The following is a 144179-nucleotide window of genomic DNA, read 5'->3' on the forward strand; positions in this document are numbered from 1 at the left end:
GATCGGTGAGCATGGCACTGGGTCGTTAAGCAAGGGGTTCTAGGTTCGATCCTGGTGTTGATCGAGAAAGTTCCTTAAGATTTTCCAGGCTGCTTTCTCCTTGTCTATGGTGCATGGCGGAGGTCAAGTATATACTAGTTTGCAAAGGAAGCCCTGACAGTTGGAATTCGACGAAGAGTAGATGGCAATGCCGCTATCCGGGCAATAATACCCTCCTAGCAGCCACATACCTAGCATGGTTGGTGCTAAAACATAGAAAGTTTGCCTGAATATAAATCGTTAAATGGGTTGAATCCGTTATTACCTGCCGGTGGTCGAGCCTTCCTTGAATTTAAGTGGTCAATATGAGGGAGAATACCATTGGTACCATTCTGTTTTGGTCGAGGCTTATTTTGCTTCAGCACTGTCTGTTTTAAATAGATAAATGTTTGCATTTAACTCAGTACAGGATTTAGATGAAGAGAGGCACCGGGTTCTTCAACTTAGGAGCCCCACCCCCACCCCACACCCCACCCCACACCCCAATCCAGAAACCTCTGTACTAGAGGAAATTGAAAGTGTGTTTTAATCACAATGGAGAAAAACAGAGGATGGTGATGGGTGTTTGAGACTATTGTCACGACCACTGATATAAACTGGATAGCTCGTGACGCAGGCCAACCAATCGCGTAGCTTGAAGCTGCGCAGTACTCCCGGAAGTACTTTTAGTCCTATACTTCCAGTATCATTACTAACTTTGTTGACAAATAAATTCGCCTAACAACTTGACATAGAATATTAAGTTTTGTTCGAAATATTGTTATATTTTTATATAAGATAAATATACAACCGCGCTACAGTAATTCTACTCTTGAGTTAAAATTCACATTCTATAATATGTATCGGGTTATCGCATAAAATGGTTTGAAAGTTTGTACCGATGGCCATCGAAGTGTTATTTTGCAGTTATTGCACCAAGGATCGTATTTTAGTAGCGGCGAACGGCAAAAATAGCAGATAATAATGACCAGGTGGAAAAATAGGGGAAAATAATAACATTGTAGCACAATGCTGAAATATTCACAAAAATGAATTGAATTCTGCAAAACAAATTTTTGTTTTATTGTTTTACTATTTCAGTAGGCCTATTTGATGTATTAATTTTGTGACGTATGCTTCAATAATCTGGTTAAACTACAATACTTATGTTAAAATTGAATATTAATTATCCATTTATATGGTGCTTATATTTGTAATGAATAAATAATTTTGATTAAATTATGTGTGAACAATGTATACATTTTTTTATTTGTTATTTATAATTTTAATAAACTTTTTTGTCATTTATATTTTTTGTGAGGTCTCATGTCGACTGAGAAGGTGGGGGTGGTGGGGTGGGGCGAATGGTTATCATAAGGTCTGTCATTGAGTCAAGTGGCGTGGTTTCGATTCCCCGATTGTACGTGACAAAGAGTACGGTCGCCTGTCCAACCTCGTGAGTTTTCTCCGGGTCGTCTAGTTTCCTCCCACTGCTAAAGACCCCTACGCGCAAGCGAATTATTGAAATAAAATTGAACCATGTGTTTGTCTCGAAATGACTTTGTGTCGGGTGGACGTTAAACTCTCTCTCTCTCTCTCTCTCCCTCTCTCTCTCTCTCTCCCCGCCAGTTGCAGAAAAGTTAAACATGTGCAACTTGTTGACCTTTTTCAGATGCATTCAGTTGCTCCAAATCAGTGCTGAAACGTCAGTTGCCGAAACGCCAGTTCCTTTCAGTTGCAAGGTCGACATAAGCCCCCCCCCCCCCTTTATATTAGTAGTCTGTAATCTTGAAGTCTGTATATTGTTTAATAAAAACCGTTCATTACATAGTTCTATATCCTATTTTCTGTAACAAAAACCTACTTATATTATAGGCCTACATACATCCTATTCTAAAAAAAGAACCATTTATAGTATAAGCCTATATCCTATTCTTTAACAAAAAATTACTTAAACATACATTATGCAAGAGCTAAATCTGTCTATTGCAGACCTTTCTTTAGGCCTGAAATATTATCTAAATTATTAATTAGACATTAATTAACTTATCCAGATCATAATCAACTCTAGATGGCATCGCTAGCCTGCGATCTTAAGTGGATTGTGAGCCGATTTACTGCATAACTTTCCTTCTCGATTAAACGATTAAATGGATAATTGAGACTATGCTGTTTATCGTACTGACTTCAGTAATATTGATCGAGGCTAGGCAGAAATTTCATTCGCTTAGTTTTCGGTTCATAGTGGATCAATTTGAATGAAATTTTCAGCAGATTACCTTTACGTTATCGAGTTTTTAAATATTATAGTGAGAACTGCCAGCTCGTTATCGAATCTCCCATAATGTACTTTAATATTCCAGTTTCTTCTTTACAATTTACAATGCCGTATTTTCAGTGTTAATTTCTGAGAAAATGGCACAAAATTATTTTTATAAAAATATAGGATTACAGAGAGAGAGAGAAATGGGGTTTAACGTCCACTCGACACAAACTAGGTCATTTCGGGACTAACATATGTTTTTTTTTTTAATTTTATTTCAATAATTCGCTTGCGCGTAGGGGTCTTTAGCAGTGGGAGGAAACCGGAGGACCCGGAGAAAACCCACGAGGTTGGACATATAGGATTACATGTATTACTATATTGTATATGCCTACATCCAATATTCTTTTTTACAATTTAAAATTCTGTATCCTCAATGTTAATTTAATACAAAATAGTCAAAATTTATTCTTTCAAAAATATATAGGCCTACATTTATATATATATTATAGGCCTTATACCATTTTCTTCTTTACTTTTCTGTAATTTCACAGTTAATTTTCGAGGAGAAAAAACTCCAGATTCGTTGTCCAGTTCGTTATTTTTCGGTATTGTGGCCAGCATTGCCTGTAATTTTAAAGTCTTTGTTTTTGAAAAATATAGACTATTTTACATAGGCCTATGTGTATATGTGTCAAACTTCTTTATTCTTTTTTTTTTTTTTTTGCTGATGATTAGCGCCCACCTTGAACCGTCCTTTGGAAAATTATGATAGTTTGGGGGCATAACAAATAGAGCCCCCTCCTTTAAAAAAAAAAACCCTAAAAAAAAAACCCAAAAAAACCAACCTAACACTCAATCAAGGTTTTTGCAAAACAATTGATTTCATTCGTTGTGATCTGCAGTAGATTTAAGAATGCAGCTAATGAAGACGGGCATACGGCATGCAGTGTGTTATTTTGTCCGAACAGCGACCTTACTCCATTTCGAATTCCAACTCAGAGCAACTGTCAAAGGTTCTTTCACGCATTGCCACGGTTTTTATCCATTACGAATGACTAGAGGCTATTCCGTCCGGCATCACTGACAAGGGGGATCCATGCCTAAAAATCCCGCGGATCTTTCACTCCCAACACCGAGATCAAGCCTAGGACTAGGAGGCAGGAACTCCTGTCCTGGTTAACGAGCCGCACCTTACACACATAAGAGATATCCAACGTGGCTCCTGCATGAAACAGTTATATAAAATAAACACAAAAACAGTGGAATGTATTGAACAATTGAGGTTTTGACCGTTTTGTAGATGATTTCAGAATGGTTGGGGGGGGGGGGGTTAGACCATTCGAGTCAAGACCCTATAATACACATAATTTTCTTGATATTATAAAAATTACACAAATTACTGAATTTCTTCACATTTCTGACAATCTATGAGCACATAAGAATATCACTGCATTAAATTCTGCACCTTATTGGTCTGGTGGGTCAGACATAGTCATGATAGTGTAGCAGTTAGCAGATATGATACTGATAGTCACTTAATTTTCACATGAATTTTCAGAAAAAATAAAGTTTGCTTTGAAATTTCAATTGCATCAATAAAAACATATAATTTCTAGCCACAAATAACATACATAAAATAGGTTTACTTACTGTTTCTTTTTTAAAATTGAAATCATGCCACATGTGCTATTGACTATGCAAAAAGTGGAGAGTTGACCCCGGGCACTTGAGGCCATGGTCCTTGAAACTGTACAGCTGCACCCGGTGACCGACTTTATTGAACAGGGAATAAGTGATTATTCGTGTTATAACAGTAAATCATAAAGATATTCCATAGGGATTATAACAGTTTGCATCTCATGCAGGTGTGCATATCTGATACACTGCATACTACAAACAAAAAAGAAAATAAAATCTAAACAAAAGAGATGAAATAGAATCCATAGCCTATAGGCCTACGATAACAATGACATTTTTTGCCATTTTGTATTTTCTCTGTGAATTTTTGAAAAGTTCAAAAATTAATATGAGGTAGTATTTTGCCGGGTTCTTATATTATCTTCATAGTCTGTAATATTTTTGAGTCTATATCCTACTTAATTCATTAAAGAACTCTACTTATGGTTCAATTTTATTTCAATAATTCGCTTGCGCGTAGGGGTCTTTAGCAGTGGGAGGAAACTGGGTGACCCTACTACTTGTCACGTACTTGTCACGTGCTAGATTCTTATTCAATTTATTCAACATCCAAGTTTCCTTTCGGATAATCTGCTGTTGAGACATAGCTGTTGTGTGGGCGCATTTTGAAGGATTGTTGGCACTATAGAGGATGAACCTTATTGATTATCAGCGAGCCCAGAGTTTTCAAGAATTTTTTTAAAAATCTGCAGTGAAGTATTTGGGGGTTACACCATAGAGGTGTATATATTGACACCTCCATGGTATACACTCAATGATACCAGGCAGGACGCAGTACACGCCGATAGGGGGTGGCACAGAGTAAAAATAACTCTGTGGTGGTGGTATGATCCAAGGAGTATTCTATTTATACTCCTAGGTATGATCAGTCATTCACTTCCTGTGAGCTGTCATATGACGTCACAAAATGACAGATTTTCTCGTCGACGTTATGAGGTAAGCGTTTTTTTCCATCCACTGGAGCCAGGTGTTATGACGTCATATGTGGATTGTGGGTTAGGAAAATGGTTAGGGTAACTTCGGGTAAGGGCTGTGGCCTGCAGATTTCGTCAGAGTCTCGAGATGTAGACAGGGCTAGCCCTAACCCTGGGCAATTCCTAACCCACAATCCACATATGACGTCATAATACCTGGCTCCAGTGGATGGAAAAAAACGTTATGAATTGAGCCTTCCCAGGGCCTTATTATATATTTAATCTGGGTCTTCCCGCAGCGTCTCGTCCCCTCGCCCAAATGAACTTCTATACGACCATTACGGATGGCTTGCAGTGACTCTTCCTTCCGCCACAAAATGGACATTGTTCGTTACGGCGACACATTCGCAGTCAGATTATTAGTATTACATAGGTTGGGTGAAACAGGATTCTTTTCCTGATTTTTTGACATCGTTTGAATTTGTCACAATGGAGTGCACATTCTAAATTTGGAAATACAAATGAGTACCTAGGCCTAAACAGATAGCTCTAGGCCTAGATTTAAGGGCTATTTTTAATTGCAAATGAAATGCATTGGGGTTAAACGTTTTAAAATTGCATAGAAATACTATAGTATAATATAAAGTTCTAATTTTATCTACCTAGTACTGGTAGTAGGCCTACCTGTAAAAATATAACATTAAGGCCTACACTTGTAGGCCTAGGCCTATATTATTATTAAAAATTAAATGTTAACAATTATAATAGACGATGTCTCTATTCTTTTTATTACAAATGATACAGGTAACAAAATAGTATAGCTAGAGACTTAGATTCACTGTTTAACTTTGGCTGCATAAAATAAAAGAAAATAATAAAAATAAAACCTAGGCCTACACTACATAGAAAGCAAGAACTTTGACGTCGACGTCCACTTAAAGCTTGCTTTTCCCCGTCAGTTGGTGGGGGGGCTAAAATGACCGAAAAAGTTTACCGTCATAGCAAAAGCGATTACAAAAACTGGCACATTCAACACCATAGACCAAATGAAAGACAAAAAACGATAATAATTATATATATATATATATATATAACAATATAGGCTAATTTACGATAAACGGTAGGCCTGCCGTATTTCGGCTCACATAAATATAATGTATGGAATGGGGATCTAAAAAATATTAATTACTAGCAGGATACCCGGCTTCGCTCGGGGGTCATAACTCCGAAACCGGAAGTGGTAGACTAACGCCACCTGGCCTATGTTACTCCCCGGTCCGAGCTAACCCTACACCCCAAATTTCAGACACGGGCCAGACCTAGTGTAGCCGCCAACCCCGAACAGACCGGCTTCGCTCGGGGGTCATAACTCAGAAACCGGAAGTGGTAGACTAACGCCACCTAGCTGGCCTATATGCTACTCCCCGGTCCGAGCTACTCCTATACCCCAAATTTCAGACTCGGGGCAGACCTAGTGTAGCCGCCAACCCCGAACAGACCGGCCTCGCTCGGGGGTCATAACTCCGAAACCGGAAGTGGTAGACTAACGCCACCTGGCCTATGTTACTCCCCGGTCCGAGCTACCCCTATACCCCAAATTTCACACTCGGGGCAGGCCTAGTGTAGCCGCCAACCCCGAACAGACAGACAGATACCCGGCTTCGCTCTGGGGTCATAACTCCGAAACCGGAAGTGGTAGACTAACGCCACCTAGCCTATGTTACTCCCCGGTCCGAGCTACCCTTATACCCCAAATTTCAGACTCGGGGCAGACCTAGTGTAGCCGCCAACCCCGAACAGACAGACAGACAGACAAACGACAGTCACAAATATATAGAGGATATTTGTCGTTTTAGAGTGAATAACATATTTTATTTCATCGAGAAGCAAGAAAACTTATATTTTCACGAATGCGTAGCATGAGTGAAAATATAAACGTTTTCTTGCTTAGAGTTGAAATAAAATATGTTATTCACGACAAAACGACAAATGTTCTATTTATTTTATGATTTTACAATCATTTTAGGTAAAAACAACATGGACTACTGCTAGCCTGTGGAATAACACTTTTATTTCACTGATAAAACGCGGTATTCCACTACTGATCATAAAATAAATATATTTATTTATTTCATCTCTAAGCAATAAAACGTTTATATTTTCACTCATGCTACGCATTCGTGAAAATATAAGTTTTCTTGCTTCTCGATGAAATAAAATATGTTATTCACTCTAAAACAACAAATATCCTCTATATATATAATATAGATAGATGAAAGGGAGATAAATCCACTTAACCACTCTATATAAGACAGGCCACACAGCAAAAGCGATTATTGAATTTGATAATTTACACTTTATACATCTCGTTTATCTCATCGATGTCTATTCTTTTTTTTTTTTATTAATCCTCCCAGGTATTTCGCTCAGAGAGCAAAATATTTCGGATGACTCAGAAACAATGGGGATATTCTGGTTTCGATAACAATCAATAAAATATTTATCATAAAAAAAACAGAAAATAAGTCAGATGGTTCAAACTATAGCTAGGGGCTTGCTTGCTCGTTTGGCGCCTAACGTTGACTGATTGGATATAAAAAAAACAATACAAAGTCAAAGATTGGTGACTTTGGTAACCGAGGCTATTGGCTAATTAAAGGGGCATAACTCTGTAACCGCGGCAAAATTTCTTAATTTGACAAACAATAATAAGCAGGAAAAAATAAACAATATTTTGTTGATTTAGTCCTAGAATTGTCTTTGAAGAACAATGTGAATTTGCTGAGTATCCAGCCAAGTCTAGGAGGCTGTAGGGACATCAGGTGGAGGTAATTATTGTGCCATTAGTAAAATAATAATTCGTTTCAGATCAGTTCGTGACACAACTGTCAGTACTGACTGTCACTCACACTGTCAGACAAGGAGTAGGGTCGCCTTTCCAACCACGTGGGTTTTCTCCTGGTCCTCCGGTTTCCTCCCACTGTTAAAGACCCCTATGCGTAAGCGAATTATTGAAATAAAATTTCAAAAACCATGTTAGTCCCGAAATGACCTAGTTTGTGTCGAGTGGACGTTAAACCCCATTTCTCTCTCTCTCACACTGTCAGTCATGGCTCATGCCGAGACAGCCGAGTGCTCTCCGCCGATCGCCAGACTGTGAGTTGGCTAATGGAATGCCATGATTATGGATTCTATCAATCATCCAGTTTGTAATTTGGCTTACTTTTCAATAGCATGTTTTCAGAACTTATTGAAATCAAAAATCGTGCATCAATTTTATTCAGAGTTATTGCCCCTATTGCAGACACTTTGGCAGTTTTGGGGTGCTTGATTGTCAATCTGGAATGTCCGGAAGTGCCAGAATTGCATTTGAGTGAGACCTGTTGCCCTTCTGTCAGTCCGGACAACAGATCAAGGTGGTGTTAGTAGAATCGTGACGTAATTAATCACAACGAATAGGTTTCAGCTGTCATGGTTGGTGAAGATATATTTTTATCTTGTTGACGCATGCGTTGTTGTCCGAAATCCCCCCTTTCACTTGTTTATCCCTATTTTGGGGTTTTAGAGAATTCAATTCCAAAACATTCAGTTGAGCATCCCCCATGTAAACAGAGATTTTGAGCTTAATTTTGCATCAAAAATGACCTATTTTCCTTCCGTCTTAAAGCAGCATGTTGGCATATATTTGTTACATTAGAATCCAAAGTTGCAGACTATAATTTATAAGTTAAAGGTGTTTCAGAAAGGCAACTTATTCATAACCTCAGATTCCGGTGAAAACAATTTGACCAAAGATATTGTTGTAATAAGTAAACCAAAATACCGTTAATATTAACATTTATTCTACTATTTTACAGAGAAAATTTGGTGCTGTGTTTTGATTTGTGTTGACATGGATGCCATCAACAAATATCAAGGTAAAATTAAAGGGGAAGAATGAAATGAAATGGGGTTTAGCGTCCTACTTTTCTACATCAATTGAGCTAATGAAGACGGGCATACACCATACAGTGTACCATGAGGAAAATTTTGCCCATACAGTTGCGCTATGACTTACTTCTAATTCGAATTTCAACTGTCAATGTTTTTTCATGTACAAATCAACGTATACACAGGACCTTAGTTTTTCGTCCCATCCAAACAACTAGACGCTGTCCTGCACGACTCACAAGGGGAACCCATCAAAAAAATCCTAAGGTGCATTCTTAGACAAGACAAGGATTGAACCTGGAATTCAAGTTCCTCAGCAACATGATTTTTTAACTAAAATATTCCACAGGGTCTCGAGCTGGATGAATTTGTATCTAGATTACTACAATCGACGTCACGCGATATTAGTGTGTCAAATGACTAGATAAACTTCTATTAACACTCTTTCTTGCTATAGAACAAGCCATGTACATTGCATTAATACAAATCAGTTTTTTTTCCTCAATCTGACCACTGTTGCTAATTGAATTACTAATTGATTCAGGTGCTATTATTTCAATCTTCATGAATTTATTTTTTTTTAGTATCTGCTGATATTTTGAGTGAATTTGTCGAGGTTGCCATACACAGTATTTTATATAATAGAGGACTGTATCCACAAGGTGTGTTTCAAAGAAGAAAGAAATACAATGTACCTGTACAGGTATTATAAATAAAATGTTTTCTTGAGGCTTCTTGCCCAACTGACAAAATAAAATTTAGCTAAATGTTTCTGGAGGTTGGGTAGCTAAATTGTTTAACACATGCGCATTACTTCTATCATTGAGTCAAATGGTGTGGTTTCAATTCGCTGCTTGTACGTGACAAGGAGTAGGGTCATCTGTCCAACTTCGTGGGTTTTCTCTGGCTTTCTCCCACACACAAACCACAAACCACAAACAAATTATTGAAATAAAATTAAATCATGTTAGTTCCGAAATGACCTAGGGAATGTTAAACTTTCTCTCTCTCCCTCTCCCTCTCCCTTCCTCCCTAAATGTAGCAACTGGTCACAACTAGCCAGCCACACCTGAAAACATCTGATGGACTGCTGTTTAATCCGAATGAATCCAAACCGGGATATTATCTACTCTTGATATTTTGATTTTGGTCTTTTAAATATACATTATGGGAGATTAGATAAAGAGCTGGCAGTTCTCACTATAATAATTAAAAATTAGAAACTGTTAAGGCAATTTGCTGAACATTTCAGTCAAATCGATCCAATATGAACGGAGAATTAAGCGATTGAATTTTCGGTCTCGATTATCCATTTCATGATTTAATCTTGAATGAAAATTGAACAGCAAATCAAATCCTAATCCAATAAATATTGCAGGTTAGCGATGACATCGAGAGTTGATTATGGTCTGTATAAATTAATTTATGTCTAAATAATAGTTTAGATAACATTTCAGGCCTAAAGAAAGATCTGCAATAGGCAGATTTAGCTCTTGCATAATGTATGTTTTATTTTAAAAATGTTAAATAATCAATTTTAATAAATTTTAGCATGGATTACAAATGCAAATACAATGAGTTGTCTTAACTATGATTTGTACTTTGGTATGACAAACTGCTGTTTAATTTCAGATGTGTCTCCATCCTGATGTAACATCGTATATATGTAATATTATAGAGAGTATAAAGGTTTTATTAGAAGAAGGAGAGATAGAGAAGATAGTCGTAGTTATATTAACATGTCACCATAAACCTATAGAAAGATTTGTATTTGAAATAGGTACCTCATCAGTTGGCAGGAATACAAGGTAAATATCATAACATCTCCATTCTCCATCATATCGCTCACTTGTCAGTGATGCAGAATGAAGGGTCTGACAAAAAAACGAGGTCCCGTGTACACATTTGCGTGCACATAAAAGATCCCTTGGCAGTTGGAATTCGATATAAAAGTAGGCCAGTTAATGGTGCTATCTGGTAGCAAATTGTATACGCTTTCTGTGGAACAATCCGGTTAAAATGATCGGAGTCCCATTGAACCAAGGCCCTTCTGGAATGGCCTCCCGGAGTAATACAAGTCCATCGTACCCTTTTTTTAACCTTAATTTGCCTGAAAAGTTGAAGTCAGTTGTACTGGTAATTAGGATTCATATCAAACATCATTTTGAAGTTGTAATTAAACCCCCTCTTTCTGTTCGCGTCGAACATTCTCGTCCAAAAGTCTGTTTTGACAAAAATGTGACTTAGATCGTTCTTCCCCAGGACTCTTCAATTTTTTAAATAATTTCAGTATACAAGCAAAATTGCGATTTGTTGTCCATTCTGGAGAAAATAGTGTATTCTTCTCTGTGACCAAAACATTTCATTTTTCGATAAATAAATAACGACTTCAAAACTTAAAAATTGATAAAGTGAAAACTATAATATTATATTTAATTTCAGTGACCAGTATTTATTTGAAATGGAAGGTTCGTTAAGATCTTTCTTGTTAAAATTAACAGTTTGTGATGCCATGTTACAGTCACTACCTGAAGGTAAAAATATCTTGTCTTTATAAATCTAAACTTATTTCTATTTGCCAAGTGTGTGTGTGTGTGTGTGGGGGGGGGGGGAACTAGTGGTTTAACATGTGTGTGTGTGCGTGAAATCACACGGTTTGTCAAGTGTCCAACGTTGTGGATTTCCTCCGGGTCCTCCGGTTTCCTCACAGATGCTAAAGACACCCTACACGCAAGCAATTAATTGAAATTAAATTGAACCTTGGTAATCCCAAAATGACCTAGATGGTGTCAGTGGAGTTTGGACTCAATTAGCCATCTTGGCTCCAAATTGTATTTGGCTTGCTCCAAATATGTGTGAATTTGACTAAAGAATCTTTTACTTATAAAAGTGGTATTATGTAAGATTTGATAAACAGCTGACAGTTCTGGTTATAATAGTTAAAAAATAGATATTAAAGTCAAGTTATCGATTCAAGTTCATAAACAGCTGACAGTGATAAACAGTAGACATTTCTCGCTATAATAGTTAAAAAAAAAATAGATAATGAAAAGGGAATATGTTGAAAATTCCAGTCAAATTACTTTACTCTGAGTCCAGTTATATACATTAGAAGAATAGTGTAGCCTCGATTTTTTTTGCTACTGTTGTTATTTTAATAAACAAAGTCTCGATTATCCATATTTAAATTAAATCATTAAATGGCCGAACTGTTCTAATCTACTTAAAATTGGCGTCATCTGCTGGGCTGGCATCGAGGGTTGATATTGGTCTTGTCATGTTAATTAATGTCTAATTAATAATTTATATAACATTTAAGGCCTAGATAAAGACCTGAAATAGGCAGATTTAAATCTTGCATAATGCCTAAGTGTTACAGTTCAATTGAAAATGACTAACTTGGAAGGGTACCTATAATTGTTATTTTTATATAAAAGATTGTACATGGTCTGTTCATATACACACACAAGAATCTGCTGCTGGTAAAATAGAAGAGAAAAATGTTGTACAGGTAAATATATAAGTCAGTCTTCATTGGGGAGGGGATGGGGGGGTTGATGGTCGAATGGTTAGCACAAGCTCGCTGTATCACAATGGTTGTCATTGAGTCAACTGGCGTGGTTTTGAATCCCCAGTTGTACGTGACAAGGAGTAGGGTTGCCTGTCTAACCTCGTGGATTTTCTCCGGTTCCTCCGGTTTCCTCCCACTGCTAAAGACCCCTATACGCAAGCAAATAATTGAAATAAAATTAAAGCATATGTTAGTCCCGAAATGACCTAGTTTGTGTCGAGTTGACGTTAAACCAAATTTCTCTCTCTCCCCCCAGTCTTCACTGTGACAAATTAGAATAAAAAATATTACACACAGTACTGGAATCATAAGTATACCATCTTCAAAGAGCCAAGGTAACACAGTCTTACATTTTATTTTCAGACATATATTGCCTTGTAAAGCGAGACTATGCTTATTGCACAGTTTAAACATCTATGAGCTGCCGTCTGTTTAAATTGTCCGTTCTGTTGCACATTACAAGGCTTTCAAATTTTAAACAAAAAATTCTGTTACAGTTAGAACTGACATTTTTTGGAAATTGAGGATTTAAATTTATCCATTGATGAGCATGTGATTGATAAAAAAATCATATGGTCTCCATTAGGACAAATCAAAATTTTTCTCAGACTGACATTATAATACTTTAGCAGGGTACTATTAGATATCAAATGAAATGAAATGGGGTTTAACGTCCTATTGTTCTGCTCCGACTGGGCTAATGAAGACAGACATACGTCATTCAGTCTGCTATGAGGGAAATTTGGCCCGGGCAGCGGCCGGCACCTTGGCCTAATCTTATATCGAAGTCTAACTCCCAAGAGATCTTTCACACGAGATATTGGTTTTTCGTGCCATACAAATGACAAGGCTGCTGTCCTTGTCAGACTCTCAGTACTGCTACGACTGCAACACTGACAAGGGGAAACCATGTTGGTAAATCCCAATGAACTTTCTCAGCCAATGCAATAATCGAACACACGGCCTCCAGGCTAGCAAGGCAGCGTCTTACCCACTTAGCCAAATTAGATCGAATAGTTAAGTATTAATAGTACCGGCCACAGAAGAAAATCTTTAAGTGGCATTTAGTGATTGAGAAACACATTAAAGAGAACACAATTTTTATGGGACGTCAATCACTGGTTTTATTGTTGAAACGTCATGCTTTTAGAATAAAACCAATCATAGATGTCCCATAAAAATTATGTTGTGTTTTACTGCCACAGAAGGTTGACAGTAGACTTGTTGTAAAAGTTATATACTTTCATACAAGTTTTACTTATTTTTATCGCATTTGTTATTGTAATGCGCCTCTGACTAAATGTTCAACACTATATGAAATGGTTATTATTCCTTAAATGAGGGTTATTAGAATGGCTGCTTTCTGTCCATCCTTTTGTCCCGATTTGTTTGCAGAGCATATTGTTTATAATGTCCGAAAAATGCCAATGACAATCAACGACTTCAAACCTTGTTTTTTGATTACATTTAAATTTTCAAATTTATTTTCAAGAATTTTCCTTGGGTGGAAGCTGATGAAAGACAAACTTTATTAGAGGATCCAAAAATAGTTCCCTTGAAAACCATGAAATCAGACTATTTTAAGGTAAACTGTTTATTTCCACCTGTGCAATATTTAAAGTAGCTATTTCATAAATATGCCCTGAAATTGATTTCAAATATAAATATATGTATATTTTCCACTAGTTAAAATATTGTTATTTTGGTCATCTACAAATAAATATTTGTATCAATATATAAAATTCCACAAGTGAAAATATTGCTATTATTTATCCAAAAAAAATAAACCACCCACCATTATGGTCACCTACAAACTTAATAAATCTTACAAGTCTACACTTTTCTCAATTGTACGGTGACTGATTTAGGACATGCAAAAATAATAAATATCTTGAGCGCTCGAGATATTAAGTCCATCGCTCCAGATACTAAGTCGAACACTTGAGATAATAAGTCGAACGCTCGAAATGATAATACAATTGAACACGTCTCAACCGATGATTTAAGCTTTATAATTTTTTGCATTATTTAATGATAAACTTGAAGAATAAAGATATTTGTTTGTTTTTACAGCCCATCCAAAGCTGCAGTGACGGAGCAGATAACCTCCCCTCAACATCGGTCGAGAAATGTTTGATTGTATTATCTCGAGCACTCGACTCAATTATCTCAAGTGTTCGACTTAGTATCTTGAGCTCTCAACTTAGTATCTCGAGCGTTCGAGATATTTTTTTTTTTTTTGCATGTCCTAAATCAGCCACCGTACAATTGTGTTCGACTACCTTAATTACTTTTATTTTTTACAGTTACAATTATTTGTTGAAGAGAGTAGTAAGAAGAAGCCATGATGAGCAGCTGTTATGGATATTGTTAAATATATTCTGCTTGGGTTCAAGATGGAAGCTAAATGGTAGCCAGATTTCTTTAAAGGATTATCTTGAGAACCAGAATATTTATTTGTATGGCCTTATGGTTAAATCAAGCCACTTGATGAATCAAAATGATTAGCATCATAAAAGTAATTCAACATGGTTCTGGAAAAATTGAGTTACATTTTGTCATCATAAAAGAAACTGCAACAGGATTTTATATTTGTTAGAATATTACTGTTTATTGGATCAATCTACATATTTATGTTTATTGAATCAATCTAAATATTTGTTTATTGAATCGATCTAGATATTTATGTTCATGGAATCGATCTACATATTTATGTTTATTGAATCAATCTAGACATTTATGTTTATTGAATCAATCTAGATATTTATGTTTATTGAATGTTTATTGAATCAATCTAGATATTTATGTTTATTAAATCAATCTAGATATTTATGTTTATTGAATGTTTATTAGATCAATCTAGATATTTATGTTTATTGGATCAATCTAGATATTTATGTTTCCTGTTAAAAATTTGTTTCTAACACATAATATGTTCAGCGCTCAGGGTATAGTTATTATCAAATAATGTCATAATGACTGCTTTTATCATCCATTTTATGGTTGTTGTTAACATTGTTGTATTTTATGACTTAATAAGTTTTGTAATAAAATTACATAGGTACTAGACAAGTGGATTTTCTTTGTGTGTCCAGGAATTTGAGCAGAGACGGGTCCGAGGTGAAGGCGTCAAGTTTGAAATGAGGTCTGGGGGGATTACTCTAGAATTTTATAAAATCAGAAGCTATGAGACATTATTTCTGCTCATTTAGGTGCATACATGTATAGGATTAGATTGGAGAGAGGCTCGAACGGTGGCTATTCTTCGAACGTTTGTTTGTTCAACATTTGTTTGTTTGATGAATGTAGGAGAGAAAACAAATTTGCCTGACCTGTTATTTCTGCTATTACTAACCTACAGCCTATTTTAAATATTGGTTGGCACTTTATTTTCTCATTAAAGCAAGAAACAGTTGTCAGAATTTAGTATTAAAAGAAAATGTAGCCAAACTGCTCGCCAAACAGGAAAACCAGTACCCGAATACTGCATGTACATTCCATAGAGTCCAATCCCTTTATAACAGCACAGAAATAACAATTTGACCTAAATTTCAAGACAATACCCAGACATTACGGTACCTGCCATTACAGGAATTTAAATATGAATTGCAAAAAAGTGTAAAGATTAGCCTACAATGGGGTGCAAAGCGGGGCAGTGTAGGCTTATGCGTTCCAGCGACGGATGCCACCCTGACAAGTGAGAACCTTAGTATTAAAAGAAAATGTAGCCAAACTGCCCGACAAACAGGAAAACCAGTACCAGAATACCTCACGGACATTCCATAGAGTCCAAACCCTTTATAATAGCATAGAAATAACAATTTGACCTGAATATCAAGACAATACCCAGACATTACGGTACCTGCCATTACAGGAATTTAAATATGAATTGCAAAAAAGTGTCAAGATTAGCCTACAATGGTGTGCAAAGCGGGGCAGTGTAGGCTTATGCGTTCCAGCGACGGATGCCACCCTGATATTATTCACATTAAAAATAAATTAATCAGATTTGTTTTCGCGAGAGTGATTTTGCAAACATAATGGATGAATGTCGATAGAAGTTCAACGATATTTTTTAGTGTGGCACTAACGATTAAAGGGAAACGACTCCATTTAGGGAAATTAACCCTAGGTGGGGTTGCCTCCCTTTACATATTGATTGTGCAAAAACAAAAGCACTTGTTAAAGAAACGGAGTGGATATTCGCCATTCGAATGGCGAATAGCCTAGCTTAAAGAAAAGTCAATACTGAAATTCTCACAATTAAACAAAAACATTAACGATAATAAAGGAATCGAACAACAAAGTGTTAAAGCATCAGTTGCAAAAATAAAATGATTGATGGCTACGAAAATAAATACCCGAAATATCAGTAAAAGGGAGGTTACTCTAATGTTTTGGGATAAACAAAAAAACAAAAAAAATATTGTGGATGTTAAAAAAAGAAGAATTGCATCACTGTGTTTATTAAAACAATTAATACAAATTATTAGTAAGAAAATTTAATCTACTGATTCGTGAACTCTGTGCCATCTATTTGTTTATGTAATTCTCCAATGCCAATCAATGTTAGCACAGTCCTCATTTTAATAGTTGCATCCGAGATTTGTCTGTATCATCAGTCACTCGTTCATTTAAATTTAGGATAATTTATAATTAGTTAGCTTTTATAATATACATGTAGCACTATATATATATAGACTGCTATATGTTTATTGTTTACCATTTTGTAGTGGAGTGGGGAGGGTAGTTCCGAGTGGTAAAATGCATGCGCTTGATCATAAGATCGTGAAGTAGTTACAGGAAAAGTGTCATGGTATTTGATGCCTCATAGTGTATGTGACATGGAGTAGGATCACCTGCTTAACCTTGTGTGTTTTCTCTTGATTTTCTAGTTTTTTTCCGCCACACAATTATTTAAATTAAGAAATATATCATACAGTATATATTAGTCAAGATCTTTTTGGTGAACAATACCAACCCCCCCGCCCCCCCTATACTCTACCTTTGGATTTTTATAGAATCGTTACTTGATTTGATTCAAAATTGATGTGAATTAAAGTACCGGTATTCATTGAAAAATAATCACAGGAACTAAATCATTATTTATTAAAACATTTTAGTCCAAATGTGAGTTTTTGGCAAGTGGACCATAAACCCCTGTTTTCACTCTTTCTGGGATTAGTCATACAAGATACATGTATAGGGCCTACTAATAATTTGTTTTATATTTTTATTCACCTGTTGTTCATAAATGTTCTACCCTTTTCTTTTTATCCAGATCAAGAATCAAGACTAAATTTTTTTAAAGCCATAAGAGCTCTAAACCATAACAACAATTTGATTTAATGCAGACTGCAAATTTAATTTAAATAGAATTGAAATGGCATCTGATAATGGAGCTGGAGGTTATTATTCAGTTTCTGTGCAACTTCGAGAGAAGGGACAAGATTTGTCCTCTGGTGTGCAAAGTAAAACCAAGGTTGATCCAGTTTCTTCAGAGACTGACTTAACCAGATCACCATTAAGTCCAGTTCCAGCATTATCAGACACAGATTCTGATGGCCCTAATGATCTAGACTCACCTCTAACAACACCCAAACAAAAGCGCAACGAACTAAGTTTGAAAATGAAGGTAGCCCTTATTCAAAGTGCAAAAGGGGGTAAATCTCACAGAAACCTTGCTAAGGTGTTTAACATTAGCAAAACACAAGTTGGTTCTATTCTACGAAGAAAAACAGAAATTTTAGATGGATATAAAAATCTTATTATATGCGATGATTCCAGAAAACGCTTGCCACTATCTAAATTTGGGGACGATCCCAAACATAAACTTGACGCAATTCTCACACAATGGATCGAACATGCGATAATAGAAAAGGTTCCAGTGTCTGGACCAATTATTCGTAGAAAAGCCTTACAATATGCTGGTAGAATTGGCTACAAGGACTTTAAAGCATCTAATGGATGGTTAGATTGTTTTAGAAAGAGACATAACATTGTTTTTAGTAAAGCTCTTCGAGGTGACAAGGTGAAAATAAACAGAGAAACAGACATTGATAATTGTATAGCTTGGGATCAGATTATTCAGTCTTGTGAAAGGTAAAAAATACTGGATTCATTTTATAGTTTTATTGCTGGTCTATCTATGCAAAAAGTATGTTATGGATCTGGTGTTTTATCTAGATTCAGGGAGGGGGTGGGTGATCAAGTAGTCTAACTCATGCAGTTGATATCACCGAATCTGTCATTGAGTCTAGTGGTGTGGTTTTGATCCCAAGCTTGTAGTGACAACCACGTGTAATTTCTCTGATTTATTCCCACTGGTAAAGACCCCTAAACGCCGGCAAATATTGGAATAAAATTGTATCGTACGTTATTTTCAGACTGACCTAGTTTGTGTTGAGTGAATGTTAAACCCCATTTCTCTCTCTCTCTCTGACTGAATGAGGAGCTGCATTGGCCAGGAGTTTATCATATTCCAGATGCATTTGCAGGGTTTGAATCCCTTATATCCCTACATGTACATGTATATATTATGATGGCTTTATGGCGTCATGGTATAAAGAATCTCCTGTAAGTCTGGTACCTAAAGGGTTAATGTAATGTCTAGAAAAAGAATGCCATGACTTAATGATTTTCTACTGAGTTTATTTGTTTTATTTGGTAGAACAAGTGTAATAGAAGACGAGGATGAGGAATCAACAACAGAAACTCCACCAAGTAAAAGATTTAAATCCAGTGACTCCAGTTCATCGGATGTAGTGTAAGTATTTAAATCTAGTGACTCCAGTTCATCAGTTTTATATGATGTAGTGTAAGTAACTTCAGTTCATCAGTTTTATATGATGTAGTGTAAGTAACTTCAGTTCATCAGTTTTATATGATGTAGTGTAAGTAACTTCAGTTCATCAGTTTTATATGATGTAGTGTGAGTAATTTCAGTTTATCAGTTTTATGTAGTAACTTCAGTGCATCAGTTGTATCTGATGTAGTCTGTAAGTATTTTTAAATGCTATACTAAAAACATTCATTTGTTGATCTAATCTGTCAATCTGTTTCACAGAGGATTACACAAGTCTTCTAATATCTCTGTAAAAGATGACTACCTTCAACACGCGACGTCTCATCATGCGGCGTCAATCATTGGCTCAATGGCGCGTGCATTGTTTACATAAGACCTTACTGGTTCAGGCAGAATGGAGCCTTTTACTCATTTTAATACTCATTTACACTAAGTAGGAAATAATTTTTACCTACAAATGCGTCAAATGTTTTTATTTATTTTTCTAATACATAAAAATAATATTTCAGAATTTAAATTGTCAGAGGAAATGAAATGAAATGAAATGGGGTTTAACGTCCTACTCTTCTGCACCTAACCTGGGCTAATTGAAGACGGGCATACGCATACAGTGTGTTATGATGGAAATTTTGCCCGGGCAGCGGCGCTACGGCCTACTCTTATATCGAATTCCAACTGCCAAGGGATCTTTTACGTGCACGCCAATGTGAAAATGGGGCTTCGGTTTTTCGTCCCATCCGAACGACTAGGCAGCTGTCCTTGTCAGGCCCTCCGTTCTATATCACTGACAAGGGGAAACCACGCCAGAAAATCGAGATGAACTTTCTCGGCCAATGCAGGGATCGAACACCCGACCTCCAGGCTAGCGAGCCAGCGCCTTACCCACTTAGCCACTTGATCCCCCAATTGTCAGAGGAAAAAAGTTAATATGTGTGGCTCATTAAGTCGCATCGATGACGATATCATCCTTATCAGTGATTGTAGCGGCCTAGCGAATATTCACTGCTGATCAGTGTGCTAATCTGTCTGTGCTGAGATATAATCAACACAATGAGCCAAAACTAGAGTTGGCTTAATCTTAAGGAGATAAAAATTGATCATATAAAGCTTGCCCCATAACTCATCAGATCAGTCCATATTATAGTCTGTTTTGACCTAAATCAACGAGATATACCTCATCAATGAACAAATCGATGTATATTTTAAGGTACTAGAAACATAACTCTTGTAAATATCAAGATTGTATCTTGATAATAGAAAAGGAAGGCAGCATAATCTCTCCCTCCTTCTATCCCCCCCCCCCCCCCCGACTCCTTTGCTACCCCCCCTCCCCCTTCTCTGTGTAAGCACCTGTTTTTATTCTTTTACTATCAGTATTATTATTATATATTGCAGAAAGTCAGAAGGGGAGGAGTTACAAAGTTCTAGTGAAAAAGGTAAAGTTTCAAAGAATTTAATGCTTGCTTGTGAGAATAGCAAATGATTTAAAACTAGAATACGAATAGAACCATTTTGTTTTGTTTATCAGTTATTCAGATATGGTCACAGTTAACAACAGGAATTTAATTTCGAAGAAAGAAAGCAGGGGACCATTAAAATGGGTTTGTCCATGTACATCCATCACACTTAAAGGAGATTTCTATTGCGTGACAAATATCAATAGTTTTTGTTAGAAATTTTCAGGCCAGACCGTGTTTCATAGAAATGAATAGAAATATTTTCAAGTGTGTACTAGTTTATAAAAATTTGTTTATGTAGACAAATTATTGCCAGCATGTGAAGAAATTAAGCAAAGTTTCAGTTCAAAATATTGTTTTTATAGATATAGAAACTGGTCAAGGATTAATGCAATATATGAAGTCTTGTGACCGAGAAACATCAAAAAAGTTAGAAGAGAAAATTAGGACCGATTTATTAGAAGCTGAAAAGAGTTTACAGAATTTAATAACACTGGGTAAAGGTATGTCTCTATTAGACTAGAATCTATCTACCAAAACGCCCACAAGAAATGTGGTTGTGTATTGTCGTCGTCCCCGTCTATTCATAGGTCAGTACATCTGTCTGTCTGCCAGTGTCTGGCATCCACTGTTTCTCGTGAACACTCTACAGACTACATTTATTATTCGCTCTTTTTAAAATTATTCAAATTAATATCTAATTAACAAAACAAAACTCCCTACCTTGATTAAATTGGGTGGAGCCACGGTGGCTCAGTGGGTAGGATGTTGAGGTCCCGTGGCATGCACGTAAAAGAACCCTTGACAGTTGGAATTTGATATAAGAGTAGGCCATAGCACCGCTGTCTGGGCATAATTTCCCTTATAGCACACTGCATGGCATACATGTATGCCACTGGTTATTAGACTAGTAGGAGCAGAACAGTAAGACGTTAAACCCTATTTCATTTTGATTAAATTGGATTAACAAGGGGCAAATCATTAGATTTTAGCTAACATTTATAGGAGGTGTACGAACAGCCATAGAGTGATAAAAACAGTCAAAGATTTGTTATGAATCAAATGACATATTCACATAAATTTTGAAATAAATTTTGGCCATTTCTCTTTTGCTCACTTTTTCAACAGAAAAAATCCCGCAAATGACAATCAGCAGTTTAATTAAATGACAGCTGTATGCTTCTACACTTGGCTAATAATTTTCTGCAGTTGGTTAAAGTTACAATTTCATATTTTTAAGTTATATTTTTAAAATGTATTAAAATAAAGCCCTAAAATAGATGATATCTATAAACAGTCCTACCTTGTTAAAGAATAATCCTATTAATCCTATAATTCACTATTGCCAGTGGAGAAATTTGCAAAAATATCATTTTCAACTTCAAATTCAAACATTTGCAGATAGCTATTCCATGGTGGGGAATAGAAAACAAGGGAGTTAATTGGGAGGTAATTAGGGTTTCACACTGCGTAGCTTGTGTGAAACACTATTGTTTTTGTTAAAATTATTCTTATTATTATTCTTATTATTATTATTTTTTTTTTTTTTCCAATTTGATTGTATCTCAGAAACTACTTGTTGGATTGATTCGATGTCTTCGGTTTTACTGGAAAAGTGGGTGTGACTTAGAGATTAAAGCTATTTCGAACGTTCTGCGACAATGCGAAATGTCCGAAATCGTCGAATTTGTCGATTTTTGAAATATTGCCGTAATATTAACAATAATCGTCGGATTTTAACATTGGATACATTTTGACATAGCCAGAGACAAGGCACATAGCCACGGTTCTTTAGATTTTTGATTTTCCACGAATCGTCGGAGATATTAGGCGCCAAATTTTGAAAATTTAAATTTTTACAAAAAACTTTTTTATTCATGAATATTTTAATGTGGTATTTTACCCAGGGTTAAAGAGTCATCTGATTTGACCAAAGATGGCACCATATTTTGTCATCGTAAATTTCCTTGACCCCCCATTGGCTAATTCAGTTTTTCAGTCCTGGATTAATTATTTATTGCTCGATTTGTATAAAACAAAGTTCATATGCTCCGTAATCCAAAATGTCATTTTTTTTGTTACCGGTAAAGTTACCTTTCGGCAACGGAAGTGACGTAAATTTAGCAAAAACTACAATTTTGACAGTTCGGTACCACTTTTTGAAAGCAAATATTATTTTTTTCAAATCTGGTATGACTGAAAGTGTGTGCCCTGTAAAGGCGCAGTAAACATCGGGCTCAGTTTTTTTAATTTCGATTTCGTTTTCGGGTCATTTTGATTTAAAGGTGAAAAAAGGTGAAAAAATGAGCTATTTACAACCCATTCAGGCTTTTCATATTTTAAAATATTTCTTCGCAACTTTCATAAACTTGTAGCATTAATCCATAGGAAGAGAATCTATCTCAAAATTAGTTTGTAATATGAGCAGTTGCCGAGAAATGGTCAATTTTGCATGAGTCACTCTTTACGCTATTATGTCTGTAAAAGAGTCAATTATTATTGGATTTTCACAAAAGTGACGTAAATTTAGCAAAAACTACAATTTTGACAGTTCGGTACCACTTTTTGAAAGCAAATATTATTTTTTTCAAATCTGGTATGACTGAAAGTGTGTGCCCTGTAAAGGCGCAGTAAACATCGGGCTCAGTTTTTTTAATTTTGATTTCGTTTTCGGGTCATTTTGATTTAAAGGTGAAAAAAGGTGAAAAAATGAGCTATTTACAACCCATTCAGGCTTTTCATATTTTAAAATATTTCTTCGCAACTTTCATAAACTTGTAGCATTAATCCATAGGAAGAGAATCTATCTCAAAATTAGTTTGTAATATGAGCAGTTGCCGAGAAATGGTCAATTTTGCATGAGTCACTCTTTACGCTATTATGTCTGTAAAAGAGTCAATTATTATTGGATTTTCACAAAAGTGACACCATTTGATGCATAATGTCAATTGTGACTAGTTCAACTCAATTTAACATTTTCCATGTCACCGGAAATGACGAAATTTGGGTAAAAACTGTATTTATAGCCTTAGAAACAAATAATTTATTGAAATGAGTCGTATTTGTTGTTTGTTTAATATTTTGATATTTGATTCTAATCAACTAATAGAATGAACCCATACGATCATATAGGTATCACAAAATGGTTTCTAACTTGTTCAGTTGTAGAGAAATAGGTAATTTTCAACAGGTCACTTTTCAAGGTTTTTTGTCCATAAAAGTGTCAATTATTATTCGATTTTCATGAAATTTTCACTATGTGATACCTAATGCCATTTACGACTTCATACAAGTAATTTAAGATTTTCATTATCCCCGGAAGTAACGTCATTTTGGCAAAAACTGTATTTTTAGCTTTCAAAACATTTATTTTATTTAAATGAGTCTGAGTTGTTATGTTTTTAAAATTATGATATTTGATTCCAATCAACAAATAGAATAAACCCATACGATCATACAGATTCCAGAAAATGGTTTTAACTTGTATGGTTGCAGAGGAATTGACGGTTTTCTACAAGTCACTTTTTAAGGTTTTTGGTCTATAAAAGTGGCAATTATTATTCGATTTACATAAAATTTTCACCATGTGATGCCTTATGCCATTTCTGATTTTATAAAACTAATTGAATATTTTCATTATCACCGGAAGTACTGTACACTTACATGTAATAAATATATAAAATGAATTGATATTGCTGGATTTGGTTGATTCGGCGTCCATTTTATTTGATGTGTGCAATGATGAGGTGGAAACCTGTTTAATGGTTTCATTGGTACCGGAAGTGACATATGTTTAGGGTAACGTGGCACCGGTGAAACCCGTCATTACTGCATCGCAGTTCTAGTTGTGTTATTATTTCCTGTGTGAAGATTTTTAAGTGTGAGAAAGATCGTATAATAGACATAGAAATATATATGTTTTGACTTTCTTAGAAAATGTGAAATTGTAACTTTAAAGTAGCTAAGTCTCTAACTCAATATGATCCAAAATCTTCAACATTGAAAACACAAATTATTAGTCAGTTTAAATCAACATTGATGCTGTGATCTTCCCAAAAAAGATGGGCTTCTGATATCCAATATTTAAGACAAAATAAACATTTTACCATTGGTACACGAATCGTGTACCATAATTTGTTTCAGCCCCGGTTGTAACAATAGACTCGAGGAACGAGGCTAGACACATTGCACCAAATCAAATGGCGTCGCCATATTCTTATCTGGAGACCATGCGCAATAAATACTATGTAGACTGGAATAACCAGACGCTAGAAATTTGCATTCGATTGAGACTGCTGGCTCATTTCGCTGAACATAACTGATTTGAAATTAGAATAAAAACGTAAACCATTGAATATAAATCAGTTTATATACATTCATATTACAGTATTATATGCGTTGCGACCCAATTGTGTCAATTTCTAGGTCCCAAATGTTAGCGATTTAGCTCCTTTAAATATTTGTTTCTCTATTGAATATAAATCAGTTTATATACATTCATATTACAGTATTATATGCGTTGCGACCCAATTGTGTCAATTTCTAGGTCCCAAATGTTAGCGATTTAGCTCCTTTAAATATTTGTTTCTCTATTTTTTTAATGTTTTTCTTTTCTTTTTTTTTTTAGATACAGATTCAAGATTGGACCAGGTTGTTAATCAGAGAATTGAAAAATCCTTACTTTTACAACAGAAGAAACAAGAGTTAGACAAGTTAGAGAAAGAGATAAAAACACTTGAGGTGCAGGAACAAAAAATTACATCTCAAAACAATGAAATCAAAGAGAAGTTAACTCTTGTTGAAGGAAAAGTTCGAAACTGTGGCCGTGCTCTTGATGATTTACAGGGAATCCAATCTCTAGATAATGTGAATTTTAATGAAGAGACTTGATGTGTAAATGTTGTACAAACATTGATAATATAATTGTTTTTTTTTTTGTTATTACTGGCTTATTGTCTCCTCGAATTGACTTCAAAAGTTCCTCTGGATTTTCCAGCCTGGCTTCCCCTTGTCAGTGGTGCAGGATGGAAGGGCTGGTATGGGAAACGGTCTAGTTGTTCGGATGGAATAAACACTGGAGGTCCACCTGTTTACTCATTACCATGCACATAAAGGATGCCATGGCATTCGGAATTTGATGCAGAGTAGGTTCCAATACCACTGTCAGGGCAAGCTTTCCCTTATAACATGTTGGATGCCTTCTTCATTATCCTGGTTGATGCAGAAAAGAAAGCTGTTAAATCTCATAACTAGCCTCTTATAATTTTAACAATGAAAGCTGGGTTAGGTTTGATTATTAAGGTCAACTGCAGATTTGGTCAAAAGTCATGAGATGTATTAAATACCATCAAGATTCATCAAATAACGCCCAGTTTGTGCTACCGTTTAGTTTAAGAAACACCATTTAGTTTTGACATCGGTCATCTAGTTTATGACCATTTAGTTTAGTTTTGATATTGGTCATCCAGTTTATGACCATTTAGTTTCATAAACTAGACAACCGATGTCAAACAAAACTGTACCACAAACTGGGCGGTTTTTGATGAATCTTGATGGTATTTAACACTTTCTGCATGGCAATCTATTAACTGAATATGTGTATTAGATTATAGATGGTAAGCTCAGTTTCTTTCCTTTTTTCATCAAATCTGAATGATACCCGGTCCCTAGTGCCAACCCCTCCTTTTGAGACGAGCAACCATGTATATTTGTTTATTTTGAAATTATTCCCCCACTCCCCTAAAGAATCGGAAGCCAAATTTTAATAAGTATTCCTGAAGAACAGACTCCAAATTTGTTTGGCCTTGTCTTTACTTTCATAGGATATTTCTTCATTTCCATGTAAACTTTCATATTTGTAGATATTTAGTTTCTTACCACTCTTTGATATAAAATCATTGTCTACTCATCCCGCTATATGGGTCCAAAAGCAATGAAACATTTTGAACTACACTCTTGACTGCAAGATTTCACCTCACCCAACCCTTCGATATAAAATCATTTGTGCAGATATATAGTTTCTACCCAACACGCTATGGACCCAGACAATGGAGACACCACAAGGTAAACATGTGGATTAAAATTATAATCGCATTTATTGGATTGATGAATTGTCAGACAAAGGGGAAGCAATGATTTCTGTTTAAAATTAGATTGATGAATTTTCCGACAAAGGATTAAGTCAGTCAATCAAGGCAGATTAAGTAGTTAATCAAGGTAGGTGTATAGACAGTATAACACGATAAATACCTTGATCACTTAATTACCTAATTAATCCATCCTATTATTAACAATAACCATGTTCAGTAGTAGGTATACACTCAGTACACTATATTAATTTTGGAATTTTGAATATTATTCAATGTCTTGATGTCCGATTGGGCATATTACCGGTCGGACAATTTTGGGCGTTTGGAAAATAGCGTCGAACAAGGCTGGAATATACAGGTGAAATACCATCCCTGACCCAGACAATGAAACGTATTGAATGACACTCTTAATAGCAAAATTTCACCCCACCCAACCCTCTATATAAAAAGCCATTTGTATTATCTGACACTGGATATGAAAACCATCTGTATTATCTGTCTCTGGATATAAAACCATTTGTATTATCTGCCTCTCGATATAAAACCATTTGTATTATCTGCCTCTGGATATGAAAACCATCTGAATTATCTGCCTCTGGATATAAAAACCATTTGTATTATCTGCCTGGCATTATCTGTATTTCTGATGGTTTTATACAATCTTTACTTGTAATTGGATAATTACATAATGGACAGGTGAATCCTGGGTCAGCTTTATAATTACTCTGTAATATACAATAATTTGATGATTAAAGCACTAACATGCAAGCACTCGGTAAACCTCGGCAGATTCCGTTACTCGACATCTAGCCTTGGCTGTATGACGGTAAGGGATATGTACCTACGCCTATATAATTGCGATGCGGCACCGGTTTACTTATTATAACGAAGTTATCAAAATTGTGTAGTTCAAAGCGTATGTAGAATTTTCAGTGCAAAGTTGTCCTTGTTTGAAGAAAATCGGATAAACTTGAAAGAAAAATTTGAAATATTTGAATGATAATAAAGCATTCTTCAAAGGTGTTGTCATGGGCAACACCGTTGGTAATTCAGGAACTTGAAAGTAGCTCCAATGGCGGACTTCGTCATACAGCCGAGGCTAGATGTAGAGTGACATTCCAGATGATTAGAAGTAAGACTTTAAGACCATGTCTTTATTTTTTTTTAAAAATCTGATCCAAAAATTATTCCAATCAATCCATTTTAATAAGTCCAGAAGAACTGCACAACACGCAAAACAAAACCGACAAGACAAACCTGCGCACAAGACAAACTACATAGACATTACAAGAAATAAGTAACAAATATCAAATCAAGTGAATGAATCCGTTTTCAAGTTTACATTGTTTTGTATTGATTTCACACTGCCATCTTCATGTCTCTTTTACAAATATAGTAATAATAATAATATCTTTTTTGCACAAGCCAGCCAAGTCTTCAAGAAGGTTTTTTAATATACAGATGTGCTCGATTAACCAAGTGTCAACAATATTTACATTATAAAAGACTTTTGAGATATAGTGGAGAGAGAGAGAGAGAGAAATGGGGTTTAACGTCCAATCGAAACAAATTAGGTCATTTCGGGACCAACATATGGTTTAATTTTATTTCAATAATTTGCTTGCGCGTAGGGGTCTTTAGCAGTGGGAGGAAACCGGAGGACCTGGAGAAAAACCTGCAAGGTTGGACAGGCGACCCTACTCCTTGTCACATACAACCGGAGAATCGAAACCAAGCCAATTGACTCAATGATGGACCTTCTGATACAGCACGCACATGCTAACCATTCGGCCATCCAACCCCCGAGATATAGGGGAGATATATACATCGATTTTCCACTCAATCTCCTGCAAGTGAAAGTTACCAAAAGTTGTAATAAAGACAATTTTCGTTAAGTGGAGTGACTTCCCATGGAAAAGACATTACCTAAGATATATAGTCTGGGTGTTCTGGACTAAGAGACATGCAGTTGGACACCATAGTGGGTCTACATATTGCATCTGATGGGCTTAGGATAATGCGAAAATATTCAGACCATGCATTTATTTACTGAACATTCATCGATCAATTTAACGTGGATACCTACTTGAATACAAAAATAACAAAACACATGTTGACAACCGATCTCGTGGGGATGAATCGGCCAATCTGTACACACAACACAACTTGTTAAATTTTGATTGGATCTTGTCATGTTCTGTTTACTTGGCACTGTCTTTCGTAAACTTAATCTTTTTATAGTATTTTTAATTTTCTGTAGATTTATCAGTGGTAGAATGAAGAATAAGAATTCCTGTTAAATAGACATAATATACAATTTAGTTAATTTAAAAAACCGAAACAAATCTATTTTAATAGTCTGGAAATAACTTTTAGTATGTAGCAATAAGAAACCGGAGAATAATTAATAATGTTTATTCTCACGTCAATATGTCAATATTTTCACATTTCTGTTGCTAAATTAAAATATTCCTCATGTTTCAATTACCTGGCCCCAAGTTCACAAACCATTCTCAGACTTAAGTTGTAGTTACTCAAAAATTTTCACGTAATATAACGTCCTACACATGCTGCGATCGTGGGGGAATTCCCAAGGGATTCCCCAAAGTGACGAACTATGTTCTAAGAATAGGTTGGGGAAAATACCTCCAAGGCGTTATATTACGCCCTACACACAGTGAGTGGCAGTTGTCCAGGACTTATATAACGACCTACGCACTTAACGGGTTAAGCATGATGTTAAGCAAATCTTGCTTGAGAATTATAAACACATGACGTGGACCACATTTTTACATCTCATGTCAATAATAGTAAAATTTCATCCCATATACCATTCCATTCCTGTTCATAACAAGCCATGAACTCATGGCTGGAGAGAAATAATATTTTCAAATAAAATTAGTTTTTGCGGATGATGAGGATTTGTACTGAAATAAAAGCTACACATCAGATAAATTGTACTCACCGAGAATCCGTGCCATAACAATTCCCTTGTCATATATTCAAAACTAACCTGAAAAAAAAAAAATGCACTGTATACAGTACCAACAAGTGAAAACAATTCTAGAAAAATCCCAAAAGATTTATCTCAGCAATCGCAGAAATTTATACCCAGGATAATCTGGTCTGAACCAAGTGTTCTAACAATACTAATGCCCCCTACGTCAAAAATTAGTACAGTCAATGAAATGATATGGGGTTTAATGTCCTACTGTGCTGCTCCAGCTGGGCTAATGAAGACGGACATACACCATGCTGTGTGCTATGAGGGAAATTTTGCCCGGACAGCGGCGTTACAGCCCACTCAGATACAAACTGTGACCTCTAGAGGTTTCACTAGCTAAAAATGTGATTTTTCATACAATCAGCGGACATAATCCAGGAAGTTATGGTCTGATATGCGCGAATATCAAAAGGAGCCTAGATCTTTGGGATATATATTAAACCTATATTTCAAATTTCGTTAAAATCGGATAAAAATTGTGATCTGTACAGTGTCCACAAACAAATTGTGGACACGTCCGGGGACAGTGGCGACAACAATATACATCCACATGAAAATGTGGCATAAAAGAGTAGGCAGTAGCGTTGCTGTTCAGGCATACTTTCCTCATGGCACACTGAAGGTCGTATGTCCATCTTCATTAGCCCAGTCGGTGCAGAAAAGTAGGCCTTTAAACCCCAATGCATTTAATTTGATTTTTTAGTTGTAGTGTAGACAATTTGAACCATAAAAGCGAAACAAAATAAGGATACAGTTTTAATTATATTGTGAAATAAAAGAACTAAATATTGTTACATACTTGTCTGATACTTTGTCGTTGTGGATACATGGACTGAATACCCATTATTCTCTCAATCAGTGATAAATATCCACCACGATTTAAAAATACTAAAAAATTTAAAACTGTTGCTAGCTTTATTGTTGATTCTATCCATGATAAACATTTGTTGATCTGTTATAAAAAAAAAAACATAAACAAAGTCGTCAACATCTTGCACATTGTATACCAAAAACTATGTCAAATTTCTTTCCATTGAAGAACAAAATTCTTAAATTTGAGTAATTTCTAATTAGCAAAGGGATAATTACTATAAATAATAGATTGGTGTGTGTACAAAGTTTCAAAAAGATATCTTGAATGGTTTATGAGATCTACATTGTACCTGGGAAATAAAACCGGAAGGAAGGATGGATCGACGGAGCCCATTTCAACATCCCTCACTCACTTTTGTTTGGTGAATCAAAATGAAATCACTTTTGATGTTTTGTATGTTCTTTGTTTGTTTTATGTTGTTTATATTGACGCTAAAGTTAGGTCTAACAATATCTTTAAGATGACCTAACTTACCCCTCATATTTAGCCAATGAAAAATTCACAGCTGAACTAGTACCTGACATTATTTATAACGTTATGCCAGACTTCTATTATATTTATAAACATCAATAAAATCACAAAAAAAAGAACAAATCTGTGCCAGACAAAATACTAGAGGGGATGTGTCTTCCAAAGCCTGCATAACAATAATGTTAAATGAAGGAGAACCACACCACACACAATGTTAAAAACACATGTTCAATAGAGTTGTACAGTAAATGTGACATTTGAAGTTATGTGATAAAGGCAGTCATCCAGTTCCAGGAATAGAAACTGTAATCCCTAATTAGACTGAAATGGAGAAACAGTTGTTAATATTACAAACAATATTATTTTACACACCACATTCTTCCATCTGGTTAGTCCAAGACCCGTAGTTATTTCCCCTGACCTTTCTTTTAACAATGGACAACCAATCACTAACAGAGCATACATAATTTTCTGTCTTTGACCAATCCATGATAAGCTTGTTTTATCTCTATACTGAATATTCAAAATCTGCTGACCAATCGTAGCTCCAGATGCAAATACTGTAAACTGCAAAAGAATAACAATAATCAATATGAGAAAGATATTCATATGCAGAGCAGTGCGACATGAGGCAGCTGAAATGGGATTTTGGCATGATTGTACCAACACAAGAAAATCAACAACAACCCACATCAGTTGAGGGATTGTTAATCCCTTATAAACTGCAATATTGTGAAGGTTGGATCTGTAATTGGAATATTAGTTCAAAAATGGTTCAATTCTGTTCAGTATTTACAAAGATATGATGAATTGAAAATATATCATCATTCGGCATCAACAGCTGATAACATGGTCAACATAAGCCAGCAACAATGAGTTTCGTTGTATCTTTTGTTGGGCCTCTTTTTAATACAATTGAATCCAATCCATCAGATTATCTACCCTTAATATCCTGATTTTGTTTGCTTAAATATACATTATGCAAGAGCTAAATCTGCCTATTGCAGGTCTGTCTTTAGGTCTGAAATGCTATCTTAAAGATGGGTTCCCGCATACAAACTGGGTGATTTAATGGTATATATGGACCAAAAACATATTCAAACTAATTAACTTGTCATAATTATGCTTCAAATCCCTCTCAAACATTGTAATTGCGAAGGAATGTCCTGCTATTAAAATTCGATCAAATCAGGTCATGTTTACGTCACGTCTTGGGAGTCAGAGGAGAATTTATTGCATACATAAGACGATGTTTTCTTTAATCGCTTACTATTTATTACAAATATCGAAACCTAATTAAATTCTCGGATTATCCACTACCCACGTCTTTTTCCGTCATTTTTATCTCCGAGAGTATTGTACGTCTAACTCTTCATAAAGTTTATCAACTTGTACATCAAGCGCTCAATGTTCGCTTGTGACCTTTGACATCACGCGTGCAGAAGTTCCTAATCGTCGGGCTGTTGATTAGGGGAACCCTTACATTTTTGTCCTGTATACGCTCCATGAGTGTTTTTCGGGGAATCCAGTATTTTTCTAGTAAGATTGGATATCTCTACTTTCCATATATACCAAAATTGCCATACTTTTATTGGAAATAACCACCCGATAAATACTTTTCTGGGAACCCATCTTTAATTATCAATTAGACATTAATTAACTCATCCAAACCATAATCAACTCTCGATACCGACTTAAGTAATGATGATCGAGGCTAGCCTAAAATTCAAAAGCTAATATCACGGTTCAGAGTGGAGCTATTTAACTGAAATATATCTAATCCTCCATGATGCCCCTTTAAATGTTAAATATTCAAATCTGAACACATTTTAGCATTGGATTAAGTCATGGAAAATTTCATATATTCCCGAAAAATGTAAATGCCGCACTGAGACATTAAGAAAAAATGAAATACTGAATTGGGTTGCTCTATTACTTCCATTAGTCATGTGTCAAGCCTTAAATATTAAATTGTTACTACTTGGATTATTTTTAAAACTATGTGATCTACACCAAATTTTTACATAGGCTGATAAACCTATTACATGCAATCAAAGATAATCAAAAGATTGTACGCTTAAATAACCTGCCATTATTTCTGGTCAAATGATGTCAACTTTGAAATCAATAGTTTATTATGTTTACTACTTGTAATATAAACACACTGGACCTACTTCAATTTAGTATGGGGTATATAACAATTGTACTAGTTTATACTATAGGTATACATGTATAGCCCTTGTAAGTTAATAAGCCACAGTATATAATGTATATACAACAGTCTATATAAATGCTAATGACGCATGTAATAATAGCTTTGGAGAATATGAACTTATTTAACAATATTCAAATTACTGATCCCAATCCTTCCCTGGTGTCAGACAAGTACATTGACACATTATCTACCTTTCATCAAACAGCAACTAACAAGATTTGGCAAAATTATAAACTTAATGTAAAGGTGCAATACATCGGGTTTAACATTTTAATTTTCTGCACCAACCTGGCTAACGAAAAGCGGCCATGTGGGGAATTTTGCCTTGGCAGCGGCGCTATTGTCTATGCTTATTGATAATGGTATACTTCGTCCTGCACCAGGCTTGAAAATCCTGAGGAACTTTCTTGACCAAAAGTGGGATTAAACCCAGGACCTCCTGGTTAGAGAGCCAGCATCATACTCACCGAGTCACAGTGGCTTCTCAGTAGACTGGTCTACAGTCTATAGAATACTAGATATCACATGATACGGTACTAAATAACTTGATCTTCTAGAGGTGTTATTTTAAAGACTGGAGCAAGGGGAACAGAAATCAAATCTTCAGCTGAATTTCATAATGCTCAGCCAAAAATAGGCCACATTGTAAAGCATTAATGGTTTACACTTAGGTTAAGTATTGTTCGCGCATTGTTCATGTCTGCTGCTTGTAGTGGATTCCCATGGCACCCACTGACACGCATTGATATGCAGTGTTCACGTCAAGTTTGCACATTGTACGAACATTGATGTGTGCACACCTGCATCCTTCACACACTCCTCACGCTCGTACCCGAAGACTTTGATCATTGACACACTAAAGTGTGCGTCACTGCGGGAACAAAAATCGTGCAAGTGTCAGGATGGCTTTTCTCAGGCTTTTACACTTTAATATTTAGGTTGGGTTTTTTTCAAAATGTATTTTAGCAAAAAACCAAGGGCATGTATACATTTCCAAAGCCCATACAAAGTCACTTGTTAATTTCAAAACAACTATATAGAAATCTACTGTCAGGGAAATATCTGTCAAAATTGATTAACTGAAAAGAAAGAAAACCTGTCATGCTTATCATTTATTTCCAGGTGATTTTCAAGAGCACGGTATTTAAATTTAAAGGTAAAAGTACATGTTGTTATCTAACTATATAATTGTCCTGAGTCTGTTGTAAATTATTTGCATTAAAATGTTTAAACAACTATATAATGTTCTTTTAAAGATACATTATGGGAGATTTGATAAAGAGCTGGCAGTTCTCACTATTATAGTTAAAAAATAGATAATGTAAAGGGAATTTGCTGAAAATTTCAGTCAAATTGATCCAATCTGAACTAAGTTTTTAGCAACTGAATTTTTGACCTAGCCTCGATCATCATTACTAAAGTCGGTACGATAAAAAACATAATCTTGATTATCCATTTCATGATTAAATCATGAATGGAAGTCGAACAGCAAATCGGAACCTAATCCAAATAAACATCACAAGCTAGCGATGATATCGAGAGTTAATTATGGTCTGGATAAGTTAATTAATGTCTAATTAATAATTTAGATAACATTTAAGGCGTAAAGAAAGGCTTGCAAAAGGCAAATTTAGCTCTTGCATAATGTATGTTTAAGAATAATAGGTAGGTTTTTTGTTTTGTAAAGGGAGTGGTGAGATATACACCTCATCACACAACATCACAAAATAGAACATGACAAACCAGCAGTTCATGGAAACACTATACAATGTCATGATATTGTACTAATTGGTTTATATCTATTTTCTTATAGATCGGACTGAGAATGCACTATTCATTCTAACCTGTGGTCAAAGACAAAATCCAGCATGTCGATCAACTTGTTACATGAAAATATTCTTTTTAATGGGAAGTCTTGCCAGGTGTCTATAAAAATATGCAAAACAAAATAATGATCTCATTTTAATTAGATTGTAGGCTTTATGCTATGACCATACAAGCAGCAACTGCCCTAGCAAATTCAAGCAAAAAGATGTGGAATATTACATTAAAACAAGTAAAAAAGAAAATCGAATAGTGAATGCAAATTGTTAACAAAATTAACAATAATAGCAAATTAATTCCCTGCTAACTCTCACTTGATATTGCCGGCTAATAGTCAATCAAAATTCATTATCAACAACCTTCTTAAATTCTGCCCAATTCCTTTTCTTTTTGGTTCAGATGTAGGGCTGGATGGCTGAATTGTTAGCATGTGCGCGCTGTATCATAAGGTCTGTCATTGAGTCAACTGCCGTGGTTTCGATTCCCCGGTTGTATGTGACAAGGAGTAGGGTTGCCTATCCAACCTGGTGGGTTTTCCTTAGGTCCTCCAGTTTCCTCCCACTGCTAAAGATCACTACAGGCAAGTGAATTATTGAAATAAAATTTAAACCATATGTTAGTCCCGAAATGACCTAGTTTGTGTTGAGGAGTTAACCCTCTCTCTCTCTCTCTCTTTCTCTGTATTGCATCATCAGTGGTCTTCATTAGCCTGGTTAAACCCCATTTCATTCATTATTACATCATTACACTCACCCACCCATTTAGGGCAGCATATATACAATACACAGGCAGACTTTCCCGTTTACCAGTCTAACACCTACACACAATCTCCTTATTTCAGTATAAAAATAACCTGCTCAAAAAACAGTGAATTTACTATCAATGATGATTACCATACTAAGAAAATAAAGCACCAGTGCTGGTATTGATTGCCAATAATCAGACTGTAACCACGTACAATGGAACTCATTTTTTAATGAGAAAAATGTTGCCAGTCTGTGGTATCATTGATAGGATAGAATCAAAATCAAATAATCAGCAAATTATGGAAGCAGTATAGAATAGATATCATTTAAATCAAGACTATGGATGGACCAAATTATCACATGACTTACATAGTATAGCTACTGAGTCTTGTAAGGTAGGCTACATACCAATTCATTTCTAATTTTTAGTGATATGTTATGTACCGGTACATGCAATCATTAATTCATGTGATACTACAACTCGACTCTATCCATATACGTTTCAATCAGGGCATTTACTCCTTCCTCTTCAATCTGATTATAGCTTCTATGATAACAGTTCTAAATGACTACTTTCAATTTGCTATTGTTTCCATGACAACTATAACCAAGCAAAAAACAATCAGCTCAAAGTGACATTGGCTAATATGAAATCTATACAATAACACACACATCTCCTATGAAATATCATCATGTTTTGCTTTATTTCAATAACAAAATAAATGACATTATTACAAATAGAAAACGTGTCAAGAAAATTAATAATGGATGAAATTTGTGTGTTAATCAATATTTGAGTAAACAATTTCCTATGATGTATTTATTGCATTGTTCATGTTGACAAAGATACAACGCCATTTCACAGGCCTAGGCAAGAGATTTTAATGCTGTCTGCTGGAGAGGCAACCATGTTTATTATTGAGTATTAAGAGTGTAAACAGATCCATATTGAAATCTACAACAACTTAATCTGTTATTATCGATCAAAATGTATCGTACCAAGGCTCCAAATCATGAGCAATGTATGAAAGTAGATTGATTAACAGCTACCATTTGAAGAATTACTTAATTAAGTTTCATAGACTGTTACGTCACATTTCGACCATGTGAAGCCGAGTGCTTGTATTACCATTCCAGAACTTACCTGCGGCCTTCACTCGCTGTGTTATTGTTATAATGAGTATAAAATTCAATATTTGGTTCTGTTAGAATATAATGGTGATAGATAATTAAATCATTGTCTAATCAAGACAATCTGTGGAAATTCAACTTGCCTCTTGGCCTGTTTACGATGATGAACTATCATATCAAAGAGTTTTGTCTGATAGCCAATGGGGAAGCAAATAAATAACTGAACGAGAGGATTATTTATTTTGTATCATAGTATCTGCGCCAGTAGGCCTATATGTAACATTTTCTGACAAGGTATGATTGTATTAAATATCTAGATAATACCAAAATAGGGAGACAGGGTATCAAGTTCCCTATATTTTTAAACAGCCAACCAATAATAATATATGGTTTCAATGACGCAAGATACATTTCTAAGGAGAGAGAGAGAGAGAAATCGTGTTTAATGTCAATAATTCGCTTGCATGTAGGGGTCTTTAGCAGTGGGAACTGGGAAGTCCTGGGGAAACCATGTGGTTGAACAGGCAACCTCCTCCTTGTCACGTACAAGCATGGGATCGAACCCATACTACTTGACTCAGTGACAGATCTTATGATCTAAAGTGCACATGTTAGATCACTCGACCACCCTACCTCCAACAGTTCTAAGAAATACAATTATGTAATGATGTAAAAACAAAGCAAATTTTTCAATCTATAAATATTTTGTTTCATTTTGTCTTTTGCAGTCCAAGCAAGAACCATAATGATTAACAAGAACAGTGACATGAAGAAATGGTGAGACTATTTGAATGGGATGTTAAAAATAGGAAAAGTCCATTTACTTATGAATTTAACATCAAAGTGGCCAGACTGCTATAAATATGCTACATAACTATACACAATCTTGACCCATAACTCTCTCACTATAAAGTCAACATCAAACATTCTAAATCACTTGATTAAAACTTTCGCTATCTAGTCCATGCACAAATATTTTGGAATTTACCAAATAACCTCTTGGCTAAATCTGTTTTATTGATTGCAAATCTGCATTAAATCAATTGGAAAAATACTACCATCAAAACGTGATTAGATCAAATTGACCAATAAAAACTCTTTTTACTCTATAAACATCAGAATCATGACAACTCCTCAAAGGGACGAGAATTTAATGCAAATTCAAAATGTTGATGATGACAGTGATGAGGACTATGGCCTGGATGCAGATGAACAAAATACCAACACTGAGTATACACTTGAAGACATCCAACTGTCTCTTGATCAAGCACAAGATTCAGATGAGCACCACCTAAGGGTTCCTTCACCAACTTCTTCAGAACCTGTGTCAGATTATTCTATTGCAGAAGATGATTCTCTAGACGAAGAAGAAAACGAAGAAGCAAAAGAAGGCTCAGAACTAACAGAATCCAATAAGGAATTTGATTACGACAATCAATCAGATGACAGCCTGGAGGTGAATGACAAAGAGATAAAAATTACACCAAGTGGTGAAGAATTCCACATGCAATCATCATATAATCCATTTCGTGATACAAACAGACCTGATCCAGAGGATAACAATGATAAATCAATGTCATTTGATGAAGATAGTTTATCTGTCAAGGATGACAAAACTCAATTATCTGATGATGCTGACAGCTTGGTGGTCAAAGATGATGGAACTTCATTAACCGATGAAGTGAAGCACCGTGTGACTCAATTATCAGATGACCATGAAGATACTTTAGTGCTCAAGGATGACCACAAAGATGACCAAACTGGTTTATCTGATGAAGAAGTGATGCACAATGTGACCCAATTATCAGATGACCATGAAGATACATTAGAGCTCAAGGATGACCATAAAGATGATGAAACTGGTTTACCTGATGAACAAGGGATGCACAATGTGAGCCAATTATCAGATGACGATGAAGATATTTTATTACTCATAAATGACAAAAATGAATTAGCTGACGATTTTGACAGTTTGGGGAAGGTCAATGATGATGGAACTAAATTAAAAGATGAAGAAGTGATTCCTGATGAAACTTACTTTTTAGGTGACCAGCAAGATACTAAAGATGATGCAGATGACAATATATTAAATGTCAAGAATGATCAAAACCAATCATTTGATGACCAGAATATGATTGTTTTCAAGGACAATCAGTCACAACCATCTGAAGATGGCAGCAGTTTAGTAGTCAAGGAATTAATAGATGAAGAAGACGGCTTAATTATTCATGATAACAATACCCAATCATCTGATGAGCCCCAAAGTTTAATAATCAAATCAATTGATGATGATGATGATGATGATGATCAACTATCTGATAGTAGTATGATTATTAAAGAGGATGTTATCTATGATGATGATGATGATGATGATGATCAATTATCTGACAGTAGTATGATTATTAAAGAGGATGTGATCTATGATGATGATGATGATCAATTATCTGACAGTAGTATGATTATTAAAGAGGGTGTGATCTATGATGAAACTGATTTAAACGATGAATCTGAGGAAGAAGAGGAAATAAAAGGAGAAATTCAAGAATTAATTGTTGATGAAGATGATCAAATACAGATCGAGTCTGATGATGAGTATGATACCAATGCCAAAGAAATCCCCAAAACTGAGCATATTGATGCTGAGGCTAAAGACTTATACACTGAAAATATATTTTATTATGATGAGAATGATACAAATGCCAAAGAAATTCCTGAAACTGATGTTCTAGTATTCGACCAAAGAATGCCAATAAAGCCAAATATTCTTGAGAGCGATCAGGTTCAGTTAGGATCAGAAGAGGATGATACAGAAGCTAAAGAACAATTTGATGATTCAGGATCAGAGAAAGGACACCCTAAACAACAAATAAATGAATCCGATCCTGATGAAAATTTTCAAATCGAATTTGAATCGGAAGATGATGGTGTGGATGAAGGATTAGGGGATGCAAATATTGATCAGGAAATTAATAGAAATGATATCAAAGAAACTGCTCTGTTACCAGAAACCGATTCAAAAGAACAGATTTTAAGCAAAGAAAATGATCAAGTATTACCAACCTTCACAAGGCTTGATGAACAAGTTTTTCTTACTGAAGTAGATACTGGTCCATTTATTTCTGAAGACGACATTCAACTAACTGTTGATGATGAAGATACAACCCATGAAGATAAAACTGATTTTATATTTAATACGGCAGATCAGCAATCCTCTTTGAATATCGAAAACAGTCAACAACAAATTGAAACAGACAAAACAATTATTGATTCTAACTATGAAGATGATTTTGATGACGAAGATGATCAAGATGATGATCAAGATGAGGACGAAGACTATAAATTAAAGGCATCTGATGATGATGGTGAAGCTCAAACTGATTTTAGAAAAGCAGAAGAGAAAACTCTCATCGACCTTGGTACAGATGATGAAGAAGATGACAATTATGAAATAAACGATGAGGATGAACACTATAAATTAAAAGCATCCGATGATGAAGATGATGGTAAAACTCAAACTGAAATTAGAAAAACTGCAGAAAACCCTTTTATCGACCTTAGTACTGAACATGATGATCATTACTTTAATGATAAAAAGGACGATGACTATAAATTAAAGGCATCTGATGATGAAGATGATGGTAAACCTCAAACTGAAATTAGAAAAACAGCAGAGAACCCTTTTATCGACCTTAGTACTGAACATGATGATCATTACTTTAATGATAAAAAGGACGATGACTATAAATTAAAAGCATCTGATGATGAAGATGATGATGAACCTCAAACTGAAATTAGAAAAGCAGCAGAGAACACTCTTATCGACCTTGGTACGGAACATGATGATCATTACTTTGATGATAAAAAGGACGATGACTATAAATTAAAGGCATCTGATGATGAAGATGATGATGAATCTCGAACTAAAATTAGAAAAGCAGCAGAGGACACTCTTATCGACCTTGGTACGGAACATGATGATCATTACTTTGATGATAAAAAGGATGATGACTATAAATTAAAGGCATCTGATGATGAAGATGATGATGAATCTCGAACTGAATTTAGACGAGCAGCAGAGGGCACTCTTATCGACTTCAGTACTGGAGAACAGGAGCAACGCGATAACTATGACAATGATAATGTTCATCCAACTGAGCTTCTTATTGACTTTGATGCTAATGAAAAAGTGCAACAAGATGACTCTGATGATGAAAGGACTAAGAGATCTGGACCCACAGGCCTGAAACAAGAATTTTCAAGTCAAGAAGATATGATGGAACAAAACATCTGTGACAATGAAGTCAAACGAAACGAATATAATGAGATATCTGAACAAATGACAACTTCTGAAACAAACCAGTTTTATTTGATCAGTGATTCTCAAAAACAAAGAGCTTTGGATAAAAAAATTGCAGAAGATTTTACACAGGTCTATAAAGATGGAAGCCTGGACTTAACACTAATTGATTTGGAAGAATCTGAAAACCCACTAGTCCAGTCACAACAACCAATATTTGATGAGCAGCCACTAGCAGTTGGATTTAATGATGTACAAGAAGAACAAGAAATTAGGGAACAATTCATTTTCAAAAACTCTGAATACAAAACCAAAGAAAACGCAAAGTCAGATATTAGTGTGAATGATGATAATAATGATGTTGTTGATGATGGAAGACTGGATACATCAACCATTGATCAGGAAGAATTTGAAAAACCATGGAATCAGATAAAGCCACCACAGCTTTCATCTGGATTTTATGATGAAGACGAAGAAGGAGATCAACAGATTAGTAAACAATTAATTTTTAAAAATTCACAATACATGACGGAAACCAACAAAATGTTCAATATTGTTGGTGATGAAGTTGGTAATGGTAGTGATGCTATTGGTGATCGTAGTGAGGAAGATCGGGAATTAATGGATGATCGAAGATTATCAGATGATAGCTTAGCTGGATATGACGATTCTAGTTCAGGTGGTTCATATACTAATGAGAAGTTGCACATACCTCATCGATTAAGCAATGGATTGTCAGAAAAATCACTTGGTACTTACAACAATTCTGTTACAATTGACCAGTCACTAGATGATGATGATGACGATGATGATCACTCAAGTGTTATTAGTGATGTTTTAGGAACTGACGGAAGAAAAACACCGTTCAAAAGGAAATCCTACCAAATGTCACCAAGATCGGCTTATACTGTTGAGCGCCCATTATCTCCTACACCACCAAGGAGCAGTAGTTTTGATGATGACAATGACAATGATGATCATGAATCAAGCATCATCAGCGATTTAATAATCAATCCAAAATTCACAGACCCTAACCAAATCCCCAGTCCTATACCAACAAAATCACTTTCAAATGGAAGATCCAGCAGAATTGGAGAGTATTGCATTTTCCCAAGAAACAATAAATTGTTGGAAAATGGAAATTTAAAAGGAGAATTAGTCATTATAAAAGGTGGTAATGGGACAAACAGGAGCCACATCAGAAACAATACAAGTAGTTTCAACAGCAATAATACTGTACCTCCTAACACAAGACCTGTCTCAGAGCGGTCTAACACCAGAAAAATAGACACTGTTCCAAAAGTGGTCACAACAAACACTTATAAGCAAATTAAACCAAGCAGTTCGCCACTTCGTTCTCTTTATTATAATTATTACACACCAAGACCATCATCTCATCATCGTCTCATACCTCATTCGTACAAATATTCAGATAATAGCAGAACTTTTCCCAGTCACTCAGCAAGATACTTCTTAAACAGAAACTCACCGGTAAGTTCAATTTCATTTTTGTCTATGTTTTAAAGTGTTGTTTTCCTGTATTTTTTATTAACCCTTTGACCACCAAGACCAGGGATCCTGGGACCAAGGGTTGGTTGGATGGCAGATTGGTTAGCACGCGCACGCTGTATCATACAGTCTGTCATTGAGTCAACTGCCGTGGTTTCGATTCCCTGGTTGTACGTGACAAGGAGTAGGGTTGCCTGTCCAACTTCGTGGGTTTTCTCTGGGTCCCTCCCACTGCTAAAGACCCCTACGCGCAAGCGAATTGTTGAAATAAAATTGAACCATGTGTTAGTCCAGAAATGACCTAGTTTGTGTCGAGTGGATGTTAAACCCCATTCCCCTCTCTCTCTCTCTCTCTCTCTCTCTCTCCTGGGACCAAGATGCTTGTTTGGCTGTATGTGAACAAGTAAAAATTCAAAAAAAGACCCTCAAAAGATTTTAGCCAAAACTAATAGGTGATGCTGGTTTGTCAATATCATCTGTAGAATGTTGTGGAATTTTCAATTCATCATATGTTTGCAATAACTGAAAAGAATTCAGTAATTTTTGGAAAATTATTCCTCCTTTCAGAAATTCAGCTTTCACAATATTCTAGTTTGCAAGGAATAATTAAGACATCCATCAATGACTATTAGCAACTTTAATAGATTTAATTTTGGTTTTTAAGTAGAGATTACATATTTATCAGTACGACCAGTAAGCATTGATCCCACTAGAGGGGTTCACTAGTCCGCCGTAGCACTAGTCCGCCGCTATAAGAAATGCTATAAATATGGGGATCAATAAACCTAACCCTAACCCAACCCTAACCCTAATAATAGATATTGGTGGACTAATGAACCCTAACCTAACCCTAATAATAGACATCGTTGGACTTATGACTAGTGAGCATTCCCCGATCCCACTCCATGATAAAGAGGCCTATATAATGTCTAAATATATGAAAATCAAACCGAATTGAAATGAAATGAAATGGGATTTAACATTCTAATTTTTTCCACCGATTGTGCTAATGAGGACATGAAAAATCAAACTAGCGGAAAAGGAATAACAAGGGGATTTATATCATAGTAAGTGATAAACCATGTTTATATCAATTATTGACACATATCAATCAGAAGGAAATCAATTAAATAATTCTGATCACGCCTCAAACAACAATAAATGTATATTTTATGTGTTGCAAACATATAACTCATTATTAGTTTTGAATTACTATGTCTGAAAACTGGGAAAAAAATCAATTATTCCTTAAAAGACATCAAGAGTATCACAAAAATACTTAAGCAACTAGGTCACTTTTCCCAGATAAAATTTTCTTTTCTATAGCATTTTAGTCTTGATTAACTAGTGCATAATCTAATACGCTAATTCAAATATTATAGTATTACTGCATTGTCTTGGAATATATTGAATAAAGTTTGGTTCTTGAAAGTAGGATGCAGGGGAAAGGATAGGAACAAGCACAAAGACTGGTCAGCATTTTATTGTTTTTGTAAGGTATTTATAATAAATGTTAAAGGATATCAGTTGTATTAGAAAGTGCAGGAACTGGTCATTTAATTGTTGTAGTAGAAAAGTGTCTAGTAGTTCGGATATTACAAAAAGAACATTGGCAGCACTTTGGAAAGCGGAATAAAATTAGGTCAAAGTGCTGCTTAAACCACTGGGCCACCCATCCACCCCAATCTGAGGATTAATAAGCTGTGTTTATTAAAAAGAAACTTTAATGTACCCTTTAATTTCAATATGGTAGCTAGAAGCTTTGAAAATAACGATTAAAATTTTGTTTTTAAGTCTCTACTACTACTAACCTTCCATAAGACAAGCTTCAATAGAGCATTTATTTCTGGATTATATCTGGCAAAAACTCCTGTCTATTAAATAAAATAAAACAAATACTTTTATAGAAACATATTACATCACAGTACACTGATATTTTTTCAAAATGAGTAAATACCGGTAATTCTTGTTATCAGTGACAGATTTGAACTGTAAAAGTCAGTCACTGCCTAGATCTTTAGGAATTGCTTTTAATTATAACTATTTACACTTCAATGTTTGGCTAATGCCAATCTTCCATTTACTTTAGTTCAATAAGAGCTTAGGTACCTGAAGATATTTAAAAACGTGGTTTAACTGTGATTTTGTTAAATTTAAAACTTCATTATCCAGCTCGTCAGCGTCTAACTGAAATTAAAATGGCAGCTAGGGTTATATTTATGACACATTAGATAGAAGAGAGAGAGGAGAGGGGGGGGGAGAATGGGGTTTAATGTCCACTCAACAAATACTAGGTCATTTTGAGACTAACAAATGGTAGTACAATTTTAAGTTCAATAATTTGCTTGCACGTTGGGGTTGGAACTTTAGAGACCCTGAAAACCAATGAGGTTAAGCAGACCACTTGACTCAATGTCAGACTTTATCATCTAACGCACAAAGGGGCAAGAAGGATTGTCAAACCCTTTGATGTGGATAGAGGACGTCTGAATGCTAGACATTAAAATCTTTTAATCAAATTTCTCAAGGCCTAATATGTACCGAGATTATTACCAGTATTTAACATTTAATTATGAAAACTAAATCAAGATACGAATGCTATTAGTTATTTCAGTAGATTTGACTGCATATATGTCTTTCTTATAAGTTCTAATTAGTATAAAATTAACTTATTTTTAATATGTTACATGCATTAATAAAGAAATTAAGTTTGCCAGGTGAAACTAAAGGCACCCAATCATAGCTAAAAAAAAAACAAGCACATCAGATCAGTATATCTCAGTTTTTAGTTACGGTAGCTAGAAATAGAGTAGAAACGCATTACAAAACAGTATACTAATTTTTGGATATGGCGGCCATTTAGAAAAGAAGTCTATTCCCGAAGTAGAGTAGATAGTTCTCTGCGTGCAGAATGATATTTGTCCTCGGAAGACTCTGTTATAGTCTATATCTTTATGTAATGTTTGCTTATCATTATCAGTGAATGAGTGATCGAAATAGTCACAGTGCACCATTTGGTCGACCACATTATAATCCAAATAGGTAAACAAACGCAATCTTTGAGGTGAAAAGTTGTAACGAATACATTACTATAACTTATTATCACTTTCTGTTAGTAAATACAGAAACTGGCATGATAATTTACCTGTCCAACTCGCAGTGCCTTCACAGGCTCCGAATTGTCCACCATGTTTTGTCTACTTTTACTTTAATTTCCTTTGTAAGATGTTATAAGGGGTGTGATTGGTTGAAATGTTTTGAGATAAACAGAGTTTGTCGCAAGACCGCAAATCACCAATTTATTTCTAATTAAATCATTACATGCATAACAGACATATTATCGATCAATTGTGATAATCTGTTTAAAGCATTAATGATATGTCTGATTCTTTATTATGCCACTGTGATCAACTAGTACGCATCGTACATTGCATTACGTAATAGATTTATCGTCAAGGGCTCTTACACTCGGTTAACAAGACCGTTTGAGCTTCATAGTTTTCGACCTAAAAACTGTAAGCCCTGCAAACCGAAAAAATTAGGAAGCTTCCCTATCAACCAATAAAACTGGAATAATCGAACATGTTGTGTCTAGCGGGGTTTTGGAACAAACTACCGGTAATCTCTACTGAGTAAATAAAAGCGTGACGATCGCGAGTATAATTAAATACGATTTAGTTCAGTCGAAGTCAGTTGGAGGAAAAGAGCTTATTAAAATTTCTGACTCTGTATGGTTATGCAAAGGTGAGGTATTTAAATTATTTACAATGACAATGACAATTTATTGGATAAATAATACGTTATGGAGAAATTAACGGTAGATGTTTAAAATATTGCTAAATTATTGAAAATATTATTTTCTGTTTTTAATTAATTGTTTTGAATGAAATAACCCAATAATACTGTTTATTTAAATCTACATTGATATTCTAAACGAGAATATTGAAGCAAATGCGAGCATGTGAAATAAAAGACTTGTTGTTTTTTTAAAAAAAGAAAAAGAAAATTGTGATGAAATTAACAGGCAATGGAAAATATATAAACAAGTATCTTTAAATGCGATAAACAAAATTGTATCTATGCGACACTCTTGCTTTTGAATCATGTACATTTGACACAACTTATACATGCATCTTTTTTTCAAAATTGGATATCTATACTGATTTTTTTCCATTTCAAATAACCCTGTTGAGGGGGCTTAAGATTACGTAGTCCAATAGACCAACCCGAGACAGAGAGCTTATTCATTGCCTTATATCGTAATTGATCTATCTTGATCTACATAGATAAAGATATAGAAAAACTTAAAAAGATTGTCATATATATATTTGTTTTGTTATTGCGTCTGTCTTCTTACTAAGATTAACAACTCGCTCTCATTGAACACGTTTGCGAATAAATGGTACATATACAAATTAATATAGAGACGGTCATGTATTGAACCCGTTTGCGAATAAATGGCACGTACAAAATAATATTGAGACTGATATGTAACAGTGTGTCATCGGCGGGAGCCGCGGTGTATTGCGCTCATTCCTCACTCACTAAGCTGCAACTCCGGTGGTGGCAGAGAAAGCTACTCGGGATTTGACAGTTTCGAGCGTGATGCACGGCGGAGGGTCTGTAAGGAAATACGGGCATACGTCATACAGTGTGCTATGAGGAAAATTTTGCCCGGGCAGCGGCACTATAGCCTACTATTATATCGAATTCCAACTGCAAGGGATCTTTTACGTGCACACCAATGTATACACGGGGTCGCAGTTTTTCATCCCATCCGAAAGATTAGACAGCTGTCCTTGTCAGGCTCTCCGTCTACTGACAGTGGAAACCACGTCGGAAAAACATTATGGATAGAGACGCGAATCGTGTCAACAACCCTTATCTGGAGTTGCTCCCCTTTAAACTTGCATACCTTATTTTCGTGGGTCAAGATAATAATATTATGTAACTCGATGTCTTCGATCCCAAAACATATATTTATGGCTGTCATTAAAGATAGATATAGATATACCATAAAAATATAATATATACGACTATGTTATTTAAAAATACATATGGCTATAACATTTAAAAAAAAGATTTTATCGGTGCAAGTAGCCGAATATTTAACACAATGAATTCATATATATATATATATATATAATATATATATATTTAAAACACGGAAAGGGTCAGATCGGACATAATACTTCGGCCATTTTGAGACTAGCATGATAATTCGTATTTCTGTGGTTACGCCGTCTTCATTATCCCAGTCGGTGCCGAAAAGTAGGACGTTATAAAGACCATTTGATTTCTGTGGTTTCGGGTGGTGAAGAAAATTGTACCGGGGCAGTGGCGTTTCCACCTTGTCTTCGAACTATAAAATACGATGTTTAATACCCATGACGTATAACAGAGATATAAGGGTATTATTATGTGTGAAATAGTTGTATTTAACGAGTATCGCCGATACGGGGGATCAATATATCATTACACACCAGAAGCGATATATTTTTATATGTTATAAGGTTAATCAAGTTGTTTGTGTTAATGTAGGTAATTAAATCTCGGGGACTATTAGGTACTATCTGATAATCTGATATTGACAACAGACACGTCTAATTAGAGAAAACGTGGTATACATTGGTTAAGGCCCTGAGCGCTCGACTTCATCAAAATTATATATTAAATGTTCGAATATAATATAGGAGCAATTGAAGTAAATTAAAAAAGAAAAATGGTTAGTCCAAAAGACACGGGTAAATACGGTTGCTATAGATGCAGTAGAGTAATATATATTTCAATCGGGAACTGAGATGGGGTTTAAAGTCCTAATAATGTGCCCAGCTAATAAAGACGGGCAGTAATCTTGCCCCGATTGTGGGAAATTAAATAAAATGAAATGGGGGTTTAACGTTCTACTGTTCTGCTCCGACTCGGCTAAAGAAGATCGGTATACGCCATACAGGGTGCTATGAGGAAAATTTTTGCCCGGACAGCTGGACTACTACAGCCTACTCATATCGAATTCAGACTGCCAAGAGATCTTTTTATGTGCACGTCAATGTGTACATGGGACCTCGGGTTTTCGTCCCATCCAAACGACTAGACAGCTGTCCTTGTCAAGCCCTCCGTCCTGCATCACTGTCAATGGGAACCACGCCGGAAATTCCCGGGGAACTTTCTCCGCCAACACTCCTGAGTGACGAAAACAAGGAGAAATTTAAAAAACAGAGTAAACGACGTAAATTTGTGAAAACGGAATGGCATATCGGTTCCCTGGCAGCCGGGCAAATTAGTTCCGGCTATAATAGAGGCTATTTCAGTGTCCGGTAAGACGTACAAACTTCCTCCATTGACTTCAAAGATTTTTTTTTTATAATTAAAAAGTAAATTTGTTGTGTGTATAAAATCCCAATCGAAATATTGTAAATTAAAATAAGCATTTTTACCCTGTGGTATTAACACCATGTCCATACGCGGGGTCTAGTCGCCACACCCGTCCTCTTCTGAATTGTGTTAATATGCGAGGTTTTTATTTATTTTTGTTTTCGAAAAATCGGTGGTCGAGTTCGGTAAATTAACAGGAATCGGCGGTCGCGGGCTGTCTTATATTATATAGAAAATATAATCATCAAAGTTGAAGATTTTATGTTTGTGCAAATGTAATAGTCCCTCTGAATTGTGTTAATATTTTGTATTAGGAGAACAACCGGCGGTCGTCGGAGGTCAAATGAAAGGAATCGGCGGTCTTATATTTTATGTGGAAATCATAAAGGTTGAAGATTTTATGGTCGTGAAAAGCCACACCCGCAATCAATCGTTCATGACCGCGACCTGGCGAAACTCGCTGGAAACCACGGGGTTGTTCTAGACGGAGTCGAACTTGGTCTATCAAATATGAGATTTTCTTCAAAGCTGAAAAGCTAGAAGCCGGCTGAGAGTATAGTCGTGCGCTAAGCGCCACTGCCCGGTCCGATACAAAAATACCCATGCATAAGATCGAAATAACGGAAAGAATAACCAGGTTACGCTAATATAAACAACCCAGTAGTTTTACCATCGCTGCCATGCCTTTACAGTAATAATTATCGTCCGAATCAAAAATTACACGTCAGTTGATATTCCAAGTAGGAATCAAGTTTTCTGCGTTGTAATGACTTGATTGGATGTTGCTATTCTGTGGGCGTTTATATAGAATGATTTTGTTGGGGTTTTTTTGGTGTTTTTTTTTTAATTTTTATCTCATCTGAAAATATTATCCGTACGTTTTAACAAACCAATCCGTTAGCCTCAGATAACTCCGACGACATATTATAATTTACTTACGAAAGAAGGTGTATTTATCGCAGAGCGACATATAATTTAATCTTCATTTATAAAATAAGTCTAATTTTTGTAACAAAACAATTTATCATGTTTTAAAAGTGACCTATGACATCATATATAAAAAAAATTCGAGCTGTTTGTACCGAGGATAATATCGATTGCCTTTGAATTGCTTGTAGTTGAAAGTATTGTCATCCACTATATAGACTCTAATAAACTTGAATAATATACTCCCGGCCGCATGTCGCGCTCTGACTGACATCATGTTATGACATGTCTGTCCTATTATATGTCGTTTAATAATATTTGCGCCCTCTGGTTAAAAGGACCGATCACTGTGGACACAATATACTACGTATTGATTTGTTCTTCGGTATATCAATTTGCTTGCTAGAACAGAAAATAACCATTTAGTAGTGTAGGTACATGGCCATCGGAGAACATCTAAGGAACCTGATACGTGAAGGGGAGTACGGGTACAGAACTGGCGGGGTGTACAGTCTACCAAATGACATCCCAGGGGTATAGAGATCAAAGACTTGAACGTGTAATACAGGTTAGGATAACTTCTAAGAAATTATTTTCTCGTGCTAATTTGGTCGAGACAATTTGTTTACTTTTACTTTTATATAAGCTTAACGAAGTCATATCATGGACCGGTGGGGCGGATGGCCGAGAGCAATGTCATTGACTCAAACGTCGTGGATTCGATCCCCGGCTTGAGCGTACTCGTTAATTTACCTGGGTTCTCCATTTTCCAGTCAATGTTATAGACCCATGCACTCTGAATTATTGAAATAAAGATAATACTATACAATATAGGTCTGATGTTTATCCCAAAATAAGCTAACCTAGTTAGTGTTAAATGGATGTTAATCCACTCTCTGGTCTCTATTTTAATCAGTTTGTGAATAGGCTAAATAGAAATGAAAATTTGAAAATATCATCACTCCCATTTTCTAAACTAAAAAAATAAATAAATAACTTGGTTTATACTCCTATAAATAATTCTGCCCCAAATTTTGAGATCTTTATTTTGTTTATAAATTTAATTTACTCGGGAATAAATGAACAAATCTTCTAGGGTGGGTTTGGGTTTTTTTTCGTCACTTTTCTTATTCCCTTTTTAATTAAAGCAGCGAATTTAACAGAATCGGCAGTCTGATGCGGGTTTTCCCCTATTCGGTTGCCATAGTAACGACGCGGATGCGATGATAAAACTTTAGAGGCTGGATATACGAGTGTATCTCGAAAGTAGGTCAAAAAGTTTAGAAATTTGATGCTCCATGCGATGCAAGTTATATGACTCTTTGATATACTCCTGACATGAGCTTAGGCAGGAGGTATTCTCCCCCTGTAAGAGAGAACCCAGATTTCCACGATAGTGTTCGTAGAAGTTTAGGAATTCTCTTTGATAATGACGAAATGGTAAGTTATGGATGGAGTTCATGAGAAATGAATAACTTCCTGTATTTTGATACGACAGCCCTGCCTCGCGACCGTACGGCCGAAATCGATTCCACTGCATTTTTGAGAACGAAAGATGGCATCAGCGACCACCTCTGAGGGCCAGGTCATATATAGTTCAGGTCATATAATGGCGTGGGGATTCGTGAAATCAGGTACCAGTCTGAAATGTAAATTCTCAGTTTGTTTATAGCAGAGACATAATGATAAGCAAAATCCAAATATAATTTTTTGATAGATCATTAGGCGATAGGAAACCAAATTGTACAAATGTGTGTAGGCATTTAACATGGGGTCGGGAAAGAGTCGGACATAGCATTTAAATAGTTACGTACAGTACGTACCAAACATCTCTTTCTTATTTTGAAATGAAGTAGGACGTTAATAAACCCTATTTCATTTCATTTCATTTCAAAATAAGAAAGAGATGTTTGGTATACGATACTGTAACTATTTAAATGCTATGTCCGACTCTTTCCCGACACCAAGACTTTTTGATGGCTATTATTATGATGATCACTATTCACCACATATCCAGCCAGGGGAGAATCCACAATCTCAGGTTCAAATCTTTGGGGGTCAATTTTACACTGATTCCATTAATCAAGCCCAATCGGATATTATTCTTTTGGTCAACAGCTTAATTAATTAGGCCTTACATGTGTTTACCACAAGTTCCATGACCTCTTACTACTTGTAGGCCTAGATGTTGGAAACTGTGTCCTAATCACTTTTGTCAGCACCACAACATTCTGTGTATCAACCCAAGTTTAATTTTTACAATTAAGACTTAAAAGTTTTGTACAGTTCCAGTCGTTGTTGTTTTTATTTTAGAGGAGAGCCGAAAAAAGCTCCCCATAATCAACAAATTGAAAAAAATCGCTCCCCTAAAAAAGCTCTCCCAGTTTCAATAAGAAGAATGATTTAGAAATTAAGGAAAGTGATCTGATATTAAGGAGAGTGATTAGTTATGTGTATGGGAAATGGTTCTGAAGATCAATAACTGCATGTTAGGGGTCATTCCAGGATTCATAAATGATTCATAAAGGAAAGCGATTTTCAGTTTTAAGGAGAGGGAAAAAAAACTCCCCTCGTTCGACATTCAGGTGAGCAGCAGGTGCTCAGGAGCGATCGCTCACCTTAAAAAAACAATGACTGCAGTCCACATATGATAGATAAGCAGTTTTTGGGAAGAAATAATTACCGTAATTGCAATTATTTCCCATACTAAATACCAGGAACAGTAGGCCTTCATTACATTAGTTGAATAAGTTAAATTCAAATAGGTATATATTAGGGACAGTAGGCCTGTATTATTTAGAAAGTTATAGGCCTACAAGTACGGTAGTTGAAAATTCAAAAATCAATAGTGAATTATTTTTACCATTCTACTGCAGTACTAGGAAGAGTAGCACATAAATGCAATTATGGAATACAAATTATGACACAGGTTCTCTCATCTTAAGTTTATCAAACATAGACGCCACATCTCCATATTGATGATATAAATTGTTTAAGCAGCTTACATGAAACCAGCAGCATACATGAAACAATTATATGGAATAAAAGTTACTTAGAAGTTTATTTCTGGTGACATTTCAACAAGGGTTATCTTGTCTTTTATCGATCAAAAGGCTTTATAAGGCCTACATAATGTACAGGAGTTGAAAAGTCAAATAGGTATGAAATTATTGCTACATGTACATTTCTATGGTATATTTGTCAATCACGTTTTATAACTTCCTCATCCTGATGCAATTCTACGTATACATGTACATGTGTATTCTGAGTATTCTCATTGATACAACATAGATATTTGGACTTCTTGTCTTTCATGATTAGTTGACCATGACTGCTACAATTAACAGTGGTATTGATGAACAGTTTTTATATTGTTGTAGAGTTCATGTTTTGTTTAAATAGAATGTCAATACCCTATGTATAATTAACTACCTGAAGTTTATACAGGGTATACCTGTTGTTTAACCTAGTTGGCCAAGGATAATACAAATTCTAATTACTTTTCTTGTAATATTAATGAAGCGTCACTGATAAGTCTTGTAACAAAATACAATTTATTGATGGTCTCACCTATACATTTGATCTATGCTCTTTGTTCATTTTGAATATACATGTATTGGAAATTGCTAGCTCAGCACTTCTTCAATAGGTTGGTGTCAAAGATTTTCATCAGAAGAGTTTCAATGATAACTGATTACATTTAGAATAAAGGCCCAACATGAGTTTTAGTTTGTAAAAAAAAGAAAAGAATTCAAAACTGTCCTGAAATGACCATGTACCGGTATACACATGTATTCATTTTATTTTGAATATATGGGGAAGGGGGGTGGGGCATAGAATCGGGCCTTCACCTTTAATGAATGTGACAGGTTACGCTCATGGCACAAAAACTCATGTATAGGATGTTGGGTATTTTTTTGTAGTGGGTCTTTAAATCATAAAATGTTACTTATATAAAAAAGATTTAACATTTTCCTACTGAGACATAAAAGTAAAGAAATGTTTTTGGTTTTTTTCATACAATTTTTATGAACAATATCTTGATTCAGTAAATATCTGAATTATGATTGGGGAATAGGCTAAGCTTATATGTAACTCTTCTGTCTAATGAGGTATGTTCGTTTTGTAAACATATTTAGCTAATTTCCATTTAAAGCAGTGTGAACCAATTTTTACCTAACAGACTTATAGATCTGGGCGAACGAAGAAAGAGGGGTTGGGTGGCCGAATGGTTAATGCATAAGGTCTGTCATTGAGTCAAGCGGTGTGGTTTCGATTACCAGACAGTACGTGACAAGGAGTAGGGTCTTCTGTCTAACCTCGTGGGTTTTCTCTGGGTTCTCCAGTTTTCTCCTACTGCTATAGACCCCAACGCGCAAGTAAATTTTTGAAATAAAATTAACTCATATGTTAGTCCAGAAATGACCTAGTTTGTTTCGAGTGGACGTTAAACCCCATTTCTCTCCCTCTCTCTAAAGAAGAAAGGCATGCACCATACAGTCTGCTGAAAGGAAAATATTGCCCCGACAGTAGTACTAGGACCTACTTTATTTCGATTTGCAACTGTTGTTTACATCGGACCATGTTTTTTCATCTTATCTGAACAACTAGTTGCTTTTTCATGCCGGGCCCTCCCAGGTTTTTGACCCTACATGTATGTCGTCAGACATTGATTAATCAATCAGGGTTGACGTTTGTAGTGGTTTACCCACAGATCCGTGCATGGCACGCCAAGAAGTCACCGTAACAGACCGTTTCATTGGCTAATCAACCAAAACGCTGGTAATACATTTATAACAACTCTTCCAGATCCTAGTGTAGTAAAGACAAATAAAACGAAATTTTGAACTATAAAAAATGAAACGAAATAGGATCTGTGTGAATGGGGTTATATGCATGTAACAACTCTTCCAGATCCTAGTGTAGTAAAGACAAGTAAAACAAAATTTTGAACTATAAAAAATGAAACGAAATAGGATCTGTGTTTTAATCAGATTATCCAAGGGTTAAACAGACTTTGATGTACCTGTGCCTTATGTTTTATTTTGTTATTTTTATTTTCAGAGATTAGAAGATTCTGTATTGAGAGAAAGCCAGGAATATACGGTCCGTGGAGAGGACGGTACATCATCTGCTAAAATCCCAGCACGCATTCGAGAAATAATCACCAAGAACCTCTCTTATCGCACAACTTCGACACCAATGATGGCGTCGACACCAAATGTTGGTCAGCTTACTGAAGAGAATCGACTTCTAGCACAGGAATTAAACAGGGTTGAAAATTTGTTGTCTGAGAGTGCTGCTGAACGGGATGAACTTGGTATTAAATACAACGCTTTGAGTGACAGAGTAAGTATTTCATCGTGTAATGTCGCTAAAACAAGGGGGTGGTAGACGCATCTAACACTACTCTACTTGCTAAATGTTTTAGTCATAAGTAACAAAACAGAAAGACCTAGGGTTTAACAACCCTCAACAAAAACTAGGTCATTTCGGGACTAAGATATGGTTCAATTTTATTTCAATAATTCAAGTGCGCATAGGGGTCTTCTCTAGCTGTGGGAGGAAACTGGAGAAAACAGTTGAGGTTGGACAGGCGATCCTCATACTCTTTGTCATGTACAAGCGGGGATTCGTAACCACGCCACTTGACTCAATAAAAGACCTGCTGATCCAAGACCCACGCATTAAACCATTCAACCACCCAACAAACAATGAAGAAAATTTAATTTGTTGATCGAGGCAATTTCACTAGAGAAACATAATTGACTGAAAGTAGTGAAAGCTTGTTTTTACGGTAAAAGTAGCTACCCCCCGTGCCCAATCAGGTGCCCATATGAAAACACACTGAAGTAGATCTTAACATGCAGATGGTTGTGATAGATATTTATCTGTTGATTTTGTGCATGTCATAGAAAATAATATTTGTATGTATTATTTTTACGAGCAACAAAATGTGTTAAGTGTTGCTGAAGTATATAAAACAGGTTTTAGAAAGGCAATATACACGTATATAAGCAGCAATAAAGATTCACAGAGGTCCAATTGACTTCATATACACTGTTGAAGGTGACCTGAAGTCGGTTATACATAACATGTTAGACAATGTACATAGGTCTAAATGTACATGGGGGATTGGATGGCTGAATGGTTAGCACGTAGGCGCTGTATCATAAAGTCTGTCATTGAGTCAACTGGTGGGGTTTCGATTCCCTGGTTGTACGTGACAAGGAGTAGGGTCACCTGTCCAACCTCGTGGGTTTTTTCAGAGTCCTCCACTTTCCTCCCACTGCTAAAGACCCCTACGCGCAAGCGAATTATGGAAATAAAATTTAACCATATGTTAGTCTCGAAATGACCGAGTTGGTGTCGAGTGGACGTTAAACCCTATTTCTCTCTCTCTCTCTAAATGTACATACTGAAGTCTTGTAAATACGTGTGAGACGTGTAGGTCTACAAAATTAAATATTTTTATCTTGGTTATTATTAATGTAGAACTTTAAAAGATAGTCAATATAGTGTGACAGTTTCCTATCAACACATAATCTTAAAATTACACTGTTATGATAGTGTTACACTATACCTCCCAGCAATGAATACCTTTTAGAGGGGGCTCAGAAACTACAGAGTATGGGTATTGTTGTATATTAGTTTATAAACACTCGCATCCTAATTCCTATAGACAATATGAAAACGTCTTACTGTACATTTGACACAAAAGATATGATACCAATTTTAGCCAGTTGTAGGTGATATGGATGAGACAGGGTATGCTTACTCTTTCAAGAACATCTGATAGCACTTCTCGTTTGAGGAGTTCACATAGATAACGAGAATTTATATTAGTTCTCTATATGAGCAATCAAGCCCAGTTCCCACTTGTCAAGTGTGGTGCCTGCTGGGCTGAGAAGTACAGGGCTTACTGTATACAGTAGCGTGCATGTAAGATATCCCTTGACAGTTAAAATTTGATGAAGAGTACATGTAGAAACACTGCCGTTCATCCCTATCCGTTGGCGGAGAAAGTTTTTTAGGATTTTCCGACGTTGTCCTTCATTGTCAGTGGTGCATGACTGAGGGCCTGGCATGGGACAATGTATAATTGTTTGGATGGGACGAAAAACCTAGGTCTCGTGTATACATTGGCGTGCACGTAAAGATCCCTTGGTAGTTAGAATTCGATATAAGAGTAGGCTGTATCGCTGCTACATGTATCTGGGCAAAATTTCCCTCATAGCACACTGTAGGTCTAATGCCCGTCTTCATTAGCCCAGTTCGTAGTAGGATTTTAAACCCTATTTTATTTCATTTCTCATCCCTATCATTGCACAATAGAAATAAAAAACAACAGTACAGTATGTTAGTTTTAAAATGACCATAGTATTGTGTTTCTAAGAAGCCAAAGTACATTTGTTTTTAGACTTTTCGTATGTTATCAAAATAGATATCGGATTTTAAATATTCCATTTTGACAAAACTTCACATTGTAGTAGGTGCGATCTTTTAAATACTTATAAACACAGTACAAATGTAACGACAACCATAATATATAGGAACAACAATACCTATATATGATAAACACACCATGTCATTCATTATCATATTGTAGAGTTCTAGTTCATTGGTTCGACTATATTTCTGTACATTACTTTAATGTACCAATTGTTTGTGATATAAGGGGGGGAGAGAGGACGTTATTTAAACAAGTCAATGAGTCGTAACATTGTGTGTAGGATTAAAGCTATTCAGTTAGGATTGTGAATTAAATTGTTAGAAGTTTAACATGGTTGTATCATACTAATCTTGTGGACTCTCGACATGTCATTAATTTTTGTTAACTTGGTTCTTTCACTATATCAAAAATACTAAATGTTAATAAAAAAACATTTTGTTAATTTAGTTCTTTCACTTTGCTGCATATCAAATATACTAAAAATGGCCCCATGCTTTAATAAGTAATAGATCTACATAAAGTTAAATCATTTCAATTTTGAGAATTATTCTTATTAATAAAGTTGATAACCGTACTTAACATCATTTCATTTCCTTGCAAACTACAATATTGTAAAAGGAATCAGTCTCAAAAATGTTCACTTCCATTCAGCATTTACTAAGATATGGGTTAACATGGATTAATCCAGGAATAATTAGATTTAGATGTTTGTCAGAAAATGCAAAAAAATGTTAAAGAAACAGACAGAGAAATGGGGTTTAACATCCATTCGACACAAACTAGGTCATTTTGGGACTAACACATGGTTCAATTTTATTTCAGTAATTTGCTTGCACGTATTGGTCTTTATCTGTGGGGGGACCGGAGTACCCGGAGAAAATCGCGAGGTTGGACAAACAACCCTACTCCTTGTCACGTACAACCGGGGAATCGAAACCATGACATACACACATGCTAACCATTCGACCATCCACCCCCACCCCCACCACATTAAAGAAAGAGATAAACTATTCTTTAAAAAGACTGATTTAAAATAATATTGTACAAACATTTCAAAACTTCATTGTTTATGTTTGTTTTTATTTTGTTATAAATTATTGATTCATTGAAATATTTGAAGCATAACTCCTGTGAATGAATGGAATACAATCGACTATCATTGAATGAATTGTGTACTCGCGGTAAAACAATCAATCAGGTTTCAACAGGTAAACTGGTTAAAGTTTGTCAGCATGGTCATATGGTCATATCTATCTACTACGATTTTTACCTGTGCAGTACCATCAAGCTATTTAGATCCACTAAAGCCTTCTCAAATCTCTTTATATATATTTATCATAGTGATATTAATCTGTCAACACAAGTGGTATTAGACCTGTCATTTTGTAAGTCTGTAACCTAGGCTTATTTTCTCTGCTAGTTTGTTATTTGGTACAGGTAATAGTCATTTTATACTAGCAAATATCAGAAGCAAAATAAGAAGACTTTATAGTCATCATTCAATATTGCATGCACTAATATACCAATAACTAATTCCAATTTATTTCCATGGAAACACAAAAATTAATAAATGCCCAAAATTTTTAATTAGCAACAGGCATAACAGCTATACCAAAATAGGTTGATATCTTGAACTGTTGATGAGATATGCTCTGTAATGAAAAATTGTACACCCAAAATGAAGTCAATTTTCTTTCCATAGACATACTAAATCCAATAAAAATCTAATTAGCAAAAAGTACAAATTATGTGATAAATTGATAGGTGTACAAAATATCATTAATCTTTTATGAAACAAAACTGGGTTTGAAGGACAGACAAAACCCATCTCAATATCCCAGTCTTCTTTTGGCACTGGAAAATTAAAGGTAAAATTAATTCATATGTTGAAATAAAAAGATTAAACAATATTAATCAGTACATAGAGGATATTTGTCGTTTTAGAGTGAAAATATAAATGTTTTCTTGTTTAGAGATGAAATAAAATATGTTATTCACGACAAAACGACAAATGTTCTATTTATTTTATGATTTTACAATCATTTTAGGTAAAAACAACATGGACTACTGCTAGCCAGTGGAATAACACTTTTATTTCACTGATAAAACGCGGGATCATAAAATAAAAATTAATATGTTTTAAATGAAATGATAGGTCTGTGTTTAAGAATTTCATAGCTAAAATTCAAAGCAAAACATTCATCTTTTTAAAGCAAAATACATGGTGAAATTGCATATTGAGAAAAAGAGAAATAACAATGATGCATTGAAACAAAAATGATACGTGTATTAATCCATTTAAAAATATAATGTAAGTCTATGGATAAAGAAATAAGAATAATGCTATAAAAAAAATTACTGGACGTTAAAAAGCATGATATTGAATGAAATAAAATTTTACAGATATTGAAAGATGTAAAATAATACAGATATTGAATGGTGTGAAATATTTTAGATATTGAATGATTAAAAAAATAATACAGCTACAGAACAATTAAAAAAATAATACAGCTACAGAACGAAAAATAATATTACAGATAATGAATTAAAAAAAAATATTACAGATATTGAATGAAAAAAAAATATTATAGATATTGAATGAAATTAAATATTATAGATATTGAATGAAGTATTGTATATATTTAATTTATTCAGTCCAGGGTAGTCATTGTATACAAAACCCATAGATCTACTTGAAGATGTCAGAAATAAAACCTGATTTATTTAAATAGAGAATAAGGAAGCTATACTGTATTTACTTAGTAATTAAAGGTTATTGTATTTTATAAAAAATGGTTTTATTCTTTACATTTAAAAGGTTATCTTATCCTTCTTATATCTTGATTTCTAGGGAACAGTTTTCTATTTAGATTGGCAAATTGATCTGATAAATAAATATACATTTAAATTATTAAAAATTGCTTACACAGTAGTGTTTAGATAAAAATGTTAAAACTATTCTATGAAAGAGAAATTGAAGTAGTGTTTAGAAAAAGATATTAAAATTATTCTTACAAAGAGAAATTGAAATAAAATCCTTAAAAAAGAAGTTTAAAAAAAATTATGTAATTTTCAACAGAAATAAAGTAAAGATTTAGTGATCGGTAATTTATTGTTTGAGTTTTGTTAAACTGGATCGGAATTTTTTATTTATTTAAATGCTCATGCTCTTATCCCTGAGAAAATAAAATTCGGGAAAAAAATTATTGTTTAGGTTTTGTTTAACTGGATAGGAATTTTTTTTATTTAAATGCTCATGCTCTTTCATTGAGAAAATAAAATTCAGGAAAAAATTATAGGTTTTGTTAATCTGGGGATTAGTTATGATGATTGACAGATTAATCTGATGACTTCGGTTAATAACTGTGGTCAGTAATTCTGTACGGCATGTTATTATCGCCATGGATGATCAGTCAGGCCGGGAAGTAATGATTATTGTTCTATCTCACAAAGGCGCTATTGAAGTTATACATAACATATTTTTTTGTGCCGGACATCAAAATGTCAATTAAAATCTGCGTACCGATTTGTACATGTACATGTAACTGACAAGTCTGAATTTGTGCCAACATTGTTAGTGACAGATTATTTCAAGATTTGACAATCAGTAACTTGGTATGGGATGGAGAACGTTTACGTATTTATAGGAATCTGCTGTGAATGATAAGTGAAATATTTTTGGTTTGGCAGCAGCTATTCAATTAAATTCAGATGTCTTGAACAATTTTACATACTTGGTATAGGATGGAACGTATACAGTGAGAAATTTTGTTTGTAATTGGCAGTGGTTTTCTAATTTTTGTGCTAGACTTCCGTTAAATTCTGGTCTCTTGAACATGATACAGGGTAACCTAGAATTTGTCCAGTGCGGTAAATGAAAGTGCTTCATGGGTGGTGAAATATCTGGATGTTTAGCACCTAGCGGTTTATTGGATTAATTCACAGATCATCAGATAGTCTCCTTGAGATCAGTCACATATGAGATAGGAAAGAGATATTAGTTTTTATGGCCTCCAACACCTGTATGAGCCTATATATACATATAGGAAGAGATATCAGAGGACCAGGATCGGATTAACTTTGTTTTGTTATAACTTGAAACCATGAGATTATGGATATTGAAGTTTTTAGGACAACTAAATAGTGATTTACGTGTGGTCTGATATGACTGTATACGAAGTTTAGGTTGGTATTTATTTAAAAGTCAGTGCAGAAAAGTAGGACGTTATAAGAAGGACCAATACATTAAATATGTGCTGTAATAATCCAATTTATTAAAACTTTGATTAATAAGAAAAACAGCATTACGGCAATTAGTTCAGCAAACAAATATCGACAGTTCATGTACCGGTACTTATTATCAAGAAACTATATCTAAACTATATACATAAAGATTGTGCTGTGATAAATCCAATAATTCAAACTTTGATTATAAAGAAGATAAAAAAAACATTTGAGCAATTGTTTGACAAAAAAGTATCCATGATCCATGGTATATATTCTGACTATCAAAAAGCTAAATTTTAAATGGACATTATAACATTGAGCCCATACATTTCAACATAAATTGTGTGTGGATTAAAATCCAGGATAAGGGGTAACATCAAATACTGGATTTAGATCTGAGATAAAAATGGTTGAAATTATATAGGCCTGAAACAAAATAGAAATTAGAAAACCAAAGTCATTTTGACTGTTTTTATTAATAAAATGGCTAGCAAGGATGATTTTTGTATTGAAAACAGTACAACAGTTGAAAATGATATCTGTGAAGATGACACAGACATTGAAGTGACTAACTTATTGGAAGATTTGGTGATTGAACCCAACGAAACCCAGATAGAGAATATTGAAATTATTGACACATCTGAAAAACCTGTTGAGAATGAAATCTTTGAAGATAATGCTGATGACGAGGACACAGAATTGACTGACTTATTAGAAGAATCAGTTTCTGAACCCACCGGAACCGAGATAGAAAATATTAAAATTAGTGATACATCTGATAATCATGTTGAGAATATTAGTGAAGATGATTCGGACAAAGAATTGACTAACTTATTAGAAGATTTGGTGATAGAACCCACAGAAACCGAGACAGAGAATGTTAAAATTAGTGACAGGTTTGAGAAACCTGTGATAAATCAAACTGTCTCTAATGTTGGTCAGAATAAAAAACAAGGTTTTGTTGTTGGTAGAGTTAAAGAAGCAAGTATATTTTATGTTACGTCAGGGGGTTAGGATCATGCCGTGCAGGCCTGGAAATAAGGCACCTGTCACAGACAATGCTAGGAACAGGCACAAAACCTCTGGTGCCTGTCATTTTGTCTGGGGTTGATTTGGTTTTTTTATTGATATTATTAATACATGTCCGGCACTGAGTTGAAAATGTCAGGTACTATTTACTTTGTGCCTGACATTTTGTCATGTACATCTAAAACCGTTATTTCCCGGACTGATCTGTGTGTTTAGACTTGTATGGCACAGCCACAAATATAAAACGATTAGCCGGCTATGATTTGATGCAAACTATGTTATTTCATTAATTTGCCAGTATTGGGTGTAACATGGAGGACCTAGAGAAAAGCCACGAAGTTGGAGAGGTGACCCTACGCATTGTCCATACATGATAAAGTGGGGTATTTGAAACCATGCCACTTGACTCAATGGCAGACCATATAATCTAATGCGCACGTCTTAGACCGCTGGACCACCCAATTCCCCCCATGATTTGATTCCAAAATAAAATTATTCATTTTTTTGGATTTTGTTGAAAATTCTACTTCCACAGATAAAATTGGAATTTAAGGTGAGTTGCGCTTAAAATCTCAGAGCATTTCAAATTTTCGACGACTTAACCTGCCTCAAGTAGTCCTTATAATATCATTAATTGTCCCCCGCCTTTCGAAGAAAGCAGGGGACTATTAAAATGGGTTCGTCCGTCTGTCTGTCTGTCTGTCCGTCTGTCTGTCCGTCCGTCTGTCTGTCCGTCACACTTTTTGGGACACAATAACTCTCTTCCTAATTGAGCTAGAATGTTCAAACTTGGTGTATGTGTTTATTAGGTCAATGCCTTGATGGAGTTCGAAGATGAGCATTTTCCGCTTAGGGTAAGCAGAGATAAGCAATTTGATTGGTTGATGCTTTGGGACACGATAACTCTCTTCCTAATTGGGCTAGAATGTTCAAACTTGGTGTATGTGTTGATTAGGTCAATGCCTTGATGGAGTTCGAAGATGAGCATTTTCCGCTTAGGGTAAGCAGAGATAAGCAATTTGATTGGTTGATGCTTTGGGACACAATAACTTTTAATTGAGCTAGAATGTTCAAACTTGGTGTATGTGTTAATTAGGTCAATGCCTTGATGGAGTTCGAAGATGAGCATTTTCCGCTTAGGGTAAGCAGAGATAAGCAATTTGATTGGTTGATACTTTGGGGCACGATAACTCTCTTCCTAATTGAGCTAGAATGTTCAAACTTGGTGTATGTGTTGATTAGGTCAATGCCTTGATGGAGTTCGAAGATGAGCATTTTCCGCTTAGGGTAAGCAGAGATAAGCAATTTGATTGGTTGATGCTTTGGGACACGATAACTTTAGTTCTAATTAAGTGAGATTGATGAAACTTGGTGTATAGTTTCATTACAGTAATACCTTGACTAAGTTTGATAATGAGCATTTTCTGCTCAGGGTAAGCAGAGCGATACGCAATTTGATTGGTCGAGACTTTGGAAAACAATAACTCTCCTACTTTGATTGTTAGACTATAAGTAAAGATATACTGTTTGATTGTTCAATACTTTGTAAAAGATAATTTGTGATAAATTTATATGTGTCCTCTAATTATTTTCCTATTTCGGCGGGGGACATCAGCCTCACTGTTGGCTTGTTTCTCTTCAAATGTATATGCCGATATTTGATAAGCTTATTCAGATGGTAGCAAACAGATGTCCACTGTATGTAAACCTCGGACCTAGTATAAGAATACCATTCAAAGATAAGAATGTCTACTTATGGGTATTGTGGAGAGGTACAAAAGGAATACAATGTCAATCGAGAGTTTAATAATAATTTATGGTCTTTAAACACAAATGAACAGGAAATTTTTATACATTATCTACCGGATTAATGTCATGTCAACAACACCCCTTATATCACCCCAACTACTGTACTACATGTGTAGATATATACTTCCAGTCTGCTTCCCATGAAGTGATATCGCAGACTATCCCAACTACTTAGTATCACTTTTTTTTAATATATCACGATTCCAGACTTATTAGATGTAAACAAAATTTAGAATTATCCCAATTTCAATTATTGCCACTATCCTTAATACTTAACGTACGCTTCTAAATGAGTTGATATTGTATAATATACCAACTAATTATTAAATAAAGTTCGTAAATTGTGTGATATCACGTAACATACGCTTCTGAATTTAGAAGCATACGTTGAGTATTACATGAAATATTCTTTTATATCACCAAATTTTTAGACCTCTACTAATAATAACATGCCAAGTCTGTAGGTTTAGAATTGCCCAATTTTGATTTTTGGCACTTTATATTGATACATAATACTAAACGTCCGGTTCCAACAAAGAGATAGCGCAGACAACCCCAACTGCACATAATTATTTTATAATACATGTAATTTCCATTTGAATCAACTGCGTGTTGTATCATAAGGTCTGTTATTGAGTCAATGTACGTGACAAGAAGTAGGGTTGCCTGTCCAACCTCATGGATTTTCTCTGGGTCCTCCGGTTTCCTCCCACTGCCAAAGACACCTACACACAAGCGTATTATTGAAATAAAATTTAATCATGTATAAGCCCCAAAATGACCTAGTTTGTGTTGAGTGGACGTTTAACCCCATCTCTCTCTCTCTCTCTCTCTCTCTCTCTCTCTGCTATGAAATATTTAATATAAAGTCAATGAAATTAATATTCAAAAATAAACAGATACAGGAAAATATATTGTTTTGAAACACCTGTAATTATAGCTTCAAGAAATCTGAAAATGCACTAAAATCGGTTCAAAAAAGCATTTAAATAATGATTTACAATATTTGAATAATAAAATCAATATTTGATTTGACCACTATAATATACATTGTGCAAACATATACAATTCATGAGTGTGTGATAATAATATAATGCAATCTGGTAGGGGAGGGACGAGGTAAAGGAGAGAGAAAGAATCTTTCATACAATGAATATTATATGTTTATTTTTGCAATCTAAAAGGTGAATAAGTGTAGATAGCTAAGATTTAAATTACTAGATAAAATATATTTAATAATAAATGGTAATTAAGGAAACTGAATTAATGATCATTCTTTTTTAAATAGTTATATATTTGGCTGCTTGTTTTGTGATTGGTTAAAGAATTGGTAGAAACTGTTTTGGCCTTCGTGATATAAATTGAATAGGAAATTGATTATTCTTTTGTGTTTATTGACATTTTGAAGAGTTGAGGTCCATGTACATGTAATAACTTAGTTGTCAGGTATACCTGTTTGCTTGTTGTTTAAAGTAGCCATGTTGTTATCAATACATACCTGTATACCTTAAATCATATCAAGTTTTTGCATAGTGTAGACTTCGATCACTGCATTGGCCGAGAAAGTTCATCCAGGTTTTCCGGTGTGGTTCCCCCCTTGTCAGTGATGCCGGACGGAGGGCCCGAGAAGGACAGCTGTCTAGTCGTTTGGATGGGACTGAAAACCGAGGTTCCATGTACACATCGGCGTGCAAGTAAATGATCCCTTGGCAGTTGGAATTCGAGATAAGAGTAGGCTGTATTGCCGCTATCCAGGAAAAATTTGCGTCATAGCACACTGTATGGCTTATGCCCATCTTCATTCGCCCAGTTCGGAGCAGAAGAGTAGAACGTTAAACCCCATTTCATTTCATTGCATAGTGTAGACAAGAAGTACAGTCGGCTGCCCAACTTATGGGTTTTCTCCAGTTTCTCCATTTTCCTCCCTCTGCTAAAGACCTCTATGTGCAAGCCATTATTGACATAAAATTGTACCATTAAACCCCATTTCTCTCTCTCTTTTTGCATAGTTTTAAAAGCTATTATATTATGACCATCATACTGTATCCGAAAACCTCTCACATTTTCTCAAATAGACGTTTGAAAACCCTGGTTTTTAAATCAGTTGGCTACTATAAAATAGTGTCTGTTTACACAGTTAACGATGTTATCAAGGGGTAAACAAGGAATATTATTTGAAAGTGTTTTATAATAACCGAGTTGCAACTGTCAGAATTTCTAAATTAATATGCACATTTAGCATTTAGTATGGATATATTGTTTCAATGGCATTTAGTAATTGAACTAGAGTATACAGGTCACAATTCTATGGAATACAATTACTGCTTATTACTGAGCAACGTTTCGACTAGGCTTCTCTAGTCATTATCATTATTGCTTGATAATAACTAAAGAAGCCTAGTCGAAACGTCGCTCAGTAATAAGCAGTAATTGTATTCCATAGAATTGTGACATAGGCTGATTAATAACAGAAAGTTATTCCTAAAGACAGAAAGTTGTTCCTAATGTCAGAAAGTTATTCCGACTGGCAGAAAGTTGTTCCAACTGGCAGAAAATTGTTATTGCCACTTTAATACAAGATTGATAACATGACACATTTAGTTGGACCAATATTGCATTTAGAAAACAATGATACAATCACCAATTGCAATATACCATGACCCTTTACTCTTATAATACTCACAGTATATTAACTTTTGACTGGTAGCCCAGGGCTAATTATTAAACTCTCAAGAGCCTTGTTACCAATCCCTTGTTCGTCCATACAATCACTCACTATATTATATTATTATAACTTTCTCTATTCAAAGTACCAATCTATTCTTGTATTAACTCAGTGTTTGTACGACATAGCAAGTCCAATACGTATCTAGATCTATAGTTCAGTTGACAGTCAGCAGAAACACTCAAGTCACTACATGTTGAAAATGGAGTCATTTATAAATTGGAAGCTTAATGTTTTAATTTTAATTTGAATATGTTTTAACTGTTATGTTTGAATATGACTACCATACAAAAATATAATCGTTCTGAGGAATATGATTATAGGGTAAGGTTTATTGATTTTTTTCTAACATAAGTGGTCAGATCTATGGATGTGTGTAGTCAGTCTGCATTATCAATAAAACATTTCATATATATTATATATATTCTAAATGATAAACTGGGTTTTGTAGATATCTGTAGATATTTTAGTTTTTGGAGTTATAAAAGTTAGTCGGAATTCCAAGGTCTGCATACATGTATATATAAAGAATACTAGAACGTATTTTACTTGATGTATATTTGTGAAATTTTAAGACAAAATATTTAAGTAACTGATGTTGAATTTTCTGTTCCCATATAATGTGATGAATTGTAAATAGATTTTGATTTTTGGAAATATAAAACTTAATTTAAATTCTAATTTTTAAGAAAAGTCTGCATGTAAAAAAGAATCTAAACCTGCACTAAACAGTCTATAATGATCTACTGTCAAAACATATTTTATCTGTCACTTGATCTGCATTCAGGGGGGGGCAAATGGTTTAACATGCTAACATGTGCGAGTTGGATCACAAGGTCTGTCATTGAGTCAAGTGGCGTGGTTTCGATTCCTCACTTGGGCATAACATGGAGTAGGGTCACCCGTCCAACTTCGTGGGTTTTCTCCAGACCCTCCGGTTTCCTCCCACAACGAAAGACCCCCTACGCGCAAGCGAATTATAGAAATAAATTGAAGAATATGGTAGTCCTGAAATGACTTTGTTTGGGTCAAGTCTGGAGGTTAACCCTCTCTCTCTCTCTCTCTCTCTCTCTGACCTTAGATGTTGACCTAAGAAACTGATAACCAGTAATGTGCAGTGATCATCTGCATTTTGTGCAGTAATGTACAATTAGAAGATTCGTATATTAGATTTAAGTGATGAAAGTAATCATAAGCATGGTTTTCTGTGGTAATGATAAAATACTTTCTATCAGTAATGATGACCGAGTTGCATCATCTATCATGCATGGTTGATTAGAATAATCCCTGTTGCCAGCCACCGCTAGTAGGATGCACAAATTGTGCAGTAATCAATTTTACATGTTGTATTCTAAGTTCATTTAGTCATGTTTTATTTGATCATCATAAAACAAAAACTAACAGCATGAACAATTATAATAAGGGAGTTAATCAGAACGTCTGCTAGAAATACATATCGGAGCAAATTTTATTTTATCTAGATTAAATATAAAGTATTGAATTGGGTTAATCTGATTCTTTTTCTCTATTTGTGATGATGCAATCTACATATTTTCTAAAAAAAATTGTGAAAGATTATGCTGAAGTCAGCTTAATTACTAATTTATTTAAATTTTCTGCTGAACGTTTCTCATATAATCTATGTGCAAAATTTCCAACAAAGACAGATTGTCATCCCTCGTAGCAAAATCCCTTGGAATCCATTGACTCGGATTAAAGTGATTTATTTAAATTTTCTGCTGAATATTACTAAATTTTTTAACAAAAACAGATTGGCATTCCTCGCAACAAAATCCATTGGAATCGATTGACTTGGATTAAAGAGATCTTGTCATTTTAATAGTTGCTGTATAAGAGATTTACTGTAGTTGTATTATTGAATATTGAAATTAATTACCATGGTTATGTTGATGGTTTTTGATTGGTTTAAATGTACACTAGTTTAAAGTTTGTGTGTCATTTGCATTATTTCGGAAAATATCAAACTTTTCATGACTTAATTCATGCTAAAATGTACTCAAATTATTGTTTAACATTAATTAAGAAGGAAAAAAAAAATCAAAATATCAACCATAGATAATCCTCCTGGTTTGGATTCATTCGGATTAAAAAACGGCCCATCGAAAGAGTTCGACGAAATTCATAGGTGCCACTGGCTGCTCTTGACTATCTCTCTGCCTGCTGGGGGGTTGGGTGGCCAAATGGTTAATGCATGCACGTTTGATCAGAAGATCTTGTCATTGAGTCAAGAGGCATGGTTTTGATCCCCCGCTTGTACTTGACATGAAATTTGGGCATCTATCCAAGTGAATTATTGAAATAAAATTAAATCATATGTTGGTCCCAAAATGACCTAGTTTCTTTTGAGTGGATGTGAAACCCCATCTCTCTCTCTCTCTCTCTCTCTCTCTCTCTCTCTCTCTCTGCCCTCTTTATATACTCTTCTTCAATTCATGAGAAAGAGAGAAATAATACTTTCTATTGATCTTTCGTGAATTCACAGGAGCATCAAGGATTGTGAAAAATGTTTTAAGAATCATGATTTTCCAATTTATAACTTATTGTATTTTTTGTTTTCTTTCAGTTGGAACTTGCGTTGAAAGGAGGAAGTGTGAGTGAAGTTGGAGATGCCGCTAAAAGTGTTGTCCAACAGAATTTAGAACTACGTCGTAAGCTGGAAGATGAACACCATTCATACAAACGTAAACTACAGGCCTACCAAGATGGCCAACAACGACAGAGCCAACTCGTTCAAAAATTACAAGCAAAGGTACAAAAATAAGCCAACTCGCGTTCAGTGCATCTAGTACTACAGCAATTTCTCTTAAAAAATTGTTAAAACAACTGCTTTCTTAAAGATGCATTATGTGAGAGCTAAATGTTATACATGTAAATCATTAATTAGATATTTATTTACATGACAAGCCCATAATCAACTCTCTAGACTATAGGGTGGTCGTGATTTTTAACGGATTTAAACTTGATCAGCATTTAATAATTTGAAAATGGATAATCTAGACAGTCATAACTGCACTCAGAATAAAGTAATTTCACTGAAATTTTCAATATATTCCCTTTCCATTATCTATTTTTGAACTATTATAGCAAGAATGATCAGTTTTTTGTATAAATCTTACATAATGCATCTTTATTTTGACATATATCAAGCAAGACCTTCAAAGTTTAAATTTGAGTTTAGATACGCCCATCTGTTAATGAGTTTGAATATTGTTGTTGCCTTCGTGGGTGGGTGGGTCTCAGAATGGTTTAACGCGTGCACTTTAAAGATACATTATGGGAGATAAGATAAAGAGATGGCAGTTCTCGCTATAATAGTTAAAAACTAGATAGTGTAAAGGTAATTTGCTGAAAATTTCAATCAAATTGATCCACTATGAGCCGAGAAAGAAGTGTGTGAAATTTTTGCATAGTCTGACAAGGAGTAGGGTTGCCTGTGCAACCTCGTGGGTTTTCTCAGGGTTCTCCGGTTTCGTCCCACTGCTAAAGACCCCTACGCACAAACGAATTATTGAAATAAAATTAAACCATATGTTAGTCCCGAAATGACATAGTTTGTGTCGAGTGGATGTTAAACCCAATCTCTCTCTCTCTCTCTCTCTCTCTCTCTCTCTCTTGCATTCATCTGTTGGTTGTTTGATCTACAGATCTGGTACTCACAAAGCCTGTGGCTGTGATCTTAACCAGTTAAACTGAAATTTTCAGGAATAGGTAGTATTTGATAAATTTTGAGACAAAAGTAATTCCAGAGTTATTTGGAGCCAAGGTGGCTGAGTGAGGATGGCATTAACTCTCTAATCAGGAGGTCACCGGTTCCATCCAGGTGTTATCCAAGTATGTTCCTCAGGAATTTGTGGCCTGGTTTCCCCATGTTGTGGTGCAGGACAGAGGCCCTACTAAGATAAATTGTTTAAATAAAAGAGTCTAGTTGTTTTGACTTGAAGAATAAAACAAGGTAGTTGGAAATAGGTCTGCAACAATACGCTAATCTCATGATACGATACGTATCAAGGTATGGATCTCATGATAAGATATGTATCAAGGTATGGACTTCACGATACGATACGTATAAAGGTATGGACCTCACGATACGATACGTATCAAGGTATGGACCTCACGATACGTATCACAACATTTTTTCTTTCCGAATTTACATAAATAATAAAAACAAGTACAAAATATTTAATGGAGACGTGTCTCATTATTAGTCACGGCTTTTCCATCTGGCGTTTTTAATTAAAAATGTTCTCATGTCCGTGATTTGTGGTTCGCTGGTGGCGAATGTTTCATTGCCAGAAGCCATCTTTCCACCTTGTCACATGAACTACAGGGGGACATAACTCTGTATGTTAGTTGAATATCGAAAGAAAACGGACGGTTAAAACAAATCTGTACAATGTTTACTGAATCGCAGTATGGAATTTAAAGTACCATGAACGGAACTGTGGCATGTATACCGCGGTATATCGTTGCAGCCGTAGTTGAAAATCAGAATAAGAGTAAGTCATAGCACCACTCTCAGAGCAAACTTTCCCCTTATGGCACACTGCATGGTGTATGCCAATTTTCATTTGTCCGAGAGGGGTTGGATGGCCGAATGGTTAGCATGTGCACGCTGTATCATAAGGTCTGTCATTGAGTCAACTGGCGTGGTTTCTATTCCCCAGTTGTACCTGACAAGGAGTAGGGTCGCCTGTCCAACCTCGTGGGTTTTCTCCGGGTCCTGCGGTTTCCTCCCACTGCTAAAGACCTCTACGCGCAAGCAAATTATTGAAATAAAATTGGACCATGTGTTAGTCCCGAAATGACCTAGTTTGTGTCAAGTGGACCTTAACCTCTCTCCCTCTCTCTTCTTCTCTCTGCTTTGGGTCTGATACCAAAATGTTTTTGTTGGGGTTTTTTTCTAACTAATCATCTGTTTTCAGCTGAAGCAGTATAAAGAAAAATGTCAAGATTTAGAAGATTTAATACGCAACAAAGATGTTGATATACACAAAACCACATTAAAGGTACTAATTTGTTATAGTCTATTTCATATTTCATCCCTTTATGTTCTATATAATGACAGGTTGTTCAGTACAAGTCGAAATGTGAGGATCTTGAAGCTGACTTTAGTAGTTTACAAGATAAATATGATAAATCGGTAAGATAGATGTGATTTGATGTGTGTGACACTGCTGCACTATAATCTGTTTCAAACAGAGGCTAATACTGGACGACAATTTCTGCTTGGCTTCAAGGATAGAAGTAAAACCATCAAACTGGGCCCTGTTTCTCGAAATCTTAACTAAAGATAAAATCCAAATTTTAAGAGCTACTTCAATTTTGATTGGCTAAGCACTAAAATCAATGTAATATTATCCAATCAAATTACTAACATTTGGATTTTATCTTAGTTAGAATTTCGTGAAACAGTCCCCAGGTGTACAAAAGAGAGTGCTCTATACAATATTCTGATAATCATAAAGCTTATATCTCTAGCTATCTTCATACGTAAATAGCAGGGGGTTGGATGGCCGAATGGTAATTAGCACGTGTGTGCTGTATCATAAGGTCTGTCATTGAGTCAACTGGCATGGTTTCGATTCCCCGGCTGTACGCGATGAGGGGTAGGGTAGCCTGTCTAACTTTGTGGGTTTTCTCCGGGTCCTCCGGTTTCCTCCCACTGCTAAAGACCCCTACGCGCAAGCGAATTATTGAAATAAAATTGAATCATGTGTTAGTCCCAAAATGACCTAGTTTGCGTCAAGTGGACGTTAACCCCCATTTCTCTCTCTTTCATACGTAAATAGACATTATTACCGGACTATAAAAGTAAATTGGACTATTAAGAAATAAGCTGAGACCACTACATGCATATAAAGATTAAATTTTCCTTCAATAGATGTTGGAATATCAACTTATTTCAAGCAAATCTTACTTAAAGTAGTAGAAAATATATACTACATCTAATCGAACTATTCCACCCCCACCTTAAAGTTTATATGTATATCAACGTGATTACCAGACTATACAAAAAATTTGGCCTATTAATGAATAAAGCTGTTACCATAAATGCATACAGCTCATGTTTTAGTTAAATAGATTCACGTCTTTATTAGCCCAGTCTGTGCTGTAGGACATTAAACCAGATTTTATTTCAATAGATAGCCGATATATATCTTTTGAGTTAACTCTAAAGTATTAATGAAACTAAGTGACATTTCTTGAAATTATTCCACTCTGTATAGTGTTAAGTGATTTAACTTAGAGCTGGATTTGTCATGTGCAGATTATCCAGTCTTAAATATTAATAGGAAATAACCACTCCTGCTCTCTGGGTTAAAATTTACGCCAACATGATGTCCCAAATATAAATTTATTGAGTAGTGACGATTGGTAAGGGAGGATGGGTATTACCGTAAAAATTAAATCTAGCTGTAATGAGATTAAACCAACAAAATGATTCTAAGAATAATAATGTAAATTTCTGCATAGTTTCACGGACAGGATTAATTTGTGTATAAAAGACAGGATGAGTGTTACAAATGAAATCTAATAAATCCACATTATGCACACAAAATGCACACAAAAATGTATATCAAAAAATACTAATTTGATATTAAAAATGAATGAATTAATTGCACAAACACAAAATTGTTATTGTCAAATTACGCACCCCAATGAATTATTCAACAAAATAACAGAAGAAATCAATTTGATATAAAAAGTGATGAATGAACTAATTGCACAAACACAAAATTGTTATTTTCAAACTGAGCACCCAAACTAAAATTACCATGTTGTTATATCACAGAATTATTCTAACCAGTTCTGATAATTCTAATTATACGATTTATTTGTTTTAATATATTGTTACATGTAAAATGGTGATGGCCTTTGTTACATGATAAAAGTTATTCTAAAACTCCTTTGCATTTGCTAGTTTTTGCATTGATTAAGCTTTAGAATATTCATATTCTCAGTTACTACAATGGTCAGTAAAAAATGCATTTCTGCTTACAAGACCTGAAAGCTTCTTCTTTAATTTTGCTGTGATCATTTTCTTCTTTTTTTTTTTTTAAAGTAAGTTATATTTTATGTTTTTTTTAAATGTTAAACTTGAGGGATGGAGATGGTCAAATCACAATTGTAATAAATCAAATTTGGATAGGATCATCTAATTTTCTTGCCTAGAAGTGTCTGTTTGTTTCAGGGTAATTTGAATTAGTCTGACACATATTTGAATATTCTTGTCATAATTCAAATTCTAATTAATTTAAAGATAAATTATGTAAGATTTAGATAAAGAGCTGACCATTTTTGATATACATATATGAATATATTCAAAATTTCATTCCAATTACTTTGTTCTGAGTGAAGTTTGACAAGATGTTGCTTCGATTGTTTATTATCGAATAGCAATGGTATATGTACTTGGCAATTGAGACTAAAAGGATCAAATTCCATTAAAGTTAAATGACATCAGATATATTATTCGTGAAATATTCAAATACAATAAAAATTCTGTTTGAATATCAATGAAATATTATTCAAATTGGATAAAAAATTCTGTTTGAATAGCCATGAATTCAAATTCGATAAAAATTCTGTCTGAATTGCCACGAAATTCGATAAAAATTTGTTTTGAATAGCTGTGAAATATTTGAATTTGATAAAGATTTGGGTTAAATAGCCATGAAATTTTTTTATTAAAATTCAATAACAAAATCATTTTGAATAACCATGAAACATTATTTAAATTAGATAAAAACTTGGTTTGAATATATGTGTAGCTGCGAAATATTATTCAAATTCTGATCCTTTACATCGGCCTGAAATAAAAAGCCATTCTTGGAATTGAAACTGATAAGTGTTCATGATTTCTCAGTATAGGTGAAAACATGTCACTGGATTGTATAAACTGAACAATCAATCTATCGAGTTAATGGGATTCAATTGTCTCCTAATTTGATTAGTTTACTAATAATCCAATTTCTTTTAAATGAGATAATCCTTATGTAAACTAAATCCAAATCTTTTTTAATTTCTGATGGGATTAAAGTTAAGAAAGGAATTAATATCTGAAAGGACACTGATAGGGGATTAAAGTCAAGAAAGAAAACATTATTTCATTTCAGATAATTTAAATTAATCAAATGAATATGAACATTATTCAAAACATTTGTGCTCTATGAATAACCGTTATTTCCATAGATAAAGAAATATAACATCCATTCAATTCACCATCATTTAAAGTAAAATTATAATTCAAATAAGGTTTTTGTTTTCCTAAATTTATATTTAAATATTAAACAGGGGATGTTTTAATTTATTCAATAAAATTGAAATAAACTGAATTTCTGTTTGATAAAAATTACTATGCTTCAATGAACACAGAAGTCTTTTCAATTCCAATTTGTAAGATCTATGCAAGTTTTTGTTTTCCTAAATATATATATATTAATATATTAGACAGGGGATGTTTTAATTTATTAAATAAAATTGAAATAAACTGATTTTTGATTGATAAAAATTAACATGCTTCAACGAACACAGATTTCTTTTCACTTGCAATTTGTAAGATCCAAAGACAATTGAAAAAGAACAGTTCTGTTAGTTAAGAATTGACATGCATGAATAAATGTAGCACTGGTTACAACAAGTTATATGTTTATTATTAAAAGTATGCAATATACTATGATCTAAACTGAGAAAAACTGTTTGTGACAATACAGTAATGCTATAATCATTTCTAAGTGGATTAATTAACCCATGAATGGTGAATGTCCATTGACCTACCTGTAAGGTAAAGGGATTAATTAGGATTATCATACAATCTTGTTTAGTACGGTAACCACCAAGTTGGTTGTCACAGAAGCTAAATGTGTATGACGATATTGGTAACCAGGGTAGCCATTAATCCAAGAGAAAGGGTTTTTAAGGTGGTTCTGTCCTCACTGTTATCAGTCTCAAGGCCAACCTTCTAGGAGCAGGATCTCACTTACAGATCCCACTACTACAACAGTTGACCATACCAAGCAGCTATCTTGTACCTTGAAAGCGATATAGTTTCATTGGCGACTTGGACTCTTATTTATTTTTTCCTAAATTATTTATTTATTAATCTTTTCTTGTGGACGTGATATGTCCTGGACTGATAAATACTCTGACTTTTTGAAGACCACCAAAGGACAGACAACTCAAACCAATTCAACTGTACGTAATTCATCTGACGCCAACAAAATGGCTTCAAGACATTACAAAAGTGACTTAGACTTGACTGATTTTGACTTAGAGCCAATAACGGGTAATATAAGTAAAGACAAGAAACCGAAAGATTCGGCTGCCACACATAAAACTGAAACACCTAGATTAGAAGCACCAGTTGAGCAAGTCCATCAAAAGAGGGTATTTACAGTTTCATTTTTATCACTGCAGCTTCAGTTTGTCTTATCTATTTGCGGCGTGTGTGTGAAGTAGTCTTTTGAAGATGACAATTTAATTTTCTAATTTGCCTATTTTCAGATGCAGTCAACCACTGATTCCTTTATTCAGAAATTAGAGAATGCTGAAAGCAGATATAAATATTCTGAAGTTGATCATGTGATGGATCTAGAAACTGCTCTGATCAAGTTGGAGGAAGAACAGCAAAGGTAATTAAAGGGAGACAACTCTAAATCACGCCCTCTACAAATTTATGTGTTCAAAAATTACAACTATATAGCATCAAGGATGAATCTTAACAATACGGTCAATTCTTCATGAATTAAGTCACTAATCTTTGAAAATTACAACTGCGGATTCATAGCATCAAGGATGAATCTTAACAATACTGTCAATTCTTCATGAATTAAGTCACTAAGTCTTCAAAACTTTTTTTTTTCTTTTTAGATGTTCAAGTTTGACACATGTTAATAATATGTTACGGGACCAATTAGACCAAGCTACAGCAACCAATCAACAACTCAGCGCCGACATTCAGAAACTGACCATGGACTGGCAGAGAGCTAGAGAAGAAATAGAAAATAAGGAAGCTGACTGGAGGGAGGAAGAAAAGGTATGCATATCTTGAGTGCACTGCTTAAAAAAAACTGTTGAGCAGTAAATCTGTGCCAGACAAAATGACAGGCACAAGAGGGATTTTGCCTAACAAAGCTTGAATCTGTACCTGACAATGTCTGTGACAGGTGCCTTATTTCCAGGCTTGACACCAGAGGGATTGTGTCTGATAAGGCCTGAATTTGTGCCGGACATTTTGTATGACATAGGTGCTTTATTTCCAGACTGAACAAACATGAGACGGGATATACTTATTCTTTCTAGAACACCTGGTACCACATAACTTACATGGCATTATTTCTTTTGTCTCTTTTATTTTCAGTCGTTTAATGAGTATTTTAGTTCTGAACACGGTCGACTTCTGGCTCTATGGAGAGATGTCGTAGCTTTCCGTCGTCAATTCAATGAAATGAAAGTTGCCACTGAACGAGATCTGTCTACTGTGAAAGGTGACGTCAACAAGACCTCCCGAAGTGTTCACTCTGCCTGTCTTAACCTCAGCGCCAACACTCGTAACAACGATACCCAATCTCAAGTGGCTGTTGATCGTGAACGAGCTGAAAAACTCTCCCTTGAAAGTCAATTGAAGGATAAATTGAGAGAAATGAATGAGATGCAAGCTAGATACGATGCTCAAAGTGCAGAACTGACATCAAGGTATGTTTTTTTTATACGATTTCTCTTGACATTGGGTTTGCATTGTTGAATGGCATAATGGCATAAAGCTTACACTTAGATCAGCCCCAATCAGGGTTTTTGTGGGTCTTCTACAGTTTTTCCCCTAGATGCAAGCAAATTATTGAAAGAAAGATTAAGATTTGCAAGAGATAAATTAAAAATTGAAATGGAAAAAAAATATATACATTTAACGAGAAACATCTTGAAATAATGTTAAATATTTTGTAAATATTTGTTTCTTCAGAGTACAAGAACTTACAGCGATGAATGAAAGACTACGAATCCAGGTTGATGAGAAAGAAAAGACCGTCTCAGCATTACAGCGATCAGTGTCTGATAACCGAGTTTCATTTAACTTATCTGAATCCGAGGCTAATGAACGACAAGACACTGAATCCCTTCACTCTGCTTTACGAAACCTTGCCGATTCTGTTATTAATGATGATGAAGATGCCGAAATTAATGGCGAAACCTCTGATCTAGTCATGAGAAGTTCCTACCGAGCTAGATCTACCTCCCCACTTCGCTCAAGATCTCCATCATCTCGAACCAGATCACCAGGACGTCCCATTTCTCCAAGAGGCCGCTCTCGCTCTCCTGCTTTCGTTGATGCTACCTTCTCTGCTGTCCAGACAGCTTTGAGTAAGCGTCAAGTCCAAGTTTCGGAACTTCGAGCCAAACTCTCAGCTTGCAATGAACAGAAATCTAGCCTTGCTAGACAACTGGACAATTTGGAGAGCGAGAAGCGTAGAATGGAACGTCAAGTGATGAACATGAATGAAGAACTTGACAATGTGTAAGTAGACATTTATACGTTTGATGATGAATATAAACAATTATAATAATTTTCTGTCTTCAACAGTTATTCAAATAATTATCCCTCATTTCCATATAAACAAGATTAAAATTCTTTTCCCGACTTTAGTTTAAGGAAGTCTCTTCAGATCCAGATTTCAAATAGTTGTCCATAATATAAATGAATAGTTGTCCATAATATAAATGAATAGTTGTCCATAATATAAACAAATAGTTGTCCTTAATATAAACAAATAGTTGTCCTTAATTAAAAAATCCAAATAGTTGTCCTTAATCCAAATAAATATTTTATTATTACAGTCGCCGTGAACGTGAAGATTCCTCCCGAGACCGAGACAGGATGAAGAATGCTTTGAATGTAACTGGTAACGAAAAATCCCAATTAGAAAAACTACGACAAGAATTGAACGATCAGATTGAGAATATCCATAAAGAGAACGAGAAACTTCAATCTGTTAACGGAGCTCTACAGCAACAGAGGGATCAACTTGAAGAAGAGAAGGAAGATATAAAAAAGGATAAGGACCGACATATTAAGGAAAATGAAAGATGGTAAGAACGAATTCACTTTTAAAAAGTTTGAATTATTTAAAATATTATTGTGAATGAAATTCAATTCTTATTGTGATTGAAATTCAATTCTTATACATTCATGGTAATGGAATTCAATTTCATAATTTTAGTCCAATCAATTTCAATTTTATTACTTTATTGCGTTTGTTTTAAAGTCCATTGTTATTTTTCATAATAAATAAATTTCAAATATAAGCTTGATAGTTTTAAAGTTTATTGTTATTATTCATAATAAATAAATTTCAATTATAAACTTAATAGTTTAAAAGTTTGTTGAATGCAAACATTAATTATCTGAGAGAAATTAATTCTGTATTGTTTGTTTTTAGTCAACGCATTATCGATCAACAAGATCATAAACTATCAAAGGTTCGAGAAGAATTGGTCAATACGAGAGAATCCCTTAACAAAGCTCTCCTAGAAAAAGAGATCTCTGAAGGTCAGAAGACAGAAGTTGGCGAAGCCTTGTCTACTACCGAATTACAGAAAGTAGAAATAGAAGTCGAGATTAATCGATTAAAGACGGAAGAAGCCACTTTACGAGATGCTCTGTTGAAGATGCAGGCATTGAATGAAGGTCTTGGTCAAGATAAAATAGAACTCAATAAGATCATTATGATGGTAAGTGAAGAATGGGCCAATTATTTAAATAGAAGATTATCAATTCTAATAGTTTCTTTTGAATTTTATATATTTTTCCATAATCATTCATCTTTTAAAGAATAATTTTATCACTCAGATATAAATCAATTTCAATCACTTTGGTGAAGAAAACACTAAATTTTTCGTAGTAGTCATATACTTGTGCAATTGAAAATATTCCTGACTTTAACGATTTGGTTTAGTTATTAAATATGATAAGTTCAAAAATGAGAAACATTTACGAAAAGTTTTTAATTTTTATGTGCATTTATTTTCAGCTTGAGACTGATAAAGCCAATTTATTAGATGAACGATCAGCATTGGAACAAGAAAAACAAGGAATTCGTGAAGAACTGGTCCGAGTTGAACAAGAAAAGATGCATCTGGAAACCGAGAAGATCGGTATGAACCAATCTCTGGAATTGTGTGACGTTAATAGACAACAACTCGAGGATGAAATTAGTAAAATCAATAGAGATAGAGCAGCCCTTTCAGAAAAATTGTCTTTGGTAAGTTTCCTTGTCCTTTTATATCTTGAAATGATGAAATCATTTCGGATTCCATCTTTAATAAAAACAGATTTAATTGATTTGTTGATGTACAAACTCTTTGAATCATTCATGAGAGTACTGCCGATCCCCTCCGCATCCTAATGAGATTAATTTAAATTCAAAATACACTTAAAAAATAATTAAAAGTTTCTTTTACAGAGGCAAATCACAAAAGTTCATTTTCCTATTACTGAACTTACTGTCGATGCCCACAGTATCATCATATAAGTTTAGTTTTAGTTCAAAATATTCTTTAAAAACAAAGGAAAAAAGTTCTATTAATAAGGATACTAAGTTTAGTTTTAGTTCAAAATATTCTTTAAAAACAAAGGAAAAAGTTCTATTAATAAGGATACTAAGGATTGATTTCCTTATTACTGAACTGATATCATTGTATAAAAATGAATATTGTTTCTGTTCAACAGGTCTCTAGACAAAAGGATTCTTTAACTGAAGAGTTATTGGCTGCTAGAAAGGAATGTGAACGTATATCTGGTATGTTAGAACATGTATCCAAAGAGAAGGAAACCTTAACTCAAGAAAAAGGTGAACTAATTGTCCAAGTTACCTCCACTGAACGTGAAAACAGACAAAATAGCGAATCAATTGCTTCCATGGCTGCCGATAAAGATGGTCTTGAGGGACAGGTGTATGAAATTCAACAACAGCTTATGCAAGTCGAGGTACGCAAAGCTCAACTGGAAGGCGAAAACCAGGAACTGCTACTCAGGAAGGAACATCTACAAGGTAAGCAGGAAAACCAGAACACATTAACAGACACCGAATTCTTTTAAGAACAACTTGAATAATAATAACAATAATTTATCCATTCATACATCATAACAAAATTCAACCAATGGCAGCGATACGGTACTTTATAAAGCTATAACATGGGATTTATGTAACTATTAACAAAAATAGATAAAAAAAAAGATAAATTGTATATTTGAAATTGCTTGATGGTACCAATATTGAATGGTTTAATCTAATTGTTATTATTATTATTATTATTACAGCTGAAATCAATAGACTTGTCAATGAGAAGGAAGCAGACTTAGAAAGGTTCGAAATCCAGAAGAATTCCCTCAACAATCGCCTGCAACAAGTGGAACGTGACCTGCAAATGGCGCTTCAACAACAGAAGCAGACTCATGAAGAAGATGTAGAACGATTATCCAGGGAAAGGGTAAGTTCATTTTATTGATTGAGATCTTATCTCAAATATTGATCTTACTTGCAGTTTTTACTCCACACAAATTTATTTCATTATTTATATCTTTGTGTTTATCAATAGAAAAAAGATGTTATCAGTGTGTCTTATTGATTGGCAAACTTTATATAACATTTTATATAACAAATTAAGATCGTGTATTCAGTAGTCAATTTTGAGCAGGAAAATAGGGATGTTAATCTGCATCTCATTTCATTTCTATGAGAATGGCCTGTTTTCATTAGCCCAGTTGGTGCAGAAAAGTAGGATGTTAAACTCCATTCCATTCACAAACTAAGATAAACAATTATAAAGATACCGGTGAGAGTATTGAAACGTTGCAAGAAATACAACCAGGGGTACTTAGTAGTAAATAAAACTGTGTTAATATTAATGTTATACTTTTAAATCATTTCATTTCATGGTACTTCACAAATTAATAATGATAAAGATACCTGTAAGAGTATTGAAACATTGCAAGAAATACAGCCATGATTACTTAGTAGTAAAAATAAAGCTGCTTTAATATTAATGTTATACTGCTAAATTTCAGTCAGTGATATAATAAATATTTCTTTTGTTTGATTGTAGGAAAGTCAGAGAATGGACTTCGACAATGAACGAGAAGAAATCCACCATAAATATAACTTAGAGAAGGAAGATCTGATCAATCATTATAATAAAGAGAAGGAAGAATTACAAGATAAGATGTTAGATGTACAGAGAGATCGAGATGAATCTTTAATCATGGCTGAAAATGAGAAACAACAGGTTAGTTTTCTTTCTGTTCTCCTTTCACAAATCCCTTGAAAACTACAAAATTCTTAATAAAAGTTTCGGGTCGTCTTTTGAGGGATTGTTAATCCCTTCCAAACTAGAAAGATTCTTAAAGTTTCTAATCATCTATTGAGAGATTGTTAATCCAATCCAAACAGCAATAGGATGAAAGTTGAATCTCTAAAAGGAATATCAGTTCAAAAATGGTTCAATTTTCGTTCATTATTTACAAAGTTATGATAAATTGACATCCCACACCACTTATGCTTATCACTGCAATCTTTTGATGGGCCTCTTTTTAATCCGATAGAATCCATGCCGGGAGATTATCTGCCCTTGATATTCATGTACCTGTTTCATAAATTTAACTTTTCTTTAATACAACTACTTAGACTTGATAGTATTAAGTTCAAATGTTATTATATATTTACAGGCACTGTCTTATCTTGAACAAGAGAAATGTACTCTGTTGGAAAGAATAACCAACCTCCAGTCCGATATTAAACAAACCAATGTCGATTATGATAAAATGAAGATGGAGTATAATTCACGCCACGAACAAGATCGTAGCAACATCAACGCCTTACAATCCGAACTCAAAAACTTCCAGAATCATTTTGAAGAGACAGTGTAAGTTAACAATAAAACATTCTATTTTTGTTCCTCAACTTTCAAGAATGTAGTCTTAGATACTTTGCTGAGGATACTACTTCAAAAACTGAAACCATATTCAAATCCAGTAAACTTTGCAACTATTAACTGCTTCCTGGCTTCGTTTTTAATTAAATATTTCAAATTCTGAAAACAGGAAAATGTATTTTTATCCTTTTTGTGTTATTTTATTACAGTGCTGCTCACGAGAAAGAGGTAAAAAATTTAAACAACCAAATTCGAGATGTAGCCAGACAGAGAGAGGCAGCCATGAAAGAAGTAGCAGAATTGAAAACTCAGTTGAAACTGGTTGAAGAAGCACGAGATGCTATTAGAAGAGACTTGATCGATGCCAATCGAAATCTCCGAGAAGGTATGTATTTGTTTTATTCTACTGAATAATTTGTCAATGACCTTAAGAAAGCTTAAAGAATTTATCTGAAATACTGATATTAAGAAATTTAAAAGTTTTTAAGTCAAATCCTGGATATTCAAAGTTTCTATTTTATTTTCGCAGCTGAAGAAAACAGTGATATAATGAGGAAGGACATCATGGATCTTAAACGATCCGTCAATGATGAAATCCGAGAGAAGGAGGCTGTTAGTAAAACTGCTGAAGAACTTCGTAATACGGTGAAACGAGCGGAAGCCGATAAAACCGACCTTAACCGTGCATTACAAGACTGCCGACAAAAAATTAGTGGTAAGTTCTAGACAATCTACTTAAACACACAGACATCCATAGTTTTAATTAATTATTAATTAATGAATGAAACGCGCTTAACAGGCAGCTGTGTGTAATTGTGAACTGTTTTGTTGTGAATGTGCTTAGAAAAACTCATGTGTAATGAAGCACTATATAAATCGAACAATAATAATAATAATATTAATGAAACCTTATCCTTTTCTCACTTTTTTTAACAGACAAGTTAATATTATATCTAATATTATTTTCAAAATTTTGTTTTCTTAGTTTTGGAAGATCAATGCCAGGGTCTTACCAAAGAGGCATCTGATTTAAGAGCGAACCTACGAGATGTAGAAAAGGCCCGACTCGAAGCACGAAGAGAGTTACAGGAACTCCGGCGCCAGATCAAGATGTTGGATGGTGAGAGAAGTAAACTTGGTAAAGAGGTGATTGACCTCCAGGCTCGTGTAGCACATGACGAAGAAAAGGATGAAGAATCGAAACGACATTCATTTGATTTGAAACAGAAAGTGGTTGAGACAGAAGCTTCAAGAGAGGCCCTGCGTAAGGAACTGGCTAACATGCAACGTAAGATGGCCGAACTTATTGACGAGGCCCACCTTAAAGAGAAAAATTATCATCTTTTATTGGAAGACAGCAGACGTACTGAAGTAAAATTGAGTGAAGAAAAACAGAGCTTGGAATCTGGTGTTGATAATTGTAATGCCGAGATCAATGACCTAAGGTTGAAACTTAGTGGTAGTGATGGAAGAGTTAATGCCCTTGAGGCAACTCTTGCCAGATTAGAAGGTACCAAACGGGATATTGAATTCAAACTTAACAGCATTGTTTCCAGTCTTCGAAGGTCTATTGGCTTCCGACAAGAAATGCCAAGAAGCCGCTCTATTTTGAGAAGCAGAAGTACTAGTCCTAGACGATCCAGACCTACCTCTCCCTCAAAGGGTAAGATATTTCTCTCAATAATTACATATTTTTAATTAATCATTCTTATATTCAATGAAAATTATCTTTTTCTCAGTATCTTCAACAATCACATATTTTATTTCGAGATCGTGATTATTAATGTGCATGGTTAACAAAAAATTGTAAATAATAATGGCCTCTATATTTGACGGATGGGTTTAATTTACAACATGATTATTACATTCTTCAGGATTCGAAAATACATATGCTACTACTACAGATGGCCGAGGTACACCCATTCCACGAACAGGATCTCCTAGCCGTGGTGAGAGTCCCGTCAGAAGTAGAGGAGCTTCCCCAGTACGATTTGTTGATGTTCAAGCCGTAGATGTTGACCCAGAAGCAGTTCGAATGGCTCTCCGTGATTTCATGGCACAATTGGCCAATGCTGAACGTGAAAGGGTAAGTTTGATTAATAAATTGATAATGACTCTTAATAATTTACAACAATTTGTTTCAAACAAATGAAATAAAGCATCACATTTTTAATTAAAAAGTAGGAAGTGGCATCGGATGTTCTAAAAAAAGTATGCATACCCTGCCTTGTGTATGTTATTGTTGATAACACATTCTCTGTAATTCCAGGATGATGCCATCAGTCAGGTGAACAGTTTAACCACACAGCTGAGAGATTTAGATGGTGATAGAGAACGAACTGAAGCCCGTCTGCAACAACTACAGAAGTCTATGGGGGCTGTTGAAGAAGGTATGTTAATTTGATTGTCAAGATAATAATACATTTTGATTATCATCGTGTGTTCAGAAAATAATCGGGATTATTTTGAATTTTGATCAAAGTTGAATTAATCAACTAAGACATATCTTAAAGTTAAATTATCAACTAAGGCATATCTCGAAGTTAAATTATCAACTAAGGCATATCTTGAAGTTAGATTAATCAACTAAGGCATATCTCAAAGTTAAATTAGTCAACTATCACATATCTCAAAGTTTATTGATCAACCAGGGTGTATATCTCAAAATTAAATTTATTAAGTTTTATTGCATATTTCCAAATAAACTTGAGTTAAAAAAAAAAAAATTCACTAAATGTATATCAGTATGTTGATTGATGACATTGTGTTTATTTTTGAACAGACAAGAGAGGTATTGATGGTCGTCTATCCAGTGCTCAGACAGCTCTCATGTTACAAGAAGAAACAATCCGACGAAATGAACGAGAACGTAAAACGATGTCAGACAAGGTCACTAGTTTGGAACGTAATTTGGCTGCTGCTGAATCTGAGAAGAGACAACTCGAGGAGAAACTCAGCAAGTTGAAGAACAGCGAATCCAAACTTGGAGATGATGTAAAGATGGTTAAGGGATCTTATGATGAAGCTGAAAGCAGGTGTACGAAGTTAGAATTAAGTCGTCGTTCATTAGAAGGAGAGCTACAGAGAATCAAACTATCAATGAATGATAAAGACACCGAAAATCAGGTAAATAAATACAAGCCCTAGCCATGTAAACTTCTTTGATAGATTAGAAATAGTAGCAGGTGTTCTAGAAAGAGAAAGCATACTCTGTTTTATGTATGACACCTGTCTATGCTTTTAGCCATACTTTTATGAATAATTACTTAAAATTTGATTAAAAATAATTAAAATGATGGACTAATTAAGATAATGATTATTAATTAAGAATTTTAAAATTAAATAAATTTCCAAATATATGATAGTGCTTCAAGTTGAAGTCAAAATGAGCTCTAAAATATTTATCAGCATAAGCCTAAAGCTCAGTCCATCATTCCTAATCTAGTAGTACTAGTATAGACTGAAATAGATTGCATGACTCATGAACTCTACACAGCATCTTGAAGTTGAAGTGTGCTATTCCCTGGAGTCAAAACATCCATATGTGCAATACATATGGCATTTATTTACATCTTTCTATATATAGATCTTATAGTAGATACACAGGCTAGGCTAGTAGTGTTATAGAGATTTCCATCAGTTATACATTACGTATTAGGATTAATGATTGGTCTATTAGAATTAGCATCAGGATTAGATTATCTCACGAGCGAGTGAAGGATTAAACTGCAATTAATTGGATTAATAATTAATTTATTGTTGGTTTATAATTATATCGGAAGAAGCTCTGCACTTATTGACCTTGATACCTTGGATGTCAGTTTTAAGTCAAATCAACATTTATTAATTATGTCTGTCAAAATGACATCACTTCCTAAAAAGAAACCAAAAATGACTAAGAAAAAAACAGTGTCCTCTACAGCTTTACCGGAAATGTGTATTTTTTTTCAATACAGATTCAATATGGTGGGTATTTTACCAGTCATCTGTTTGTGTTAATTATTATGGGTTGTAAAATTAACGTTTTTTTATTTTTTTTTTATTCCTTAGGTGTTAATGGGACGAGTTGAAAATCTGATGAAACAAATCCAAGATTTAGAATCCAAATCCAACTCCCTGCAGCTAACCATTGATCGTATGAGTATCTCGTTGTCTAAGACTGAAGAAGAAGGACATCACCATAAAGACAAAGTTCAAGCATTGAGCTTGTCGCTATCAGACAGTAACGCTGTCATCAGTGACCTCGAAGACAGGATCGCCCAGATGCAAAGGGCTATAACTAATAGTGAACATGATAGACGAGTTTTACAGGAGCGATTAGAACAAACTAGGTAATTAATCTTTAAATGACGAATTTCTTCATAATTGCAAAATTCTTCAAAAAAATATTAATTAATACAAAAGTATGACAAAAGCGTGTTAACTTAGAAATTAAAATGACAAATTTCTTCATAATTGCAAAATTCTTCAAAAAATGTTAATTAATACAAAAGTACGACAAAAGTGTGTTAGCTAAAAAATGTCCCCAATAGAAAATTGATATCTGAGGGCTCTAGAGCGTAAGCATACATTGCCTTGTTGATGGCACCTATCTAAGGAGGGCTAATAAAGATGGTCAAACACCAACCGGGCCAATGAAGATAGACATACACCAATAAAGCAGTGTGCTATAAGGGAAATTTTGCCCTAGCCGTGGCATTTGTGCCTGCTCTCATTGAATCTTTTACATGCACTCCAACAAGTAGATGGGTGAACCTTGGCTTTCCGTAGCATGCAAATGACTCCCTACAGCTAAAATGATAATATGCTTTCATTAATATGGCTGATCTTTTTAATTTCAGACAAGCCTTGAATGATGCTAAGAAACAAAATGAAGTATTAACTGAAAAAATGAATTCCATGCAGACAGATTATAGTGATAGTGAAATCAGACGATCAGAATTAGAAGGTCAAGTTCGACAGGGTTCAACTGTAAGTATAGATATAGATTTTGTGATGACATCCTCTCTTGACTCAAGAACGAAATAATTTCTACGAATCATCATTTGTCCATTATCCGGATTAAAATTAGATTACTTTTTCGTTTCATATTTTACAATACTTTGCAATTTAAGGAACTGTTCAGCCAGGAAGAGTGCTGTGTATTTAAGGTGGCAACGCTTCCAACATTTTTGTCATCAAATTCCATCTGCCTAGAGTACTTACACATGCACTCCATTGTGTACGCAGGACCTCAGTTTTCATCCTATTCGAAGGACTAATCACATTTTAACATCCATTGTTTATATTCACAGATTTTGATACAAAGACAGGAATCCGAGCAGGAATTGAATCAAAGGATTCAGAAATTACAGGTAGAAAAACAAGCTCTTGCTGAAAAGGTGGCCAATTTACAACGAACCATCTCAGACATGGAAAATAAGAAACATGAATTCGAGAGATCGACTAACCGATTAGAAAAAGATAAAACTGCTTTAAAGAAAACTTTAGATAAGGTAAACATTAAAAAAGATTAATTTAAATCCAAAAGAATTGTTATTTAGAAGTTTAATTTTCCATTGAATATAAGAATTTGATTATTAATTTGTAGCGTAACCAAGGCATACTTTGTCACTAGCAAATATCGCAAATCTCCGAAAAATCTAATCCAAGATCAAATTTTCTGTGCGGTAATTTTGAACCCTAAGCACATGCTTTTGACCCAGCTTGAATGCTGAACATATGGTTTCTTAGAACACTGTCTCAGTTTAACTGAACCCTGAGCATACTAAGTTGTCATATCTTGAATCCTGATCACACTATTTTGTACTCATTGCTCAAGCCTATTTCTATGGATTTGTTTTTTCTTTCATAGGTTGAGAGAGATAGATTACGAACAGAAGAATTAGCTAATAAATCCGTTCAGGAACGATGTAGTTTAGATATAGTCATGCAGAGATTAGAAGACGATAACGTAGAATTACAAAGACAAGTTCAACAATTACAAGCTCAATTAGCAGAAGCAGAACAACAGCATTCATCAAGGTAAATACACCATTTTGTTTCTGTTATCCCTCTTTATCTTTCCAAACAGAAGAGTTCAAGATTAGATTTGCAATCAGTTATCCAAATAAGGCAATGTTTTGTTTCAATGACCTTTGGAATATCTTTTCATCGATTTTAATCACTTCAATTTTTAATTTAAAGTCTAATTGAACTGAATGAGGAACATCTATCAAGGTATATTGTTGAGTGATGATGCAGATATCACCAGTTGCATGTCCTCTGCTCATGAGTAACATGTTCTGTTGGCATGACGATTGAATCCCACATATAAAAATTTGTTTGAAATAATCAATTGCAATCAAAGCATGAGAGAAGTTTCAAAATAATCAATTGTTCATTGCAACACTGATGCTTTAAAGAGATCGAATACAATCAGTGCATGGAAAAGAAACAAATAATCAATTTTTCCACGATCACCGTTAAACATTTACACTTTTTCATCTGACACCTGTTTAGAAAAGTTCTATTGTACACTAATTATGCTTATGATGAGCATGTATTTTATTTATAACAAAATATACCCAATTTGCATGATAAATTATAAGTTAATAATATACTTGAATCTTGTTAATGTAACAGCATGATGCCCTCCTCCGATAAGGCCCTGTTCCCTCCAATAGATTATCTTTCACTTCATAAACCCCATTCATGCATTTTTTTTCTCTCTCTCTCTTTGATTTCATCCAATCATTATTGTCTTAATAATCATTTGCATGGTCATTGCTCAGGACAGTTAACAAACTGTGATGGCTTTTGATTGAACATTGTTTGTGACGATTGATAATAACATTATTGTTCTTGATCATTGCTTGTGACGATGGAAAATATAGATTATGAATCTTGATCATTGCTTGAAATTAAATACGAATGAACTTAGTAGCTTTCATAAAACTCAGAACATTGCATTGATCATTGATGCTGCCTCATTTAATAATATGCAGATCATTTATTTATCACATATAAATCTTGCATTAAACAGCATTTCCTCATGTATCATCTACATTATAATCAAAGTTTTCAAATCATAGTCTAGAATAATCATACACATCACTTGTAGCATCTTGTACTATCTACAGAATTTTTAAGATTATTGTCTTAGATATTTAATGAAATTTTATTATAATTTTCTAGGTTAATCGATTTAACAACACGTCATCGAACTGAGACGGAGATGGAAACCGACAGACTGAGACAATCACAGGTGCAAGCTGAACGTCTATTAGATGCTCGAGAAAGGTCAAACCGTCAACGAATTAAAGGATTGGAAGAACAGGTACACATTTAGTTAAAATATTAATATATATATTTAATTAATAGATATTTATTTAAAATATTAATAGATATTTATTTAAAATATTAATAGATATTTATTTAAAATATTAATAGATATTTAATTAATATAGCTGGTATCTGACAATAAAAAAGATTTCATTACCCTTAGTGTTATTTATAGATTTAAAAATCCTGAATAAAATCTAATATTTGTTTGTTTTGTTTTAATTAATTTAAATATTTCTATTTTTTAGTGTGCTACCTACAGAGATCAATTGAGCCATGAACTCCGAAAACGTCAACAATTCCTGACCAAGAGTAGCAGAAAAGGAGAAGAAATTCACGACATCAGACATGTTTTAGATACATCACTAACTACAATCAGAGACTCATCCATTGATCCCATTCTCCTCGAGCACGAATCCAGAAAATTAAACGAATCTTTGGAAATCCGCTCCAGCCCACCAGTCCGTCTTTCCAGACTCAGATCACCTGTTCGTGGGCCTTCTCCAGTCCGATTCCCTGCCTCATCCCCAGGATTCCGACGAAGTACCCGTAGTCCAATGTCCTACCGCAGATCGACCAATTCTTAAAGACATTCCAATCGCTTTCAACTGTCTCAGCTGTACGTTTTGGTAGTAACCTCTTCTGTATATCATCCTAGGTCAAAGGTTACACCAATTAATTGTTAATGGAAGGGGGGAAGATAATGTTTTGTTTTTGTTTTTCTTGGCTGTGATATAATAATAATAATATTAATATATATAAATATATATTTATGAACCCTGCCTCCCCACAGATATTATAATGGGGAATCATTTAGTATTATTTCTTTACTTATGTTTGTATGTTTGAAGTGACTCATATTATGATGGTTTTGAAAATTTTTGAATTATAATAAGTCCTAAAATAACATCATCATTTGAACAGTGATTGAATCATCATTTGACTGGTGACTGCATCATCATTTAAGTGGTAATTGCATCATCAATTAAATGATTATTGCTTCATCATTTAAGTGGTGATTGCGTCATTATTCAAGTGGTGATTGGTTAATTACACGTTTTTAAAAGAAATCTAAGGAAATTACTATATATGATCTTGTATTTCACATATTTAGTCATGCCATTTTCTCAGAATACAAATTCAATCGTCTTTTACCATTTGTACATCAAACAGCGTAAAGATAATTCCGTCCACACTGACACTTTTAATTTACATAATATTTTGTTGTTGTTTCTTTTCTCGCTATATTTTGTTTACGTAATCGATGTAAATGTTTTTTGTCTATTCTTTAACAGGGTTGGTTTTTTTTTAAGTTACCTGGCAAAATTAGTTTAATTTAATCTATTAAATTTACTAATATGTGTTTATGAACCAAACATTGTTATATATTTTGGTAGCATTTACTACTTAGATTTCCAATTAATAAAAATAATTGGACAATAATCCAAAGACTAAATAAAATGATGTCATGTTTATTATAGGATTATTTAATTAATTAGTGAAGTAATGAAATTAATGAATATTTAAATAAAATGCTATTTATTTTCTGAGACTAGAAAAACTGTGATAAGTTATTGTATTTATTTGATATTTTTTCAGTGTTGCATGTTTAGTATTGTATAATATTAGTAGAAAATATAATTTATAATATACTGATAATATAGTATGTGAAAAATATATTAGTATTTGTTTTTTCTTTGTTTGGGTTTTTGACCGAGGTCCCGTGTACACATTGGCGTGCACACAAAAAAAGATCCCTTGACAGTTGGAATTCGATATAAGATTAGGCCAGAGTGCCACTGTCCGGGCAAAATTTCGCTCATAGCAGACTGGCAAAATTATTGAAATAAAATTGAATCATGCGTTAGTCCCATGTGATAGAATTATTTTGTGTCGAGTATACATTAGACCCCATATCTAAACATCCTACTTTTTGTTTTGCTATGCAATGTGCCATTGGAATAATTTGCCTAGACCTTCAAATTCAGACTGCCAAGGGTTCTTTTACGTTCACAACAATTTGTTTGTTATTGCACAGATTTACTAAAATTAATCTAAGGTCCTACCCATGCTAGAATACTCAGTGCAGTATACTATCAAGGAAATTTTGCGCCGACAGGGACCTTAATTTCTGCATACTCTTCGTCAAATTCCAATTGCCAAGGGTCCGTAACATGCTTAATCCCATACAAGTGATTACACGCTCTTCCTGCACCACTGACAATGGGAAACCAAAAATCTGGTATGTGAAAACCAACTGGAAGTGGCAATATTCTCAAATGAGTTAGATTTCCTTTAAAGATACATTATGTAAGATTTAGATAAAGAACTAGCCATTCTTGCTATAATAGTTCGAAAGTAGATGATGTAAAATGAATAATTTTAAAATTTTATTCAAATTACTCTATTGCAAGCGAAGATATTAGCCTTGGAAGGTTTGACAGACGTGTGCAATAATTTCAACCACCGTACTGGTTGATCGAAGCTAAGTCTCGGTCCTCCATATTTGATTAAATCAAAGTATCGCTGAACCATTCTAATCTATTTAATATCGGAGAAATCTTATGCCATCGAGAGTTGATTAAGACCTGGATCAGTTAATTAATGTCTAATTAATACTTTAGAAAACATTTCAGGCCTAAAGAAAGACCTGCAATAGGCAGATTTAGCTCTTGCATAATGCATGTTTAAATACATCTGTGCAAATCTGAAGTTACTGAATCCAGTAGCCTTTGGACATTTGGAAATCTGGGCGGATTTGTAAACAAATAATTTACTATTCAACTAAGCCAAAACTGATGTTACGAAGCATAAACTAATGCATGTACATAAAGCTAGCCATGCATCATGAAGATTTGTTAGTCTGGGGCATGCTTTAATAGCACTGCTCATCACTTGACCTACTCACTGCAATCTGATTGGTCAGCATTTTGAAATCAGCGTTTTAAAATGCAATTACTTTTACTTCTTTTGGACGGATATCAACTTCAACATTAATCTCATCAATAATATTGAATTAAACAACTGTATTCTGATTGGTCGTCGACATTTTGAAATGCATAGGGGAGGTGGATGCTGAATGGTTAGCACGTGCGCACTGTATCATAAGGCCCGTCATTGAGTCAATTGGCGTGGTTACGAATCCCCAGTTGTACATGACAAGGAGTAGGGTCACCTGTCCAACCTCGTGGGTTTTCTCCGGGTCCTCCGGTTTCCTCCTACTGCTAAAAACCCCTACGCGCAAGCGAATTATTGAAATAAAATTAAACCACATGTTAGTCCAAATGTTAAACTGTTGAACCCCATTCTTCTCTCTCTCTCTTGAAATACATGCAATAACTTTGTAATTCTGGTTTAAAGAATATTTTATTGTCCCCCGCCTTTCGAAGAAAGCAGGGGACTATTAAAATGGGTTCGTCCGTCTGTCTGTCCGTCTGTCTGTCCGTCACACTTTTTGGGACACAATAACTCTCTTCCTAATTGAGCTAGAATGTTCAAACTTGGTGTATGTGTTTATTAGGTCAATGCCTTGATGGAGTTCGACGATGAGCATTTTCCGCTTAGGGTAAGCAGAGATAAGCAATTTGATTGGTTGATGTTTTGGGACACGATAACTCTCTTCCTAATTGGGCTAGAATGTTCAAACTTGGTGTATGTGTTGATTAGGTCAATGCCTTGATGGAGTTCGAAGATGAGCATTTTCCGCTTAGGGTAAGCAGAGATAAGCAATTTGATTGGTTGATGCTTTGGGACACGATAACTTTTAATTGAGCTAGAATGTTCAAACTTGGTGTATGTGTTTATTAGGTCAATGCCTTGTTTATTTTGATTCTATCTGATAGAGAGTGATGAAACTTAATGTATACTTAATAATCAGTTTGATTGCTGGATACTTTTGAAAAAGATAAACATGCAATTAATTAATATATGTCATCTATTTATTTCGGGATTTCAGCGGGGGACATCAGCCTCACTGTTGGCTTGTTTAGTATAATTACAAATAATCCTACACAAGTACAATCTCATCATGGATGCGACCACAAGCAACATGCTTATGAACATCGCTTCTTGATATGGCAGTTATTGCTGACAGGTGAAGATGTGAGTAGATTAACGCTCAGATATATATTAAAGATGTATGCTCAGTAACACTAATAACAAAATAAAAATGAAAGTTTTCGGACATCAATAACAAGGGTGAATAGTTTAAATGGCAGTTAGAACATCCGTAAATTAGCCTCCAATAGTACGCGTGGGGGGGGGGGGGCAACACAAACAAAACCGAAGATACATATAGACAAGACAGAAAACACACAGATCTGCCGGATTTCAATTTCTTCAAACAGGTTATTTGAGGTATCCATTGGGAGCCCCAATCTGATTAAAACACAGATCCTATTTCGTTTAGTTTTTATAGTTCAAAATTTTGTTTTACTTGTCTTTACTACATAAGGATCTGGAAGAGTTGTTTTATCATTGACATGTTCTAAATGGTGTGAGAGATAAGCCAATTAAACGGTCTGATACGGCGAGCTTTAGGCGTGTTTGCACGGAACTGTGGGTAATCCACTAGTAAAATCAATGCTGATTGGTTTATCAAATGTTTGACGACATAGGGTCAAAAACCGCTCGTATGACCTCTGACGCGACCTATCGGTACAGTCGGTCAGATCTTCATGTAGTGTAGGCCATCGAAAGTATAAAAAACGAAACGAAATATAGATCTGTATTTTAATCAGATTGTGGGAGCCCAGTTATGGCACTAACAGCATCTAAATGTAGTTTTTCCTACTTGATAGCTATATGTAGTATGGAATGAGGAACATGTACACGGGACTTAGGTTTTTCGTCTCACTTGAATGACTAGCCGCTGTTCCTTGCCAGGCCATCAATTATTGTCAATTATTGTACAGATATCAACTTGAACATTAGTCTACTGCAATATTATCTGATTGGTCAAGTATATGAAATACAATAACTTTGTTTCCAGTCGACTGACTTTTAATATACAACTTGAAATAAACCTTCAATTTTACAATCCCGCGCAAAAGTTCGAACATCAATGCCATTTGTTCCTTGTAAGTTGGTAAACTATTATATGATTTGTCCATCCTGTCCAAAACCACCACATATTACTAGGGCAACCGCGTGCACCCGTCTGCTCCCTTAGTAATCGAAATAAATCACAGGATATCTGGGAAGAACTTCCCACTAAACCCACCCCATGGCCTAAGGCCGTAAATGGAAAGATTGCAAAACCATATTCTAAACAAACATGAAGAAGCTTCGGCTCTCCTAGGTACGTCTTGTCTGCGATATCACTTCTGTGGAAGCTGACGTTAAAGCACCGAGATACTACTACAGGATATCTTTATTAGTTTAGCGTCTTAGATAGAAGGCTTGATCTCGCTTTAACTCTATCGTACATCTTCTCGGTGCTAGACGTTGTAAAACTCACAGTCGTTGCTCCAGGAACATGTTGGTTTAGTTGCTTTGAACAGGTCAACATGTTCTTCACGTGACCAAGGTCTGACGTCATGGCTGGAAGATACCATATTGTCAATGGATAGTATGTGTTGAATATATTACGTCATGAGTTATCTGGTGTACTCGATATGGAATTTCAACGACTGATATGGAGTTACCCGGAGTAATACCATTTTCAGTCACAGTGTCCATATTGTATGGCTCAACACCCCGCAACGTTTTCATATAATAGAATCGAGCCATTAACGCCAACAAAAACATTTCTACAGTAACAAGACCATGATGTGCTGCTGTAAATATACCATTACAATAACATTACTAATTTTTGTTTTTAATTTTTAATTCATTGATGAAATGAAATGGGGTTTAACGTTCTACTTTTCTGCACGACTGGACTAATGACGCCGGGTTATGTATTAATGGACAGTGGGGATGCCAGTGTACATAATTGGTCCCCAGGGGGCAATATCAAGAAATGCTATTACAATGTTTTAAATTTCCAATTTATAGACGTTCACGGGAATTCCCTAAGCCTTGTGTGATGGTGGCGGCGGTGAGGGAGTGGGGTGCAAACGTGCTGTGATGGCGGGGATGTGTGGAGGGGAGACTATTCTAAACCTTGCGAGGTGCTGGGGATGTTGGGCTATGGAGGGACATGGTTTGTGAGAAAACAAAATCTCATCATTTGTAAACTGCACAGAGTTTGCTACACTTTACTGAAGTGTATGTCCTTTTGTTTAAATTTGATGACACATGAAATGAAATGAAATGAAATGAAATGGGGTTTAACGCCCTACTGTTCTGCTCCGAACTGGGCTAATGAAGGCGGGCATATACAGTGTGCTGTGTGGGAAATGTTGCCCGGACAGCTGCGCTATTGCCTACTGCTATATCGAATCCCAACTGCCGAGGGTTCTTTTACGTGCACGCGAATGTTTTCCGTCCCATCCAAACGACTACACCTTGTCCCTTGCTACGGACCTCTATCCTGCACCCCTGACAAGGGGAAACCAAATCAGAAAATCCAGATGAGCCTTCTGGGCCAACACCGGGATCGAACACGGGACCTCTAGGTTAGCGAGCCAACGTCCTACTCACTGATCTGCAGCTGCTCCATTGATGGCGTCTTCCCACAAGAAACAGGTCTAATGGCATCATGAGCTGTTCCATTGGTCAGCCATTTTGATGTTTCCCTGGACTTTCCCCGAGTCAATTGTAACGTGAATTCGCGGATTATTAACCATTGTGGTACTTGCTGTGGAGATTTAAGCCCCCCCCCACACCCACACCCACACCAACACAGACACACCTCTAGTCGACCAATAGATCATGTAAAAAAATCTTACCATTTCCTGTGATTTTTGATGAGAGAGTTCCTATACACGGGAAAGCACCGTTCGACGATAGTATACTGAATATCAGTATCTGTATATTACTGACGATCAAAACCAAATAAAAACAAACATATTTGGGAACAATATGGTAATGTTTAAGATTGGTCTTGGATGCACGATATATCAGTATTAATCCATACATCGCTATTAATGTCGACAAAGCAGAAATAATACCAAATACCGTACTAATTGTAGAATGGGTTAACTGAAATGAAACCAACAGAACATGAACTGGACTAATGGAAATAAAATTGGGTTTAAGTTCCTACTATTATGCCCCGAATGGGCTAACGAAGACGGGCATATGCCATACAGTGTGCTATAAGAGACATTTTTCCCGGTCTATGAGAGACATTTTGTCCTGGACTAATGGGAAAAAACACGAGGTTGAGTCGGTGACCAGTACAAGATTGGGATCGACGCGATGTCAGACCTTTATGTGATCTAAGGGACCGCTTCTTATTTTTTGTCCCATCAGAACTTTTAGAACTAGAGACTTCATTCAAGGTAAATGACGTATAAACGAATTCAAGAATTTGTGTCCGCTGATTGGAGCGACGCGAATTTCTTTTAAATTATGTAACATTTGACTACTGACATATCTTGATTAGCCTAAATGTGTCGTTACTTTGTTGTTTAGCTACTTTCACCTTTATACGGTGGCCTTGTAGTGATATAACAACCTACCATGCCTTCAACAAACATGCCTTCTGTCCATAATACGGCAGATAAATGTTGTACTATCGGACGAACAAATGCACACTGCAACACACTAACAGAGATCATTCCATAATATTTTCTGTAAGGTAAAAAGCACTGTCATGTTTTTTGGTTAGTGAGAGAGAGGGGCTGAGAGAGAGAGAGAGAGAGAGAGAGAGAGAGAGAGGGGACGTTCCCTTGACAGGAACTGCGTCAATTAGGGACTAACATAATGGTTCAATTTTAATGCAATAATTCGTTAACGCGTAGGGGTCTTTTAGCAGTGGGGGACACAGAGAAAACCCACTGGGTTGGGCAGGGCAACCCTACTCCTTGTCACGTACAAACTGGGAATCGAAACCACGCCATTTGACTCCCTGACGGGTCATAATTATGATCTAAAACGCACACGGTAGTCCATTCGACAACCTAACCCACCTGTTAGTTGAAGAGGTTGAATAGATAAGAAAAGATCGATAGATATGTCCGCTCTACTAGTATGGTTTACAGATGAATTCTCATAAAAGAATTTATTGATTAGATAAAGGCAATAAAACAATTATGGCATATTTGATATTACATGTACAGTATATGGAAACTAGAGACACGCAACCTTCCTATAAATGTAATGGATTCTCTGAAAAACACCCATTGGGCGCTAACAGGACAAAAATGTAAGGGTGTCACTAACTGTCTGCTCAAGTGACATATGTTCGTGTGTGTAGATGTAACGGCTAGCGGTTGCCAGAACATCGAGAGGTTTACACGTCGATATGGGTAAATGGACAGAGACGAATGACAAATACAAGCTGGAAATGGATTATCCCTCAGTCAAGTCCGACAGAATGGGTTAGTTTTCTTGCGATTAAAATGTTTTGAGAGAGATTTGGAGCATACTTTTGAGAGATAAATTGGTTTGACGCGGGTTTCGAGTTTTTGCGCCCCTTGCAATATTGCGCCCCGCTTATCACTGGAAAAATGCATCTTTAAATAGCATATTTAATACTAACTTATTTATTACAACGGATGGACAGCAACAGCAACAACAAGCTAATGGTGGACTTCGGAGTGAAATTTTGGTTTTGGAAACGGCATGTAGAAACGCCTCCTTTCCACCATAATATAACACCATCAAACGTAAAAACTTGTGGATTACTACTGCCAAATATCTAGAAATGAAATGAAATGGGGTTTAACGTCCTATCGTTCTCCTCCTGACCGGGCTAATGAAGACGGGCATACGCCATACAGTGTACTATGAGGGTAATTTTGCCCTAACATCTGCATTTCGGTCTACTCTTATATCGAATTCCAACTGCCAAGGGACATTTTACGTGCACGCTAATGTGTACACGGGATCTCGGGGTTTTTTTCGTCCCATCCCAACGACTATACCCTTGGCAGGCCCTCTGTTTTGTAAAACGGGGGAACCACACCGGGAAATCTGGATGAACTTTCTCGGTCCTATGCAGGGATCGAACACCCGGCCTCCGGGTTGGCGAGCTAACGTCTTACACACCTAGCCACCGTGGCTCCCTCAAATATCTAAAGAGAAGGAACTTCATTTAAATCTATCACGCTTATGATCAAATAAACTTTAGGATAACACATTAAATTGCCGTCTTCTTCTTATATTAGTATTTAACGTCCGCTTCCAACGGGAGTGATATCGCAGACAACTTGTCTTATTTTTATTATATTAACGCGCATATTATAGGTGTTTTCCTGTGGGAGGAAACCGGAATACCCGGAGTAAACCCACGAGGTTGGGAAGGCGCCCCTACGCTACATACGCTTACACCAGAGATCGAAACCACGACCGAAAGCCAATTCAAACATCTTTAACTTTTTTCTCAATAATTAAAGAAATTTTTCGAATTTAATTTGCAGAAGAAAAAAAAGTGAATATTGAGAGCTGATTAACAAATCGCGATGTGATATTAGCGAGCAAGTGAATCTGTACTGCTGATTAGTTTGGCACACGAAGTGAATGAGACTCTTGGGTATAGAGTTTCCGCCCCCCCCCCCCCCGCCCGACCCCCTCCTCCCGAAGAGTTTTTGCGCTCCCTTTCGAATGGAAACAATGACGTGTTCCAATTCTGTTTTCAATGATATTGGCCGATTCTGATCTTTTGTACTTCATACTTATACTCCTCAACCGTTGCTCATATAAGTTACATATCGACCTCTAGTGTACTCCACACAGCGCACAATTGCTCGAAGAGACCCCACCCCACTCACACTCGTTAATGATATAAATATTGGGATTTCGCGAATCAGCGGCCATACACGTACACACCCGTATGATATATGAAACCAAAGGAGTGGAATATGAAGCCAAGGGATTAAATATAATGAAGCCTAAGGAAAGACGTTTGAGTCCCATAAGAAGGTTCTGCTTACCCTGATGCCAGAATCTGATCTATTAGGGATGATCGCGGGACAACAATGGCTATAAAAGATGTAGCGGAGATTGCCTGAAATTTAGGGGAAAATAAATAAATATATAAATCATAATATTGTAATTTGAAATATCTATATAAATAAAATCAAAGATGTCTGTGTGTATGTGCGATGTATGGTGTGTTCGTCCATCGACCTTCGTCGCCGCGATCCGACCCCGGGTGAAGCCGGTATTCCTAGTAAAGAAATAAAATAGATAGAGAGTGAGAGAGAGAGAGAGAGAGAGAGAGAGAGAGAGAGAGAGAGAGAGAGATGGGGTTTAACGTCCACTCGACACAAACTAGGTCATTTCGGGACTAACACATGGTTCAATTATTTTTTTTTTCAATAATTCGCTTGCGTGTAGGGGTCTTTAGCAGTAGGAGGAAACCGGAGGACCCGGAGAAAACCCACGAGGTTGGACAGGTGACCCTACTCCGCCAGTTGACTCAATGACAGACCTATGATACAGCGCAGCGCGCACTTGCTAACCATTCGGCCATCCAACCCTCCAGATAAAATAAGCCGAATTGTGGTTTAAGGTCCTATTTTTCTGCACCGACCGGGATACGCAACGCAGTGTGCTATGAGGCGTTTCCGCCTACATTTCAAAGAATTCCAACTGTCAAGGGCTCTTTTACGTGCACGGTACCCCGGGTTTTCGTCCCACCCAAATTACTAGACGCCCTTCCTTACCAGCTTTCCCTCGCCCTATAATCCACTGACAAGGCGAAACCCGGGAAGCTTTATCGACCAAAACCATGATTAAGCCATACGGACCTACATGTACGCTTGTCTGTAATAAGGCTTAGAGGAACTGCAACAATGTCTCTTATAGAATTACATTTTGTCCATATCTGATATTTATATAAGATAATATACATAAGGTATTTCCTGGGTAGTGGGCAGAATTTTATGAATCCAAGAAAATTAATTAAATAACAATTTTTATGACACAGTCTGAAACTAGACCAGAGAGTCTTTTTTTTTTAATTGTCTTCAATTTGACTCGTTTTGGTGACAACGGTGTCGTACTATGTGATTAAAACGCAGATCCTATTTCGTTTCGTTTTTTTATTGTTTAAAATTTCATTTTATTTGTCTATATTACACTGGGATCTGGAAGAGTTGTTATATAATCCGAGTTCAGGATGATGTGTGGGATTTTAGCCAATGAAACGGTCTGTTACGGCGAGTTTTCGGCGTGAGTTGCACGGAGCTGTGGGTAACCCACTAGAAACATCAACGCTGATTGGTTAATCAAACATCTGACGTCATAGGGTCAAAAGCCGCTCGTGTGACCTCTGACGCGACCTCCCACTACAGCGGGTTATATCTTCATGTAGTATAGGCCATCGAAAGTATAATAAAACGAAACGAAATATAGATCTGTATTTTAATAGATTGATATCGACAGAGCACTACAATTGGAGATACATGGATGGGGTCAGTATAAAATTAGTTTCGGTATTTTCAGTTCCACCAATAATTCTGTTGCTTCGAAAGATGGGATATTGAAAGGGTCTGTGATGATTAATAATATGGAGGGCATGTATTTTGGTAGATTTGGCAACCCATACAATTAATGCTTAAATGAAATGGGGTTTAAAAACGTACTGTTCTGCTCCTACTGGGCTTAAAGCTTAAAAATAAGTACATAAATACCAAACATTTATGGAACTATAATAGTTACTGTGGGTAGGGTAACAAGAGTAGAACTATACCTACGGGATACAGACTTAAAAGCCAAGTAGTTTTATATAAAATGTCTTCTTGTTCATGAGATTTTCTAACATATCGTAACTCATCCATAAAGATCATAATCGTACTGAACGTTAACGTCCCACAGATTCCAATTAAAACTTTATCTACAACTGGTAGTTCTACAATATAATAAAATATATATCAAAGATGCATTATGCAAGAGCTAAAAATACCCATTGCCGGTATTTCGTTTGGTCTTGAACTACTGTATTAAAGCGAGAACTGTCAGCTCTTTAGCGAATTGTTACATAATGCATCTTCAAATAATATTAATATACATGTACATTATACAATAACACTTTGTCTATACAATAAGTAGTTATAAAATGAAATAAAATGAAATGGGGTTTAACGTCCTACTTTTTTTTCCGACTGGCTAATGAAGACGGGCGTACGTCATACGGTGTCTCAAGAGGGAAATTTGTCCCAGCAGCGGCGCTACGGCCTGGTCTTACTTTAAATTCCCACTATCAAGGATCTCTTACGAGCACGCCAATGTGTACACGCGACCGCGGATTGTCGTCCCATCCGAACGAATAAGTAGTTATAATAATAAAAATATACATGTATATATCAAAACTGTATCTAAAATATAAAAACATATATATCAAATAATTGATATGCATATATATAATAACATATACACAACACGTATCAAATAATTCATATCAAACCATATATATTAATGGGAAACTGATTTCCGAACGCACTATAAAAATGATATCTTACTGAAGCTGGTAGAGTTAGAAGCGATTTAGTTGTGTGTATTTGCAAGATATGTGGAACCGAAGGCCGTAATATATCAAAACGCGTATAATAATAATAATAATAATAAAATTATTTCAATTGCAAGCTGTCTAAACCAGGATGGTGTGTTGTATGCATCTAAGGTGTGTTGTATGCATCTAAGTGTTAGGACGATCTACCAATCAATAGTTGCATGATGATCAATTTTATCAGACATGAATGTGAAAATACTTTGGGACTATAAACTAGATAACACGTTGCATTAATTACTCAATATATAAGCCAATAGGATCTGGCTAGTTATTTTATAGGCCGAACCTGCCTTCAGTGTTTAAATATAACAATGAGCACAATAGCCTACAGTATATTTAGTAATCTTTATTTAGTATTGTCAAATCACACCTTGATTTTTTTTCTTTTTTCAAAATACAAAATAATTACAATTGCGTTTAACTTTTTTTTCACAATCACATATTTGGTTCCCGACCATTCAGTCATACTACACTTGACACATGTACGACCTGAAAATATGTTACGACTAATTACGAAAAATGTGATCATAAATCAAAAGAGGTCCAGTTGATGGAAGTATACTAGAAAAACACATTTTTAGAACAGTGTTTCCAAACCTGGGGTCTGAAAAGTCGAAAGTGTGTGAGAAGCAGGGGATGAGGGGGGAGAGATGAGGGGGTGGGGGTATAGAGAAAGGAAAGTAAGATAAATGATGATAGAGGGGAAGAGAGAAGATAGAGATGGGATTTAACTCGATACAAACTAGATCATTTCGGAACTAACGCATGGTTCAATTTTATATCAATAATTTACTTGCGTGAAGAGGTCTTTAGCAGTGAAAGGAAACCGGGAATGGGGTTGAAGGTACTGTTGTAGAGGACCTACCCCAATATACAGAGAGTTGTCTTGTCATTTCGTAATATTACAGGATATGATCTGAGATATTTTATCTACAATACAGAACTTAATTAATTTTAGAAAAACTTGTGTTGTGAAAGAAGTCCAATTTCTTTCTATCTTGAAATAAAAAATTCTGAAATAATAAATTTTGTATGGAAAATTTTACCAGTAGGATTCAACGTGGACGTAAACACAATCAAAGTACATTGGTTGGTACCATATTGTTGTGTTAATTTAACAAGATACATGTAAATACATTTAAAACTTCGTGTAAAATTCAGTTTAATATTTCCAAATAATCAATAAGTTTATGTAGCAACATTGATTGCATTTGGCTTAGGTGTCTGATCCAGGTTCGATTCTCCTTTTAGTTATCAAATGGCTGGAACTAACCTTCCTTTCTGGTTTCGACGAGACATTCTACCCCGGTTTATCTCACAGAGTAGCATGCAAAGGGGGGCAATGTTGTATATACAGAGTCCGTTAAAGACTTGTTTAAACTTCAAGTTAGATTATTCTATAACACAGGGCTTGAAAACCAGTTAAACATTTTTGGCTTTAAAAGTAGTTTATCTGAGATGAAGGGGGGAAGGGGGAAAGCTAGAGAGATAGAAATATGAAAATAGATAAAGAAAGATAGATTGAGAGGAAAAAAGAGGACTAGATAGAAAGGAAGGAGGGGAAAGGAGAGATAGACATAATAAAAGAGCGAGGAGAGTCTGGTGTTCACCTTACACTTAAAAGGAGGGTGGGGTTGAAGGAGAAGAGAGATGGAGGACGATAGAGATGGGATGAGAGAGAAATGAAATGAAATGGGGTTTGGAATGAAATGAAATGGGGTTTAACGTCCTACTGTTCTGCTCCTATACTGGGCTAATGAAGACGGGCATACGCCATACAGTGTGCTATGAGGGAAATTTTGCCCGGGCAGCGGCGCTACGGCCTACACTTATATCGAATTCCAACTGCCAAGGGATCTTTTACGTGCACGCCAATTTGTACACGGGACCTCGGTTTTTCGTCCCATTCGAACGACTAGACAGCTGTTCGTGTCAGGCCCTCCGTCCTGCACCACTGACAAGGGGAAACCACGCCGGAAAATCTGGATGAACCTTCTCGGTCAATGCAGGGATCGAACACCCGACCTCCAGGCTAGTGAGCGAGCGTCTTACCCACTTAGCCACGTGATCCCCGGGATGAGAGAGAAGGGAGAGAGAAGATATTTCGGGACTAACATATTGGTGCAATACCCTTAGCATTTAATTACTATATGTAAGAATAGATGTTGTTGTTGTTTATTATAGATTTAACATCCAATACAATGAATATGTTATTATGGACAGGTTGATTTAATTAAATTATTTACACTTGAAAATTGTCCTTAAAGCACACTTATAAACTCGCTGTCATGAGAAGAGAGGGCGGGCCATCTTATCCCTTTGACATAATAAAGTTAAAACAGGAGGTCCAACTGACTGATGTTTGGCGTCATAGGAGCGGCTAGAAAAAAACCCGTGGGGGAAAAAAGAATCCGCTTACTTTATGTGGAAAAGCGAAGTGCTCACAGTAAAAACCACATAGCTGGACCCGTAGATTATTTACATATTAAAAGTGTTCGTCCAATAAGTTCCATATTGTTAAAAATTAATTAAGAGTTCAAGACTTAAAAGTTTAAAAGTTGTAGGCATTCCATTAGAGTTTTCCTTGCGTACGGTTCTCCACAGATAAAAAGTTACCTGTAAAGAAAAAGAAGAGCCAGCAGCAACAAAGACAAATTGAACCATTTTATAGGAATAAATACATTTTTAAACACAGGTTAAATTAAATTGATGGATGTGCACTTTCATTGTTAATAATGGTTGTGTAGGTCCCTATTCCTTTATTTTATCATTTGTTTTCCTTGGTATATTAATATATTAAGTCATACAGCAGACTGAACCGCCATACTGTCCTACAACAATAGTTCCTTTCTTTGTAACTAGATATGTAGTTCCCTATCTTAACGTTAATTTATTCTGATATTATTAAAGCATCCAGGTGGCTTAGGGGCCAACCTGGTCTACACAACCAGTTATCTTTCTTTGACTAGAACTCTTTTAACGCAACTAACTTAACAGTTAATTCCCGATTCTGTTATGAATTTTGAGATAGCTTCATAAATTGTATATGACATATTCCGAGGGGGGGGGGGGGGAGTACATTTTGGAGGGTATATTGAAGTTTGGCATTTTCCATTAAACTTCGTACAGGGAGTCCTTTCTTTTCCAATTTATTGCACGCAATGATGACATTATTAAAGGTCAAATTGTGGCCACATTCGCACTTCACTGGGTTAAATTTATGGTCGGTAATTAAATCCTTAGTTCTTAATCTTGTAATTAACCCACAAATTGTGAGCGATGGGTGATTAATCTCCGTCCTTACAACCACATCGTTGTTTAAATTGAATCTAAAAGTGATAGCTTCATGAATTTTATATGACATATTCCGAGGGGGGGGGGGTACATTTTGGACGGTATATTGTAGTTTGGCATTTTCCATTAAACTTCGTACAGGGAGTCTTTTCTTTTTCAATTTATTGCACGTAATGATGACATGATTAACGGTCAAATTGTGGTCACATTCGCACTTCACTGGGTTAAATTTATGGTCGGTAATTAAATCCTTAATTCTTAATCTTGTGATTAACCCACAAATTTTGAGCGATGGGTGATTAATCTCCGTCTTTACAACCAGATCGTTGTTTAAATTCAATCTAAAAGTATTTGCTCTGGCCAACTCAATTTTCCATTCTGATTTAATTTTAGTTTTGACGATGCTATTAAATTCCTGAACGCTATATTTTAAGTATTCAGTCTTGCAGAGGCCGAGCCAGATTGTCTGCGGACTCATTGCCTGCTATGCCAATATGGGATGGTATCCATGTAAATTCTACGGTTTTATTTTTGTTTCGGAGGGAATAAACACTTGCTCGAATATTCTGAACAAGTTCTGGCCTAGGTGATTTTTTGTCATGATGCTGCTAAGATAGTTTGACACAATGACTGCTCTTTGAACTGTGGATGACACGAGCCACTCAAGAGCTGTGGATATTGCCTTTTCGATATATTAATATTAAATTCGGGAATGACCACACCTAATGCAGTTTTGGTAGTGTTTGGATCGTGAGACCCGTCCGTGTATATTTTCACATGCGATGACCATTTTTCGTTCAAGAATTCCCTCGATAGCATTAGAGCGTGTTGTGGATTTTCTTTTTTCTTGACAACGTTACCTAGACTTATGTCATAGTTTGGATTTAAAAAAGTCCATGGGGCTTGATACGAAAATACCCTGTCAGAAATCCGATAGTGGTCTAATCTTTGGTCTTTTAATAGATCATTTGCTCTGTGGCCGAACGGCTGAGACTCTGATTTGACATTTCTTTTGGGTTTTTTCCTTGATGTTTCTGTACACTTAAATGTTGGACAGCTGTCCCCAAGATACTGTAACTTGGTCCAATATCTCAAAGTCAGTTCGTTTCGCCTCAAGTCGAATGACATTTCACCCACTTCCTGCAAAAGACTTTCCCTTTTTGTGCCAAATGAAGCTTTCGTTACTTTCTTTATTGCCTGATATTGTAAGCTATCTAGTTTAGCAAGCACTGTTTTATTTGCACTTGCAAAAGCGACACAACCATAGTCACATATTGATCTTATCATGGACCTATATATCATTAGCAGGGTCGTTTTATTTGCTCCCCGTGATATGCCTGTCAGGCATCTTATTACGTTCAGAACATTCTGTCCTCGTTTAACAATATTTTCAATGTGTGGTATAAAAGTCATTTTGCGATCAAAGGTCACTCTAAGAAGCTTTGCCCGATCTTTAAATTCAATTCGGCTATTGTTAAATTCCAGTTTCATAGATGACACTTCCCTATGATCCCTACAGAAGAGCATGCCTACTGTTTTACTTTCAGATATATGAAATCCCCAGACAATTTGTCTAAGGCTGTAATAATAGAGCTTTATAAGACCATAAATGCACCATACAAGAAATTTGCATAAGGTGGCAGCTATAATCCTCGAATCCAATCCCTATAATAAGTATACTCTCCACCCCATTCATTCATGTATAACCAAGCAATGCAGTGTTCAGGACTGATCATCTAAATTATCAAATGACCTTCTCCGAAGCAGTAACTAAAGGTGTTGTTTTAAGATATACCTTAATATTTTTCTCTTTTATAATTTATTTTTCATATACAAACCATTAATACCCATCTTAGCATCGTGTATGACAGTGTGTATCAAAATAATCATTTATTTGTGGTTATATTCAGAATTATAAAAGACGTATTATTTTTGAATATATTTTAAAAAAACAATAACTTAAATACAACAGAAGAAACTAGCCTTTGGGATGTGATGTGAACATTTAAATTGTTCATATAGGTGTTAAGTAACAACTGCGTTTTGTGATACCTGATTAGACCATTAATTAATTACCAACGTTGTGTGTGGGAAATATTCGTGCTCTAGTTTCAAATATTGTCATCTTTTGTCATGGTTGATTGATCAGAATCCTTGAAAACAGTGACCTATATAGGTGTTAAGTAACAACTGTGGTTTGGTGATACCTGATTGAGCTCGTAAATTAAATAACAATGCTGTGTGTATGTGAACTAGCTTGACGTCTGCTTCCACCTAACTGATATCGCAGGCAAGAAATTAGTGTTTATTTAATCTAACATATGCAAGGCGAAGAACCACCAAACGACATGTTTAATATACACAATAGAATTCCAGTGAAGTAAACAATCATAATTAACCATATGATATCCCGATAAATAATGTAATTTGTAGATCTGCAATTATTCACGTGAAATGAAATGAAATGGGGTTTAACGTCCTACTGATCTGCTCCTATACTGGGCTAATGAAGACGGGCATACGCCATAAAGTGTGCTATGAGGGAAATTTTGTCCGGGCAGCGGCACTATCGCCTACTTTTATATCCAACTGCCAGGGGATCTTTTACGTGCATTCCAATGTATACACTGGACCTCGGTTTTTCGTCTCATCCGAAGGACTAGACAGCTGTCCTTGTCAGGCCCTCCGTTCTGCACCACTGACAAGAGGAAACCACGTCGGAAAATCTGGATGAACTTTCTCGGCTAATGCAGGGATCGAACACCCGACCTCCAGGCTAGCGAGCCAGCGTCTTTAACCACCTAGCCACCACGTGAAGGTCAAGACAATAGGGACCTTTCGCATCGGTACGAAAACGAACACAGTTTACGTTTTCGTTTTCGTATCCTCTTACACGCGGTTTCGCAATCAGACGTACGATAATAGCTAGATGGCGTTAATTTCCACTTCATGAACTTCTCGGTCAAGGCAAAGTTTTCAATCGATATTTTGGCAGATGTACAACAAATCAAGCAGAATATTGCTGTTGAGTACATTCTACGAACTCTAAAAAATGAACAATATACACAAAGCCTCGAAAAATGGTGGAAAATTCAATATATGAGACAAGAAACATATTCGTTTGCATACCTACGTAAATCCAGCTCCATACGCGTAACGTTTTTCATTGGCCGAACACTCATTACGGATTGACGTCACAAGTACACACGAATCGATGACGTATTCGTTTTCGTATTCGTTTTGGTGCCGATGCGAAAGGTTCCTATTATTTGTGTGGCTCTATTTGTTAATAGCAAGTACCGGTTATATTTATCTTGAAGAAAACCACGTTTAGAAAACGTGGCATTTTTTTTACCTACCCTCGTTTTGGACAAAATACCTCATTTCAAAAACATGGCAATCTAAAAAGCTACGTTTCGGCACTCCAGATAAACGTGGCATTTTTTTTACCACGTTACAACGTGGCAAAATTGTGCAGAAATATTAACACGCTTTCGCCACGTTTGGACAAAAATGCCAAACGTGGCACTCTGAGGTTTATAGTGTTATAAGAGATGTACATTATAATATCATGTTCTTCACAATCTTAGCATTTTCGTTAAGGAATGTTTTTTCGCGGAATATTATACAATTGTATACGCTGCACGAGTCGTATAAGAGATATATTACTATTTCAATTGTTCCCTATTCTTGATGATACAAGTTTGCTCCAAACACACCCACTGAGTTTATTTGAATCCAATCCAACCAGGCGGATAATAGTCTTGAAGATTGAAATATTGAAGAAGAGGGGGTGACGGAAATCCACTAAAGTAAATGCTGGTACCTTTTGTTAAATATGCGCTCCACCAACCAAATGATCCCGATGATATTATGCTGTGGTCGCAACTCATAAGTACACCAAAATCAACTTCTGTAGATTCGTGAACAATAAACGAATCGTTAACTTTTAAATTATCTATTATCCATTTTTTATCGTCTGAACACATGACGAATACCGGATTTGTCAGATTTTTTCGAAACATTTCCATAGCTTTGTAAAAATACGAAGGGCTGGGCACGTTATATCCTCTCATTTTCATTTTCGAAAAATCACCGCGTCTAATATGAACACCAACTTTTATTCGGTGCGATATGTTGAGTTTGTTGAAAATATATTTGACGCGAGCTTTGATATCCGCTTTTAAGGTGAACTCCTTACGGATATCCGTTTTTATCCCTTGGAAATATTTCCATGACTGCAAATGTCCAAGTACTGTTATATTTGTTGTTTTATCAAACGGTGACATCAGTTCCTCGGTGTAACGTCCAGTGCCTAGTTCGTGTTTTATGACATTATTTTGTAGGATAAGGGGTGGTACAGAATTATTCAAATTAATTTCGAACAATTTAAATATTGGATCTGTTCTACTTACAATAGGCACGAAGTTAATTGTGTTTGCTATTCCTCTTCGCGAAGCGTAAGTAAACATACGATTACCCAGTCTACCCGTTTTTGGGATTACATCCAGAAAATGTGTCTCTATTTGTGCATTTCGTTCTCTTTTCACTGAATCCTTTCCAGTTGTTTTCAGAACATTTGTCTTCCGTTTTCGATCGTCCATTTTGTTAATGTTTTGCACTTGAAGTGAATCTCTTTCTCGATATCTGTTCAATATTTCAGGTGTGCCTTCGTTGAACAAGTCCTCAGGTGTGTCATCAATGAACAATTTCTCAGCTATGCTTTCTTCGATAAAATATACATAAACAAACGACACAATAACACAAGCACCTAACAAACAGAACCTTTTCTTGTTCATCCTGATTTAACTAAGCCAACAGACTAATATAGTCAGTTCCTGATATTAATCCATAATCCACACGTATTATGATAGACGCGTGGTTGTACAGAAATGAAAAAAAAAACCAGCTGAAATTTGAAAGATCTCAGTTCGTTCTTTCATTCTTATAACTAATATAAGGCTTAACGTCCGCTTTCACCTTGGGTGATATCACAGATAATAATATAGTAATTAAGAGAGGTAGTATATGTACTTCTATGCTAAATCCGTGCATCCCTGGATACAGCCTAAAGTTTTCACGACATATTGATTGCGTAATTATTGATCCGTTTACAGATGACGTCAATGACTATCACTATCATATTTCATTATTTGCTAGCGTAGGCCATTGTGAATTATAATGGGTTTTCTCCGGGTCCCTCGGTTTCATCCCACTGCTAAAGACCCCTACGCGGAAGCGAATTATGGAAATAAAATTGAACCATATGTTAGTCCCGAAATGACCTAGTTTGTGTCGAGTGGACGTTAAACCCAATTTCTCTCTCTCTCTCGCTATGTTCTCTCGTAATCATTTCTTTAAATACTTTAATTGTCCATACCTTACTAACCAGGGTAATTATTTTTGGATTCGGGTAAAAGATAACTCCTACCTCTTAAAATGGACTCGGACTAGCAATTATTTGCCCATTGACTTCTATGTTAAATAGCTGTAACATCACATGCGGTAGCGTAGCTTTTTGCTCAATATTCCTTTGGTTCCAATCTTTATAGGCACACCGGGGACCACATTTGGCAATCTCCTCATCAAAATTTTGTAGGGGGTTGACCGTTTATAATTTTTTGCTACGGGGGATTTGATGTTGACTGGGGTGAAAATCTCACTTCCGACACAATGATTGCTCTGCGGAAAGACACTTTACACCCCCTATCCTTCCGCTGTAAAATCATCTGTATTACCCAAAACTGCTATGAAATTGCAAATTTGGTCCCTTTCCTCCAATTCTAGACCAAAAAGTCAACCCAAAAATGAAGGACGAGGGGAGACAAAAATTAAGGGAAAAATTGTCTATATATAACTCGCACTATTAATGATTGATGTTTTGTTATATACAATGTATATATAGTGTAACCAATATATACATTGTACTTTTATAATCAATATGATACTGTGTATTAGTCGCGTTTATATACATAGGATCTGAATTTTTGAATGCAATATTTGTAAACCGCCAGTAGGAATGATACATTAAGATGTCTGGCAATTGCACTGTAGGCTAATCATTGGGATTGCCGTCGATAATCAGCGAGTACGTCGATGACAGTGGCTTAAGCTACGTTCCGAAGGCATAGAACCTCCTCTCACGTAAGAAGTCCCTGCCCTTTCCAGGGGCGGATCTAGGAATTTGGAAAGGGGGGGGGCACCGCAAAATGAAGGCACTGACCGCGGAGACGGGGCACGCCGCTGAGAGGGGGTTTTGGAGGGCGGGGGGCAAAAAAATTATCGTCATTTCCTTGCATCTGTAGCTATTCCAAGAGCTATTTGGCTGATATTTTCGTCTCAGTAAACATTCGGAAATCGTTGAAAAAGAGCCTTCACATCGAGCAAAAAAGCCAGTTGAACATGGTACTTAATGAATCAAGTCGAAGAAACGCTCATAGGATTTACGAACAACATTCGTCTCGGAAATTTCGAGGCATAACTGTCGATTACTTTTTGGTAATTGAGTTTTATATCCTGATGTACATAAAGAAGTACGAGAGCATTGAATCGCTCCTCGGAATCATTGAACGGTAATCGGACTTCACAAAACGGAGCGCAGAATTCGACCTTTCCACGGTAGCACTGGTGGCGCGTGTAGTCAACATGATACTTAGAACTCGCGTTACGTTTGGGCTGCAACGGGTTGGGAACGGACATATTTGGGCCTGAGAAAAGGCACTTTCAGCAGTAAACAAGGGCACTGTCGAAAATTAAGGGGAGGGGGGCCTTGGATCCGCCTCTGCTTTCTGTTTCAAAAAGTACGGCAATCTAGAATTGTCCGAAAAAGACAAATTGCAGATTCAAGAACAAGTACGGCGAATGCTATTTGCCCGAAAAGGTAAAGACACTTTTATAGTACTGTGAACGCTGTTCACCCGAAAAAGGACAGTTAACAGAACAGAACAGAACTTTATTCACAACTCAGATCAAATACATGACATATGAGTGATAGGTTATTTACATATTTACAAGATGGAGGCTTTTAATTTCTTAGTCAATGGACATAAATTTGTTAAGTATTATCTTTAAAAACATATATAATTTTATAATTATTGATTGTTTGCTTGAATTAAAAAGTTTATTATATTTAAAAGTATTAGGTCTTGTATAATAATATCTGGATATATATTTTTCGCGTTCTTTAATAAAATAAGTACAATTGAATAGGTAGTGATATTCATCGCCGACTGTATTTGCTTCACATAAAGGACAAATTCTTTGTTCAAAATCTACATTCATCCATCTCCCGACCTCAACAGGGAGTCTATGGTTACATGTTCTATATCTTATAAAAGTATATTTATAATTATTCGGCAGTGAGATAAGATACGGTTCTAATTTAAATTCGGTCTTATAGATTCTATAGTTAACAGATTTATTCGATTTCTGGATATTTGACGACCAGGTTTGAATATACTGATCTTTTAGTCGTTGTAACAATTCATATTTCAGTTTAACTGAGAGAGAGAGAGAGAGAGAGAGAGAGAGAGAGAGAGAGATGGGGTTTAACGTCCACTTGACACAAACCAGGTCATTTCGGGACCAAAATGTGGTTTAATTGTATTTCAATAATTCGCTTGCGCGTAGTGGTCTTTAGTGATATATATCACACAAAACAAGAAAATAATACCCTAATACTACCAAAAATACTACAACCCAATATTCTAATAGTGTATAAATATGACCTTTTATCACCCAATAATACATTCTACAGTAGATATCGCTTGTGTGATATATTTCATAATCTACTGCGATATCTTCTTAGGAGATATCGCTTTACATGAATTTGATTGGTCAGTTGGAAAGGAACTACTATTTTTTATTTTCAAAGAACAGTTCATTTCTTATTAAAAGTACCTTTTGTTTTATTAAAAATGAACTATTGTTATTAAATTGACCTTGATGGAAACACTGGGTCAATATAAAGGACTTTGCAATGGTTGAATTGCTGTCAAAAAATGATGTATCACTACGCCGTAATGTTCAGTAAAAGAGAAATCTACAGCAAAGAATTATATTTATCTATTAGTGCATGTAAGAAGGGATTGGGTGATAAATAAAATCTCCTACTCGTCTTTTTTGATATAAAAAAATATCAACTTGTGTTGATATTTTTTGATATCAAAAAAGACTGGTAGAAGATTCTCTATATGTTAATTGGATGAAAACCAATTGCAAAGAAGATGATTAATCGGAGTAGCAATCTAAAATCTATTTATCATTTGCTTGTTTTGCGTGATTTCGGGAGGCAAATGCAACAGCCAGACACTGGTAACGACATTTGAAGTACATGTACATTTTTTAAATAAATCCAAGTCATATGCCCATTTTGCATTTTTATGTTTTGGTATTGGGTAGTATCTGGTGATAGTGGGGTTCTATAGGTGGCATTAGAAGACCTTAACACGACCGAACGCGATGCAACAAGACTCGCTTACGATCAACTCAATGTTGATCACATCATCTCTAGACCAATCAAATTCCTTCCGACGAAGTAAGATCTTAATACGACCAATCACGATGCAACACGCTTTGAGCAGATTTCAAGCTCCAGCTTTTTACAACGCGACTTGAGTCCCGTTAGGTCGTGCTTTAGTGTGATGGGGGCTTCATGACAATAGTATGTACGGAATATTTTTGTACATCTGTTAGCTTGAAATTGCTTCAAGATAATTTTGGTACAAAAATAGAGCATGAGGTAGTGATAAGTGATGCGACGGTACAGGAGAAATGACATATCTTTTTATATGTCGTAAAATGTGTGCGCATACTAATTTTCGTTGTGCGCTACTTTCAAAATATGTGTGCACGCACACACACGTACAGTTTAGCGGGAACGGCGGCTGCTATACCCCCACCGCACCCTCTCCCCCGTATTCCCCCTTGTATACATACACAGTCCGTGGGTTGTACGGGGGCGGGGGGCGAATGGTTAGCACGTGCGTGCTGTATCATAAGGCCTGTCATTGAGTCAGCTGGCGTGGTTTCGAATCCCCGGTTGTACGTGAAAAGGAGTAGGGTCGCCTGTCTAATCTCGTGGGTTTTCTCCGGATCCTTCGGTGTCCCCCCATGGCTAAAGACCCCTACGCGCAAGCGAATTATTGAAATAAAATTATAAAAACCATATGTTAGTCCCGAAATGACATAGTTTGTGTCGAGTGGACGTTAAACCCCACTTCTCTCTCTCTCGCGGGTGGTACATACATTGACGTACGCCAGCCCACAAACGTTTGGCCTTGATCTAAAATACTTGATTAATCGATCAGATTCTTGGGTAACTATGCTCTCTCACAATATTGTGGACATGAAGATTGTTAATATAGCTTTCAAGAATAGCGATGATAATATTCTTAAAGAAAATGGTCCACTTGTATCTATCAGCTAAAAAAATAACTGATAATGGTGCCAGCTACTTGGGTCAAGTTTTAGAAGAAAACAAAATAAAAGTGAGTTAGTGACGTCATCAGCACCTCGACTGTTTTCGTATGCCAGTGTTTTTAAGTAAATAGGCTAGATTTGGCGGATTTTTCTGTGTATCGACATGAACTGTTTCTACCCTTAACCCTTAGCAACTGACAATCTGATTCCCACAGGGATGTCACGTGGTAATTGAAATGAAATGTTGTTTAACGCGACAAACTTTCTTCCCCAAAAGGGCTTTGAAGACGCGCATATATCAAGAAGTGTGTTACACTATACATGGGACCTGGGTGTTTGTCCCTTCCGAAAGACTAGAGCTGTACCTTGCCAGGCCCTTTGTCCTGGAAAATCCCGAGAGATCGACCCATGAAATCATGGTTAGCGAACCAGTGCCTTACTCTCGGAAACACAGCAACACTCGTTTGATCTCCTATTTAAATAACCATCGGTTAGACAATACATCCAATCTACAATGGTAAAATGGTGTTCGTTCTTTTAGAGGGAGCCACGATGGCACAGTGAATAAGACGTTGGTTCGCTAACTTGGAGGTCTCGTGTCAGCGGTGCAGGCCGGAGAGCCTGGCAAGGGGCAAGGGACAACTGACAACGTATATTCGTTCTGATGGGACGAAAAACCGAGGTCCCGTGAACATATTGGTCCACCATAGGCCGTACCGTAGTGTCGTTGTCAGGGCAAAATTTCCCTCACAGCACACCGTATAGCATAGTCGGTGGACAACAGTAAAACACAGAGAGAGAGAAAAAGAGAGAGAGAGAGAGAGATGGGTTTAACGTCCACTCGACACAAACTAGGTCATTTCGGGACTAACATATGGTTTAATTTTATTTCAATAATTCGCTTGCGCGTAGGGGTCTTTAGCAGTGGGAGGAAATCGGAGGACGCGGAGAAAACCAACGAGGTTGGACAGGCGAACCTACTCCTTGTCACGTACAACCGGGGAATCGAAACCACGCCAGTTGACTCAATGACAGACCGTATGATACAGCGCGCACGTGCTAACCATTCGGCCATCCCCCCCCCCATACTTTTGAAATGAAATGAAATGAAACGTCCTACTGTTCTGCTCCGAACTGGGCTAATGAAGACGTGTATACACCATACAGTGTGCTTCGAGGGAAATTTTGCCAGGACAGCGGCACTAAACGACCTACTCTTATATCGAATTCCAGCTGTCAAGGGATCTTTTACGTGCACTCCTCGGTTTTTCGTCCCATACGAACGACTAGAGAGCGGTCCTTGTCAGGCCCTCCGTCCCCCATACTTTTGAGGAAGCTATATTTTGTTGATAGTGATGACACTGGAGATTATTTTCATGTTGTACTGAAGTGTCCAGTTTAAAAGTCGGCTGTATTAAAACAGAATTAGTTTGTGACACCTAGGGATATTTAAACTTACACAGCGGTTCCCACCAAACAAAGTAGGCCAAAAGGTTTTAAATAATAGAAATACAATTTAAAAACATGCTATGTGTTTGAGAGAACATTTAATTAGTGTGATCCTGGCTTGCACTGATTTATCATGCTTTAAACGCCCTACTTTTATGCACCAACTTGACGGATATGAGGTAAATTTTGCCCGGACAGCGACATTTACACTTAACTATGAAAGGTTCCCCCAAACGACTAGAAGATGTTGCTCGCAAGGTCTTCCGTTCTTCACCCCTGATGAGGGGAAACCCCACTGGACAATCCTGATGAACGTTCCGGGCCAACACCGTGATAGCACAACGGACATCCAGGAGTTATAACCAAGCCCGAAAAAAAGAGGCCCAGGAATTCAGATCCATTGCAAAAACATGACATGTTCAGGTACATCTTAAAGAATGAATATTAAAATAGTTATAAGCCTACCGTTAAAAAATTCCCCAACGTAAGGTAACACATCGCTGCAATTTGCTCTGGGTGAATCCAAGTTTCTGTAAGTATATGATAATTCATTAATGAAGCATGCGTTAACAATAACCTAACACTGAAAATTACTTAGACATTAAATTCATTTTGTTGAACAGTAAAAAGACCAAGGGCATTGCAGAGGCAAATGGGGTCGGCAGGTGCGTCTGGGTCTGGCGATATAACCGGTGTATTTCAATTATAATAACAAGCACATAGGTATATACAAAGAAATGAGCTGAACCAACATTGTTAGCACGCACTCATACTATCGGTAAATATATGGGGTAATTTTACGTAAATCACATGTAAAATAAATAAATATATATATCTGCAATTGTACACCGTAATAACAACCTACCCTCTAATAAATTAAAAATATTTCACTTACCCTAGCTGTTTGTAGGACATTTTAAGCCGGTAACCTTAACGAAGAGATAAGAAAGAAAACAGTTGGAAAAAACGCCTTCATAGTCCGCCTGATATCAATGGTCACGTGATTTCGATTACCTCACAATCTTTAAATAAATTACACCTAATCTCGCAGGTCTTCTATGGGATCTTCGGCTTCCCTCTGCGATCAAGGATATTTGCGGGCATGTCAATTATTGAAGAAAATCTTAATTATGCTAATACAAAAATCATCTGTTTTGTCTTGAACGAACGCCTTCGGTGACTGTGCGTGAGCGTTTGGAACGGAATGGAATTTAAACGTCTCATTTTGGGACTAAGATATGGTAATTTCCATTTTAATTTTATGTATATCTGCAAATAATATTAGTATGGATATAGGAGATCGTTAAAAACTGTAGCCTCTATCACGTTCACAAGTCAGTTGCTGCTGGACGGACGGACATACAATGTGATGACATTATACACCCACAGTATAATGTCATATAAAAATGAATTCATTCACAGAAATAAAAACACGTGCCCGAGTTAAAGGAAGGGCTAATAAGATCTGAATTGAGTGACGATTTCAGGGGCGAATCCAGGGGGTGGGGGCTTTGTCCAAACCCCGTTTTGCTCAGCTACATAAATTATTTTGTAAAACAACACTTTTTATGAGAAAAGCGTTACGGTCGTGTCCTTTTTCCTTTATCGTCTGATGGTGGGAATGAATCGGCATTCAAAGCGCCAGATAATGATATAGACATATGTGATATCACAATTAATGCTTTGTATAAATGAAATTGAATCACAGGGTGTATTTCTCAAATATTGTTGTTTAAATAAAGATCTAATTTATAATTTCTATAACATCTGAAGCCTAAATTAAGACTTGCAATAATCAGATTTTGCTCTTGCATAATGTATGTTTAACTATGACAAATTAGCATATCATAGTAATTATTTGTGACGGATGGATAAATAATGATAACTATCTGTGACATATCTATATATTGTGGTATCAATTAGTATATTATAGTAACTATATGTGACATATTAGTATATTATAGTAACTATATGTGACATATTATGATTATTAACTATGACATATGGGTATATTACGATAACTAGTTGTGACACATTAGCATATTATGGTCACTATATTAGAATATCATGGTAACTATCTGTGACATACAGGTACAGGTATTTTTATGGTAGCTACACAACTTAGGCTACACGCTGAGCCACCGTGGCACACAGGCAGAAAAACCCCTTAAATAACATTCAAGTGGGGTGTACAAATAGAATTCGTCTAGGAAATGCAGGAGATGGCGGCTAGGATATGTATTTGAAGATATTCCATATAGACAACAGAATAGAAGTTTAGTTTATTCCTTTGGGTGAGTGTATGATTATTTGTATTTTTACACTATTATTTATCTAAACAGAATATTGACATAATTTGATATAATGGCATATCCAACAACCAAAGACGTTCTAGCTTATATATACGTGCATAATTTGATATAATGACATATCCAACAGTCAAACACTAATTTGATATAATGGCATATCCAATAGTCAAACAATCGAACAGTCAAACACTAATTTGATATAATGGCATATCCAACAGTCAAACACGTTCTAAATTATACGTGCATAATTTGATATAATGGCATATACAACAGTCAAACACGTTCTAACTTATACGTGCACAATTTGATATAATGGCATATCCAACAGTCAAACACGATCTAACACATATTATGTGCATAATTTGATATAATGCCCTTACTATTGTTTACGTTATTAAATATTTCAGAATAAATCATGATTTTAGTTTTGATGATGCCATTGTTAGCAGATATGAAGCCGAGGTGCATTCATTTGACCCATTTTAAAGTGGAAATTTCAAATTTTTAAGTTATATTTTTAAAATTATTAAAATAAAGCCTTAAAATAGATGGTATCCATAAACAATCCTACCTTGTTAAAGAATAATCCTATTAATCCTATAATTCACTATTGCCAGCTGAGAAATTGGCAAAAATATCATTTTCAACTTCAAATTCCAACGTTGAGGAAATGGCTGACTATTGTTTTCAATAGGAAAATAGGGGAAGTAATTGTGTTGTTATTTCCTGTGTAAATGAGTTTTAAGTGTGAGAATGACACCTATGATCGTATAATAGTGAGTTGATAACCTATTGAGCAAAAGACATAGAAATAATTATGTTTTGACTTTCTTAGAAAATATAAAATTCTCGCTTTAAGTATTATATTTCGAAACGAATTGTGACTTGAACTGCGTAATGCAGTCACATTCAGCTTTGGAGATAAAAAGAAACTTTTCGAACTAAGCGTATTTGCTATAGCGATAAACAAAGTTTAAAAGGTGCCAAAATTGTGAATAAGTAGTATACAAATATATTTTTGGGAACCGAACGGGGTCATTCCATTACAATCCTGCTCGTCAAACGTTTCTGTTATTTATGACCTTTGTTAAAGATGCCATATGTATGAGCTAAATCTGCTTTTTCGGGTCTTTATTTTGGCTTCAGATGTTATAATTATTTATTCAGATGGAAAGTTTATAATCAACTCGCTAGACTGTCGGATGGCTGAGATTTAAATGGATTAAAATACCCGCGAGATTAAGCGATAAAATGAATAATCGAGACTTATCTTCGATTGTCAAGTACCATTGCTACCATAATGAGGGAAATTTTGCCCGGGCAGCAGCGCTATGGCCTACTTTTATATCGAATTCCAACTGCCAAGGGATCTTTTACGTGCACGCTAATGTGTACACGGAACCTCGGTTTTTCGTCCCATCCGAACGACTAGACAGCTGTCGCCAGTCCCCCCTTCCTGCTGAAATTCGTCCATGTATCTATTATCACTCGTCACTTCAGTCAAGAGGAATAACTCGTGTTTTCCTTTTGCGTTCGTCACTTCCGATTGTTCAAGCATTGATTACGCATCTATCGTATGAATGATCTCTGTGATAAATTAATGTTTGGAACGTGTTTAACCAGTTCTATCACATATCACCAATATTGTCCTTTAAATCCACCATTCCGCAGCGGTTGAACTCGGGTGAGTCCATGCACTCATCCAAGCGCCTCTTCTCCCCGCTCGTCTCGTATCTGCGTCTCTGCTCGTCTGTCTAACTGTCAGCAAGCTCCTTGTTTTATAGGGGTCGACGATAGATAAGACTCGTGATCACATATGGAGTTGTCTTCTTATCACGTTATGGTATGATTACTGACCAGTGCGTATTCCTTTGTAGCTTGTAAATGACATAATGGGATTAATTACATGTTTAATTAGAACATGATTAAACAGAAGTATATACAGAGTTGAAAAGTCAATATCATATATTATCATAAACCAGATTGGGTCAAGAAATTCTAAGCACCTAAATGATCGTTTTATTTGGTGAAAGTTATAGAATACTTTGTCACAATAGGTTACTCTAACATTTTCCTAAAATACACAGATACCAGAAGCTGTACACACCACAATGAATATAGGGTTGGGGCAAATATAGGGTTCAGGATAACATAGGGTTCCGGTTAACATAGGGCTACGGTTAACATTGGGTTCGGGTTAACATAAGGTTACGGTTAACACAGGGTTTGGGTTAACATAAGGTTGGGGGTTAACATGGGATTAGTGTTAACACCAGGATGGGGTTAACATATGATTTTGGTTCACATAGGGTTACGGTTAACATAGGGTTCGGGTTAACATAGGGTTACGCTTAACATAAGTTTTGGGTTAGCACAGGGTTACTTTTAACATAGGGTTGGGGTTAGCATAGGGTTCGGGTTAACATAACGTTGGGGTTAACATAGGATATAAGATTTTGAAATCATCTCGAAAATTGGTTGCGGAAGCAAAGGTATTTCAGGGACAAAGATTTTTCAACGTTGATATTGACTTTCCGTTTCGCAAGCCATTTTGTTTTAAAGATGTTTTTATTGAATCTGGTCTACTTTTATTTCGATATGCGGTAGCCTCGGTGGTTCTGTGTGTAAGGCAATCTGATTAAAATACAGATCTATATTTCGTTTTTTTTTTTTTAATACTTTCGATGGCCTACACTACATGAAGACCTGACCAGTTGTAGTGGGAAGTCGCGTCAGGGGGAGGGGGGTACGAGTGGCTTTTGACCCTATGGCGTCAGACTTTTGATTAACCAATCAGCGTTGATGTTTCTAGTAAACGAAATAGTATCAGATTGAGTGTAAGGCGTTGGCTTACTAACCAACACGTCTGGTGCTGGCCGAGAAAGTTCTGTGGGATTTTTTGGTGTGGTCCCACCTTGTCAGTGGTGCAGGGCGGGGGACCTCGGAAGGAAAGTACGTTGCCGTGCACGTAAAAGAGTTGGAATTCGAAATACGAGTATGCCGTAGGGTGATGTCAGCTCAAACCTTCCCTAAAAAGATACTGTATGCTGTATGCCTGTCTTCATTAACCCAGTCGGTAGTTTTTCGAATAACCACTGCCTTGAATGTGCCCCAACCCAATTTTACATATTTGATTTAACGCAGGCTTAAAAAATGTTAAAACATCTTTACATGTTAGGTTTCCGTATATTTTGGGTTCACCGGAGTCCAGGATGTATATATAACTGTTAATTTAGAAATGAAATACTATCAAGTTGCCATGAAGTATATTTTATGCGCATTGTATGGATCTTACCCAAGATTAATAATAATAGAAAAAACATCGAAATCATTAAAATTTATACATCTGATACCTGGACGTCGATTCCCAGTTTTGGTTTGGAAGCAACTGTGGTCCTAGTGCTGGTCGAGAAACAACCGTGGTCCTAGTAGTGCTGGTTCGAAAGCAACCGTGGCCCTATTGCTGCTCAACAACCAACCGTGGTCCTAGTAGTGCTGGTCGAGAAGTAGCCGTGGTCCCAGTGCTGGTCGAGAAGCAACCGTGGTCCCAGTGCTAGTCGAGAAGCAAATGGGTCCTAGTAATGATGGCCGAGAAGCAACTGATGTCCAAGTGCTGGCCAGGAAGCAACCGTGGTTCCAGTGTTGGTCGAGGAGCAACCTTGGTCCCAGTGATGGTCAAGAAGCAACCGAGGTTCCAGTGTTGGTCGAGGAGCAACCGTGGTCACAGTGCTGATCGAGAAGCAACCAAAACCCCAGTGCTGATCGAGAAGCTACCGTAGACAGTGCAGTGCAAGCGAATTATAGAAATACAATTGAATCATGTTAGTTCCGAAATGGCCTAGTTTGTGTTAAGTGGACTTTAAACCCTACCCCGCTCCCTCTCTCTCCCCGGATCCATTCACTTGAACTCATTTATATGTAGCGGGGTATAATTTGCTAGATTATTGTCATTCTTCTTCCTTGAGAATTAAACGCCGCTTCCATCGAATATTGTATCATAGATATATTTGCCAGATTTCAGTTGGTCCGTTTAGTTGTTTGGTCTTGTTATTAATTAATTAATTTGATTTTGAGTGTACAGTATATATGTTTCTATTGTAGTTACACTGTTGTAGTCTTGGTTTTGTAGGAGCTTGGATTTGATTATTTTATCGTTTATGCTTGGAATGCCCAGAGTGGATTGTGTGTCTTGTCATGAGATGACGGGGGTTGTCGTGTGGATGGGTGTTTTTTATGTGATGCACCCCTCCTGCACGTACTATAAAAGTTAATTTGTATTCTCGGATGCTGGTGACTAATTTGTATTATATTATTATCACTGGTTTGTTATGACAAATATACCGTTCTACTCAAACACAACCGGCGTTGTTCCCTTGCTTGATAATATATAGATATATATATATAGGCACACTAGAATAGTCTTTATTATCTACTCGACAAGGACAGCTGTCTAGTCGTTCGGATGGGACGAAAAACCGAGGTCCCGTGTACACATTCGCGTGGACGTAAAAGATTCCTTGGCAGTTGGAATTCGATATAACAGTAGGCCGTAGCGCCGCTGCCTGGGCAAAATGTCCCTCATAGCACACTGTATATATAATAAGTGTTTTCGGGTAGTATGTTGGCGTTTAATCACACTGAGTGAATAAAATATGCGTAATTAAACGGAATCAGTAAATAGTTCAAGGTTTCGTATTTAATTTAAGATAACCAGTGGAGCTGGATGGCCGGATTATCTAATGCGTATGCTTTAGACAATAGGGTCTGTCATGGTTTAATGCTTGTCCGTGACAGGGAGTAAGGCCTTCTGCCCTACCGAGTAGGTTTTCTCCGGGTCCTCCAGTTTCCTCCCACTGCTAAAAACACACCCGCGCATTATTGAAAAAAAAAATTGTACCATATGCCGAATGGACGTTAAAACCCATCTCTCTCTTACTGGAAAACTTGACACATAAATTAAACTACATAGCGGCATAATATTGATGCCATTTAGCGGCATAATATTGGCTTCAAATTCATATACAAGTTTTATTAGATAGAACTCCATGTTAGGCTACGGAAAATAGATAAGTAAATATTAAAAAGACTTATCGTTTGTCTAGCACTGTCATTTCCTTTTCGTTTATCAACAAACACTATTTCCTCTTTGTTTATCAAGAACCAGCATTGTATCTCGTGATTATCAAATGTACCGACATAATTGAAAATAAAATGGGATTTAACGTTCTACTTTTCTGCTCCGACTCGGCTAATACGGTGTGCCACAAGGGAAATTTTGCTCAGACAGCGGCGATTTGGCGTACTTTTATATTGAATCCCACTATTAGTAGTATTTTTTAATATATTTACAGATATTGCCTGTGCCAAGGGAGATAACTCGCTTTATGACACCGTGAAGTGGACACAAAACTCAACGGAATCTTAAATCAACATTTATCCTGAAAAAGCAACCACACCACACACATGACTCATAAATATTCCAACTATCTAAAGCATAGATGTATATATTGGTGTTGGATGGGGTTGAATGTATTGACAGGACTGTAAATTGTAATACTAATTTTATATGAAGTAAACCAAAGCTGAAAATCATATACATGTATTAAGTGTGAGGTTGGGGTGGGTGTACTGTACAATCGCAAAAGAGAGTGAAAAATCACGTATAGTAGTTACACAGGCTTCACCTTTATAGAAAACCTTTTAAAGTTACAATTTCATATTTTCTAAGAAAGTCAAAACATAATTATTTCTATGTCTTTTGCTCAATAGGTTGTCATAGGTGTCATTCTCACACTTAAAACTCATTTACACCGGAAATAATAACACAATTACCTCCCAATTACCTACCTTGTTTTCTATTCTCCACCATGGAGTAGCTTTTTTCAAACGTTTGAATTTGAAGAGGAAAATGATATTTTTGCCAATTTCTCAACTGGCAATAAATAGTGAATTATAGGATTAATAGGATTATTCTTTAACAAGGTAGGACTGTTTAAAGATACCATCTATTTTAAGGCTTTATTTTAATAAATTTTAAAAAATATAACTTAAAAATATGAAATTGCAACTTTAAATAGCAACCTCTGTTGAGGAGTTGTAACAATAACCCATGGAATTTGACCCTCGCGTACTATATACGTCACATATCAGCACCTAATAAAAGTAGTGCCTACTGGATTTTTTATTAGTAGATTTTTTAATTTATGCATAGCAGGTAAAATTGAGCCGTACCTTTGTCGAATATAAATTATTAAAACTGATACAAAAACTGACCCAGGACATGATACATGATATAACTGGTGCGTAGTTCATTGATTGTTTTACTGTAAATGCCCAGTATTAGTTATCTTTGTGTTGTAAATTGACTTTCAAATGTGTGCTCAACCCTAATTTCATTAAGAGTAATGTCCCTTCGTTTACTCTGAGGATGTTTTGTAATTCCATGTATAAAGAAAATCGCTAAATGGAAGGCGGGTCTTAAGTTCTTCGAACTTGTTAAAGCATGAACACTCATGATTAAAGGGTTGTTTTTTTTTGTTTATATTTTATTACTCCTTAATATGTACCGGTACATGTAAATACCTTATCCACCTGTCCATAATGTCATGTAAAATGTATTGGACGTTAAATTTGTAATAAACAATGAACTGATTATTAGTAGACGACATTGTTCTGTCTATATGTGAAGTCATCTACGTCGTTTTACCGTCTTATTTTACATTCCGCATGTGGGGGGTTCGATGGCTCAATGGTTAGCACGTGCGCGCTGTATTATAAGGTCTGTCATTGAGTCAACTGCCGTGGTTTCGAATCCCCGGTTGTACATGACAAGGAGTAGGGTCGCCTGTCCAACCTCGTGGGTTTTCTCCAGGTCCTCCGGTTCCGCCCGACCCCCCTATCTGCTGAAGACCCCTACGCGCAAGCGAATTATTGAAATAAAATTGAACTATGTGTTAGTCCCGAAATGACATAGCTTGTGTCGAGTGGATGTAAAACCCCATTTTCTCTCTCTCACATACAGCATGTATATATTCGTAGATTGCTCATACAACTAACTGTATACTACTATAGTGTACAACTAACAGTTTGTACGTTTATTACCCACTATAACATTACCCATTAATATACAACTAACAGTATGTACGGGTATTACCCACTATAACATTACCCATTAGTATACAACTAACAGTATGTACGGGTATTACCCACTATAACATTACCCACTAGTATACAACTAACAGTATCTATGGGTATTACACAATATAGCATTACCCACTAGTATACAACTAACAGTATGTACGGGTATTACCCACTATAACATTACCCATTAGTATACAACTAACAGTATGTACGGGTATTACCCACTATAGCATTACCCACTAGTATACAACTAACAGTATGTACGGGTATTACCCTCTATAGCATTACACTCTAGTATACAACTAACAGTATGTACAGATATTACCCACTATAACATTCCCCACTAGTATACAACTAACAGTATGTAAGGGTATTACACAATATAGCATTACCCACTAGTATACAACTAACAGTATGTACAGATATTACACAATATACCATTACCCACTAGTATACAACTAACAGTATGTATAGATATTACCCACTATAACATTACCCATTAGTATCAACTAACAGTATGTACGGGTATTACCCACTATAACATTACCCATTAGTATACAACTAACAGTATGTACGGGTATTACCCACTATAGCATTCCCCATTAGTATACAACTAACAGTATGTACGGGTATTACCCACTATAGCATTACCCACTAGTATACAACTAACAGTATGTACGGGTATTACCCACTAGTATACAACTAACAGTATGTACAGATATTACCCACTATTACATTACCCATTAATATACAACTAACAGTATGTACGGGTATTGCCCACTATAGCATTACCCACTAGTATACAACTAACAGTATGTACGGGTATTACCCACTAGTATACAACTAACAGTATGTACGGGTATTACCCTCTATAGTATTACACGCTAGTATACCACTAACAGAATGTACAGATATTACCCACTATAACATTCCCCACTAGTATACAACTAACAGTATGTACGGGTATTACCCACTAGTATACAACTAACAGTATGCACCGGTATTACCCACTGCAGTATTACCCACTAGTATACAACTAACAGTATGTACGAGTATTACCCACTGCAGTATTACCCACTAGTATACAACTAACAGTATGTACGGGTATTACCCACTGCAGTATTACCCACTAGTATACAACTAACATTATGTACGGATAATACGTAATATAATATTACCCACTAGTGTACAACTAACAGCATGTACAGATATTACCCACCAATAAACAATTCAAAATCGATATTCCTGTATTTATAAACTTGGATTGGGGAAATCGGGGTTAGCTTGCTGTATCTCCCTAGGTACATAGAACACCCATAAATAATATCATTACAGGTAAAACTATCATTGTATTTTATTATAACAGTGAGTGTTTGTTGATGAGAAGAATTGGTGGCGCTCTGGGTCTGTTTAAGATTCCTGAATTAATATTTCTCATTTTGTCACTTTTTAGTAATGCGAGAAGATGGTTTTGCATCCTCGTGAGTAGGGTTCTATGTAGGGAACAACGTTAATTGATGTTTATTCACGTTTTGTTTTAGCATTTGTACCTTGTGTGCAGAATCTTCGCGCCAGACCGTTCGTATATGATGGGTGACAGGGTGAGAAATCAAGATATTGATGAGTATCTACAAGTTTCAATCTGAACATCACCTAAAAATATATTATGTCATATCCTGAAAATTCAAAGACAATTTATTTTTTCAATAGTGAATTGGATACTGGGAATGTGATCCACTGCCTGTGCTAGACCCTTTTTGGGGGAAAAAGGGGATTTGCAACAAAATGCCAAACAGTACTTATGGAAGCTTTTATGGAAATTCTTTTGCTAAGAGTAAAAAATAGAATTTTGGAAATTTGCATAATCATCTAGTCAAGTGACATTATGGCGGTCATTTTGGATTTCTCATTTCTCACAAAAGCTAAGACGAAAACGCAATACTTGTTTTCACCGTCACTGTCACCTTCATCCCCAGGTCCCAGTCAGTCAATAGATCTACACATTCAAGACTCAGGAATTGCCTACGTTTTTTACCACCCAGCAGGCCAGCATTATTATCAAGACCAGAATTATCGTCAGAATCTACGGCACACATAGGGGCATCATGTTCACATTGGGCTTGTTCATCATGCACGAGAGACATGGCCATAGGCGGAACGTCACAAAAAAAATCACACACTTCATACTACCAATCACTGTCCTGACTACTATCATTATCAAGTAACTGGAAACGAATTATGTTATCACCCGCACCTCGAAATTGTTCATACTGTTTTGGTCAGCAAAGATGTCATTCACGACTTCGCCGAGAGTGCATCGTCTACGTTGTCACTATGCACTTCGCCAATTTACGGTTTGGCGCTTTGAAACACGTGGAAATATGTTCTAGTGTATAGAAAATACAATAGATGGCACTTGCGTTACGTGTCAGTTTTAGCGAGTGCCGTACTGAGTACTAGGTAATACCGGATACGCGCATTTTAATGACATTTTATAATACCGTACCCGGTCCTACCGGGTAGACGCAATGAAAGGGGACATAAACTGATACAGTTCAATGCATTTAAATTGCCCCAAGCGACGTCTTGTAACTTTCAAAGTCAAATAATTCGCCCAAACCCTAGCAAAATAGGACAATAATTCTAGTTTTCTATAAAATTCGTTTGGTCTTATTTGGTTGTTTCTTGTATATTTTTGTTTGGCAGTAAGCAGTTTCTGTTTCTAATCGGGCAGTACTTGATAAACAAGAAACGTTAGCAACACTAATCTGGTTCTGTTTATTATTTGAATCAGTGTGTGGACGGCTATATGATTTATTAAAAAAATAACAACACATGTTTATTATACGTTTTTGTTTTGGTAGTGTGCCGTTATTGTGTCTAATCGTATAGTACCCGATAAACAAAAAACGGTAGCAACACTAATCTGTTTCTGTTTATTATTTGAATCAGTGATCATAGATAATAGACAACTTTGACTTATTAAATTGTTTATATTGGTATAAGCATCCACTAAAATGTGCCTTAATCTTACGTTCTTAGACAGTATTGTTAACCAATTGAAAAGTAATTCTATAGATTCCTTAATTTGATCAAAAGCTTTCTTTTGATTCAGAGAAAAGATGTTTACACTACCTTTTGAAACAAGGAAAACAATGTCTTATTAAGCGGTTTATATTAATATTGTAAGATAAGAATCTTAATACACCAATTCGATGTGTTTATGTAGTTTCAAGAGATTAAGGACAATTGATTATAGATTACCAATTTTATTAGATCCGTTTCCTGATTTACAGAATAAATAAAGACTGTGTTGATATTAGTACTTAATATTATTGTGAGGATTGTTGTGATCAACAAAGAACCGGGGCGTACTGATCGATAGTTGAAACAAGTTCACTCGTTAACATTGATCTAAAGTTAAATTATTTCACCTTTCCAAAAATATAGTCTAGAACGCCCTGAGAGAGAGAGAGAGAGAGAGAGAGAGGGGGGGGGGTAACGTCAATTCGACACAAACAAGGTCATTTTTGGACTAACATATGGTTCAATTTTATTTCAATAATTCGCTTTGCGCGTAGGGGTCATTAGCAGTGGGAGGAAACCGGAAGACCCGGAGAAAACCCACGAGGTTGGACAGGCGACCCAACTCCTTGTCACATACAACCGGGGAATCGAAACCCCGCCAGTGACTCAGTGACAGGCCTTATATTACAGCGCGTACGCGCTAACCATTCGTCCATCCAACCCCCCAATGAGTAAGGCATTGTCTATCTAATCTGCAGTTGGCGCGTACAATCCCGGTCTTGGCCGCAGGATTTTCCCTCAGATCACACTGCATGGCGCATGTCCGTCTTAATGAAGACGGGCATACGCCATACAGTGCTATGAGGAAAATTTTGTCCGGACAGCGGCACTACGGCCAACTGTCAATGGATCGTTTACGTGCACAACAATGTGTACGCTGGACCTCGGTTTTTCTTCCCATCCAAACGACAGACAGCTGTCATTGTCAGGCCCTCCGTCCTGCATGACCTTTCTTCGCCAATGCAGGGATCGAACACCCGACCTCAAAGCTAGCGAGTCAATTAGACAACTTAATATGAAAAAATAACTCTGCCTATATTTCCACGTGAACACTTCCATTGATTAATCCCAAGTTATATGGAGGCTAAAACGAGAGCTATTCATAACATTCCTTAAAGGGGAAATTGGAAATTTATAAGTTATATTTTTAAAATTTATTAAAATAAAGCCTGAAAATAGATGGTATCCATAAACAGTCCTACCTTGTTAAAGAATAATCCTATAATTCACTATTGCCAGCTGAGAAATTGGCAAAAATATCATTTTCCTCTTCATTTTCAAACGTTTGATAAAAGCTACTCCATGGTGAAGAAAGAAAACAAGGGAGGTAATTGTGTTATTATTTCCTGTGTAAGTGAGTTTTAAGTGTGAGAATGACACCTATGATCGTATAATTGTGAGTTGACAACCTATTGAGCAAAAGACATAGAAATAATTACGTTTTGTCTTTCTTAGAAAATTTGCAATTTCCGCTTTAAAGGTGCTGTAAACATAAAATTCAGCAATAATTTGACGAATAACAAACACTCAGTAAAATGACAGGACTTTTATTTTTTTTTACTTTTCGAAAGGCGGACATATATCTTTAAAGATGGAGATATTATGTAATGCAGTAGGGATATTGCACGTCACTCACCTGGATCGAACCCATGAACTCCAGGGGCCTGTTTCACGAAATTTTAACTAAAGATAAAATCCAAATTTTAGTAGATACTTCAATTTTGATTGGCTAAGCACTAACATCAATCTAATATTATCCAATCAAATTACTAAAATTTGGATTTTATCTTAGTTAAAATTTCGTGAAACAGGCCCCTGGTTAACGAGTCAGAGAATAATTAATGACTGAGCCGATGCGGCCCCAAGACCCACCGATTTGACGGGAATGCCTTGCGAGACACGAGTAGCTGAAATGTGACATTGGCCTAATTGTAGGCCTTACCAACACAGAAACATGAACAACATCCCGTGTAGACCATCTAAACGTTTCTGTGGGCACACCATTGGGAGTCATCAAAACGTTACTTTACGGTAGAAGAAAGTCAGCATTGGACCATTGCCAGGCAGTCTGGCAATCAGAGGGTAGTCGGCAGTGTGAACTAGCTCGTTTTTCGATGTTGACGAATGTCGATATTCAGACAGGAGTCACAAAAAAGCAGATTTGATGTATGTATATCTACAGAATGTCTCCAAAACATTTGATTAAATCAGTTTTCTAAAACAAGTAAAGATATAATAAATGAGGATGCCTAAGCAGTGGATTCGCATACAAAATGCTCTTTCTCCTTGGTTTTTTTTTTGATATTCGCGAATCTCAAAAAACGAACTACCCGATTTTCGATATTCAACCTTGAGCCTCAGTAAATTTTCGATTTTCGATATAGGTGAATATCGTAAAACGAGCTACTCGTTTTTCGACATTGGCGAATAACGAAAAAAAACTACTTTCTGAACCATCGTAAATTTTAAACGGATTTCTTCGATTATGAACAAACTACATGTATTTAACTTTGGTTATTATAAACTTACCTGTGTGTTTGAAATCACCTCCCCGTCAATAAAACCCATTCTACAATTAAATATTCCAACGAATAAAAAAAGGTTCTCTCTTGAAAATTTGACGTATTGTATTTTTGACCGAGTTCAAGACGATATAGCTTTCGTCACGTGTTGGACGAAACCAATGAAGCTGGTGCGGGGGTAGTTTAACTTTGACAGATATTTTGACAACCACGCATTGCAATCAGTGACATGATTTCGATCGCTTGAGTTTTGGCAACGAAAAATATCAACTGAAGACAATTAAAAGTTTTCGAGTGTATCGTCAATTTGATATCATTCTTTCAATCCAATAATAACCGTATAATGACATCTACAAGCGCGTTGCGGCAGTCCTGAAAGTACCTTGGGGCGGGGGAGGGTATAATGCTAAAACACCAGCAAGACCTCGTAAGAAGCACATCATCACTCGCTAGCCTGGAGGTCGGGTGTTCGATCCCTACATTAGTTGACGTGGTTTCCCTTTGTCAGTGGTGCAGGATGGAGGGCATAACAAGGACGAAAACCATTGGCATGCACGTAAAAGATCCCTTGGCAGTTGGAATCCGTATAAGAGTGGAGCATATTGCCGCTGCTCGCGCAAAATTATCCTCATATCACACTGTATGGCGTATATCCCGTCTTCAATATCCCAGTCGGAGCAGAACGGTGGGACGTTAAACCCCATTTCATTTCATTTCATTCATGCCATGTTGAGTCGTCGTCGGTATCTGTAGCGGAGCATGAAACACAAATAGATTGGTGGATCGGAGGCGAGATATCATTTAAATAATCTCTTTTTGGGTAAATGGGGGCATTTTAGTCTTTCTAGTCATGCATGTGTTGTTGTTGGGTGTCATGGTAATCCAAATATACAAAATGTGAACATTACGTCATTTGAGGCCAAATTTTTGTGGCTGTTTAATGAAACTGTTCTATATGCATGCAAGGCTGGTTACTATCCATCCCTTAATGCCACGTGCTCTATGACTGGTACCTGGTCGCCATTTGAGTGTCTACCGTTTATCGGATGTCAAAAGAGGGGCGTCTGTGGTGGTAATGCTACTGCCGAGGGTGAATACTGGATTTTTAGTGGAGCTTTGGGTGCATGGGTTAAAATTTACTGTTATTCTGGATCTCAAGGAAAATATATAACGCTATACGACATTAATACCTTTTCTACTCGAATATTTTTAAAGGATCCAATAACGTGTGCCCAAGTACCCGCAGATCCCGTATTACCAGGAATGGGCTACACGAATTTCCAAAAAGTACGTGTTCAATTTTATCAAAAGATACTTGTGAATAGTTTTCGTTATTCCAATTCTACTTTTACAAGACAAAGCTTTGAAAGTGCTGGAGATTGCGTTGATAATGATGTCAATGATACAAACAGTGATTGTGAACTAATTGGAAGATTTGTTATAAACACTAATGGTACAGGACTAGGTATAAAATCATCTGTTACCTGGGAAACGTGGGGTGTTGGTGGACGAGTGGGTAATATAACACGATCACAAGATGGACATCGTATTGAAGGGTATTGTGGGGCAGTCGTAGGATGTGGTGGTTGTCAACCTACCGAGCTATTACTAGAACTGGATCCCAACTACACGCCACCACTTGATTCAGCAACTCTTATTCGGTGTAAAACACTTGGCAATTCGAATTGAGTAATTTGCCTTCCGCTACAAAGCCCCCCAAAAGATATGAAAATGCTATATATCCAGTATGGACATCTACAAGCTTATTAAGCAAAATAAAGTTGAGGAAAAAATGACCAAAAATACACCCCTGTTCTCAAAATGTGTCTGCGATGGAGATTGTGACGCATACAACTGTTTGATGGAAGTTTAAAGGGTTAACCAATTCTTGATTAGGACAACAAACTAGACAATCAGAACTTTTCCGCAACGATACAAATTTCACGATAAATTGTATTATTGAATCTAACAGTAATAAATTGTTTCATCGTGTATTATTGTTTTTCTTGCATAAAATATTGAAATTTTGAAATATGCATGGAGTTTGAATGACAATCTGATTAAAACACAGATCCTATTTCGTTTCGTTTTTATAGTTCAAAATTTCGTTTTACTTGTCTTTACTACTCTAGGATCTGGAAGAGTTGTTATCATTGACGTGTTCTGAATGGTGTGAGGAATTAGCCAATGAAATGGTCGTTTGCGGCGAGCTTTAGGCGTGTTTTGCACGGAACTGTGGGTAATCCACTAGTAACATCAATACTGATTGGTTAATCAAATGGCTGACGTCATAGGTTCAAAAGCCGCTCGTATGACCCCTGACGCGACCTATCGCTACAACTGGTCAGATCTTCATGTAGTATCGGCCATCGAAAGTATAAAAAACCGAAATATAGATCTTTATTTTAATCAGATTGGTTATATGATAACCTTTGATGAATTCACAATAGGTGCAAAATAATGAATATCGACATCAAATAGATAATTGTAACATGATGGTTTGTATGTGCTTTAAATGAATGAAATGGGGTTTAACGTCCAACTTTTAAGACGGGCATACGCCATACACTGCGCTGTGAGGGACCGCAATTGATTACCAACTGTCAGGGGTTCTTTTACGTGAATGCAAACGTGTAGACGGGACTTCCATTTTTTGTTTCATCCAAACGACTAGACACTGTTCCTTGCCAGATTCTCCTTTCTGCATCAGTATGAGCTTTGAATCGTCATTGAAGAATCAATCTCTAAACACAAAGAATGTCCTTTGTACACTTCGCTAGGTGACAAGTTCGCATGAAGTATAATTTCATAGCATGGCTGGGTCGTTCTCTATTCCATATTACTGAGATATCGTGCTTGACTGGGAAGTCTTAAAGGACAATATTGGTGCCAGTCATTATCACATATGTGATACTGATAGAGCTGATTAAACACATTCCAAATATAATTTTAGCTCAGAGATCATTGCTACGATAGCTGAGTAATACAGTTTTTCTGAATCGGAAGTGACGAACGCCAAAGGAAAACACGAGTCGCCTCTCTATATAACTGACTGATGTGACGAATGATAACGGATATACGGGCGAATGTCTGCTCACTAATAATTCCTTCGGAGACTAAAAGTTGTTATATGGGACTGTAAGATGATACCTGACAATTCAATAAAGTAATTGAATGTCATTAGATAAGAGAACACGAGAAAAATAGAAATAGTCCGTACTTTCCCTTGTTTATATTCATTCTATACCTTGTAAAAACATGGTAATGCACGGACTTTTTCTGTTTTTCTTTCGTGTTCACTTATCTAGTGACAGTCAATTCTTTTTATGAATTGTCAGATATCCTCTCACAGTCTCACACAACTTTTGGTCTTCGAAGGAATTATTAGTGAGCAGAAATTCGCCCGTATACCCGTTATCATTCGTCACATCAGTCAGTTATATAGAGAGGTGACTCGCGTTTTCCCTTGGCGTTCGTCACTTCCGATTCAGGAAACCTGTATTACTCAGCTATCGTAGCAATGATCTCTGAGATAAAATTATATTTGGAATGTGTTTAACCAGATTTATTACCCAATAATACATTCTACAGTAGATATCGCTTGTGTGATAATTTTCATAATCGACTGCGATATCTCCTTACATGAATTTGATTGGTCAGTTGAAAAGGAACTACTTTTTTTTATTTTCAAAGAACAGTTCATTTCTTATTAAAAGTAACTTTTTTCTTATTAAAAGTAACTTTTTTCTTATTAAAAATGAACTATTGTTATTCAATTGACCTTGATGGAAACACTGGGTCAATATAAAGGACTTTGCAATGGTTGAATTGCTGTCAAAAAAATGATGTATCACTACGCCGTAATGTTCAGTAAAAGTGAAATCTACAGCAAACAATTATATTTATCTATTTGTGTATGTAAGAAGGGATTGGGTGATAAATAAAATCTCCTACTCGTCTTTTTTGATATCACAAAATATCAACACTCGTTGATAAAGTAAAAAAAAACTCGGCAGAGTCTCGTTTTTAGTTACTTTATCAACTTGTGTTGATATTTTTTGATATCAAAAAAGACTGGTAGGAGATTCTCTATCTATCACATATGTGATAAAGACTGGCACCAATATTGTCCTTTAATTTGGCGTAAAGATGCATTATGTAAGATTTAGATACCGAGCTGGCCGTTCTTGCTATAATAGTTTAAAATAGATAACGAAAATTGAATACATTGACAAAGTCAGTCAAATTACTTTATTCTGAGTGAGGTTTTGACATGAAATGGCGTAATTAGCCTCGATTATATAGTACCATCGTTACGATAATAAAAGTTTAACGAAGCTGCGACAGACCTTGTCTAATCCACCTAATGCCTCAGCCACTTGATGACCTAGATAGTTAATTATGAAATGAAATGAAACGGGGTTTAGCGTCCTGTTCGGTACTGGGCTAATGAAGACGGGCATACGCCATACAGTGTGCTACGAGGGAAAATTTACCGGACAGCGGCGCTACGGCCTACTCTTATATCGAATTCCAACTGCCAAGGGATCTTTTACGTGCACGCCAATATGTACACGGGCCCTAGGTTTTTCGTCCCATCCGAACGACTAGACAGCTGTCCTTGTCAGGCCCTCCGTCCTGCATCACTGACAAGGGCAAACCACGCCGGAAAATCTGGATGAACTTTCTCGGCCAATGCAGGGAGCGAGCCAGCGTCTAAAAGTTTACAAGGATACTGTTTTAAACCATTGTAAATATTATGGACATAATCTTAATGTTTAACCAGCGGCTGCCAGGCAGGATACGCCCACATTTTCGAGAGATGGGTAGAGAACAAGCTAAGAAGAAAGTGATTTTTGCTACAATCATGGGCCATAATTCAGGAAATTACAATTCGATATGTGCAAATATCGAAAGGAACCGAGATCTTTGTGTTATAAACTTACATTACAAGTTTCAACAAAATCGGATAAAAATTGTGACTTCTATAGGGTCCACAACTTTGATATACCCTATTTTTACGCTATTTGAGAACGAACGGCGGCCATTTTATCTGTCAGTTTTGGGCTGATTTTCACGAAATTCGAACTCAGTCGTCCTTAGGGTGTAACAGTGATATAATAAAACGTTTTTTTAAATCGGATAAAAATTATAGGGTCCACAAGCTAAAAACGCGATTTTTCATACAATCAGGGGCCATAATTCAGGAAGTTACGGTCCGATATGCGCGAATATCGAAAGGAACCAAGATCTGTGGGTCATAAACTTACATTTCAAGTTTCAATAAAATCGGACTAAAATTGTGACCTCCATAGGGTCCACAACCTTGATATACCATATTTTTACGCTATTTGAGAACGAACGGCGGCCATTTTGTCTGACGGACGTCCGGACGGACAGCATAATACGTCCACATGAAAATGTGGGCGTATAAAAACACTTAGAAGGTGATTAATATCATATTTAAGTTGACAGATGTACACGACCTCATTAATGAGTGACATGTAATAACAACAAGTCAAACAGCTAGTGAACTAAAAGAATCTACACAACCAGAGATAACAATGTCCTTAAAAAACTAACTCTAGAATTAGCCGAAATTAGGTCGATAAACGAGCATGAAAAGTTAAGGACAGACGAAGCAATACGAATGGCCAACTACAATGAGCAATACTCACGCAAAAACAATATTCGTGTGATAGGTTTACAAAACAACCCCGCCCTTGATGATAAACAAGTATTCATGCCGTCTATACAAAGGTGTGTCGACATTTCAATTAAATCTGAAATTCATGCTATTCACCCACTTCCAGCCAGAGACAGAAATAAACCAGTCACAACATTAGTGAAATTATCGAACACTGATATTAAACGCAATATTATGATGAAAAGAAAACAATTATCTGAAAAAGGTATAAAATGCTACGACGATATCACTAAGAAAAAACTTACTTTAATAAATAGAGCCAACAACACAGACCTTTGCGAAAAAGCATAGTATTTTAACGGACAAATATATGCAAAAGCAGTAAACAAAGTAAAAGTAAAAATAGATCTTTATGACGATCTACAGTATAAACTATCTACAGCCCAAAATGAGAGATAACACTCAAATAACTTTGGAGTTTCAGCCACATGTTATATATCCCTCTATAATTAATTTATATAATCTACTCTAGCCAATGTATTTTGAACTGTAAAACTTTTAACAACACCATATTGTATGACCCTAACCACTGTATATGGAACATGTTTATGTAGGCTAAAGCCCATGGTTTAAACTCGCTAAATACCCAAAATAAATAGCAATTTATAGCCTCTTTATTACTCTCCTAACTACCTTACATAGCAATTACTAAAATGTATTCTTTCATATTTTATAGTAAAAACAAACACCATTTCTTATTAAAAACCGACCCAATTTGTAAATATTGTAAATAATTTCTGTTTACACATCTCGATTAAACAAGTGTTAAATGTATCTAACACTAGGTCAATCCAAATGCGTACTCCTACAAGACATGCATACCATTGATACATACATTAGTAATCGATACATTTCCGGAAACAACAAAAAAAAACACATTCAGATAAAACACATTTAATGACTTTCAATCTTAGTAGATGTATATATTACAAAATAAAATATACATTTATACAAATAACATACATACATATATACATTAAAGAAATTATCTATAAACTAAATTTTTACGCGGTTAATATTACAAAACGTAACTATCATTTTCTGAAAGACACAAATTTTGTAACAAAATACATATAAATGACTCTGAACATTCTATCAAATAACATAAGAGGTTTACGAGATTCGACCAAACGCAAACACATTTTTCATTGGCTTAAAGATTTAAACTATGACATAATTTTTCTACAAGAAACTCATAGTATTATCCTAGATGAATTGAACTGGACAATGGAATGGGGTTCCGAAATGTTCTTTTCCCACTCACGAAGCAACTCAGTCGGTACTGCCATACTAATTAAAAATAATAACAATATTACTACATCAAATCACTACTCAGACCAAAACGGATATTTTAATATTTTGACAGTATATTCTGTTCAATACATACAGTCCAAATTCAGATCACAACCAGGAACTGTTCTACAAAAAGATTAAAGATCTACTAAATAAAACATCAATGACACGGACCAATATACATCTATAATTGTAGGAGGTGATTTCAACAATGTTCTTGACCACAAACTAGACCGTAGCGGTGGTAAATATAAAATCAAAAAGAAGGGATTACAAGCTATACGAGACCTAATAGATGATCTAACTTTAGTAGATATTTATCGAATAAGAAACCAAACGAAACAATGTCATACATGGCGTCATAAAAAAAATCCACTAATACAGAGTAGAATTGATTTTTGGCTTATTTCAGACTATTGGCAAAACTGTATACAAAAATGCAGCACAACACCGTGTCCTTTCAGTGACCACTCCGGAATTAATTTACGTATAAACACTAACTTATTGTCTAAGGGACCAGTGCTATGGATATACAACTCATCACTATCCAAAGACAAAACTTACAAAAAATTAATAATTGATTCAATCTTAGAATGGGAAAAAGAATACTTCAACCAAGAAGACAAAAATGGCCTCTGGGATTACATTAAATTTAAAATTAAAACAACATCCATTAAATACAGTAAAGAAAAGGCCAAAATTAGACACTCATTAAAAACTAAATTAAAAACTGAACAGAAACACTAGAATCTAAATTGAATAATAACTCAAATTGCTTGGATACCTATAACAAATATAATAATGTGAAAAATAATCTTAACAATATATTGACTCATGAAGTAGAGGGTATTCAATTAAGAACTAAAATAAATTGTTACGATTTTGGCGAAAAAAATACAAAATACTTTCTAAATTTAGAAAAACAAAGGAGTCAAAAAACAACTATTAATAGATTAACTATAAACGGAAATACATCAGTTACAAACAGAAAATGCATTTTAAATGAAGTTCGGTCTTTTTATGAAAATCTATATACTGAGAAATGTCAATCATCTAACATAAACAATTATGATACATTTGACTACGAATATCTTCCAAGACTAGATATTGACCAGGCAGAAACATTAGAATATGACATAAGTAATGACGAATGTAAAAACGCAATATGTTTTAAAAAGAATAAATCTCCAGGAAATGACGGTCTAAGTATGAGTTCTGCGAAGCATTCTGGCCAAATATAAATAAATATATGTTTTAGCATCTTTTAAATACAGTTTCGAAAACAATAAAATATCTACCTCTCAAAGACAGTCATTAATTAAACTATTACCTAAACCCAATAAGGACAAAACAAATTTTGCAAATTGGCGATCCATAACTCTAACAAATATCGATGTATAAATATTAAGTAAAGTTCTTTCTAATCGTATCAAACCTTTCCTAAATCACCTCATACACCCAAATCAAACTCCATTTGTCCCTGGTCGGCATATACAAGAACATATACGCATTATAGACGAAAGCATTCATTTAGCAAACCAAACATTAATTACAGGATTAGTATTAGCTTTAGATTTTCAAAAAGCATTCGACAGTATATCACATAAATTTATGATGCGGACTTTAACTATTCTTGGCTTTAAAACGAATTATAAAAAATACGATGCATCGAGACTCTATATTCGGACATAACAGGTTATATTATTAATAACGGCTTTACAACACCAACATTTCAAATTAAAAGAGTGAGACAAGGAGACCCAATGTCTAGCAATCTGTTCATTTTAGTTATAGAAATTCTATTTCACAATATACGTTTAAATAACGAAATAAAAGGAATAATATTCGCAAAAGAAGAAATAAAATAAGCCGCATTTGCAGACGACTTGACAGCTGTACTAAAAGACTTTAAATCAGCGAGACATTTATTTGAAATAATAAAACTTTACAGTAAAATATCTGGTTTAGAAATCCGAAATCATATTAAAATCCGAAATCATGACCTGAACTTCTCAAGTAACAATACCGCACACAGTTTAAACAATATTGGTTTTTCACATTTCTCAGACGAAATTAAAAAATTTTTCTCGAACAATCAATGTGTATCAACACAAAAAAAATTCCAGGTAAAAATTGATGAAATTATAAAGATACTAAATATTTGGAAAGAGCGAAATTTAAGCCTCATGGGCAAAATACAAATCATTAAAACATTTTGCCTATCGAAAATAATCTTTCCCATAATGTCAATAGAAACTCCAGAAAACATTAAGAATCAATTTAACACATTAATTTATAAATTTCTCTGGAACGGTCGTGACAAAATTAAAAGAAATGTTTTAAAACAAAATATTGAAAATGGCGGCCTAAACATGATAGACTTCAATGAATTTCTAAAATGTCGAAGTATCTTTTGGATAAAAAAAAAACTAACAACACCAGTTGATTAAACATGGAAAATACCCTTTCGATACATCTTCGAGAAATATAATGGTGAAATACTACCAATGTGTAATTACGAAAAAAATATTCCAATATCTTCTCCGTTTTATAAACAAATTTTTAATCATTGGGACGATATATTTACAACACATATTGATTACCTAATACCATTTTATAATCAGGTCATATGGAATAACAAACACATTAAAATTAATAAATCATCTATATATAATAATACACTATTTAAGAATAATGATTTAACATTTGTCACAGATATTATAAATATAAGAAATAATGCAAATAATTTAATTATTAGAAGCTTAAAGTCATCAATTAAATATGTACCTAACCAGCGACTGCCAGGCAGGATACGCCCACATTTTTGAGAGATGGATAGAGAACAGGCTAAAAAGAAAATGATTTTTCCTACAATCAAGGACCATAATTCATGAAGTTACAATTCGATATGCGCAAATATCGAAAGGAACCAAGATCAACATGCATTTCAAGTTTCATTCAAATTGTAACCTCTACAGGGTCCACAACCTTGATATACCATATTTTTTACACCTTTCGCATACAAGCGGCGGCCACTTTGTCCAGCAGTTTTGGTTTGATTTTCAGGAAATTTGAACTCAACCTTTATTATGGTGTTACAGTGATATATTCAAACGATTTTTAAAATCAGATATTAAGTGTGACCTTCAGAGGGACCACAAGCTAAAAGAGGCGATTTTTCGTATAATCAGGGGCCATAATTCATGAAGTTACGATCCGATATGCGACAATATCGAAAGGAACCAAGATCTTTAGGTTATAAACATGCATTTCAAGTTTCATCAAAATCGAATTAAAATTGCGACCTCTACAGGGTCCACAACCTTGACATATACCATATTTTTACACTATTCGCGTACAAGCGGCGGCCATTTTGTCCGGCAATTTTGGTCCGATTTTCACGAAATTCGAACTCAACCTTCATTACGGTGTAAATCGGATAATAATTGTGACCTTCAGAGGGACCACAAGCTAAAAAAGGCGATTTTGCGTACAATCTGGGGCCATAATTCAGGAAGTTACGATCAGATATGCGACAATATCGAAAGGAACCAAGATCTTTAGGTTATAAACATGCTTTTCAGGTTTCATCAAAATCGAATTAAAATTGTGACCCATACAGGGTCCACAACCTTGATTTACCCTATTTTTACACTATTCGCGTACAAACGGCGGCCATTTTGTCCGGCAATTTTGGTCCGATTTCCCCCAAATTCGAACTGAACCTTCCTTAGGGTGTAACGTATAATAATACGTTTTTTTTTTAAATCGGACAAAAATTATCACCTATATAGGGTCCACAAGCTAAAAACACGATTTTTCGTATAATCAGGGGCCATAATTCAGGAAGTTACTATCAGATATGCAACAATATCGAAAGGAACCAAGATCTTTAGGTTACAAACATGAATTTCAAGTTTCATCAAAATCGAATTAAAATTGTGACCCATACAGGGTCCACAACCTTGATTTACCCTATTTTTACACTATTCGTGTACAAACGGCGGCCATTTTGTCCGGCAATTTTGGTCCGATTTTCCCCAAATTCGAACTCAACCTTCCTTAGGGTGTAACGGTGATACAATAATACGTTTTTTTAAATCGGATAAAAATTATGACCTATATAAGGTCCACAAGCTAAAAACCCGATTTTTCGTATAATCAGGGGCCATAATTCAGGAAGTTACGATCGAAAGGAACCCAGATCTTTAGGTTATAAACATGCATTTCAAGTTTCATCAAAATTGAATTAAAATTGTGACCCATACAGGGTCCACAACCTTGATTTACCATATTTTTACACTATTCGCGTACAAATGGCGGCCATTTTTTCCGGCAATTTTGGTCTGATTTTCACGAAATTCGAACTCAACCTTCCTTAGGGTGTAATGGTGATATAATAATACGGTTTTTTAAATCAGATAAAAATTATGACCTCTATAGGGTCCACAAGCTAAAAACACGATTTTTCGTTTAATCAGGTGCCATAATTCAGGAAGTTACGGTCCGATATGCACGAATATCGAAAGGAACTGAGATCTTTGGGTTATAAACTTACATGTCAAGTTTCAACAAAATCGGATAAAAATTGTGACCTCTATAGGGTCCACAAGCTAAAAACATGATTTTTCGTACAAACAGGGGCCATAATCCATGAAGTTTCGATCCGATACATGCCAATATCGAAAGCAGCCGAGATCTTTTGGGGATAAACCTATATTTCAAGTTTTGTCAAAATCGGACAAGAATTGTGACCTGTAG

The 144179-nt window shown here is 35.6% G+C and overlaps 4 protein-coding genes and 1 long non-coding RNA gene across 9 annotated transcripts; 3 read left to right on the forward strand and 2 right to left on the reverse strand.

Moving 5' to 3' along the window:
* Positions 1-7566: 7566 nt before the first annotated feature.
* LOC126828162 (mitotic spindle assembly checkpoint protein MAD2B) lies at positions 7567-15142 on the forward strand. The gene is made up of 8 exons (XM_050557759.2): positions 7567-7724; positions 8754-8813; positions 9411-9529; positions 10459-10634; positions 11269-11360; positions 12264-12337; positions 13890-13982; positions 14704-15142. Exons 2-8 carry the CDS (start codon positions 8789-8791, stop codon positions 14743-14745), a joined length of 621 nt encoding a protein of 206 aa, XP_050413716.2. The 5' UTR covers positions 7567-7724; positions 8754-8788; the 3' UTR covers positions 14746-15142.
* Positions 15143-16784: 1642 nt separating this feature from the next.
* Positions 16785-25600, forward strand: LOC126827555 (uncharacterized). Its single transcript, XM_050557026.2, has 6 exons — positions 16785-16889; positions 17679-18499; positions 19068-19163; positions 20598-20638; positions 21025-21162; positions 25287-25600. Exons 2-6 carry the CDS (start codon positions 17781-17783, stop codon positions 25547-25549), a joined length of 1257 nt encoding a protein of 418 aa, XP_050412983.2. The 5' UTR covers positions 16785-16889; positions 17679-17780; the 3' UTR covers positions 25550-25600.
* LOC126827580 (peroxisome biogenesis factor 2) lies at positions 25116-46057 on the reverse strand. The gene is made up of 8 exons (XM_050557066.2): positions 45965-46057; positions 44929-45006; positions 44631-44693; positions 31470-31664; positions 30552-30704; positions 29714-29761; positions 28835-29041; positions 25116-27473 (listed from the first exon to the last, which is right to left on the reverse strand). Exons 1-8 carry the CDS (start codon positions 46007-46009, stop codon positions 27366-27368), a joined length of 897 nt encoding a protein of 298 aa, XP_050413023.2. The 5' UTR covers positions 46010-46057; the 3' UTR covers positions 25116-27365.
* Positions 46058-46477: 420 nt separating this feature from the next.
* LOC126827497 (rootletin) lies at positions 46478-92238 on the forward strand. 5 transcript variants are annotated; one of them, XM_050556890.2, is made up of 27 exons: positions 46478-46563; positions 55186-55470; positions 69949-70134; positions 72308-72391; positions 76890-77017; positions 77256-77421; positions 77746-78080; positions 78346-78897; positions 79218-79469; positions 79820-80111; positions 80411-80641; positions 81109-81430; positions 81700-81869; positions 82485-82664; positions 83104-83300; positions 83519-83694; positions 83839-84024; positions 84295-84972; positions 85184-85395; positions 85579-85699; positions 86092-86435; positions 87360-87640; positions 88151-88280; positions 88604-88804; positions 89164-89333; positions 90486-90627; positions 90881-92238. In XM_050556890.2, exons 2-27 carry the CDS (start codon positions 55324-55326, stop codon positions 91217-91219), a joined length of 6222 nt encoding a protein of 2073 aa, XP_050412847.2. In that variant the 5' UTR covers positions 46478-46563; positions 55186-55323; the 3' UTR covers positions 91220-92238. The 5 variants fall into 5 exon arrangements, with proteins under 5 accessions (XP_050412847.2, XP_050412846.2, XP_050412843.2 ...); XM_050556889.2 differs by lacking the exon at positions 46478-46563 and adding an exon at positions 50495-50689; XM_050556886.2 differs by lacking the exon at positions 46478-46563 and adding an exon at positions 51420-51561.
* Positions 92239-99280: 7042 nt separating this feature from the next.
* Positions 99281-102933, reverse strand: LOC130013516 (uncharacterized). The gene is made up of 3 exons (XR_008788684.1): positions 102383-102933; positions 100616-100689; positions 99281-99381 (listed from the first exon to the last, which is right to left on the reverse strand). It is a non-coding gene; the product is annotated as an uncharacterized LOC130013516 (long non-coding RNA).
* Between the last annotated feature and the right edge of the window lie 41246 nt (positions 102934-144179).

This window comes from Patella vulgata, chromosome 7 (assembly GCF_932274485.2).
Source record: "Patella vulgata chromosome 7, xgPatVulg1.2, whole genome shotgun sequence".
In the NCBI taxonomy this organism is placed as follows: domain Eukaryota; kingdom Metazoa; phylum Mollusca; class Gastropoda; family Patellidae; genus Patella; species Patella vulgata.

Excerpts from the sequence above, each read along its gene's own strand:
- LOC126828162 (XM_050557759.2), top strand. The coding sequence starts at position 8,789 with ATGGATGCCATCAACAAATATCAAG. Across the intron at positions 12,338-13,889 it reads AAGAGAAAAATGTTGTACAG|AATTTTCCTTGGGTGGAAGC; the intron begins GTAAATATATAA and ends TTTATTTTCAAG. Across the intron at positions 13,983-14,703 it reads TGAAATCAGACTATTTTAAG|TTACAATTATTTGTTGAAGA; the intron begins GTAAACTGTTTA and ends TATTTTTTACAG.
- LOC126827555 (XM_050557026.2), top strand. The coding sequence starts at position 17,781 with ATGGCATCTGATAATGGAGCTGGAGGTTATTATTCAGTTTCTGTGCAA. Across the intron at positions 18,500-19,067 it reads ATTATTCAGTCTTGTGAAAG|AACAAGTGTAATAGAAGACG; the intron begins GTAAAAAATACT and ends TTTATTTGGTAG. Across the intron at positions 20,639-21,024 it reads ACAAAGTTCTAGTGAAAAAG|ATATAGAAACTGGTCAAGGA; the intron begins GTAAAGTTTCAA and ends TTGTTTTTATAG.
- LOC126827580 (XM_050557066.2), bottom strand. The coding sequence starts at position 46,009 with ATGGTGGACAATTCGGAGCCTGTGAAGGCACTGCGAGTTGGACAG. Across the intron at positions 45,007-45,964 it reads AGGCACTGCGAGTTGGACAG|TTAGACGCTGACGAGCTGGA; the intron begins GTAAATTATCAT and ends TTTTAATTTCAG. Across the intron at positions 30,705-31,469 it reads TAACCAGATGGAAGAATGTG|ATCAACAAATGTTTATCATG; the intron begins GTGTGTAAAATA and ends TTTTTATAACAG.
- LOC126827497 (XM_050556886.2), top strand. The coding sequence starts at position 51,460 with ATGAGCTTAGGCAGGAGGTATTCTCCCCCTGTAAGAGAGAACCCAGAT. Across the intron at positions 82,665-83,103 it reads CTGAAAATGAGAAACAACAG|GCACTGTCTTATCTTGAACA; the intron begins GTTAGTTTTCTT and ends ATATATTTACAG. Across the intron at positions 86,436-87,359 it reads ATAAAGACACCGAAAATCAG|GTGTTAATGGGACGAGTTGA; the intron begins GTAAATAAATAC and ends TTTATTCCTTAG.